Raw genomic sequence first — 144,179 nt, forward strand, 5'->3', positions numbered from 1 at the left:
GCAGTTTAGTTTCCAAACAAGTGATAAAGTCGAAGTAATTGGAATTTGACACCGACGCCACGTTTGCTCGTGTCTCGACTCAAGCGATCGGCATCATTGGCAGGCACCGTTAGACACATATTAGCGCTCAGAAACCCGATATTCCATAGGGCGGACCGTTTTAGCAGAGAGAGAGAGAGAGGAAGTCATCAAGCGGATAATATGCATCTTTTGGAGGCTCGTGTGACATTAGTGCACACGGAGAATAATACGCCATATTAATATTTCAGGATTTGTCACTGTTGTTGTTATGGTACATTCCAATGAAGGCGAACCCTTCATTGGAAAGTGAATTTGGTCCAGAAGCTGTTTATCTGTTTTATCGGTCATTATCCAATGATGTCAAATGAATGTTTTGGTGCAAACGTATATCAACAAATATCTAAATAATTCATGGCAAAAAGAATACAGTCTTAGTTATGATGGACTCAAGCAGAAAGTCTGTGCCTGGCTTTGTATATGCTGACCAGGCTCGATATCCCACCGAATGACGATGACTCTAAGATGGATTAGTCCAATTTTTTCAACAAAAGTTCAGCTAAAGCGAGTTCTTCCAAGTGTTTCTGGCTTTCGGCATGTTGGCTCCTAGCACACAGGATTTAAACGACAGGCCATGGGAATCGAAACAGGGTAGTTGCACAGTGGGGAAGCCTGAAGTGTTAAATACAGTTGCGAGGCTATAAAGTGTGTGTGTGTGTGTGCGTGCGTGTGTGTCGTAACTGCAAAGAGCAGCCCACAACCAAAAAGAAATATAACCTAAGAGGATTGCTTGGGATTTGTGTTCATTTCCAGTCATTTCATACTTGAGAAAGCATTGAAGTGGAAGGTTGCAAGAATATTGCATGGGTGCCGGATCTGTTTCCTTTATTTGCCATTTTGGCCCAGATGGTTCCACGATGTTGCAACTCAGGCTTAAAAAAAAAAAAAAAAAACGACCATGACTGTGGTCTGCAAATCAGAAATGGAAAGAAATGATAACCAATATTTTCTTGAGACCCTGAGCAATGGGATTTATTGAGCCCTCCCACAGCTCCCCCAACACACAAGAGACTATAATTACGTGCAACCGTGGTGAGCTCTGTGTGTCTTCACGGTAAGATAGAGTTACCCCAAAGCCAACCGCAACATTGGGCTATTGAGCGTTTGCTCTTGAACTGGTGGTCATGAGCACTGTGGCTTTTCTGTTAATCGCACTCATAAATGTGCTTTGCAGCTTTATTAGGGTTTAGAACTGAAAATGTCGGAGAGCCCTTTTTTTATTTTTATTTTTTAAATAAATCTTCATACTTGAATGTCACCCGGTAACGACAGTGAACAACAACAACAACAACAACAAAAATGCCATAAGCCATATTTGTGTGTGTTTGTCATTAGCCTAATTCTTGGTTCAATAAGGATGACAGAAGATATTACAAATGTTTCCAGAGTGACTAAACATGTAAAAAAAAAAAGAAATGCCTGAATTTGCACCTTTTAACCTGATGCACACTAAAATTTAATGGGTTCGAGCAATGCCATGTTTTGCCAGTGGCGCAGTGGGTGGGAGAACAGAGAGAAGAAAACACACACAGTAGAAGTCGTGCTAGTCATAATTTAAACCGCAAACATTATAATTTCATAGTTACAGCCGGTACCACCCGTCCCCCCTTCCCCCTCCCTCCCTCGATTAAGAGTCTCCATCTATCATTGTAGATCTAGACAGTTCCTCTCAGACTGACCTTGGTGAAGTGTGTGTCTCACGGCAAGTTATGGCTTTGAATCTCGACTCTCCGGGATGAAGTTTGAATGATTTTCCTCAGGGCCTCTGGTTTCCTCTCACAATCCAAAAGCATGCATGTAAATGTAATCCCAGACTAAATGGCACGGAGGTGCAAAATGTGAACGTTGCAGTACCAAACCCGACCTGTGATAGGCAACGTGGCGCCAGAGAGCATCACATTCCACACTAATACAGAGAAGAAGATGAATTCGCCGGAAAAGGAAAAAAAAAAGGTTTTAGCGAATTGTTAGCTAACGGGGAGGAAAAATAAAGCTTAAACCAGGCAACCCCACACAAAGCCCGCAATAAACACGAACATCAATCAATACGAAGCCTTCAATCTTTTTGCTTTGCGCTTGTAAAAAAAAAAACAAAAAAAACAAACAACAACAACAAGAAAAGGTCAAATCGGAAGGAAATGTTTTCAGGGTCATTGTTAAGGTCAGCAGGTTGCGCCCGCAGGTAATCAGCTTTTAATGTGAACGCATCCCTGCAGCTGATGGAGCTTCACGTGCGGCCACACACACAATTAGCGCACGATTGCACGAGCGCTTTCCACAATCAGCATAACGCCACAATCCCCAATCACTATCAATGACCTGGTAATCACCGAACCGCTGTTAGCCAGACAGTCGAATGACGGATGGCCAGTGATGTCATCAGGATGTTATCATCTGGCCACTTAACGACAGGAAGTTTCCTTCAGCAGAGGTCAAGGCGTTTTTTTTTTTTAATTCACGCGGCTTCACAACTGGCGGCTTTTCTTTCTCTACATTTCCTTTAGGGCAACGCGGCTATAAAATCAGGTTCTCCTGATTTTAGCTCGGTCAAACATCTCCAAATATTATCATTGGGTGCAAAGTAATCAGGAGCCCAAATTGCATGTGGACTACATTTGGGCTATTTAACGTTCACGCACCGCTGGCTGTGTTTTGATTGTGGTGTGAAGTAGAGCATGGAGCTGTGCATCATTAAGGGTTGGTCGTACATGCCGTTTGAATTCTGGCATGCGCGTTTTACAACGTTCAAATAATTTTGCAACGCTGTAAAGTTCATTTGGCTGCAAGTCGGCGAGGTTGCTTTGTTGCAAAAAAACAAAACAAAAACTTTTGTCATTGTTTTATGGCTCTTGACGAGATGTTTTGTACCAGATTTGAATTCTTGTCAGAAACGCATCCAAAGCATATCACACACATGCACAAAGAAACACGCGTATACTCTGACTCTCATTAATCAATGCCAGACCCCCCCCCCCCGTTCCTTCTGTCCATCTGCCGCAGCCTTCATCCATCTTCCCCTGCCTTTTCTCGTGTCCACTGCTGTCAAGTGCCCCGCCCTTCATGTTCGACATGATTATAAAGGTGTCAAATCTGAAGAGAACTATTAAGAGCGTCTTCAATAAAGGGCACATCACTGACAGTATGCTCTGCGGAAATTAGCATAACGGATGGCAGTGAGTTGACACGAGTGCGGCGTACGTCGGCCGCAAAGGCGGCGCGCTTTTTCATCTCTGCTTACCTCACAGTTCGTTACCTTGCCATGACCGAACCATTTTCGAACTTATTTCATTAATGACATCCGGTCGTTTGATAGGTGAAGGTCACATGAATGAAGAACGGCATCTATAATGGACACCGCATTGTTCTTGGCTGCCTCACTAGGACAGTAGCATGACAGATTTGATAAATGAGCCTTGTTTGATTTTGGCATGTGTTCCAAAGCCTCTTGTTAGCGCTGCGTGGAATATTTTTATCAGCGAGATGACAGCATGTATGACAGGCGATCCAAAATGAGGTATTGTTTAAGGTCTGCTGTCATATTGTGCGGAATGACGTCAACGGTGTCCTTTGACAAGGATCTATTCAAGCCATTTATTCGAAATAGACTACAGTCGAACCGAATGAGCCCCCGCCCACCTCATCCCAAAATGTTAATCATTTAAACATTCAAACAATTAATGTTATTTAAAGTACCTACAACCCCCCAGTCCTCTCAATACAAGATTTGGACATTTTTTTGCAGTCCTGCTATCGACCCACGAATCGTGAGAACAGACTCCCCACACAAATGGAATAATCCCGCCCCCCTCCCCAAAAAAAAGAACCATCCAGAATGAACGAGTCATTTGTGTAATTTGCTTAGTGCAATGCAATTAGCTTCCGAGCCATTTATGATGTCACAAGTGCGCCTTAGGGAAAGTTGTCAGGAAGCTGTTTCCTTTCACTGTCTTCATATGTGAAGGACAAGCCTTTCTCTCGACTCCTGACAACACACGCACACACACGCACACACAACCCGCAGGTCCCCGCAGCTGAGGACTCGCTCGATAATGCGCCCCCCCCCCCCACCACCCGTCATGCTCACTGTCAATCAAAATGACTAATGAGCATTTGATTACATCACTGGCCCTCTAACATTGAACTTGGGACCCTTTAGGTGGGCGGCAGGGAGAGGCAAAAGAGATCCGCAGTCGAGGATGTAAAGATGGACAGAGATAAAGACACATGGGAGATACTATTCATGCTGAATGAAGAATTGGGGGGGGGGGGGGGGGGGGGGGTGACGAGCGAGATAATAATGAGGCCACGACATCCCCGCACATGAAGTCTTGAGATGGGAGATCTGGTTTCCATTCAACTCTGTTGGGGGCTTCCTGACAGAGGAAAAGAGGGGGGCGGGGGGAAGGGGGGCGTGTGTCCCGAAATTCCTCTGCCTTCTTCCCCTCGTTTTCTTCCCTCCCTGCACATCGTCTGTATCTGTAGTGGCAGAAAAGGGAACACCGCGATCTCTATATGTGAGTCATGCTGGAGAATAGGAAGCCCCGATTCGCATGGAAGAACGACGGCAACATTACGAGGCTTTTCGGGAAATTCCTGAATCATGAAAAAAAAAACTGAATCAGAGGTTGTTTCCAAACTTTTGACCTATGCTGTACACACAAATCAAATCCTCCAAAAATGCCTTTGGAGACGGCTTAGGGTGGCGAAAAGGCTCCGAAGGGAATTCGTGCACTTCATTTACACACTCTTTCCAAACATTTTATTGTAGCCCGTCGAAGGCACACGGCCTTGAACAATTCATATATCGAATTAATTATTTTCCAGTAATTATCACAAATATTTTCTCCTTCCGCTGACCACTCCAGGTGAACATCCTCTCTCGCACCGATAGTCCGATAACAGGCCTTTTGTTTTATATCTGTGACTGCCTCCTCCATCCAACTCCCCCACAGTGACTGATAATCCTCCATGACAACAACATCCCATCCAAGCTTGAGTCATCACCTCAATCTCGGGGCCTCTTGAACCTTTTCGGGGTTCTTGACAGTTTCCTTAGGCAAAAGTCGACTCCGTTTTTTTTTTCTCTTTCTAGTCCGTGTCTGTTGTAATTGCTCATCGCAGACAAGGCAGGGACGGAAAATCTGTAGCGCATCTATTGGCTTGTCAGTGGGTGAAGTTGAAGGCAAATAAATGATGGGTTCCATATGATAAGGACAGAGAAGGTTTTTATTAAACTGTGTCGTTTTGTGCTACGGCACAGTGCTAGGTTTAGCTGGGCTAACCCGCTGTGTTTTATTTTACTTGACTGAACGTTATTTATCTTGTAAAGAGTCCCTCAGCGTGCGCTCTTCTTCACGCACAAATTCTCACATTTTCGGCCGAGAGGCCCTCTTAGTATTGGGCTACCGTCATTGGCTGGGGTAGCCGCAAGGTACAGCTGAGTCCATTTACACGTTTATCTTTTAGATGCTGGAAAATATCTTCTTTTTTTTAAAAACTAATTAAGAGCATGTGCACAACTTTGTACGTTATGTCGCAATGTAGGCTCATGCAGTGGAAGTTCTAAGATTGAATGTTTTTTTTTTGGAGGGTGGTGGGAAAAAAGAAAAAAAAATGTTTCCCATCGGAAATCAAATCACCCTCAAGCAATAACGCAACCTACCTGAAGTATTCTATGTTTTAAGTGTCACAAAAATTGCCCCCCGTCAAAAAAGCCAAATGCTAATGCCAAGTTCCTTTGTGAAGCCAAATAAACAAATGTATGTTGTTGTGGATAAATAGCTGGCACTGCCAAACAAAAGTTGGGGAAAAAATACGGTCAAAGAAACTAAGGACTCTTTATTTCCATAGACAACATAACATGACATTAATGGTTTTTTTTTTGTTCCATGTATGCCCATAATCAGAGAAAAGATCACCATCTGTAAAAGATTATTGAGGTTAATACTTCATCGTCTTTTCTTTTGGGAGTTTGGAGCTGCCAACGAAGGCATAATACAATATATAATCCCACCTAAAAATACAGGTAATGCAAGACCAACTCGAATCAACAATGGAAAGAACAGAATAAGCAGCGGGAGAGGATTATACGTTGGAGCATTTAGTATACAGCCCGGGCATGACAAAACTCATGGAAACCTTTATTTCCTGGAGGGTGAGGTTTTACGTACATACTCTCTTTAAGATCATTTTTAAGACCTGACCTTTCGGGGGGGTTTTCGGGTTGATATTGAACTCCTTCCACTTACCTTTTTTTACATGACAAAACGGACATTTTTTTTTTATCGACACTTGGAGCTCATGTTTATCAGAATACCTTTGAGTTACATCTCCAATGCTCCAAAATATGGTCCGTGTGGGGTTTCTCCCGCGTTGTATCCTAACTCATTCACTCCCAAATACGTTTTTAAACGTCTTTTCAGACTTGGTCTAGAATTGGTACTGAATGAGTTAAAAGAAAAGTTAACTCAGATGAATGAGTTAAAAGAAAAGTTAACTCATTCAGTTAATTTTTGCCTGAATGAGGCAAACATTTTGCCTGACGTCAAACTGGGGCGAGGCTCCAACTTCCTGTGACCCCGAACAGCATCATCGAATATAAGCGCAAGCTAAATGTGCTAAATTCAAGCGCAATGTTAATCCAGCAACAATTGGGAGTATCGCAAACCTCTGTCAGAGGTTTTGAGAGTCATACCGTGATGAAGTGCCATTCTAAATGTGATTCCAGAGCAAAAACATGACTCCCTCATGGCCAGACAGGCTGCTGCTGCCGCTATTACTTTTACAGCGCAGCCACACGTTAGTAAAATTTGTAATGTTATGAGAAGATGTGATATGATGACACACCACTGCAGAGTGTTCTTTCAATCAGGTCTGTCTGAAGCATTTGTTAGTGTGTGTGTGTGTGTGTGTGTGTGTGTGTGTGTGTGTGTACGTATGCTTTCTCCCACTCCGCTACTTAAATTTCATTGCTCTCGGACTTGATTCCTCGGCACAAAACACAGACTATTGCTTCCTCCCGTTCTTCCTGTTGCCTCAGTTCTCTTTCCCTCCGATGTTATCCGTCATCCACACCTTCTCCCGGTCACTTTGTCACTTTCTCTTCCTCTTGTCAAATTCCGCAGCCGGGCACCCGTTCAAACTCTTCCTTTTCTCAACTCCAGCACCCGCGTGTGACGTTCCTGCTCAGTCACAATAAGACGCGGGAGTCAGGCTGCAGGAATGCTTCTGTTCTCCCAGACAGCCTATCGATTACTTAAATCGGGGGGGAGTTATGAGGACATGCTTTGCTTTTCCTGCAAAATCTTTGGAAGGGTTTGGTAGGAAAGTATAATCCGCAGAGAAGGACGATGTCGGAGATGCTAGCCCCTTTGGAGTTGACCCACCTGAGATGAATGTAGACAAAAATTGTTTATTTCGATTTTTCTTATGGATCTCAACTCTCAACCTCTCTCATCCATCCTATGTTGGTCCAACTATCTGCTACATCGCTTGCAAATGTATTAATTTATTATTATTATTATTTTTTTTTTCCTTCGGGCAGTTTATATCTGCTACAGTGCAGGTGGTGTGCAGAGGAGCAATGGGACTCAACCCCCAACCCCCCCCCCCCCCCCCCGCCCACCCCCGCGCCGTGTCCTCCTCCTCTTCCATCTGGCCACGTTGTTGTCGAAACTCTCAACTCAGTCGACAGATAAGCTCCAGTGATGGATCCAAAGTGTCACGAGGCCAAGCCGGGGCCTATCTATCACGCCCCCCCCAACGGCCGTTTCATGTGGCGACTCCGTAGATGTGTGAACGGGCTTCCACTTTGTGTGCGCAACCAGACGGATGGTTCACACATTTCAGGGTCCAAAGGTTCTTGGGGGAGCTTCGACTAGGGAAGGGAGCATATCAGTGGGAGGAGAAGAGCAGACAGATAGGGAAAGATGGAGAGTGACACATTTGAGAAAGATACAAGGGAGGGGTGGGGGAGTCGGGGTGGGGGGGGGGGGTGCGGAGTGGCTGTATGACTGAAATCTGGATAGGAAGAAACACATTACGAGTGACTCTGTGAATGTTTCAAAATGTTGTCACCGTTTGCCGAATGTAGATCACGTGCGATTTGTATATTTACAAAATTAAAAGCGATTTACGACGGGGGGGGCGCTTCGGCGCCGTTTTCGACTCAGAGCATCACAGCGTGTGGCGCTTCATGGTTGCGCTGAGGTCATAGCTAATGATGTGCCGAAGCCAAATCTTCCAGGAGATATTTTGCCCCTCTAACCCCCCCCCCCCCATCCCTCACCCCTTCCAGCGAAAACAATGCAGCCCTCCATTGTTGCGTAAGTGCTTGATTTTTCTGACTCAGGGGGGGGCAAGGCGGTGTGGTTTTCATTTCCTCATGTTGCTGCACAGCAGCAGCGAGGCAATGGAAGTCAGTTTCATGAGCGCATTCTGCTACTTAGCAGGCCTTAAAACGCCACCTTTTGAAAACAAACCCTGTTTATTAGTATTTGATTTTTTTTTCTTCTTCTTAGAACTTAAACCCACCCACGCAATCAGTGCCCAATCACATTTTCCTTCTCTCGCGTCAACAAACTTACCTCGTTACTTTTTTTTATGCTTTATCGTGCTGGCACCGCAAGCTTGGCCTTGGCTTGATTTTCCTGAGCCGCTATTAACTGTCCTCTGTTTCTCTTTGCTTCCACGAGGTCCCGTTTGAATCGATTTTTGATTGGGATGACAAGATTCGTCTCGTCAATCCAGTCAACCTTTTTTTTTTAAGGCCATGAATATAAATTAATGCACTGAAAAATGGTAAATGGCACTTCACAATTGTGCTGCCTGTTTATATTCTATTCAGAGATGAAATCATAAAATAATTGCCCCCCTCCACCCTCTCAAATGTTTCGTGTTTGGTATTTAAATGAATGCTTGAAGCAGCTGCGTGGCGTCGGGTGACTTTGAACAAGATTGGTCGGCCCATTCGTTCTTCGCGATCCAATGAACGCCAAAAGCACCTTATCACCATAAATCCAAATCCACGCAGTTAAAATTTCATTTTTGATCGAAGATGAGGTACTCCCGCATTTTGCTTTTGTTTGTTCTTGAATGACTTACTGCCCACACCTATGGGGGGGTGATGAATGGGTCATCTTGGGTCTTGCTTGAATTATATCCCGCAAGAGTTCCCGGAGAAATTATTGGACGTGATTTATTGCTGGGAAGCTTTGAAAATTTCTCTAGTGTGGGACAAATAAAGGATATCTTATCTTATCTTATTTTAAAAGCTGGTGCCCCTTTGCAAAAATAAAATAAAATAAAAAATACAAAATATAATACAAAAATAAAATATAACTTTAATAAAAATATATAAATTTAAAAAATATAAAAAAAATATATAAATAATTATAAATACAACAAATACATTTCAAATAAATAAACAATACATAAAGAAGTGTTAAGAAATGAATCACAATAAATAAAGGATCGTCCATTCGTGTAAAATGGGTCCATTATTGCGAATTTCCCAAATGAACACCTGTCCGATTGTCATGATGTCGGCCAAGATGCACGTTCATATCAAAAGCCTCCATAGAAGCGATCAAATTCTTGCTCTTTACCATCCTGCTCTCACCGCAGAGTATTTAGCATTTGAAAAGACCACCCGCGAGTTCAGGAGGGCTTTTCAGCGAGGCGTCGCTTTAGAATATTAATTGTCTTTCTCCCCTTTTACACTTTTTTTTCTCTCTCTCCCTCCACTGGGAAAAGTGCCCACGTTAAAACCGGCGACTCTTTTCACCGAGTCCCCTGATCTGCATAAAGGAACCAAAGTCAATGCAGAAGAAATGCCAGGGTGGGATAAAAAGAAGGCGACCATTTGCATCCGCCCGTCAACGTAAAACAAAACGATAACAACGGCTCGCTTACGTGAAATGTCAGAACCGTTAAAATTCTTGCAGAATCATTTGCGCTAAATGTATAATGAGTGATTTTCAGCTGGTGGTTCATTATCCTTCCCAAATTTAATGTTTTGTTTTTTTGGCCTGCGATCTTCCATTTTTACTCCCTCTCAGTGTCGCATCCGCTATTTGAAGCTCACATGAACTTCGACAAACGAAGCGACCCGAAAACTGCTTCTTGGTCTATTTGACTGAACATTCATTTCCTTTTGAACGCATGCCGTCGTCGCGTTTTGCGACAATGTCCCATGAGCATCCCGGATGTCACTCGGACAATAAATAACAAATGACAACAAACAATATTAACCAACCCCGGAAAGGCCTTTTTTAATTCCAGGAGGTCTGTATGCAGATAAATTTCGAAACTCTATTTGCACATCCGGAGATTGAAATAATCAATGAAGTTACGCTGCAGTGCCTCTTGCATAAATGGACGCAGTGTCTCTCATCATGGGAAGAAGCACTTAGATTCCAAGCCTCATTGCATGAGCGGACAGATAAGTGCGTGTTTGTGTGTGCCTGAGTTCCAATCGTGTTCTTCTCCAGCTCCAGATGTTATTTTGACATTGTTAAGATTTTTCTGTCTGTCTGTCTATCTGTCTGTCTCATTTAGCTTCGTCTTTTTGACGTTTCATTGAATCTGAAGTTGAGGAAATGAAATTTCTTGCATCTTCAAAAGAAAATATTACAATGGAAAATGTCAATAGAAAAATATCTATGCCAGGATTTTTATTCTGAGGGGTGGGGGGGCTGGGGGGGATCAATCCCTCTGGGACATTTTTTGAGTTCTGAAAGCCATTTCAACTTTGATGCTCGCCAAAACAGCAGCACCCATCGAGGCGCATCAACAATTGGCGCTGGCGATTTCCTAGGCCACATTTCAGTAAAAGTAAGCAACTGTTGTCGGTGTTATCGCTTGGAAGCGAGCTCTTATAATTATAACTGGTGAACTTTTAGGTGACGTATTTTGTAACGCGTCAAAATCCGATTTTCGAAACCAAGAGGCAATGATAAAACGCATGATCCTTCTTATGAAAGTTATTGCACGGTGGATTTTCAAATCCAGTCCTGATCAGCTCATTTCCATTACATCATGTATATTCTTAGCTTGCACCATGTTGTCAACATTCTGGCGAGGGGGCTGGGGGGGTATTTATCAAAGCTTCTTACTGACCTATTTGTAAGAATCTCCTTAAGGCTGTAAGCAAGATCCGACCGAGCAGCCCATTATTTGTGCTCTGTTGCTATAAAAAAAAAAATGTAAGTATTGTCAGCATTTTTTTCCCTCCAGTGCAATAAACAAATCACATTACCCACCCCTCCCAAAAAAAAGCCTCTCTCGGGCCTCGCGGAGCCTCACCGCCTCCCGCCGCTATCAGCTGACGCTAGAGAGAGGACGCAAATAAAGTGGGAGGCAAAAAGAAAACAAGGCTTCTGGGAAAACAAACACAGGCCGATGACTTGGCACTTGTCCGTTAACTCTTCCCTCGACTGCGGCGTATGAAAACGCCGTCGTTGACACGGCAGCCAACAAATAAAGAAAACGGCTCGGGGTTGAATTGCATTTTCATTTTTATTGCAAATACAGATACAAAAGATTCTTGAAAGACAGTACAAATACTTTGCAAAAGAACAGAAGTGTTGAAGGAGGGTAGGGGGGGTCAGGGGGCGGGGTTGATACTGAGAGGTGGGTTGAGAGCTTACAGGAAAAAAAAAATTTAAAAAGCAAAACATATATACAAACCCTTTTAAAAAAAATGATACATTTTCCAGTTCTTTCAGCCCTAGTTCAACTCATTAAAGAACAATTTACAAACAAAAAAAAACATTTTGTAGGTTAGCCCCTCCTCCCGCCCCCCCAACTTGCAAAGAAAGGCAAATATATATACTTAAAATAGAGATTTAGGTTAAGATAAATAAAGATCAAGACGATTACAGCACGTACCATTTCGTATTAGTACCTCCGGGGTTTCAAATCCAAATGGGAATGATGAGATATGCTGTGTACATTGTCAAAAAAAAAAGAAACAATAATAATAATAAGACTACAATGCAAAATAATTCACTCGCAATAAAATTAAAGGAAATAAATAAATATATAATTGTTGTTGGGGTTTTTTTGTGTTTTTTTTTTTTGGAAAACAGAAGGAGGCCGAGGGATTGGGTTATATCAACGCGGAAGGAGACAGCAGGGGGACAACCCAGAGGTCAAAGGGGACTTCCTGTAGAGGTCAAACACACGCTGCTGGATGGTAAGCGTAATCTCAGCTGTTGGCACGCACACACACACACAGGCGCACATATACAAAAGCGGGAAGAAAATGAAGTGGATTTAAGGCACGGGTGGTTAGGAACGGCCGAGGTCACCCCCCCTCAAAGTCTCTCATTTGACTTTTTCCAATGATTCTCCCATCATTGAGTGTAAATTGGAACGGCACGTGAAGAAGTTCGAAACAAAAAAAAAAACCGCAAATAACTCAACAGACAAGCAGATGTCGTTCGACGGATTTAAAACACAAGCCTTATTTTTTTCAGAGAAATCACCTTCATAAGCAACCTCGTGGGTTACAAACTGCCAGCGTATGAAGACAAAAAAAAAAACAATCCGAAACATACACACGTCACCTACAGAAATATTAACAATCAAATCCTCACAGAGGACTTTCTCGAGTCTTTTCATCGCTCTAAAAATATATATCTATCTATCAAGATTTGATCACGGTACAAGAGTAAGGCACGGCGTGAGCCAATCGCAAGTGCGACCTCTCTCCCCCACCCCCCCTCCACTTCCAAGTGTCTGATTCGGAGAGCGTCCGGATGGAACTGGGGGACATATTCCTTGAATTAAAGTGTTTTGGGATATGGGTGTGTGTGTGGCTGTACATGTGTGTTGGATGCATTGTGGGAGGATGGGGGTGGGGAGGCGGTGTGGGGGTTTGGGGGAGGGAGGGAGTTCAGGGTCTGGTGAGCTGTGTGTAAACCGGAGCCTGCTCCCAGTGCTGAGGGCTGCTCTGGGGGATGGAGGGCACCCCCGCGTTGTCGGCAATGGGCGTATACATGGGCCTCTGGCTGGGGCTGCTCATGTAGCTGAAAGTCGAGTAGAGGCCCGAGCCCTGGCCCGCCCCGGCGTGGCTGTAGAAGGAGGGCGCGCCCCCCTGGTGGTCGGCGAAGTCGTACTGCTGCGCCCTGGAGATGGCCGGGTACGAGGTGGGGCTGTAGTGCTGCAGGTTGAAGGGGCTGTAGGCGACGTGCTGCGGGGAGCCCTGCTGCTCGCTGAAGTGGCTCGGGCTCAGCTGCTCCGTCTTGATCTGGGTCCTGTGCTGAGCCTGACTCGCCTCGGACCCGGCGTTGCCCCCCAGGGTGGTGAGCGTGTGCTGCTGCTGCTGCTGTTGTTGTCCCTGCTGGTTCTGGCTTTTCGCCATCCAGGCCCCTCCCACCGGCGGGCTGACCGGAGCGCCGCCGCTGATGCTGTAGCTGCCGGCGTAGGCCACCGGCGTCCCCGGCCCGCTCACGGAACCCGGGTGGCCGTTGGGCGGGAGGTACTGGTCGAACTCGTTGACGTCGAAGGTCTCGATGTGAGAAATGACGTCGCTGCTCAACTCGCCGATGTCCACGTCGCGGAAGTCGATGTTCAGTTGCCGCTGGCCGGCGCCTTCGGGGAGGGATCTCAGACCCCCTTCGCGCTTAAGATCCATCTTGCCGGAGCTGACGTCGGTTTTCGGGGTTGCGGGAGGGGTCGGGGGTCCCTGGGAACCTGGGGGATTCAAACAAGATCGCACTCCGTTTATTTACAGTGATACTTTTAGCTCGTCCCGCGCACAGAAATGAAATGAACACACTCGTAAGGAGTATGGACAAAACCGCGTTGTGAAAGCTAAATCTATAAAGCTAAAGCTAAATTTAACTCATTCACTCCCAAAGACGTTTTTAAACGTCTTTTCAGACTTGGTCTAGAATTGGCTGGTGCTGAATGAGATAAAAAAAAAGGAGACTTCTCCAACCCCCCCCCCCCCCCCCTCCAAATGGTGAACCTCAGCTCACCTGAGTGCTCCCCGGGAGAGTGCACCTCCCCCAAGCTGGAAGCCGGAGAGTCTGCCTGCTGCAGCGCTTTAAAGATGGCATTGGGAGAAATGTGGGTTTGCTCGCCGCCGTCCTCCCCCTCGCTTTGTCCGTTCTTGACCGACTTCCTCCTCCTGGGCTGGTACTTGTAGTCGGGGTGATCCTTCTTGTGCTGCACGCGCAACCGCTCGGCTTCCTCCACGAACGGCCTCTTCTCGCCCTCATTGAGAAGTCTGTGCGTTTAAAAAAAAAAATAATAATAATAAATAATGAGTCGCGAGTTGGAGCGATTCAAAAACGAAAAAGTCACACTTACCTCCAAAGTTTGCCCAAGGTTTTGCTCAGCTCGGCGTTGTGCAGGTGCGGGTACTGGTCGGCCAGCTTCCTGCGCGCAGCCTGAGCCCAAACCATGAAGGCGTTCATCGGTCTCTTCACGTGAGGCTTGTTCTTGGTAGATCCGTTTACGCGCACGGGCATGGGCACCAGAGTCCAGTCGTAACCCTTGAGCACTTGGGACACGGCGTCGCGTATGCAAGCGGGGAACTTATCGTCTTCGTCCTTCTTGAAGTCGCCCAGAGCCGCCTCCACTCGGAGCAGCGCGTTCTCCGACGGTCTCGTGTTTTCGGTGTCCGAACCGGAGCCGGACGGGCACGGAGAGCCCGCCGAGTCCTCGGACATGCTCGGGCTCGGGGCATCGGAGAGACACTTGTCTTGTTCCTCCGACATCTTCAGGTAGGGGTCAAGAAGATTCATACGAGAAACGGGTCGCTGCCAAAACTTACGCGTGAAACGGGGACGTGAGCGCCGGCGCCTGGCGTGGAGGAAAATCTGTCAGAGCCACTTGCCGGAATCAAGCCGGTCAAAGTCTTTAAACTTTGCAAAAAAAAAAAGAAAAAAAGAAAAAAAATGTCCCCTTTTTCTGCGTGAACTCAATTCGGAAAGAAACGCACGGGCATCCGATGAGCAGCGCGTCGCTCCACAGAGAAATCAAACTGTCTGACTTCAAAAGTGCAGGATGAAATGTGCGGTAAAGTTCTCCTTTCTCGTCTCCAAATAGAATCCCAGAACGCGTGAGTGCTCTGAACTGCAAAGTTGCTCGCACCCGCACTTTATAAGAACGTTACCATGGCGCGCAGGAAAGCCTGCTTGTGATTGGTGGGCAGCGTGGGACGTAAACGTGGAGGAATTTGACACCACCGTTTTCTCTTGTGTGGCAGCAGGCACGAACACACACACACACACACACACACACACACACGCACATTGCACAGCAGCTGGTAGCGTTCGTTCTCCAAAAGAAGCCCGCACAAGAAATTTGCACCCCCCTCCTAAAAACCACCTTATTGAGTAGGTTTAAAAATAAATGAAATAAATACAATATTTCATAAGTGCGCCGTCAAGTATTAAGAACACAACGGCAATAGAAGTCCTGCACGTTGAGGCAAGTTTGATTTCCAGTACATCGTGTTTGCCGATAGGGGGCGGCAGCAGTCTGCCACAACCCAGGCACGGTGGAGGTCGTCTCTTTGGATGAGGAGGGAGGAGGGAGGAGGGAGGATGGAGGAGGGACCCCCCCCCCCCCCTGTCACTCCCCCCCTCCCCCCCCCCCCCTTCCAGACTGCTGCAGTGCAACAGTTGCAATTCACAAGCTCAGCTTCTGATTTCAGCGATGGGATTATGTTCACTCTACTGGCTGCTAGACTTGATTGATTAATTTTTTTGCAAGTGGATGAAATCGCCTTTTTTTTTAAAAATAACGTCTTCCCAACAGTAGACTGCCATTTCTTATCTTTCCAATCAGTGTGTTTGAGCACACGGTTCCAGTAGGTTAACTTGCTTGGTTACAACTTGGGGGTGGGGACTAGGTGGTTTGGCTTTTTTTGCTTTGTTGTCATTGTACAATGTTGTCATTGTAGGTGGTCAACCAGCAAAATAAATGACAGGACTGTAGATCAGCCCCCCCAGCCTCCCAAAAAAAAGCCCAAAAATCACCATCATGTTCTTGAAAACAAATAACATGATACAAAATCCCCTTCCACTGAAAATGGCTGCTAACATTTTTACCAAGACCAACAATCAACAAAAACGGACATACTGGCATTGAAGCTTTACTTATTGCACAGAAATAAAAAGAAATATGTTGAAAAAGGTCAACCACAGCCAGCATGGTGGACTAACATTTGTAAGCTTGCCTCCCAATTTTGATGTTTGAATCTTGGGCTAGCGCCTTCTCGTCTTGAGTCGGCTTTTTCTCTTCCGTATCTTGTCCTGTCATGGAGTATAGCGACCTAGGATGCCTCTCGCCTGAAGTCAACTGGGAGAGGTTCCGCATCACCCGTGACCCTCCGGACGACAAGCGCCGCAGCAATTGGATGAAACTCAAACATAAACAAAAGCATTTTAGGCACTTTTCATTCCCTCTTCTTCATGTAAAACGCAGCCCCTAATTTTGTCTTCTCGCCTTCGCCAAACACCGCAACGCAAAATGCTCTGCAAACGGTCAGTGAAGTGAACCTGCCCGCACACGCCCCATTTGATTGTTTATTATGCTTCGTGGAGATGTGGAAATGTAAATCTGGCTCGCAGCTAATGTGGACAACATGTGCTACCTGAAGTTGCTTTTAATAGTTTGCAGATGTCAGGTCATTTCAACGCGGCTGCTTGCAGATTACAGACACCCACGGCCTTTATTTTAACATGCAGAACTTGTTCAACTGTTTATGTGGTCATGCGGCAGAGAGAGAGAGAGCGAAAAAGTTTTGGGTGCAAGATGTTGTTCGCCACTCCCGTAATCCTTTCTCTCGTCCGGCCAATTAGGCATGCGGTTTTAAAAACACCTCAGAACTCATTCGTCCCTCTTAAGGTTTATTAACATCAGCCATTTAAAATACTACCGAGCTCGAATAAGAAAGGCGAAGCGCTCACGTCGCAGTCGCGTGCGCGTAGCGTGGCGGCCGCCACGCCGGCTCGTCAAAATGTGACGCCGTTTTGCTCTCGGAGCGAGCGAGGCGTGAACGAATTGAGTCACAGAGCTGTGGCAGCCTGCTGGAAAAGTCGCTGTTTACTCTCCAAAGAGTAAATACGGCTAATGGAGGTGTGCAAAGAAGAAAAGCAGAAGGAGGGGATAGCGGATGAAGAGAATCAGAGTGGGAAGTCACGGGAGAGATGGAGGAATGAAACCAAAGTTGTTTTTTCGTGCGTTTGCATCCATCCTTACGGTACTTTTTTTTGGGTAGCCTATTCAAGTACAAAAATGATTTTAAATAACAACAAAGTGTTAAAAGTTGATGCAAACTGAACTTGTTGATGATAATATCGCCACCGGCAACATGGCCGCAGCATTGATGCAAGTTTTCGCCTGCTCTAGTCTACTGTAATTCTATTTATGTATGACAACAGCACCATTTATTGCCACTGTGGGAAAATTGTGGCCAAATTCTGGAACGGCCAGACTGAAACAGCGACTTCAGAAGAGGCCTGGATCCGATTTTTTTATGACTGTTGATTTCGGGGTCCTATGGGTCTGGTTTGAGCAGCTGACGCAAAAACAAACAAATAAATAAAATAAATAAATAAATAAATAAATAAATAAAATAAGTGTAGAAAAAAGCTGCATTCAGGACCAGCCAATTCTCGACCAAGTCTGAAAAGACGTTTAAAAACGTCTTTGGGAGTGAATGAGTTAAAATCGTTGCTAGACCGGTCGGAAATTATGCAAAATGCAGCAAAAATGTTCTAAATTGGCGATAATGCAGACACGAGTTGTCGCTCTTGTACGCTAGCTTGACTAGCGCACTAGCATCCACGTGTTTGAACATGGAATAACAGCGAAACGTTCAAAATTGCAAAGCAGCACATATTTAAGCGCATTAAAAATAGTTTTGCGCATTCCTGCTAACTGACAAGCCTTCAAAAAAACTCCACAGAAGGTAAAATGTTACGACCCCCCCCGCCCCCACTCCAATCAACACCAATTGCACATATGGCTAAATGACTGTCAAATTTACATGGCTTATGAAACACAGTTCAAACGACCTCCCCTCCCACGGAAGGTCCGCGTAAACACAGCAACATGTGGCCGAACGCGCTTCCTCTCATCCTCCTCCACGCGCCGCGCAGACGCAAGATCGGCCCTTCAAAAGCGTTTGATAAAAAGTCATTTCAAAACTTTTTTTTTTTTGCAGATGCATGACTGATAAAGCTGAATTTATATCCACTCAGGGTCATTCCTTAACAACCTTGAGGCTAATTATTGGACTTCAAGGTTGCTGTATCGACATCCCCCCCAAGGCCCCAAAGGTAGAAGCATGTCCCGAAAGAGTAAAAGTCAAATTTGGATGCAACCAAAGCGGTACAGAGACAATCCCAGTGATCCCATAAGATATTTTCCCCTTTTTCGATACACTTCAGTTCCAGCTGAAGGCGGCAAGACAGAATTACATCTTGGGAAACTTCTCATCTTGACTTGAAGCTACAGCGTCAAAATTTGAGCAAACAGTGAGAGTCAACTGCTAAACTCTCATTTCTTTTTCTTTCAGGGGGGGGGGGGGAAGGGGGGTGGAGTCCCCGCAGGGTCGCTTTGCATTTCGTTTTTACACTCGTGAGGAATGAGACGGCTACAGCTCCGATTTCTATATACATGTACACGTATTTACGTTCCATTGTCAAAACTGTCAGTCGAAGCGTCCGTCGTGCGTCGTTTCACTTTGTGTCAGTGGAGTTGACGACACTCAGCGGTCACGACATTAGGTACGCCCGACCGAGCTCTCGTGCGATCGTCGTGTCAATAAATGTCTTTGCATCGATAACAATGCTCACTTTTGACGCCGTCGGCAATGTTTGTTATTGCAGTGATATAGAATTCCTTTTTTTCCCATGTGCAGTCTGATGATTTACAGTCACTGAACGTCTCTCTTTGTTGTTGTCCCGAATTGGAAAGATTAAAAATAAAACATACCAAAATAGACATCGGTAATTATTGATTTGGTATAAAAATAAAAGCCGAATATCCAAAAACTGGGTTTTCCCTCCAGAAAACCCAGGAAGGCCAATTGTCGAAAAAAGCCTTTTAATAGCTGGCGTGGCTCCTCACATGACGTGTATTGAAATACTTAGGAAATGGAGAGAATTTGAGGAAAGTATCTCATGTCTAGGTGTGTGCAGCCTCCAGATAGGTGCGATATGCCATTCTTAGAAAGTCTGACGTGATGAATGGCCGCCTCGAGCTTTTGCGCAGCTGTTCCGCTCTGATCTGAGCGTCTGAGCACCGAGTGTTTGTTGACACAACGTCATTCAGCATCTCATGTTGTTTGAACAACACTTAGGGAAGACCCGGGCAGCTCCCCATGCGGGAGGATGACACTGTTGACCATCAATCATTTGACCGAATCGCCAAATCTGCTTCGCACTTACTAGCTCATTCTGGCAGACAAGGATGCAGCTCTTCTTCTACACGAACAATTTTCAATTCCTCCTTTCCTACCAAACCATTTAGCCACAGTTGATGTTTGGATAGTCGCGGATTCGGCAAAGTACGGCCCCGTGGGTTACTTCCGGCCCTCTCACTATTTCAGAACAGGTCTCACAGTGACCAAGAAAGTAAAACATGAAATATGCGCTGCTTTGCAGTTTTGAACGTTTCGCTGTTATTCCATGTTCAAACACGTGGATGCTAGTGCGCTAATCAAGCTAGCATTCAAGAGCGACAACTCGTGTCTGCATTATCGCCAATTTAGAACATTTTTGCTGCATTTTGCATAATTTCCGACCGGTCTAGCAACGATTTTAACTCATTCACTCCCAAAGACGTTTTTAAACGTATTTTCAGACTTGGTCCAGAATTGGCTGGGACTGAATGAGAGTGGTGCTTTTTGTTTGAAACGTTTTGCAGTTATTTTATGTTCAAACATGCAACAATTTTCCCAAAAATTAGACCAACCCCTCCACCCCCAGACACCTACTCGAGTCAGATTTTACTTGATCAGAGCCGTGGCGTGCTTAAATGCAGCTGAACTGCACTGCTCGGTGGAAATTTGGCTTTTGACTGGGAAGAAAGTTTTATACCAAGCGTCCCTAATTAAGTAGGCAGTGCCAGTCAAACTATGAAACATAAATGATCACTTGATGTCTGCTCACTTTTTTTTTTCCCGGCGGCTTGACGCGCCGCTGATTAAAATATGTGCATTAGCCGATCAAAACCGCACGGTACGAGAAGCGGGGAAAGCAAGAGGAAACCCAATCCACTTATGCCGAGTCCAAAAAGCCACAAAGGAGTACCGTTTCCCTCCGAAGATATGGCTTGTGCAAACAGCCCTCGCTTTAACAATAACAATGGTCTCAAGCAGCCAGGCCAAGCTAACTAATGACAGATCCACACCTTAATGTTGAGCGCTTGTTTGGGTTTAAGCGAGGGACGGCGTGTGTCTGCGAGCGGGTGGTTTTGGAGGGTACGGATGGCAGTTGTCAGCAGGTGGCTCGTGCCGCTGTGGAAAAACTCGCCGATGCGCGATGGGAGCGGAGATTGAAGGAGAAAACCTCTGACACAGCATAACGATACTCGAGCCCGGCGGCGGAGGAGGATGTCCAACCATAACGCGGCGATGCATTTATGCAGCTTACTGAATGGCGCAAGATGTTCTAATGAGGACAGCGTGGCTTTTTTGTCTCATGGCCAGCAGGGTTTGATTTCCTTTCCCTTTTTTTTTTTTCCTCGCTGTCTACAGATCAAGCCGATGGTAACTGGAGCCGTAAAATGTGTGATGTTTTTATCTAGATAAGGCCTGCAGGAAAAGAAGATGCAATGAGAGAGGGAAAAATGTCAAATGCAGTTTGGTCCGCTTCCATTTTCAGCTTTAAATGCTGAGAGAAGCTGTCATCAGTGCTGAACTGGCAATAGAGTGTAAAGGGGGCAGATGCCCGCGGGCTGATATCGTGCTATTTAATATTATTTTCTTCCATTTGTGAAGGGGAGCAGCCAATTAATTAATTTACAACATAAACAACAAACCGAACGAATCAACATCAGCTACGTGCTGGCGTGGGATTGCCCGGAGTCATGTCTCAATAAAAAATATATTAATAGAATTCTTGATTCTTGCATCAGTGTCAACGCTATCCATCATTTCCACAAAAAACATGGCTGGGAAATCAAATGCATGCATGTTGTGCACCTTGCTCAACACATTCATCATAAAAAATGTAATAAAGATGGTGATAATAATAATAATGTGTCCAAGGAATTTATTTCTACAAGAATTTGGAGCATTTGATGCCCATTTTTATTATTCCTTTTTTTTGTGGTGTAAAAAATATTGCACCATTAAGGAGTGAACGCAATTTACTCTTAATGCAGCTATTTTTATTTTATTTTTAAATTATTGCCGACATATGACCCTTTATTAGCTTTGGTAAAGCCCACTTGTGTGGTCTGTTGACTGTGCTCTTTCTGCGATGCATGCCTTGACCTTAAGGCGGCAGTGTGGTGCACACATGCAGAAAACACACCGAGAGAATTTGTTTGAATGACACCAAAATGACCCCCCCCCCCCCCCCCCCAGAAATCAGGAAACCAGCCAGCTTGGTGAAAGGAAGGAAGAGGATCAAAACGTTTGGATAAAAGGCAACTCGCAACCAAATGGAGGTGCCCTGTGGATGAAAAAAAAGAAGAATTGGGTTGTGCTCCTCCATGTTGGCAGGTAAGCACACCTGTACTCTGATTGATTAGAGTGGGGAGAGTTGAAGGCAATGCCAATAAGAAATGGCTGAGGGTAAAGGAACTGCAAGGAAAAAGAGGTCATAAATTCAAGTTAGTTGGTCCAAAAAATAGATATGAAGCCTCGGCAAGGAAAAGGAAGAGAAGTTTTGAAGAGGGAGTTTGTTTGTTTTTATTAAAATGATTTTAGTGTTACATGTGGCGAAAGGAAATTGACTTCCTTTATTTCCTGCCATCAGGTTGCCTTAGTCTTGTGTGAAAACTGGAGGGTTGAGTGCTTGCAGTGTGACACACCCCCCACCCCCCCTCCAGCGTGTGATTGTACAAATATTCTGAAACATATTATCACTGTATGTTTTCCACATACCTCGCTAAATTCATAAGACAGTCTGTCTTCCAATTAAAGATTAGCGACTCAAAAATATCCCACGATTATTGCCGAACGGAATCATTGTAAATGTGTGATTCAGACACAATTCAAGCAAAACATTTGAAAAAAAAAAATAAATTCGATATGAGGGAAGCTCCTTGTCTAAACTCTGAGGCAGTAAATTAAAGATGTCCTGTTTTAGTTTCCTAATTTTATTCTAGTTTGGTCTCATGGCTCAGTGATACCACGAGCCAATAGGCTGCCTCAGAGGGATCCATGGGAGGAACTTGGCATTGACACTGGATGGAGTGCTGGGCATGGTTGGGAAGTAATGAGGGATGTTGACTCTTAGGTGACGAGGGTGGGCGGATGTGACCACTAAACGAGTTGCTTGCCAGGTAAACACGGCGCCATCACCATGCCAGAGCGGTCTTGTTTGTGATGTGATGCAGCGTGTGGGGGCGGCCGTTGTGCGTTTGTGAGGCTTTTGCTGTCTGGGTCCAAAGACACCGGAGATGGCGATGTCGCCGATCACGTTTGTGCATATTTGTGCTCTAAAAGCGACAGTCGCTTGACAGTGCATCAGGGCATTCCGAGGAAATATCGTGTCAGTCATAAAAATCTTTAGTAGGCTGACTGTTTGGCCACTGACTGGTCACTGTTTGTTACAACAATCGGGATGGACATTTGATTTGCCTCCGGAAAAATGAATGATTGATAAATGTATTTATTCATTTTTTTAAGCACAATTTTAAAGGGGAAGTCAACCTAAATTTTTTCTTGACAATAGTATATTGCATCCAGCCCCGCAAGTTGAAACACGGATTCCTGATTCACATTGAATTTGTGGAATAGGAATCAAACCGCAAAATGGGCCCACTTTTTTGGGCCGGCTGAGAGGGCGGCCATTTTGCGACATTCCGTCACCTGGAAATGAAAACTTATTCTTGTCCAAAAAAAAAAAAAAACTTTTGGGTTGTCTTCCCAATTTTATTTTGTCAAATGGTTGCACAAAATCAAATCAGCTGGATCCAGATATGTTTTTTATTTATTATTATTCTTATTTTTTTTTATGTAGACTATAGAACTTAATTTTAAAAAGATATCTGGCTCCAGATGATTTGATTTTGTGCGTCCACTATAACAAAAATAGACTAAATGAAACACACACTTTTTTTTCCGGTACTGCCTGATTACAGTAGTAAATTATTTATATAATATTAAAAAAAAAAAAAAAAAGAACTGGGTTGTTGTCATGAAATGTACCCTTGGTGTGTACGCCCCCGCCGCGGCAAGCGAGCGGCAGAGTAGCCGAGGACCGCGTTCAACAGGCGGCGCTCTGTCTATCTCATAGGCTCATTGAGTCGTGCGGTTTTTGGCATGTCCGACTGCGACGTAGGTGGTTCCCGGTCAAGATATGGAGGCCTGTGTGTACCCGGCTTTAGCATTCACTTTCGCGTCGACATTAGGACACGTTGCACATTGAAACAGTCACCGCAGGAAAGTGCCTAGCCTGGCTCGGAGTCTTTTTGGCGTTTGTCCTGCAAACTCAAATTTAATATTCTAATAAGAGGAACTTTTTTGGCCTCAGCTAATACAAATAGCCCAGATAAGTGCTCACTATAGCCTGACCGGCCATTCGCTCATGGGCATTGGCTATTGGCTACGTCCAGCCAAACATATACAGTATGAGCGCGGCTCGATATCAAAGGCCCGCGTGTGGATTTGAAATGTTGGCAATCCGCGACGTTTGCTTGGATTGACCACTTTTTTTTTTAATAAACTCATTTGGGTTCTGTACATAGTGTTAATGCAGAGGCAAAACACAAGCTAAAACCTTTTGACGTCGGTCTGGGTAATACGGCTTACAGGAAAGCTTAGACGACTTCCCAGAAGACGCACGGCACCCCGAAGGTGTTTTCTCGCACAGACGGCCTTTGTGCGACACGCTTGGCGTGTTCTCGTCACGGAGGTCTTTCGGGGTTGATCTGAAGCGAGAGGTCAGCTTGTAGACATTGATGGGAGGGGTCGGGGGGCGCTGCTTCCTTATACGTGCAAGGATCTTGAAGACTTTTTTGACACACCGGGTGTCACCGGGTTCTAGAAAGTAGCTCGCAATGGAAAAGCAGTGTCTATTGTCTTTAACACTAGTTATGTTTGCGAGCGGAAACATCATTTTTATTTGTGCATGAACAACAATTTTTTTATTTTTTTTTCCATGTTCAACCGATGGCCGCTACCCTCGAGAATTGCGTCAAGTGTGTATTTACCACTGGATGCATATCAAGAGTGGTTGCAGAATGAGCTATGTTTCTGTTTTTAGCGACCTTTCGGACCATACAAACTTTTTGAAAAGAGGATAAAGAATGAGAAAGTAACAGACCAAAAAAATAAATAAATCACAACTGTATTTCGGACTGAATGATGGCCATTAGAAAACCATTTTTGGGAAGACTCTAAGTTGTCCATTGGTGTTAATGTGAGTGTGAACAAATATCCTCTTTGATTTCAGGGGACGTCTACAAGATGGCTTCCTCGGCCAAAGTCTGCATCAAGGTACGACAAACATGGTCATTGCTTCTTCCAATGCGCTTGATCTGCTGAAATGCAAGACACCGTGACATTTTCATCGCTTGTCGTCATACTGATATGCCGAGTATTCAATTCACGGGCTCAGTAAAATGTTGCGGCTTGAAAAATGTTCCTCAGCGGAGCCAAAAAGCCAACCGATATATCGTCGTCGTAGAATATAAAGGGGTGCATTCACGGTCATGGTTAGCGGTCTAATTTTTCCCTTTGCGAAGATATTTTTCCTGTTTATTTCCAATGTTTACCTATTTTCCTCCCCGCAGGTAAAAGTATGCACCCTATTAACTGTGCGGCGAAGCGGCTGCAGGAGCCCGTTTGAATTCAGGCCCGCGTGTACTCTGACGCGTCGTCAGCCTCGTCTCAGTGACGTGATTGCGATGTGCCATTGCGACTCGCTGTCCCGCACTTCAATGACGGCCCCCTCGCTAGGTGCCAAGTGATTTTTATCTCTGGCTAAACAGTCCACCCCCCCCCCCCCCCCTTCCAATCCGGCCCTCTCTTAGGAGCATATGAATACACTTTGCACTCACATGAAGGAAAACGGGTAACTTGAGACTGGGCTCGGAACGAGAGCAGAGCCTGCAGGTTTAAAAAAAAAAAAAAAAAAAAAGGGATTCGGTGTGTCAGCGTACGTGCGTGTCAGCGTGGACTTGTTCACACTCACCGTGCGTCTGCATCCAGTACAACGTTCACAGTTCCGCCGCACCAAAATGGTCAAATTGGAGTCTGGCTGAAAAACATCCCCCCTCCTCCAACCCCCAAATGAAGCTCTTGAGCTCACTTCCACATAGTCCTTTGGCACCAAGAAGCAAGAAGTGCTACTTTTGTCTAAATGAATCTCCTCAACTCACTTTAGCATAGTTCCGTTGTCACAAGACTCTGGAAAAGGGCACTAAAGATAAACTTTGACTACTCTAGTCGGAGCACAAAATTTATAAGCGTTGGTATTTTAATTTGTGTTTCGAAATAGAGGTGTCCTTTGGTTGTTCCGCCGTCGTATTCTGGCCCCAACACCTCGTCCGATGAAAGAAGGCGCCGGCTCTGTATACTTTATTTTAACCTTTAAGCATTCACTAAGATTCTTAATGGGGCCAATCTGACCTTTTTCATTCGCACGTCGACATGTGGGAGCCGCTCGGGGCGACAGGAGTTTTCTTTTCTCTCGAGCGCCGCAACAGAGGAACGTTAAACGCCTTGTTCTAAGATAACAAAGGAAGAGATGCTGTTTCTATTTGGAGCTCTAATCCGGAGCTCAGCTTTCACCGTATTTGTCAGATCGACATAAATCACAGCGCAATGCAAAAGTAAAGTTTAGGACTGCTTCGAAAGTTAATAGAGTCGCCCAAAAAAAGAAAGAGGACACAAGAAATAATTATACTGGAAAGTACTGCAAATTAGCCATTTTTTTTTCTGCACAACAAAAAATATACAAATCCAGCCCAAGAAATGTTGCTAGTATGTGTAATTGTCTTTATTTTTTGATTCCGGATGCTGATTAACCAGACGCTTAATTAGTCATAACGACTTTTACAGCTAGAGAACTTTTAAGAAAGCAATGATTTCCTTGTTTAATTACACGTGTGGGAAAAAAAAAAGAAAAAGAGACCAATGGAAAGCCGCCGAGCATGGAAATTTAGTGTCTGGCGTGAAAACCACAAGCGTTTCTACGGCGGACAAGGTGAGACCAAGCGTGTCAAACCCCTCTCCTCATCAACGTCCATTTATTTTATTTCAGATTTATATTTTCACATGCACGTGGACATAAATCCGCAGCCATATATCTCTGTCACTCACCTTTCTTTCAGCACGCCTGTTTATTTAATTTGATTTTTTTTGGGGGGGGGGGGCGGAGGCAAGCCTGCCGCGAAATGAAAATAAAGGTAGCGTCACACTCATAATATTTGGAGTGGAGCTGATTAATATGCAGTGTTTGGGACCGACGAATGCCCCCCCCCCTTTCCCTCCCCCTGAGCCGCCTCATTCTCTGAGGTTGAAGCTGCCCACAAATGGGCTGGCCCTTTACATAAAAGTCTGGTTTGGATTAATAGAAAGGAACTTGTGTTCCATGTTCCTTCTTCCCCTTTCTTCTATTGTCAGATTCTTTTTTTTTTTTTTTAGGGGGGGTGGCCTGCAAGCGCACATCATTGTCAATGTGAAGGGAGTGCTTGGGAAGGCGGGAATGTCATAATCGTTCGACCGAGTGACTTCCATTAATTAACTCATTCAGTAGCAGCCAATTCTGGACCAAGTCTGAAAAGACGTTTAAAAACGTCTTTGGGAGTGAATGAGTTAAGGAAGTTAAAGCTCGACGTTAAACAACCAGCAGTCAATGCTGGATCTTGACGTTTATTCGTCGGCTGTCAGTCAGTCTGCATTTAATTTTTTTTTTATTTGATTCCAACTCGCTTCCTCCTTCCAAGCTAATCGGGCAGAATTTGGACGGAAATGACTATTCAAACATCGTTCCGGGCTATGTTATTCATTAATGGAAGGAGCCAACTGGCCTGAAAAAGTATCGTTTTACAAAAAAAAAAAAAAAAAGAGCCAGAGTTCAGATTATTATTGTTTAATTTGAATTTTTTTTTAACCTTTTACTGCCTTCCAAAGTAAATATTGCAATCTTGACAACTATGCACACGTGACAATGGCAATTCTTTGCAAACGCCACCTCCGAGACGAGGACCCGGAAAGGCAAATATGAGTCAGGTCGGCCCCCGTCACGTGAAAGCCGTCCTGGAACAACTCTGTAACCATCTAACATGCCGTTTAAAAAGGCCTCCGAGAGATGCCCTGTCATTTCCTGCTGGAAAAGCTGATCAATCATGGCTCTCGTCGCCTTTCATTTGATGGAGACGAAAGCAGGTCGGCCATGGGCATCCCTCCCACCCCCCACCCCCCTTTGCAGAATGTTGAGATGAATGAGAATTTCGAGGAGGTAACGACAGAAAATGTTTGAAGCCCCATTCAAATATCTCTGTCGAGCTAAAGTGCTTCAATTCACCTGCTCGACAGCAAATCGACAGCTGCTCGACAGCAAATAAGACGTGAGAGAGCAAAAGGACAGTCAAGTGGAGGAAATCAGGGCGTGAGACCGGATTGGAGTGGATTCAATGTTTGCTTCAAACTGCAAGTGCTTACCACTTTCCGCTCCTCAATTTGTCTCAGGGACTGTTTTACAAGAGTGAGATGACTTGTGAGAGGTTACATCCATCTATCCGTACGGAGTAGGAACGTTTTTTTTTCTTCTTTTTTTTTTCCCCTGCAGTTAAAACAACACCTCGCACCAGCAGCTCTCCATTTCCGCCGCTTCAACACCATGTCGTTTATCAAGCGAGCGCCATCAGAAGCGTTTAGGCTGAACACAGAGCAGACCACAGTAGCTGACTCGGTCGGCACGGAAAGGGCTCGCCATCCAAATGAGTCAACACTTAAGCCTCGATGAAGATGCTAACTTTTTATAAACAATGGACAAAATGACAACGCTAAAAGATGTTTTGGGTTTTTTTTACACTTCCGGTGTGTTCACTGGCACACTTAACATAAGACAAAAGAGAACTGCGCGTTGTGATTTTAAAACAACTGCATGGGTTTAGCGTAATGCAAAACGCCATCGACATGCTCACGAAAAACATTGCGCTGTTATAATCCCCGATGCAATGGATATTAGAGCACAAACTGTGCAGCAACACATGTAGAAAGACAATCCGACACGACTCGCATGTCCAGGTATTCATTCATTTGTGTGTTATATTGCCCCCAGGTGGCCAAGATGCGCAAACCAGAAGGAGCAGCACAGCGTCCATTGAATTGAAGCAACATAAACGGTAAGAGCTGTCTCTATTCTGTTTAAATTTGTCGTGGAAGTTGTATTTTTTATAAATATTGAGTGATATTTTCCTAATACAATGTATGTTTTGGGGATGGATTCATGCTTTTTAGTTCATTTCAAAAGAGAGAAATGATTTGAGGTGTTTGTTGTGGTCACGTATCAAACTCTTATGTCAAGATACGATTGTATTTTGTATCGGGACATTTTTCATGGCAATAATCGATCGTTTCGAACATTGTCACTTTAAGGCGGGTGGAGGGAGGGGGGCCCGCGAGGTTGCTGTTAAGAGTCATGCATGAAAATTTTATGGAACTGCTGTAATATTTGAGAAGGTAAGAAAAAAAAATGCAACAAAGGCAAATGTATTCCCGATTTTTGCTTTCTGGGCTTTTAAGACGTTTCCCATGGGTGGAATTCATTTCTGTGCTTTATTTTTGGAATCGATATTCCGACTTCAGAATTCAGGATGGACCTTTTTAGTACTTTAGCTTTGCCTTCAGTCCATCTTGGTCCACTTTCACAGTTTTTTCTTCAGGGCACTGCGGATAGTACATTGATAGAGCCAACATCAATCCCTAAATTTCCACCTTCTCAATTCTCCTTGTGATTTTTTTTTTTGGGGGGGGCTGTGTGATGGACATTCAACAAGTGGAATAATAAGCAGTGGAGGCATGCTCGGAGGGCAGCGTTTCACCAAAGCGAAGCCAATGTGTCATGTTCTGGCAACAAAACCTAATCTGCTACTGGCTCGCGCTCTCCCTGTCATTCCTCAAAGCCTGGACGGTGGGTGGGAGGTGTAAAACATGACTTTCACCCTCAGCCGCAGCACTTATGGAGTACAGTGTTGAATGGCGTAGATAAATCACTCTGCAGAGGACAGCCTTTTGCCACACTGCTAACCATTCCTTTAACCACCCGCCCCACTTAACGTCACTCCAGTGTCTCTCCACGCGAACCGAAATATAAGTCGGGAATCTCGTCGGTCTCTAGTTAGCGAAAGAGAGGCGCACCTTGCATTGGCGTTGGCGAGTATTTCGGAACGCGTTAAGACGACAGACCAAAGACGTTAGCCTGAGTTGTCATGAAATTCTCAGCAAAACGGTTTTCAAATGGACTTTTTTTTTTAAACAAGGAAGTTGACCCCCAAAATCTATTGAATACAGCACCGCTAGTTGAAACACGGCATTCTGCTTCATATCGTTTTATTATTATTGTTGTATTATTAATTGTGACTTTTCCAGTGTAACATTGCAGAGGGCCTGTTCCTCTTTTTCTGTTGTTGTTGTTGTCTGTCTGCAATTCGAACATGTGGCAACGTCTCGGTGTGTCTTATGCGTCCGCAGATGTGGAAGCAAAATTCGCAAAGCAAGAGGGGCGAAGGGTCACATACACCGTTAGCTTCTCTGGGAGACCCAATAATTTTGACGAGGACGGTATTTATTTGAAAGTCAACATGCGGTGTTATCTCATTCAGGATAATTCTCGATTGCTGTGCTCTGTCAAATCCAAATGTAATTTTTCAGAAATCTCGTTATTATTTCAAGCAAGAGAATCATCTTCTATTCACACGGTTCTGCTCAAAAGGTTCCTCAGGTTGCTGGGGTCAATTTAGGGACAGTTCCTTTTCTCTACAAGTCGCACATTCCACTTGACTTCCCTTTGTGCGAGTTTTGTGGTTACTTTGTTGCCATCTGCTTCGGTTTTGAAATTGTCTGTACCGCCATAAATCACATGTACCAGCAAGTGTTCACATTGATTATTTAAAATGCATTTTGAGGGGCTGGAGGAGGGTGGGGGTGGTACGAGTAGTAAGTTTAAAGAATATTCTTGAAACTTTGGCCGTCCCGCCACTCCTGTAATTCAACTATGACCGCTTATGTTCCCTTCGGACGAGTATGACTCGGCATTCTCCGTGGAACTCCAAAACGTTTCGCTCCGTATGTGAACGTACATCGGCGTCCACTCGCCAAGACTTTTTCCTTGAAAGAATTCAATTCTTGCTGCACTTGCTGATGGTTCTATCAGAAGTTTGAGGGACCGGGCGGTTTGCGGCTTGGGATGTGTACGTACGCGTGGATGAATGTCTGCAGGAACCCTGTTCTCAGAGCCGCCTCCCGCGGAGCGTTCTGGCGCTTGGCCGTCACTTTGCTGCCAATCACGTTGCTCTCATTCAGAGCCAGACAGGGACCAAAGCCAATCAGAATCCCAATTCATTTCCTGAGAGGAAATAGTAGCGGTAATGGTGCAGTTGTGGGTATGTATACTGACAACCTCGACTGGATGAATGAACTGGACAGCCGAGGGGCTGGCGGGGGGGGGGGGGGGGTGCATATTAAACTTGTCCTCTTCAATTGAGAACGATGGAGAAATGAGAGTACCAGTTGACCACGAATAAGAACACGCTTCAGGGTGTCTTGGTTGAATTAGTTTGAAGAAGGACGGTGTGAAATTTTGCTCAGTTTTATTTTGTCGACAAAATGAAATTGTTTGGACCCAGGTGCAATTTTAAAGTAGAAGCGCTGAAATTTCAATTCCGCACGACGACTCTCAAAAAGTCTATTGAATTCACCCTCATCCTCGCAGTCGAGATATTTTCCACCCCTACCCCCCACCCACACCCCCAGGAAATGTCTGATTAGAAAATGGCGATTAGACTCGAAGCGGGCTTTCAGTTTGCGATCTCATCTTCATCAGTCATGGCTCCGAATGGATCTAAACTGTGGCGCCATCGGGAATCCAGGCCAGTGATGTGTCGTGCTGATTGTTCACCCTGTATTAATCACATCCACATCTTGTAATGGAATAGAATTTGGACTGGCAAGCAGATGGACCACCAGGGACTTTTCATTATGCCCCCCCCCCCCTGACTTTTTATTGATCAGAGCTCCGGTCATCATTGTCGACTGGATTTCCAAGCCACCAGTTTTCTTTTGACTCGAATCCTGTAAAACTCGTATTTGACTAGATAGCCCAAGTAAGTCGGAGGGCAAGAGGGCAAACATCGGCGATCTCGAGCGCCTCCGAGAAACTCGCAAACGCGAGCCAAAGCTTGCCTTGCCAAGAGATAATTGGTTCCATATTATTCAATGAATTACAGTCATCTCGCTTTGGCTATCCGCTGACTTAAAATGGCTCGTTCTCTTTCCTTTTTGTTTGTTTGTTTCATTTCACTTCCTCGTCTTGGCGTTATTGCGGGTGGACGTGATCCACAACGTGACTAACACAGAGTGATTTCTGATGTGGAACCCAACCATGGGGCAGCTCATTTCATTTGTACTTTGACATTTTCTGAAGTCAAGCCCACCACAGCGTTTCAGCCGTTCTATTTTTTTATTATTATGATTTTTTTATTGTACATGAGGGGCACACTTCAGAGTCGTTCAGGCATTTTACACGCGTGTACAGAATGGGCAATTTTATATTGGAGTGCAGTTCTATTAGTACAGATTTTTCGGGCTTGGCATGCGTTTATTTTCCCCTCCTGCGGTGAGAACAGAATGGGACGGCTCCCCTCGGCCAATTTGTGTGGTTCCGTTCCTGTCCCGTGAATAAAGGTTGAAAATACAGGCCCTAATGGGCTTGCCTCGGGTACCAGATGTCTGGGTCTGGTGGGTTTTGTGGTGGTAAAAATGAAAAGGGGGCAGAAAAGGGGGGGGGGGGGGCACAAAATAACAGGTGAAGGCGAAACGCTTTCTCCTTTTCTGCTTTGTGGCAACATTGGCAAACTGTTACGATGGAAAAATGAAAAGATTACCCATCAAACACCACACATGGTGTTTTGGTTGCCAAAGCAGGTGTTTAGGCTTTGGTTCCATGTGTTCTCATCACATTATTATTTTTTTTTCCCTTCAATTGGTTGAGCTCACTTCTGGTTTTGGATTCTTGGCCTCGGGGGTCGCGGTTTTCGGGTTGAGCTGGAGCGAAAGACTCTGCCAAGATTTGTGTTACTCTGTCCAATCTGTCAGACCTCAGACACTGTGTTAGCAATTCCGCACATTCAGTGGAGATAGGTGAGGGGGAGATGGCAGGGCCAAGAATGTAACAATATCAGCACTTTTTGCTCGAGGAACCTTGAACGGGCAGCAGGGAATGATTCATGACTCAGTGAGAGAACTCGAGCTGGATGGATGATGGATAAAATGATTATGATGAGGAGGAAATGAATCAGCAGCTATGCAAAGGAAAAGGTTAGCGTTAGCGAGGATCCGGCCCAAAGTTGCAATGGGTGCGCATGTTCCGTTCCTTATAACAGTCGAAACAAACTACCAGTCAGCAATCACGGCAGCTGCAACCACGGCTTCAATTATTTGCTTCTCGCTCGATCGCTGAATTATCGTTACTGCTTTTCGTGCAGACGGCACCGGTTCGATTTCCGGCCGGTGACCCAACACCCCGCCGCCAGCGCGTTGGAGTGCCGGTCCCAAGCCAGGATAAATGGGTGGGTTTTGTCAGGAAGGGCATCTGGAGTAAAAACCGTGCCAAGCAAATCATGTGAGTCACTCACTGTGGCGACCCCTGATTGGGAGGAGCTAAGATTCAACGACTGTATCAAATTAAGAACCTCACCGACGTCGCGAGGGCCGTAGCAAATCCTTTTAATTGTTCTACCCGTTATATTTTTCCACTGAAGGGTTTTATTGGTCTCTGTTAACACAGAGAGTTGCTCCAGGCCACCAAGACCAGACTAGCATCTTTCCAACAAAAACTTGCCCCTTTATAAAAAACAAAACAAAAAAAACAAAGACAAACCTGCAGCCTATATTTTGAACGATATCCAACCCAATCCGGTTGATTTAGTTGAGGACAAAAGCACATTTCCGCTCTTCAAATCGCATAGAAGTCTACTTTTTTGATAACCCCCTGTTTACTAACTAACATTGAACACCGGACCACCGATCATGTCAAAATTTGGGGTTGGATGTAGATCTCGTGTCTGCGGGTTCCAACCGTAGCTTTCATCCAGGTGATGATGCTTTGACTGTAGCGTGTGTGTGTGTTTTTGCAAATGGACCTTGCTCCACATAAGATTGACCTCAAGCCCATTTCAATAATTGTCTCTGCCAGCAGTGGCAGTCAAATCCATGGTTGCCCGGAGACGGCTAAGTTTAGTAACCTCAACGTTGGTTCAAAACAAAAATAATCTTCGGCAGTGCTGTTTTTGGATGTGCGCGTTTCTTTATTTCTGACACTGCACATTCCAGTCGGATAACAGGTTTTAACCGGTTATTATTATTATGCAGTATTGCGTTTCAGCCTCTTCACTCTGTTCTGGTCCTAACGGTTCCGAGCAGCCTGAAGGATTTCATTCCAAAACATAGCATAGCCATTCCAAAACATCACTCGATCAACGGTTGCTTGAGATCTCAAACATACCGGCATTTACATCATCTAAGAATATATTATTTGCAATGTGGATTCCTCAAAAGGTGGACCTGACAGTATTGTTAAAAACCATACCAAGAATTCTGACTGCCTGCAGCGGATACGACGGCCAAATTCTTAGCTGGAGTCCTGTTGCTTTGTGCAAAGGGCAATAAAGTACCAGCAAGCTGCAGAGAGTCTTTGCTTGTTCACCTCATCCGTTTGATCCGTCACATGTGCAACACATTGTCCTCCTGCTCGCTCTACACGCATCGAACCCCGACCCCCGTCGCCACCCGCCGTATTGCCTTAGGTGACAAGTCACGGTGGCGGGTGGAGTACAAAAGTTAACCCGCACAGAGTGAGAAGAGCAACGGGGTAGTTATCACGAATGTATAATTCTGCAATGATGGTCAGCAGACAATACAAATTAATGCTGTTCATACGGAATGAAATTTTCCCCCTCGTCATCTTCAATTTAATAACCAGAACTGTTTTAATGGATCTCACTTCATTAAATCTCGCTTGGTTTTACCGGCGCCAATTTGGAATCGAGGAAGAAGACTCTCCGGCCAAATATCCATAAACCCTCAGAAATGTGGGTTTCTTTGATAACTGGAGGAGCAACTAACTCCCACCATGCAAACCACTAGCTAGCCTTGAGGCTAATTATGGACAAAGTCAATGCCAAAGTATGCTAACCTGCCAACTACCCTGAGCCATGAAAAGCCCCGCGACGGGACTAACAAAAATCTTGAACATTTGAAAAGTCACAGAAAAGAGTAGTCAACTAAAAGTCTATAAAATATAGCTTTTGAAATTCACCTGAAACATGCTTGACCTTCACCTGTCAATCAACTACATTTGTTGGTACATGTGGCAACAATAACGAGCTATTCGTTGATACTGGACCACCTGGCCGCAATCAAGAGAGCTTGTTATAGAGCGGGCTATGTCAACGCTCTTGCGCGGGTCCGCTCGGTCCCCGTTGCGGGCCATGTTTTGGCCCGCGGGCCATATTTTTGATGTACCAATATTTTGCATGATGAAATGTAATTTGGACACCACATTCAGCTTTTAAGACGGGACATTTCAGTTGACCAGAGTCATTCATCCCGATGGTTTCAGGTGTGCATAAAACGCAGAAGCTAACTTACTGTTTTCTTGACCATTTAGTTCGATGTAATTAGGGCACAGGTAGGCACTGCGTCCCATTTTAATCTCCTCTTGGGCAATTCAGGCAAAAACAGCCGCCATAGACCCCGCTTGACCCTACGCTGTGGCTGCAATTACAAAGCTGTGCAACACACACACACGCACGTGCACGCGCCCATACTACCAAACCTGTCCAAATTCATCCTGTGGTGGACAGATACCAGGACCTCCATGGGCGTGTGTTTCCAGAGGAGATGTGACCTTAATTGCTTAAGTCTTAAATTATCTTTAATTGTGCACACTGTGTTGCTTTATGGTAATGGGAGGCGGGGTGGGGTGGGGGCGGGTTCACGATGAGCGATAGTTACAGCAGGAAGTAGGGCAGCGAAAGGCCATGTAGTCGCCTCCAGCTGAGTCCACACATTCGCACCGGTTTGAGCGGCACGCAAATTTGTCCTTATCGTGTTTTCAAATTGTTTTTATTTTTTATTTTTTGTATATTCACACATGCAACTCATGTGTCTGCTTGCAAAAAGATTTAAACGTCCACCCATATGAACTTGATAAATTCCCCAATCATTTGGAACATCCCTGCGAGCCACTTGTCACTTTAAAGATGTCCCATCGGCAAAGTTCATTTTTTGTATGTTTCTTTGCCAATTTGCCTGTTGGTACATCGGTCAGGCATTGTCACTACATCTGACATTTATTTATCCTTTTTTTTTTAAAGTCCCAATCTGTGTGCCCCAGATCCTTTGCCTTTCGCGAGCAGCCAACCGGATGAAAATGAAATCTGTTAGTTGAGCGCTTGATGTTCACATCAAATGAATAACTTAGATTTTTTATTTTGGTTCATAAATTCTCTCTTCTCCGCGTGACTATTATTTGAACTCAGTTGGTGGGGGCAGCACCTTCTCTGCCTCTTCTTCTTGCTGTTAAGTACGCCGCATCCCTTCGAGTCGACTTCAGTGTTGCTTTTGAGAAAAATTGCAATAGTTAAACTTTGAAGGTTTGTCAGCTCCCGTGATCATGCAATGTACTTTGATAGTCCAGACAACAACACGGTTCCAGAAATATCCCCTCTGCTACGTTGTAACATTGTCTACAATCTCGCTCAATCAGCACGGCGTACTTTGTCATCCCTCCTGGATATGAGACAGGTGGGCAGAATACAACTGCAGCTGTCAAGCCTGACAAGAACCTCAATGTCAACACGTCAGCACACCACCCGACCGCCTCAGCCCGGCCTCCCCCTCCCCTCGTCTTCCCATCCTTCATCGTGTCTTTTTTTTTTTTTTTATGTCCGAGGCCGTCCGGGGCCGGGTGACGACAGCGACAGGTCGCAGCTTGGCCGTCATTAAACTGTCAGAGGTCAAAGTGGAAGCAAGAACCTGACGTGTTCGACGACGTAAACCTGCTCTCATCAGTAGCTTGGCAGGGTTGGAATTGGAGATAAATATTTGTTTCCGCATTCCAGTGTGGAGATTTCAGATAGATTTTAGACATGTCTTTATATTTTTAATTATGGTATGTTGCATTTTATTCGCATCTTCCAGTCCCTCATTTTCAAGTTTCCCTTTGAAACGTTGTCGTTCTTTAATGCTTTATCATCAATGAAATCCCTTTTTTTAATAGATTATATATGACCCCTTCGCCTGGGAGCAAAACAGTGCAGCTTTTATATATTTTTGTGTATTTTAAAAAAAAAGAAAGAAAGAAAAGAGTTGTATGATTTATTTCATTTGAAGTGAGTGGAAGCTTTCCAGGAGCACCTGTCAGGATTCCCAATATACCATGAAAACTCAAAGCTATCACAGGCAAGCCGACGTCAAGGAATATTTGCTGAAATGCTTTCTATTGACAAACTTTAACTCGATGGGTGGGAGAGGCACTTAATGCAAAATATAGCATGTTGCCAGGTACATTTCTGTGGCTTCTACAAATGTGTGCGTACTGTATGTACAGTATGTGTGTGTTGATGCACTTGCAGCTGGATATTTTGCAGGCTGGGCACTCGTTCTCGGCTTATGTGTGGTCCTTCTGTAAACACGTCAACAGTGCCGCATGCACGCCGTCGAAGCATGTGCGCATCAGCGGCGTGCGGCCACGCGTGCATATATAGTTTATTATTTGGGTGTTGCACGTACATTTTCGTTTGTACGAGACATTCATCAAGTTGAGCTGTATCGCCATTTCCGGACGTATTGAAAATGGCGGTCGCTGCGTTCTGAGGCTCGCGTACGAGAGCAAGTGCAGACGAAATGGACTTGAAATCATTTGTCTTAGCCGCGGCACATTTGCATGCGTTTTTTAAGACGGTTCATAAATTTCGCCTGTCTGTTTCAAGTCAACCATCAAGTTGCGCGGGGTACCAAATTCAGCTTAAGAGGTAAAAATAACACCTATAGCTCACGGTAATGCTGAATTCTGTGGCAATGGATTATTGAAACGCAGCGGTTTCATGATGACGTAAATGTGTCTGATGATTGTCTTTTTTTTTTTTCTTTCTTTTTTTTTTTTTTAACCAAACTGACTATTGAAGCAGTTATTTCACCTTTCTCTTGTTCTCCGCTGTTTTAATTGTAGAATACAAATCCAACATTCACTTGAAGTTGCTCGTCTGTGCGGGTTTCTTAATTCTTTCAAAATCCAAATAGCAGCAATATTTGGGTTTTGAAAGGCCATATATCATATTTGACAGACTTCTGGGTGACTGACCCCTTTTCTAACCTATTTGGTCATATAAACAGGATCAGACGCCTTCGTTTGGAAGGAACATTGGTTTGTATTGTGCACATGCCCTCGAAAACCTGTTTTTCAAAGTACTTGACTCGCTGTAGTGAAAAGTGAAGCCACCGGCAGCCATCTTACGTTACCCCTCGCAAAGAGTCATTTGTCCGAAGCGTTTTAACTCATTCACTCCCAAAGACGTTTATAAACGTCTTTTCAGACTTGGTCTAGAATTGACTGGTACTGAATCAGTCAAACAAGGTCTAATTTTAAAAGGGAACTCAACTCAGATTTTCAAAAACTTTCTGCTCCATGATGGTGTTTACTTCACTCTACGACGTATTTGTTTATGTTTAAACGGATTTAAAATCATTAAGTGACCTACAGAGGTGGCTATTTTGAAATCTTTTCACTCGCGCGAGTATGCAATTTGTAAGATTTTGACATGTATTGACACTTCCTGACTGCTTCATTTACTTACAAAATCAAACAGTGTTGGTAAATATTCAGCAATATTTAGTAGGACGTTGGGCAGATCCAATTATTTAGCCTGAAAATTCTACAATGTGTTGTTAGCGGCTAGTGACTAGCAGCTATAGCTGCTCGCCAGGTGGCAATTCGTTCTCAATTGGATTTACCGGTAAATCCCAATTTGTTCTTATTCCATGAAGACATCCTGCAAAATTTCGGGTTGACTTCCCATCGAGTACATCAGTGGGCCAGCTTAAACTCTTATTTTGCGAGTTTTATTGAAAACGATTGACAGTTTACATTTTTTAATGCAATTACTTCAAGGTGTAATTGCTGCGTAGTGTTGACTGAATTGTGTGTTATGGTTGACTCTGATTGCGGCGCAAAATCAATCACAATAATCAAGCAATCTGTCATTATTTGTCCTTAACAAAGCACAGACACACATCGTGTTTAACTTGGTGTTTTTCTTATGGGAGTAAACCATTTTTTAAAGTTCATTTAAATTTATAAGAATCGACTGAATGGAAATCTTTTACTTCAACCCCTCCCCCTACCCTCCTCCTTTTGGCAGGGGGTGGGGGGTGGTTTATGGCTAGAAAAACAGCATTTGTGGTTTTGACGGTCGAGGTTTGATGCAAACGGCTTTGGAACCTTTTATGCGACCTGGCGTCCAGGAGACTAAAGAAAATATTTTGCTTTCCACCCTTTTTGAGCCATTTAGCCTCTGCTAGGGGAAAAGGAGAGAGGGTCTGAGAAAAAAAAAGACTTGCGGATAGAGAGTGAGAGGAAAAAAAAATCTCCAAGGTCAAATGTCCTGAGTCGGATGGCTGCCAGATCTCCCCTCCAACCACTTTGCTTGCACACAGGTATACATAGAACACATCATTCCACATATGCACACACAGATACATTTGAATTACAGAAGCTTCCAGTACAATTAAACCAACGATGATGCGGGTTATTGATGATGAAACAACTCACTGTTAGTCAAAATCATGTATTTTAATCCGTACTCAAATATATTTGTGGCGTTCGTGACTTTTATTTTCATTTCATTTTCACTGGATCTTCAATTTTGGGCCAAGGAGTGCAGCTGTTGAATAATTTTTCTTTTTTTTTTTTTAAACCAGCACAAAAGATGGCAATGCCATATTTGCTGTCTTGCTTTTTAATCTCATCTCTCATACTTTGCCTTTTAATCTCAGATGACCGATTAGCCTCCTCCTTAAAATGAATGCCACACCTAAATTGAAGTGCTCCATTTCAAAAGTTTAAATGCCTCACCTGAAACTGCGACATGTGTTTATTGATTTATTTTGGACAAAGCAAAACCCCGAATAACGAATAAATTACAGGTAATCGATAAAATATGCGCCATTTGGTCTAATGACTGCACCAAGTGTAAACTTTTAAAAAACATATTTTTTCCATTTTTTTTCTAGACATGTTTCGGACAGAATTTCAGGATTATGAGCTGAACTTGCGTTTCTTATTTGACCAATCAAACAATAGCATATTTTAACCCCCGCCCTTGCATCTGGTCCTATACAATTTTGGCCCTCCGGAAATGAAATGACTGGCACTACATTTGTATTTAATTTCTGATTTCACTCTGTATAGAAATGCCAAACGTTGGTGTTTTGGCGTTTGCGGCGGTAGTAGCGATCGGGCGAACAAGCGTCCGCTTGTGACAATCTTGTACATGCTTTGCCTCCGCTGTGCTTTACGCTCATTAAGGAGTTTAATCTGTGATTTACGATGATGTCATACGCGCACATGCAGTTCTCGGCCTCCTGTGGGCAATTAGGATGCATTGCGGGGTAGCTGCACGTAAAGTCCATTACTCCAGATTGGGGGACTTGATTACATTCAGGTCGCGCTCGGCCACACAGAGGACACGCTTCCACGGCCAGAGCGACAAGGTGGCCGGCCCTCCAAACTGCCGCACCGTGTACGCTGGTGGTCCCGTCTCACTCAAGCGCCTACCCGAAAAAGTTACATTTGGATGGGGGTGATTTTGTTATTTTTTTTTTTTTTAACCAAATAACAGATGTTGAGGATAAAATGGTGAAAAACGTTCCCCTGAAAATGTATCCTCTTATTACATTTAGAACATTTGTGTTCATGCAAAAAAAAAAAAGAAACAAGCTTTTCAAGCTGAGGTTGCTTGGAGCGGACACTTAAAATAAACATTCGAAAAATTCAATGTGTCCTGCAGAAATGCTAAAACACGCTCGCGTGCGCGCTCACCCGCCCGCATTGTCAGTGTAGTAGCTCCGCTTATTTATTGTTTCTTGAAATCTTCTCTTTGCTCGAGCAGTTGGTGGCGGTTCATCGGGTCGACGCCGCACTTTCCTCCGTGTTTGCTTGTGTTTGACGTGCAAAGTGGTCTGCGGTTAATTAGTATTTTACACACCCGCGCGCACGTTAGCGCGTGCGTTGTCTTCAACTGTTTACAGCGGGCCATCTTTTACACCGCGTAGACGTTAGCCATACACGCCGCTTCAGTTCGGCTTGTGACTGTAAACAAACGGACACACTTTAGCCTTAATGGGTGACATTATTCGTGTTTTGGCTGGATGTGATAAGCAGGACTGGAATCATTCATTAGTTCCTTCTACAGCATTTCTGCTAGCTTCGTCATTGGGTTATTTATTTTTTTTTTCGTATTCAATAGCCAGTCCAAATTTAATTTTGCATACCTGGAGTGTCACACCACGCATCATGCGTGGCAGCTAGATGCAGCCTTTGACGGTAAACTTTAGCTTGGAGTGACACAAAAAAAAAAGCAAAACAATTGAAGCATGCACGCTGCGCCTCTTTTTTTTGGAGAGCTGCGCGAGCGAAAGTGTAAGAAGCACTACTTTGAACTGTTTTAATGAGTTTCGATGGATTTAAAGCATGTGGGAGGGGTAAAACTGTATCGTAAATGTTGTTTTTAGGGTCTCTTTATTTCAGTTTACTGATTTGCATGTAGATCGACAATGTAGCCTTGCGAAAAATGGCCGTTCACAGTACCTCAGGAACACCCATCCGTCCCTCCATTTTGTGTAGCTTTTAGTCACTCTCGGTCTTTATGTACAGTAAAGCCAGTACATCAAACCTAATACAGCAAAAGCTGGACCGCGGCTACTTATGATGGCCAACGGAGAGCGTGACAACACACTCTCAATCCAGTCGACGCCGCGAATGGATGCTCATGTTCGTTGAGGCGTATCTGTGCGTCCATGACATCATAATTACCCGCAGCTCCCACGGGAGCAACGGTGCCGTGCGGGGTGACCCAAGCAGTGACCTCATCTGTGACATCACAGCCAAAGGGGGTGGGGGGGCTCCGTTACAGCACGGAGGCCAAACAGAAACGCAATGATTGAGCATGTGCTGAAGAAAGCGCCCTTGAAAGTACGAGCGTGCTCTCCCGTGTGCAATTGTGTGCGTGTTTAAATATTTATGCACCTTAAGCGGCTCGCGCAGGGGGGCAGTTCTTGCTAACGCAAACTATTTTTCATTCGGAGTGTTTTTTTGATTGAACAAATATGTACTTTGAAATCATAGAAATAAATTCACAGTTTTTTTTCTTTGAATTTTGTGTCAATCAGAGATTTTTTGCGGGATGATTTGCATATATATTGCCGATAGCCGCGTGACACATTTTTAATGTGAAATTAAGAAAACACAAATGAATCAATTTCATTCAATAAATATTGGAATTTAGGGCAATGCTTCTGGTAGTGTTTCGGCCTGCACAGAAGGCCTTGCTGGCCCTGACCGCTCACCACCGGGCTGTCGGAATCCCCCACAATTATGTTCAACAATTGGCCGGAATCAGGAATGCAGGTCAATCTCTAGTGCAGGCACCAAGGAGCCCCCCCCCCCCCCCCACCCCGGCCCCCACACACACACACACACATGCCCGTTGGGTCTTCATGGTGCGTCTAATGACCCTCCGGCAGTCTCTCCTGCCTGTAGTGAAACTGCTGGAGGGCTGCGTGGCGTGGTTGAGGGTCAGAGGTGAAAGGTCAGCGCTCCAGCAGCGAGTGACTCATTTAAAAGCTGCTTTCATCTCTCTATGTTCCTGACCTCTGTGCCGGACATCAAGAGAAGAGGAGTGAAAGATTAGATGTCGGGGGCTTGACACCAGCACATGCTCAAAGTCACTTTGCCGTGGCCATGTGACATGTTACATTCGAATCCAGACAGTAAAGGTCACAGCAAAAAAAAAAAAATAATAATAATAGCGTACTCAAAGTTCATTTTTTTTAACTGGGATCACATTCACCCCTAACTTAAAACTTTAGGGGCACAATTAATAGTGTTTGTGGACGGTAAACGAGCTTTGCACAGTTGTGATTGATGGATGGAAATCAGCTGACGGAGCGACGCTCTGCATTTTTTCTTCATGATGAATACATTTGCATACGGTCCCCACCAAATAAACGAGAGGAAAATCGACATAAAGAGTAGAAGTGACTATGTTCCAGCACGTTCTACCCAAAGTAGTGCGCTAGCAATGCTGGTTCAAGCCTTGGTTTCATAAACACACAGTGATTTTTAGACATTTCATCACCTAGTGTAATTATGGACTCCCTAAAGAAGCATTTATGCTAGCTTTTGAATCTCATGAACCAGCGGTTGTGTTTGGCAATGGGACTTTGGCAATTATTGGCGTTTCCCGATGAAAAATTGCAATAATTTTGCTCCCGCCTTTGGCAAACTGGAGCAGAAGTTTGGGACAACAAATCTACTGACCGCCTCGCTTCAAACCACAGGCCACCTAGAAGTACCCCCCCCCCCCCCTCATCTCCTCCTCCTCTCATGACATATCCGCATTAAAAAAACAAAAAAAAAACAACTAGTCTGCTTGTTTTCACCTCTCTCGCTCAACTTATTTATTTCTTTTCCCACTCAGAACCGCCGACCGAATTTGTGTCAAATCCCCCCCCCCCCAAAAAAAAATCACACTCCTGAAAAGTATCCACGGGTTGCCATCCCCATTTCTGATGAAAATAGCATCCTGCTAAAAAGCTAAATCCGAATGCTATCTCGAGCAGTGGCGACACCACCCACGCTACGCATACACGCCGGCCTCCTTCAGTAAACAGATGAGGCTTTTAGCCATGCCCCCCCCCCCCCCCCCCGGTGGTCCGCAATGTGGTCCCACCTCGCAAAAGATTCCCCGCCGGCATCCGTTTGAAATCCAAAGCTGTCCGAGACGAGCGATGCGGCAACCTTTCCAAGTCCGGGGCTGTAAATTGGGAGCCCGACACGCGCAAACGGACGAGAGGTCAAGAGGCGGGAAGGGCAACCGACCGAACTGGCGTACGTGGAAATGGAGCCGACTTGTTTGCTGAAGAAGAATCAAACATCTTACTTGGTGCAAATCTTAAAGATGCGTCAGAGGGGGAGTCAAGCTAGCTGAAAAAGCTTCACTGGTCAGCTCACTCGGACTATGAAAGAAGCCCATTCAAGGCCGCGGGTGGCAGCGGGTCTGGAACGTGGCTGGCAAAAAAAAAAAAAATGAATACGATTCTCGATCCGGCGACCGCAAAAGATGTTTTTTCGGTAAACATTTTTAGCTTCCTCCCCCTACACTCAAGAACCCCCTACTGATTTGGTGGTCGGTGGTGCGGAGATGTGGGATTGAAATGACTAACTAAGCAACATTTTCATATTTTTTTTTTTCCACAAATTCATTCAGTTATTTTTTTTTTCTTATTATTACCAGCTAATGGAACTGAAAAGTCTTTCAGATTCACCTTTATTAATACTCTGAGTTAAACAAGAACCTCCGATATGGCTTTTTTTTGGGTGTAGGGGTGTGGGCTGGGGGGGCGTTAATACGTCTGCAGATACACATCATTTCTCAGCACTTTCACATATGCAGCGCGAGCACGACCGTGCATGCGTAATGGACGGACACCTGCGGTGAACAAAGATGGCCTTATATCGCTCCCATTGGATGCCGCCGTCATTCAGCGGGCGTCCCAGCTGCGCCGCATTCAACATTCAGCCCCGCCGTGTATTCACAAACCGCTTGAGACAAGATGAATGGTCGCCCTGACAACGCAGAGCCGACCCATCGCCAGTCGTTTCTCCCCCGTAATCTGTATTCCCTCGACGATCGGCGTGACATTCACCGAGTCGAGGTCAACTGTAAAGGTTTTGGGGGGAGGAGGGGGCGGCCGACAAAGTATTTACTGTGCGATTACATGGAGTTAACTTGCATTGGAGCGAGCAAAATTGACTTTTTTTTCATCCACTTTTCTTTATCCGCCCCATCTTGTATCTTGAAATCAGTCCAGGTCAAGCAGAAAAACAAAGGCGGGTGTCACAACAAGCCCCAAACCCTCGGCGCTTCTCTATCGCTAACTTCAGCACAACAACAAGCTCTTTATAGCGCCCGCTGACGATAGGCAAACAGCTGCGTTTTTGTGTTCTGATGTCGGGCTTTTTTTTAATTTTTATTTTTAATTTTTTGGGATTTGCTGAGAAAAAAAATCACATCTGTAGAGCAGTGTTATCAAATATTAGTTATAAAATAAGAACTATTTAGCCTTCGAAGAGTTTGACTTGTATGGAGAGAGAATAGGGCGACGCTGTGGTCGAGTGGTTAGCGCGTCGACCACACACTGCAGAGGTACCGGGTTTGATTCCAGCTCCTGCTTTCCTGTGTGGAGTTTGCACGTTCTCCCTGTGCCTGCGTGGGTTTTCTCCGGGTATTCTCTGGTTTCCTCCCACACTCTAAATTGTCCCGAGGCGCGAGTGTGAGCGCGGATGGTTGTTCGTCTGCTTCACAAAATAATTGTGGCTCAGATGGATTTTTTTTTTCACTTTGAACTTTTATGTGTTACCTGGCCCAGTGTCATACCGCTCACTGCACTATGGCACTCCAAGTGGAAGAAAGTGACGGAACGGGGGGGGGGGCTTGGAGGAGTATGTTTTCAGACGGGGGCAACCCCGACAATGAAATTGGGTGTTTCAGAGTGATAAAACGGCGAGAGGGGACCGTTTGAGTCCGGAAAGTTCTCCCCTGGCAGCAAATTCATCCCAATCATCGAGTTCTAATGTAATCACTTTATGACGCCGAGGTATAATGAATATAGTGTTTAGGAGTGGAGATCCAGTTCTGGCCCGTGGTCCTCAAGAGGGAAGTGTACATTTCTGCGGCATCCTGTATTTATTTGAAATACCCTCTGTCTGGTCTTGTAAGAGAGACATGGCAAGCGGGCATAGGAGACCTTTTCTATTCCAGGACGCAGTGGCGCTTTCGTGACACTCCCTCCATGTATTGAAGAAATCAAGCTGTAAAACTTTTCTCTATGCTTTGCGCCAGCCCAATTTGTCTTAAGTTTTATAAGGGGGTGGGGGGGCTGCGAGGAAGAGAAATATATCATAATTTGTTTCCATTTTTAGTTTATAGTACACAATTTGTCTCCATTTAACCAAGGAGGCTAAGTTTCAATGGGTTGGAGTCTTGGCCGGCCGGGCCAAGATATTTGGTGCTTGACCAAGTGCAGCACACGCGGCGTGGGATACGTGCACAACCTGTTTTTTGTCCCGCTCGAGGTGTTCAACAACTGACGTGCGACACCGAACCCGCACAGAGGGGCATTGCTTGAAAATATCGACTTTATTACTCGCAATGAATCGCCTCGCTCGATAATTATTGGCGATGTACGGGAGCTGAGCAGCGTCTTGATTTTCGCACTCGCAAATTCTACGTATTTTTTTGTGGTCATTGAAGGGGGGAAAAAAAAGGCTTCAGCTAGCAATAGATGCACGCGAAAGTTTGTTTTCTATTTCATAATATTTGATAGCTGTCAATTTTCGACTCCAAATTTGAAATGCATTAAAAACCAACGAAAAAAAGTTTTTGCCTCGAACTCAAACTTTTTTTTTTGCTTAATGGTGTTTAATTTTTTTTAAAATGTCACATGTAAAAAAAACAAACAATAACAAAAAAAACCCTTAGTAAGGTTGATCCACATTTTTGGATTTCACAATAAGGCAAAACAATAACACAAGTGCAGCGTTATTTGCTCTCTTTCTGCATGTTGACATCAGCATGCTTGAGCTTTTATTTTATTTTTTGTGCGCACGTGTTTGCAATAACGACCAACCTAAAGATAAATGCCTCGATCCTTTTTTTTTTTTTTAGTTGAAGGAGCTACCAAGTTTTCAGAGTTGATCCCCAAAAGGAAACAGACACGTCCAATGCTTTGCTTGCATTAAGTCTCCCTTCCCTCCATAGCTTGATGACGTGTCCAGTCACTTTCACGCAACGGGTTCAAGAGCACGGCCGGTTACGTGAAACCCGTCGGAACATCTATTGGTTGTGACGCTTGGCAAACTCCTGCGGCGTTTTTTACGCACGAGGAAAACATTGACACGCAACTTCCTCCCGCAGTTTTTGGGACTTTGCTCTTCAGACGCTTTTTCCGGTGACTTTCGATGTTCAAGCACTTGGTTAAGGTCCATTTTGCGCAGTGACTCGTGGAAGGATCGGGTTCAGCGGGCTTTGTTGTGGTGCTGACTGCTGCTTGTTTGGCCGGCACTCGGAATGGATTCACTGCGGTGTTTATTTGAGATCAGATTGCAATCTGTCTGGCGCTACGGTGCCTTTTGGAAGGCCGGCTATATGCGGAGACACTATGGATCTTGTATGGCGGTCATGCTGATTTATGGGACTGTTTTGGATTTTCAAATTTCCTTATTCATGATTCTGAGGGGAAACATGGACGTGGGGACACCGTGAGTCAAGTCAGGTCTGGAAGCCTGAAATTGAACTAATGAAACTTTTTTTTTTTTTTTTTGTAAGGCGCTAGTGCGATCAATTTAATACCTAGAATTTTGTTTAAAAAATTTCAAAATCAAATGAAAATTTCCGAAGATGGCACATGCGGGTTTTAATAGTTCCAACTCGTATGCCGGTTCCCATCTTAATTGTGGTCTGGTTTAGTCGCGATTAATACATCGTGTGTGTCATCAAGTGTTTCGCTTCGGTTTCTGAAACATCAAAGTTATCTTTGGCAAACTGCTGCCGGACTGCCAGACTCACACTCCACATTCGCGCTTGGATTACACCTTACATCATCATCTCAAGCATTGATGGGCGAAACCCGAAAATATTGAGTGGAACAGATTGAATTATTCCTGTGGCTGGAAATTTGTATCATTACTCAGTTAAGCAAGATTTAGTTTGTCCGTTAAATTTCACTTGCGTCCTTGGATAAGATGCCGATATACTCTATATGTATATTTTTTTAATTCCCACTCAGCACATCGTTGCCCTCTTTGTTGGCATTTCTCAAGGGTGTTCTTCTGCTTCTTCCACCCTTCTCCATCTGTGTTGCATTCAAGCAATCCGGACTGTCGTAGCCCTTCTGAAGGAGATCAGCGATCTAGTTACTGCATAAGCAATACCGCTCCCTTCATCGAGGATCGGCTTGTTGCTGCGAGGCCTTCGTACCGAAAATTCAGATAACACCTTGAAGAAGTCATCTGATCTACAATGGGGAAGTATGTTTTTGTTCAAAACAGTGCAATGTGGAGCCAAAAGTACGAGAGAGAGGGGGCGGGGGGCTGTCCTGGAGTACCGAAAACAATCCTCATATCTACTTTCAGCACTTATCGATATATCATGTAGCGTCAGATTAAAAAAAAAATTTTTTTTGAAATCCCGCAGTCCTGCTTAGCTTTCCCCCAAAATTTGCCATTTGTTTCTTCTTCTTCCCTGCTGTGCCCTTTGCCACAGAGGGAAAGGAGGTAATAGCTTTCACTAATTTGGCCCTGGGCTGTGCAGTCAAAGCCATATGCCAGAGTGAATCTGCAAAGCTAACATTAGGCAGCATATATCTAAGGCTAGTGGCTGTGGGCTTTGACATCCTGTATTACACCTAATTGCCACCAGACATGACATCGAAGTCTCGCTTGAAATCCCCCATAACCACCTGCTCCTCGCTCTGTTTACCTTTCGAGCGGGAATAATGCCGGGGGAGAGTGCGGCGCGAGTTCCCTCGGTGTTATTTTCTGACACCTGAGCTGAGGATCGGGGAACTGGAATGTCAGTCGAAATTTGAATTGGGGAGACGTGTAAGGATAGTTAAAAGGGGGGTATCCCCCCGTGCATTTTGTTGCGGGGCTACGGTGTATACTTTTCTGATTTATGTGTTTTTCTAAGTGTAATGAGAGAGAGGGTAATATGGAGGCATAACCATAATTAGGTGAATAATAAGTTTCACCGTCATTTTCATAACAAGCGGGGGAAACTTTTAATGAACGCTATAGAACGTGTCAAATAAACGTACGTGCGAACATATGGCCGCGGCCGCAATGCGGCGAGGCCGACGTTTCTCCGCACTTTCGTACGTTTCACCAAAATAGCCGTGTCTCTGGTGGCCCGCGTGGATCAACTTATTCCCTGCTGTCCTTCACTCGATGGAACATTTCGCTGAAAGAACCCTGGGAATATTCCACACGCTGTAATGTGTCCTCAAAAACCACAAAAAGTAGCCCTGAAATGACCGGAGCTTTGTAGCGTTGTTTTCACTGGCAAGCGGGGTTGAAGTCGACCCAACGGTTTTGGTGGTATCGGCGGAATGCTGCTCGTTTTGCGAGGCGGGGATAGCGTGGTTTCCCTTTTGTTTTCAAAGCAATTGTCACAAACGTCCCCTGATAGGAACTTGCAAATTCTTGAAAGTAAATTACAGACATTGAAATGTTTCACAAATGTGATTTTTAATTTTTTTTTTTTTTGAAAGGGACAGCTGGCTAAAATCTCAACAATGGAGTTTTAATCAAATTTTCTAAATATATTTCTTTTATATAATGGCATGTTTTTTTTTTAATCCATTTTTTTCGATCGGAATAGTTGTATACAGCACACGAGAGTATGCTGCATGCCGGCCATCTGTTTTGGTGTCGCGTAAATGTGTCGTGAGCGATGGATACATTGAAAAGAGATTTACAGCCCTAATCAAAAACCGGCCCACAGATGCAAATGTAGCGTGACTTGTGTCGTGAAAATGTCCCCGTTTGGATGCCGTTATTTATCACGTTATGGGAACCGTAAATGAACTCCTGTCAAGAAAAAAAAAAAACAAAAAACAAGAAAACGGGGACAAAGTTTCAAAAACTTTTGCAGGACTGTGTTCTGTTCCTTTCCAGGCGCACAAACAAATCTAGTTTCTTTTCGCATCAGATGTGACACACATCTTTGGCGGACATCAATATGAAAACGTTCTGCAAATTCAGAACAGTTGCGCCGTAAATATTTTTGCCGGGGATTATTTTTGCTGTTGGCATTGGCAGGACGGCAGAGTTTGCGGGCTATCCTGAGTTGAACCCATGAAAATCCTTGTGTCACACTCTATCTGTGCTGACAGGAAGCATGCGCTTCAGCCCTCATTGAACACACCAGCGAATTGCCTCCACAACCACGGACGGCAACTTGATGAGACTCCCGCAGAACCGGAGTCACTTGTGTAATACTCGTAATCCCTTTTTTGGATTTGTATGCATATTCTTGTCACTTCTTATGCAAGAATTATGTAACAAACGTAAAGTACATAAAGACTCTATATAATGTAGAGCTGATTATTTTTGATATTTTTATTTTTTACATGTGGTGGTGATTCCCCAAAAAATCATATGAATGTGATTAAAAAATAAATAAATACAAGTAAGAAAGAATATATGTTGTTGTTATGGGATCAGAATTTGGACCCCGTTGAAGCAGGGGCTGCATTGGGCCCCAAAGGCAACCTGGGAATTTGAGATGCAGAGGCACCTGGTAGCCGAGCATTTTTTTTTTTTGCCACACAGCGAGGCCCCAAATCCTAATCAATGAGACGGTGACAGTGATTTTCGGTCATTTTTGTAGCGTAAACAAAAGGGAGTCCAATGATGTTGTCGACCATCAACGCACTTTAGGATCTCATGTTGACACCTTCCTGATTAAACTCGGTCCGCACATGTTACCTTTGCACTGCCGCTGAATTAAAACAAGACCTCGCCGAATTTAAACACGTGCTCCAGCTGTAACTCATATGTCTGACACTGACTCAGGCCGGTTACTCGCCAAGCCGTGCGTTACATTCCGCGTCCCCGCAAAATTCGGATTCGAGGCCATGACTGAGATTCTACACCCAAATCCTGACATTGCGAACCCACAAAATGATTTCTATTCTTCTCAAGCTCACAATACATTTTTCAGCTTAGTGGCTATCATAGAAGAGCATAATTGTCACAAAGTAGCGGAGAGGCTTGTACAACTATTTGACGCTACGGTTTGGCCTCGGCAGATGTCCGCGTTCATCCTCGCATTTTTCTCACTTTTAAAACAACCATTTTCATATAAGTGTTTAGATTTTTGCTCCAGTGCTACAAATGCGAGCAAATAATTATGAACTTATGTCAGTCCTAACTGCGTAAACATACTGAGCTCTTTGATGCATAAAAAGCTAAAAAAGAAAAAGGATTCCTCTCAGATCCATGGACCTTTTTGCTTCTTCAAACTATGTCAGGGCCTGAGATTCTAAAGCCCTCGTTGCCGTCGAGGTAAAACCAAGCGGTTTCGAGAGCAAGTCAGTGCGGAAGCCAAAAATAGAGCAGGGAATCCTGTTGCTTGTATTTAAAGGGCTGGGGAAACACCTCCTCCTATGACTACGAGTGTGTGTCACGCTGCGCCTCACGCAAACAAGGCTCCACTATAAATGAACTGTCACCGTGCTATTTTAGGTTTAGTCACTGGAATAATACGCGGCCAGGATGGTGCTCGTTCCACCGCGTGAGGCGCGGAACACGATGCGCATCGAGTGCAATTACGAATTACTGTACATTTTGTCCGCTCTGCATCAATGAAATCGGTCTCGGCGTGTGTCTTCGTCTGCTAATATTAGCGGCAATGTTACTTTTAAAGCGAGAACTACTTGCAATGCGGTACACAAATCATGACGTTGCAACAAATGTAAAATGACACCGTTGTATATCCTGGTTTGTTATTGTTCCGGTATTCCACATGATTGGGATCGTCGCTCACGTCACGTCGCATCGTCCGCCCTCTCGACTGACCGTTTAATTTCAAGTTTCTATTGTGATGTGGCTATTTGGGTTGAAATATTTATTTTTTCCGAATTTGGGGAGGACGTTAAAAGATGGTATCTGCAGCTCGTCCCCGTGATGGTATCGTGAATATACTCCTTTACAAATTGCAGTATATAGCGGCGCACGTTTTGCCACGCCACTTCAACTAATAAACGATCTATGGGAAGCCAAATGTCCATGGAAATATTTTGAGCTTCCCATAAAAAGCCCCTTTTGCCCGCCCCCAACAAGCAACGTTCACAAACGTCAATTCTCCGATGGTGGCAAATTCATCGCGTCGCAATGCGGTCCTGACAAAATCTAACCCACCACCCCACCCCTTACTCCAGTTGTGCAGTGACAAAAATGGAGCCGGACAAATGAGATAATTAAGTGACCGTAAAAGATGATTAAGCAATTCCCAAAGCAAGTCTTGGTTTTCCAAAGACAGGAAGGTCTATGTTGCCTAAAGAAAAAGCGCTGTAAAGTTGGGCCGTATAAATAAGAGGAAATTAATTAAATGCAGGGCGGGTGGTTTGGCGCCATGGAAAGAATACACAATTTAGAGTCTTGCGCCAAGCAGCCAAATGGACAAAATGAAGGTGATCAGTCATATTTTGCTGCTTTTTGACATTAAGCATATGCTTTTTTTTTTCTTTTTTCTCAGAGGTCAGCTACGCAATTTAGACAAATTGGACAAAATTGCTAAGGTAAACACAGGGAGAGGTCCCCTAATGTTTCTTTCACTCTCTTTTTCTTTCCCCCCTCAGTCTCTTTAAGACAATATTTTGTTTAGTAAATCCCTTACCTGAATTTTCTGTGACGGTACAGTGAGACAAAATGACTGCCAGGGCTATCGGGGGGCAGGACTGTGTCACCATCCGCGAAGCCAACACAAACCAAGTCCATTGCCTTAGTAAATACTTAGTACTCAAACCGCCGTGTGCATACATGCCGTGGACAGCACATTTAAATTCATTGTCAACAGTAAGGGTTGCCGAAATTCTGGAACGTATGCGAGAAAAAGGTCTGCGGGAGGGTTCGGAATAGGAACACTGCCGCCTTGGCAACATCCATCTGCCATTTGATTCGGATTTTAATTGTTTGATCGAAAAACTGTTGCTCACACTCACACTTCGCGATCTGAGCTTCAGCACATTTGCCTGCGCCGGAAGTCGAATCCTGAAGCTAAGATTCGACTTCCCGATGGACCATCCTCTCCAGCATCCCCCGCCTCCCCCTCCCCCCGTTGTAATTGGAACACAACTCTCGGCGGATCTCCATTTGACCTCCTTTGTAGAGCCGACGAAAATGTCTCGGTGTCCGTGTGACTACGTTTGACAAGGTTTTATGCCACCTTATGAGATTTATGTCGAATTAAAATGACGATTGCGACCACACCTGCGGAGCGAACGGAAAAAAAACATTTAACCCCTCCCCTTTTAAGCGAGGAGTCCGTGAGTCTCTTTCAGTTTGTTGTCATTTATTTATCTAATGACTCCTGCACAGTTTAGACAGTGAGCTAGATTCTGTCAGCCGCTATATGCCTAAAAAAGCACGACGCTGCCATAACACTAATCACCTAATTGCCCTGCCCAGCCTCATTAGAAAACAAGCCCAACTGGAAAATGGCCTTAAGTGGCCTAAATTAATGAGACTTTCATATTGGATGCTGAGTCATCAGAGGCGTGAGTCAGAGTGACGTCACCGCAGGGGGGGGGGGGGGGGGGGGAAACGGCTGCTCCGGAAACTGTCATTGGGGATTTAAGCAGCGGGGAAGACGCTGACCTTCTGACCATTATTAGACGTTTCAAACAGTTCAGGCATTTTCAATTATTTGTCACTCTGTGCCTGACTAATTTGTATCTGGTGTCATGGACAGCCAGCTGGAGCCAAAGGCTGGTCAAGAACATTTTGCAAGGACCGACTGCAGAGACAAATGCACGATCGCTGTCTCGGTTTCAGATCTCGGGCACTGTTCAAAAGTACACGACAGTCAAAAATGTGATCGGCGTTGACTGATGATGCATTTCAAATTGTCTTCAGTTGTTTTCAAATTGGTCACATCGACAACCGGCAGCCAAAATATCAATCGGGCATTTGACCATCATTCGCTCCATCTCCTCTCCTGACGGTATTTCTCTCAATCCAGCCAGTTTCTCCATCAGTGTCTTCCGAGACAGACAAAGTCAATTCAGGCATTTGATTTGGGTCAAGGCCTCCCAAAAGTAATGCCCCGTAAGCCCCTTAATATGGTCATTTGTAGCGGCTGGGTTAATGCACGTGGATTTACCAATAGTAGGTCCAGCCTGGCTCATATTGAGCTTACATTTGGTTTTTGGATGGAGATGAGGGGCTCACTACGGGTTTGTGTGTGAGGGGGGGGGGGTGGTAAGGTGAAACAGAGGTTATTTAATAAGACTGCTTGTTATTCCAAAAGAGAACCAGGGGGAACTTATAGGCTGTCATTGAGCAGGCACTGACAGCCTTGTAGACTGACACTCCATGCCTCTCCCATGGGGGGGGGGGGGGGGGGGGGGGGATGGGTAGACAACACGTATAGGAGTACAGCATGTACATATAAATATACAGAGATTTGGTGACGCACATAAAATCTCTCTTAAGAGAATTTATCGGGTGTCCATAGGAGCTTGGATCTTCATGAATATCTATTTTCAAGCTACGTGAATGCTTTTTCTTCTCATTTTTGTGATGGGTAGAGCAAATTTTAGTCGCATCTCAGCTCTTGTGTGATTTGTGTAGCCGTGACCATCGGACGCCTTCTGCCTCGGCACAAAAGGAAATGTTTTTCTAATTTGTATATTTGCCGAGGCAGAAACCAAAGCGCTGGAGTGTGTTAATTAACATCGGTGGGGGGGAAAGTACTTCATGATGTAGCGGCACGTTGACGTCGGGTCCAAAACTTTGACACAACCTGTGACCACTGCTCCTGATGACTGCTGTTTCCCCACTCAGGCCCTGTTTAAATTGTGCTTTTTAATGGGAGTCAGATGTGATCCTGTTTACAATAGACGCTGTCCAATTACCAGTGAATAACCAAACTTACAGAGGCGGTCGTCGTACTCCAAGTAGTCACGAGTGGCTTATAACCTCCTGTGCCCTTTTCATATCGGTGACCCTCTTGTATTCAAAAGAGCCAATATGTCGGAGAAAAGAGAAAAAAAAATTGAAAATAATGACAAGAGAGTGGGCAAAGTGTAGGGCGGCCATCAGTCGGGGAAAAAAAACTGGGATGGAGACAGAGGAGTGAGGATGAGACCACATAGCGGTAATGGAAAGACAATAGATGTAAAAATGGGATCATCCGATTTGATTTCATGCAAACACTCTGTGAAATAAAATGGAGGAATTATTTGGGGTGGGGGGTGATTTAAGCCTTCCTTTATAGAGGAAGGAAGCTCGTTGTCAATGCTTCCCTAGATCAAGCCCACCTAAAAGAAAATTTGTGTTGAATGGAGATGGATGACAACGCAGGGTCACGGGAAATAAAAGCAAGACATGCAGCGATCGAGACGGATTTACAGTTTTACATTAAAAAAAAACAAAAACAACAAAAAAACATTTCCATTTGAATGTGGTTCTCCCACATCCCACACCCACGTTCCGCCGCAGCCGTTGAACTCGCGACACATCTGAAGGCCACCTGTGACTCGGCTCAATGGAAGCCAAGGAAGAGAAGCGCCCTTCCCGTTGTCCCGGTTGGGATTAATCTTTCGACGAGACAGTGTCTCTTTCATCGCGCTTGCATGCGTCGTGTTTTATTAGTCTGTTTTCCACACACCCGTACAAAAGCGGTGGGCGATGATGGCCCCTCCCCCACCGTGATTCAAGTCGGATAGGTCAGAGGTCAGGGGTTGTAGGACGGGATGGTGAATGGAGGAGGAGAGGCGCAGGAAGCGTTTGGGTCAATGGGAAAAAAAAAGCAGGGCGGCGAGCCGACGGAGGAACAATAGGCGGAAGGCAATTTGACCTTGAACTCGGCAGTCAAAGACAAATCACGAATGCGTGGATGTGTTGCCTACTCATAAATAAAAGAGAAATTTATCTCGGCCTTGCGCGTGGCTCTGAATTTAGCGTTGCTCAAAGGAGGGCCAAAGAAAGAAGCCGTGTAACTAAACCCGAACAATTTTTGCGGTCATTGTTGAGGCGAGATTTGGTAGATTGTTTTTATTTATTTATTTTTAATCACTGAGGAAACATGCCTTGCTAAAGGGCACATTTTCCTTCCTCATCGTGAGTCAAAACTTTGGTTCCATCAGTGCCACATTTCGAAATTTGGCGTCGGCCTTCTTATGTGGCTTCCTGCTGTGCTCGTAATGATGTCATCTACTTTTTTTTTTTTTCCCAGCGCGGCGCAGCGGTCGGTCCCCAACCTTTTTTTTTTTTTGTTGTCGTTGCAATTTGATTAATGAATCCATAATTATGCCATACCACTACCAATCTACAAACACAATTCCGTCAACCGTCAAACCGGCACTGCGCGGTGATTATCATGTCCACCGTCATTTTGCTTTTCAATCCGAAACTTTACATTACCGTGAATTATGGGATTAGGGACAGTTTCCATTCCGACGGCACACTTTCCCACACACTCCCCTTTTCCCCTGCAAGCTTCAGGAAGTCCCTTTGCCAAGCCACTGTGGTGGTGGAAAGCCATCACTTCCCATCACAAATCAACGTATACCCATCTATTTCCATACGTTTTGGCTGACACACACACACACACACACACACACACACATACAATGACATTCCAGTTCAATTCACGTCATCTATAAGAACACCAAACCGGAGAAGACTTGAAGAAAACGGTTTTGAAAATATTGACGGATAATCGTCTATCTTCTCTACACACGTTGCCTTTTGACATTAAATTCAATTTATTTATTTGACTCGTTTTGCGCTTGGCTTTGCATAGGGAAGCGGGTGGGGGGGGGCGACTCTGTTGCATTTTTAAACTTGTTTTCGCTTGGAAAGAATTTATTCCCCCCTGACAAATGAGCTGCAAGCAACTGGCCAAGTAAACACTTTTATAGTCGACAACCTCTAAACAAACACTGGACATTGACTAAAACCAACATGTAAATGCACACAACTCATAAAGGTGCACTTTAGATGATGACTGTTGGCTGACAAGACAGGAGACACTTTCCCTCTTTTGTATCCTTCTTCCCGTTGTTCTTCCTCATCTTTAATTGACCGCGCCGTGCGCCTTCCCGCCTTCACCTTCGTCTCAGGTGGTTGTCGTTTTTCGTCAAAAAAAAAAAAAAAACTCATCAGTGTGTGTGCCGTGCCCACATCTCCTCCTGACACGGGAGCCAGGACAAACTCGGGGTGTGTGAAAGCTCGCATTTATCGCCGGGCACCACGGACGGGGGGCTGTGAGGCTAGCCAGGCTGTAACCGTGGGCAGGCGGGGGCAAGGCAAAGGCTTGGGGAAAGTGCTGAAAAAAAAAAAAAAGGAATGAAAAAGATCTTAAGATGCAGGGCAGGATGCCAATGAGGAGGTTTCAGTCGGGTGGGGCAGCAATCTTGGCAATCTGCAAGTCATATCGAATCAGTTTTTGCCGATTGTTGCTCTTTGATATGATTTTTAATGTCAATTTTGACTCTTTCCACTCAACCATCTTTGCACAGGCACACAAGCCATATCAAGGGCTTGCAATTTTAAATCATACTGTGGCAGATAAACCCCCGCCCCCCCCTCCCTATATTATTACGGGCCATCAACAAAAGAAATTATTTTTTAAATGGTCAGCGGGTTAAAAAAAAAAAATAAATATATATATATATATATTGTTGTTGAATCACCACCAACTACCTTGTTCGCATTAAATCCAGTCCAGTGTTACTTGTCAACAGAGGCATCTAAGATGGTTTCATTTAGGACTAGAAAACCTCAAGAAGCCAAACTGTCTGTGTTTAAATTTGACATGGATATTGCTTGACACACGCTGCAAGTAAATTGTGGGATATACTTTTTTTTTCTTTCTGTCCCGGGTACCAAACCAGCCCTCATTAAAGAGCGTCATGTTATGTGGTCGGGTTTGTTTGCGCTGCAGTTTACGCACCAAACACGGTTGCCAAGGCAGTAGAGGGATGCAGATCAATACCGAGCAGTGGAAGACGTGAATTCCCATGCGAATTATGGGCGAGTGGGTGTTGCTCTGACATTCGAGCTGTGCTTTGGAAAAAATAAAAAAATAAAATGTGGGCCTGATTACGCATCGACTCGAACTTTCTGCCGAGCAATGAACGGGTCAAAGAACAAAACGTTAATACGTCATTCGGCGCAGTTTGCCAAGATGGCGATTTTTCGAGTGTTTGCATTTGTTTGTTGTCGGTCCCGACCATCAGCATTTTCCATTCTCGCTGAGGCAGATTTGAAGTTGATGTGCGATTGAGCAGAATTTTCCCACTTTCCACTCCCAGGGTGAATCGTTTTGCATAATAAATGGAGGCCTTTTCCCTTCAATCTTCATGCCGCGTGCCAAGTTGCCAAAGTGACTGTGACACCTCTGTAACCGCCTGCTGGGAAACCAGCTTTCCAAATTCCATCGGATGAGTGGACTGCATCGACCAAAATTGTAGACTAGCGCAAGAAAGCACAGAACCCAAGACGTTCGGGGAGCTTATTTCACATGTTACTTGAATGTCATTTGAAGATGGCAGAGAGCCACTGCGGCCGGATTGGAAAAGTCCTCGTTCATATAACCTCAAAAATAAATCATTGCATCATGATTTGAGTTGAGTACATTGTCACGGGGGGCATAACGTGTATTTTCAACTCAATAAAATCAGATCAGCTTTCGATTGAAACTATATTTATATGCAACCAGTCTCTGAATGGTTCCGATCCGAATGCTCATGGAATATATAAACCCAGTAAGGTCCTGAGGTCAGCAGACTCGAGTCAGTTGGAGGAGCTCAGAGTTCGAAGCAAACATGGTGCCTCGGCATTTTGGTGTTCTGCTGCATGCAAATGGAAGATGCCAAGAGAAGTGAAATTAGCTGCCAGTGAAACCACTTTTAAGGTGCAAAACTATGCTTCCTCTTACGAATTAAAATGTTTGAGAGCATTATATCATACATTTTTCGGAAATCATGTTCCTGCGCTGTTCGCTCTTTTAGTAATTTTGCGAAACTACTTTTTATATCTCTACTTTGCGTTTAGTTTCTTCAGTTTTTTTAAAATCTCTTTTGCATTTAAATGTTGTTTTGTCAAGCACATTGAGTTACCTTGAGTATAAAATATAAGATATGTAAAAATGCTGCCTTGCCTTGTTTGGCCTTCCCAGAAGATCAGGCAAAGCAACAAAAATCTGGATGTAATCCATTATTTCACTGCAGCAAAAATAATAATAATCAGGAAACACTCACTTGCATTTCTGATTTAAAAAAAAAAATAATTATTTGTTGATCAATCTAAGGAACAGAAATGTGGTGTACGAGCCTCAAAGGATGACATTAAATCAAATATTGATGCTAAAATGAAACATTTGTTTGGAATCTTAGTTTAGATGGAGACCCGTTTGAACTGCACAATTAGCGCGGGAATATGGAGATGGCCCAAAAGTTTTTTTTTTTTTTTTCGAATCCCTCGGTTGATTGTGGCGGCCTGTATCCTGGCTCTCTCCGATCACCACCAGCTTTCTTTCTCCCCTTTATTCGTAATAGCCCAGATTCCGACCACAGTTGGGTAAACTTGAAAGGGAAATGTGAAGAAACGCTCCATTGCACTTGAATCAGAATGGGAAATGTGAGACACATGAAGAGCTCAACTACAGTCATCTCTCAATGATCTCTGCGGCGGGGCCGTAGGGAGAGAGAAGCGGGGGTGTGGTGGCGGGGGGGTGGGACGGGGGGGCTTCCTCTTTGCCTCCGCGCTCGTTGACACTTTTAACAGTCATACTCAAATGTTTTAGGAGTCAAAAGTCCTACCGCAGTACAACATTTTTATGCGCCGACTTGTTATTGTTGATTTAGTTTTATTCCAACGTCTCATTAATGCGCTTTGGAACAGGTACGGGCTACTCCTTTGGTAAATCTGATTAATTCAGCTGCATTCTTTGAGACATGTTCTCGAAAACGAATCTCATGCACATGTTACAAAGACCTGACTGAATCCCAGTCTCTACCCACACACTTTTTCCAGTGGTTTTTGGCCTTGGCAGACCTTTTACCAACTCCAGCCCTGTGCCTAATACGAGAAGGTGATGTGCATAATTTGTTATATATGTATTGCTTAAAAATTTGAAATATAAACACAGCAACAAAAAAACAACAAAAAAAACGACACGCTCGCTGCCCTCAAAACCACTTAGAATAACATCTCAGTTTAAGCGTTCTGGACGCTTGCATCTGATTAGGACAAACTGAACATTTTTTTCTCTCAGGTTTTCTCCATCTCTTATTTTTGCATGTCAAGCTGGATGAAGGCTTTCCATAAACACCTTGGAGAAATACAGGGAAAATTGGGCTTGCGGGTATAGGAGACACGCGGAAAGCACGGATTTGGGATAATGAGCGTGTGGGGGAAAATCGGACGCTGATCACGACTGGTCAAATGCCCCCGCTATACCACAACTCCTTTTTTTTTTCTCGAACCGCATTATTGGATTTACTTTTTTGTCTTGTTTTTCTCAGCTCCATGTTTCTTACATGAGGTAGTGAACAGATAGGACCCCCACCCCACTTCTGTAAAGAATGACATGTGAGGAAGAGGTCATGGTCTTGAGTCTATATTCATCCCGTCACCCCATCCAACCCTCGCTCCCGATCTGACGCTCGATTAGCGTTCAATTTTGTGGGATTTTTCAGTCGTGCTGCACATCATTCCAAAAGAATAACCCAAATACCTCAATGTCGGCTGCTGGTCCCTGTGAAAACATTAGGGAGTGGGGTGGGGGGGTGGTGGTAGAGATGTACGATGTGGTCTGTGCACTGCTTGCAGACACACACACACGCACACACACACACATGCTGTAATTGGTCGGATCAGCGGAAAGGGGAATTCAATACATGCCCAAAAATGTTTTTGGGGGGTTGTAATTTGAAAACAATTTTTGCATCGCACGTCGTCGGTGAATCCATGTGTAAAAAAAAAATTGGTTGACCATTTTAGAGTGACTCATATTGATAATGTTTGTATCATTTATATAGCAGGATATTTTTTAAAAGTAGAGAAACCCGATTTCATTATTTTTTTATGTTGTTGTGGCACCTTTTTGTATCAGAAAATGACTGAATGCTGCGCAGCCATCTTAGAATACTTTTTAAACATTTTTTTTAAAAATGTTGTCAAAAACGAACAATGCACTTTGCGTTGTGGTTTTAGTCGGCAGAAGTGCAGCTGTGCACTGCATCGTACCGAAAAGCGGTTCTAATCTTCCGATGACCTCATTTTCAGTAGCTCCAAGCGAGACTATCTTAAACATTGTTAAAATGATCTTAAAAATCAATAAACTGCCAAACTCAAACTCATCAGAAAGAGAAATAGCCTCATATGGTTTGGTGACCAAAAAAACACCCAAACAACCCCCCCAAACCCACCCCGAAAAAAAACATTGCACAGTACTTTACAAACGATCATGTTCAGTTTGGAAATTAGAAGAGAATCGAGAATTTTTGTCTCCCATCGGCAAATATTTTTTCACATCCCATCACAAAGGGCTTGGTCGCTCTGATAGCTTTCTTTGGACAGAATCTTCTTCCCAAGTGGAGATGAAGCATCTGGATTCACTTGCATTCCGACCACACGTGCATTATTCCTTTTTTTTTTTTTTTTTAAAGTGAATGTTTTTCAAAGTATTTCCGCTATTACCAAGGAACTCATCACATCATGCACCAACTCAATCTATATTGGGGGCAGATCAAGACACTGCAACCTCATTTCTTGTTAATATGTATTAAAATCAACATATTTTGATCATATGGCAGTTTATTTGTTTCGACATGAATAGTTGCATTCTCTCTCAAGCCCTTCTGGCTTCCGAGGAACTCGAAATAGTTCACCCGCAGTCCGTGCTGAACCCGACACCGCTTTCATCCGGCGCACTGACACGAGGGCTATAAAGTCCGACAGGCTGGATCACCTGCTGAAACTCGCCTCGCTTTGGCTCCTTCATCCATCCTTCCCTGTCTCCTTATCGCCATGGCGATAGACCAAACAGGGAAACACTGCAGTGGCAGCAAACAAGCCCCGGTTCAATCACATCACTCTGGTTTTATTGTACTCTGAAAGAGGATTTTCCTGACTTCTACGCAATCTGGCTTAGTTTGTATCATGAAAAAAAATATTTAGTAAGCGGACACGGGAATAGCTGCCTGTCATTAAAACATCGGGCCTCGTTTCTCAACAGTTTTTGTAAACAAATGTAGTCTTGAATCCGTGTTACAGCATTGCGGTATCCACCACCGCTTTCCACTTTATCCTATTTGGATTTGGGCTTGGCTTGGGTAAATCCTATAAACATTACCAGAGTATTCGCACAATTTCCCAGTTGTAATGCATTATTTTCGGGGCGGTACTTCCATTTGAGAAAGACTCGTAATTGTTTTCTGCTTTGATTCTGACATTGACAATATTCTTGCACTGAAGTGTTTTTTTTTTTTTTTTTTTAAGCCACCAAAAATTTTTGTGTCAAATTTTTAGCCTGTTTTTATGCAGCAGTGTCATTTTTTGGGGGGTCTGGATTTTATTTCAACAAAGCAACTTTTTTCCTGATAGGGAAAGTTGGCCTGCACTTCTCTCGTATCCACCATGAGAAGATCTCAGGTGGCTTTTCATTGGCAAATTTTTTTTTGGGGTGACATGAAAAAATTAAAACGCGGAACGATGGCGTTGGCGGCCTCCGATCAGCGAACGGGTTAATGAACTTGTGAACCGCGAGGCCTCCGACAAACAAAACGACGTTTGAGCGGAACTGAAGGCGATGTGCTTCACCTTCGCTTAGCTTCATGCGGGCACTTGACTGGGTCCCAGGGGTTACAGCTAAGGCGGGGGGGGGGGGCAGCCTTGACTGGTATTTTCCCGTCACTCTGCAGTCCGCACAGCAACTACGCGTAAAAACCCTTCGCTCGCAATCTCCACCGACGAGCTCACAAAGGCAAACAGACGAGGCTCGCGGCACGGGCTGTTGATGTTTACCCTGCTCCGATCCTGTCCATGGCAACGCAAGATAGCATTTTTGGAGACCGAGAGGAGAAATATTATCCCGAGCGGGCTTACCCGGAGCAAAATAAACACCTCGGGTTCGGAGTACACACGCCATTGAAAGAATCCCGCCTCAGTCAGGGAGCTTGTCGATGAGTGGCGGGGGCTCGCGAGTCGGCCTTATGCCCTCGAGCTGTCACACACCGGGAGAGGATTTTCCTGCATTTCCTGTCAATACGCCCCAAAACATTGACCCAATTTCAGTCACGACCTTAAATTTTGGAAAGGCTCAAGCAAAATATGGTAAAGATTCAAAGCGGCTTCGACGAGGTGTACCAATTGCCGACGAGTATTTCCAACTCTTTTGTTGTTTTTAAAGCGTGTCCCTTTAGACCAGGGGTTGGCAAACTATGGCCCACGGGCCAAATCTGGCCCGCTGGTCTTTTTAATCCGGCCCACCGAAGTTTGGTACACAATAAAGGTTCGAGGTCAATAACTGCATTCATTTCATTTGGACTTGTAATGACAGGCATTTCAACGCCAGGTGGCACAGTTACTTGAAGTTGCAGAGCATTGGGAGGAAGGGGAGACAATACGGAAGCACGCCGTAGCGCCAAGTCAAGCAAATCCCGTTCGATCCGACGGAATAATGTACTCTTAAAGGCTGAAAAACGTACCCAAAAATGCAAAATACTGCTTTTTAAAAAAAGAAATCCAATTAATATTTTGTCGAATTTAGTTCACCCTTTTGATCCGGCCCTCCATCATATTTTCTGGTTCTCATGTGGCCCCGTGCAAAAAATAATTGCCCACCCGTGCTTTAGACAAATAACATTGGCAACAATTTGAGTCAGTATTGTAGAATTCAATCCGGAGACTGAATGATAAAAGGCGAGAGGAGGTCATGACGTGGCAGGTCGCAGGTTCAGCACGCATTAATCACACCTGTCCCGGCAAATGGCGACAGCAGCACTCGGGCGCTCAGTTTGATCAGCTGAATCGCATGTGACCGTTGCGCCGGCCAAGTTGTCGACGGGTAATAACGAGTACTTAATGGACTCTGGGATGAGCTGTCTCCATCACGTTCCCCTTGCAACATTTGAAATCCGTGTTTTTGTTCGCAACGCACCTACTGGGAGTCACTGTTGTATTTTAGCGAGCAGGAAACGTCATGAAGTAAAAAAAAAAAAAAATCTTCCTGCATGCAACAATTTAGCTTCGTCATTCATGATTTGCAATTGTTTGCGTTACGTTTGCTTGCGAGGCAGTTGTATTTTATTTATTTATTTTTTATTTTGAAAAGCAAGTGCAGCGTTAGCTACATGGAAAAGTGTGCTTGTGGTCATCCCAGTCCGCATTTTCAAATTATTTTTGGAATTCATATTGTTGACCTTCAGTGAAAGAGAAAAAAAAAACGCGCCATGAAGATTGTTACCAGCTTAAAGTTGAAAAGCCAACAATCTGGATCGTACGGTGAGGGGGGGGGTGCTGCTTGGCATCAGGCAACCATGTAACTTAATCATCTACGAGGGCACCGCTAATGCTAAAAGCTGCAGATTGGTTACGGAGCAACACGTGTTGCTGTCCAGACATCTGTACCAAGATTTTGCCTGCCAATGACAATGCCAAGAGTTACCGCAGCATCGTTTTAATAGATCCGAGTGCAGGTACCTCAGTGGCTTGCTTGCAGTCCAGACAACTTTCCTCTTTAAAAAAAAAAAGTCTTGAAATACAAAAGAGGTGCTGGACATTTTTTTAAAGCAGCAGAAAAACATAAAATAAAAAAGATGGAAAAAGTTGATTAACCCGAGGTACTTAACATGTCACTGTCGGAGTTATGTATGGATATGATTTATTACTCAACATTTAATTTCCAATATCAGCGTGAGAAATGCAACGAAAAGCGCACACTTCCCTGGCAGCGTGACATGAAAACTGTCCAAAACCATGAAAGCCGAGACTTGATGATCTTGATCAAGTATATTTTTTAAGTCGTCTAACGTGAAAAAAAAAATGAAAAATTAGCTGGACTGCGATGGGTTCCCCCCCCCCCACACCCCCTTGTGCAACCATTTAATGAAATAAAATGGAGTCCGTTTAACGTGACACTCTTCCTTTCGCATTGGCATCTCTGAGTTCAACAAAAGATGGCTGCTGTGACAAAAAAGGCAAAAAAAGCAAATAAATTGAATGATGCCGGAACCGCCCGAGAAAGGTCAAGATTTGCCGAGTTTATAACGATGCGTATTAATCACGTCGCGCTTCTTTGTGTCTCTTTCTATCTCGCTTGGAAAGAAAAGTAGGTGCTGATTCCGTTCGGAGGATTGAGGGTTGACTCAGAGGTGAATGATCGGTGTAGGGTTTCGAGGTACAAATTTGCGGCTCGTTTCATCAATCGGAATAACGGGAGCGTACGGCAAAATGGGAAGCTCAAACTGTGCGGCGGGTTCAGACAAATGGCAGAGACAAATGTTTGAAAAACACAGGCGGTCGGCGGTTGACGAGATGAGTAAGACGACGGGGAGAATGGTTTCCATCTTGGAGCGTTCGTGTTGCGATGTGCTTTGTGACTCCGTTCCAACTCTTTGTAGACTTGCTTTACATTTTTGGTGACATCATTTTTAATGGTAGCTAACACATCATTAATATTCTTACGTCCTCAAGAATATAACAAACCATAACATGCTTTTGGCTTGATTGATGATGTAACAGTTTGGCCGGGGATGAGTCGAGCACTTGCGCGGCTCAACCCGCCGACCCGTTGAACTAACTCCATATGTTTTTTTTTTTTTTTTTGCTGTTATGAGTCTTTTTTGACCCTCTGTGGCTACCGTACTTGAATGTACCACGACGCATGATCATGTCGGTCGTCACATATGGATGCCACATATTCGCCGATGAGCCATTAGAACACATCCAAAGCGCTAACCAGTTGATCAACTCGGGTGAAGATGATCAATTTTTTTTCCACACGCACGACTTGTATCACTTCTGACAAAAACGGACGCCGTTTTATGACTTTCTTCAGACAAGCCGAAAACAGTTCAATGAACCGTTTGGCTTGATGATTAATGACCACTGCGGCAAGTTGGAGTGAACCGAATGTAGCGAGCACGTAAACACTGCCAAAGGCTTCACCCTCAAAGAAAGATTAGGAGGGGGGGGGGGGGCAGAATGTAATGGGTTAATTACACCACCAATCTGCAAGGGTAGAAAGTGCAGGCCTTTTTAATGATCTCCCTCCATCATTCGACACATTTTTATTATTTTCCTTCTCTCCCAACTCCACTTTCTGCTGTGCGCTTCAGTGTCATGAAAGAAAATAGAGGGATAAGTGGGTTCATCCATCTCACCCTTTCATTGCTCACTCCCTTGTTTTTCGGGTTTGGGGGGGTTTGCTGCATTCGAGGAGGCACCCTTCAAGCCGAAGTCATCTGGCGAAGTACCTGTTGACAGGTGCACGCGTCCTCATTGAGAGTTAGAGAAAATATTTGAGAGCAATTATTGGCTCGCAAGGTTGTGCAGCAAATCATTGTTTGGACCACCGTTTTTTTTTTTTAATTGAATGAAAGGATGGCAACAATTTTGGCAGTCTTTGTTGGGTTAAAGCTGCAATCCAAATTGAACCTGTCATTTTGAAAGAATTTATGAAATCCAATTTTGACATGCCAATGTCTTTTGCGGGGGGTTTTTTTGTGTGTGTGTGATGATGATGGCCCCCCACTTTTGGTATTCTCGAGCCGTTATTCAAACACAATCAAGCAAAGAAAGCCTTTACAAAAGTCATTTTTATTCCGGTTCCAGTTGACGTAGAGATGTTGAGTGCCACGTTGACAATTTAACCCAGGAGAACCCATAGGGTCAAATTTGGGCACTATACATTCCGCTAGGGCGGCCTGGTAGTCCAGTGGTTAGCACGTCGGCTTCACAGTGCAGAGGTACCGGGTTCGATTCCAGCTCCGGCCTCCCTGTGTGGAGTTTGCATGTTCTCCCCGGGCCTGCGTGGGTTTTCTCCGGGTGCTCCGGTTTCCTCCCACATTCCAAAAAACATGCGTGGCAGGCTGATTGAACACTCTAAATTGTCCCTAGGTGTGAGTGCGAATGGTGTTTCGTTTCTGTGTGCCCTGCGATTGGCTGGCAACCGATTCAGGGTGTCCCCCGCCTACTGCCCGAAGACAGTTGGGATAGGCTCCAGTACCCCCCGCGACCCTAGTGAGGATCAAGCGGCTCGGAAGACGAACGAACATTCCGCTACTCAAATGCTACCCTTAAATCCAAAAGAGTCAAATTTGTCCATAATCCTAAATTAGGATTAAAATATTGAATATTTGAATAAACATATATTTTGGTACATACAGCAGTCATTTAATGTATAAGATAAGATGAGATATCCTTTATTTGTCCCACACTGGGGAAATTTACAGCCTCCAGCAGAAAGAATGTATGTAGAAAGAAGAAAGGAGAAAGAGAAAAAAAAACAACAAACATCTTTCAATTAAATACAATATGAACACAAATGGATAAATCGCAGTACTATTTACAATTTTCCTTCACATCATTTAATTATTATTATTATTATGATTGTTATTTTCTATTCATCAGCCTGACAGCAGTCGGTAGGAACGAGCGTCGGTATCTCTCCTTCTTGCAGCGCGGGTGTAACAGTCTCTGGCTGAAGGAGCTACCAAGTGCTGTCAGGGCGGGCTGGAGGGGGTGGGAGGGACTGGCCATCATAGCTTTTAGCTTAGTTAGCATCCTTCTGTTGCCCACCTCCTCCAGAGTGTCAAGGGAGCAAACCAGGACCGAACTGGCCTTCCTGACGATTCAAGAAGAAAAGGGTTCTTGGGCTCTCCATGGTCCGAGCCGAGGCCATAGTCCACTTTGATGACAGATGGGGGACCGGGCGAAAAATCTGGAGCTGAGAACGTGCTGTCGATAATGTTGGAAGTTCATGAAGGTATTCAAAGGAGTCAAGGTTGCTTGGCACTTTGCCCGAGATGGCTCCCTCGAGAATATGTGGAAGTTGGCAGCCCAATGGTTTTGGTTATCGTCCCCCGTTAAAGCCCGTGTTAGGTGTGAGATCGGAGAAGGAGCCTCGCCGAGAAACAGGAAGCCGCTCTTGTGCCCACCTCAGCACAAGAAACACAATGAAAACATTCAGCCGTGCTCTTCGAGATTGTTCTTGGCCACGCGAGCTCCGTAGGAGGAAACATAAGCCTGTGCCCCTCGTATTATTTTGTGATTCCTCAAATGTATGGGATTTTTTTTTTCTTCCTCCCCAACCTGTCTGCGGCTGAGGGTTTGCCAAACGCCAAATATTATACAATTAAAAGTCCACTTAAAGCTACTCCATTCGGTGTGCCCCGATCTTGACAAGGAAATGTAACTAATTGCCAAGGTTTTTTTTTTTTGCTATTGATACAGTATTTAATGCTCCGGGAAGGTTTTTGGCCCTCGCGCGAGTGATGGCGATGACGGTGGAAAACGAACAGGCTGTTTTTTAAGTCTGCCAGGCCTTGTACCGGGCAACATTGCGGTCAGACCTCAGTTCATTGAATGTGGTGATTAGTTTGCCTTAGCCGACCGCCGACCAGAGGAATCCGCGGGAGTTCCAGTAAGTGGAGCTCGAGACACTGAGGAGAAGATTAGTGTTTGACTTCCCTGAGAACCGCCTCGTCTTTTCCTTCTCTCACTTACAGGCTGAACGGGAACCCTTTAGCCTGGTCAGCCTCTTTTGGTTTGAAATGTTCAACAAGCATGTCTAATGCTAATTGGATCCCTAAAGAGGGATGGTTTTGGGGGGGGGGGGCAACATTGAATTCAAGTCTTCCTTTCACCACTGCTGCAAAGGTTTTATTTCAGTATCTGGTTTATTTATGTACTATATATAGTCTTGGGTTCAGTTGAAAATATTGTGTTGGCATTCCTTAGAATAGAGAGCTCATTGTTATTCGTCATGTTGTCTCTACCTATTTACTCAAACATCCGATGATCTTCTCATCATATATATAAAAAGAAAATAGCACTAAGTACATTGGTGACTTCTTGATTAGTGGTTAGCAGGTCTGCTTCACAGTTTTGAGGTTCCGGGTTCGATTTCTGTGTGTTGCCACATTCAAAAGTGTGCACGTTAAGTTGATAGAAGACTCGAAATTGTCCATTGACATGCATGGGAGTGTCCCTGGTTGTTTGCGATTGCTTGGCGACCAGTCCAGGGTGGATCTGGCAAGGAGTTCACCTCACCCACCACCCGAGCAAATGGATTTGACCGGCTAACGTAACGAATGCCCCTCTAATAAGTCATATTTTAGCTATTGTATCAAAATGTAAGCATCACGCTGCCTGGTGGTCATCACCGCCAGTCCGACCAGTGCCGAGTTGAGTCCAATTACACCCGAGACATTCCCACTTTTCCCAGTTGGGATTCAGCCTTGGGCCCCCATTACCTGAACCTGCCTGCCTTGTAGGTAAGCTTTGTCCGTCTGTTTGACAGCGTCGCCTCCACTGCCGACTTCGGGATTAATGAAAGCCAATGAAAGCATCTGCGCCCCCCCCCCCCTCCCTCCTCTTCCTCCTCCTGCCCGACCGAAGCTGAAGCCAAGGCCGGCCATAGGCCTCATTATTAAAGAGCAATGGCCAGGACTTAGGCCCTGTCTGTGCAAACATTCAGCAACGGAATTGAGAGGGGGAAGGTGGGGGGGGGGGGGGGGGGGGGGCAGGGGGGAAAGGGAAACGGGCCCGCGGGGGGATGAGGTTTCAATGAACGTCAGCCAGCGTCTGCTCTGTTTGGACTGCAAATTATTGCTGGCTGATGCTCTATTATTTTACAACCAAAGATTGCTGTCGCGAGGAAGGGAGCAGGGGGGGGGGGGGGGGGGAGAAAGTGGGTGAGTAAGAAAAAAAAATGGAGGGAGAATAAGAAACTGTGGAAACTCTATGGGTAGATTAAAAAAAAAGAGAGGGTGAATACTATAATAATCTTTGAAAATATTACTGGAGCGGCCACAGTTGAGACTAAGAATAGTTTGAAGAGAGTCAAGTGGCTGTTGATAGTTCCCTTGCAGATACGAAGGGGAGGGAGAACAGGCGATGGCCAGGGCGGAGGAAAATTTGGAAAAAAAGTCACGTGTGAGGCTTATAAACTCAACACCTTGAAGTAAACATTCATTTCAACTCATCACCCCGCAGGGGATAAAAGACATTCATTTAAAATTGCCGCAGAGCATTATACAGTCGATAAGGGCGTATTTAATTTGAATTGGAAACCCCTTGAGACACCTTTTTTTTCCAGTGGTGATGAACAGCCCCCCCCTAAACCCACCTCCTATTTAAAAATGTTTATTATATATATATTTTTAAATTGTGAAATCTTGAAATTTGTTTCAAATTTTGACTTTGTAAGTTTAACGGTGACATCTCTCTACAATGCTAACCTCCAACTGAGGATTCATTTGAAATATTTTTGGTGAGGATTTGGCCAAAGTCGAGGCATAAAATTGACCCAAAATGGTCGACATCCTGCTCAATTTTAGGAACGGTCCATTGGAGATTTTTTTTTTTTTTTTTTTTGGGTGTGTGTGTATCCTGCTGTGATGGACATGTCTACCCGATTTGTGACTATCCTGTCACGTGACACCAACAATGATCCCAATGCTAACACTGTCTTCACTGATCATTTTTGTTTGGTTTCTTTTACCGGCTCCCGTCTTGATTTTATTTGTGAAACCTGGAAGGTTTACATACTGTAAACCCCTCCCCCCCTCCCCACCCCTCCTTGCAGATTTGACAGCGTTCAAACTTGATTGTTAATCATAATAAATCATCCTGTCTGCTTTCGAGCGCTGCAGTCTGCATGCGTGAGTCTTCCGCCGCCACATTGGAAACGGTCTCCCCTGTAAAAGTCATGTGGCTGACGGGGGGGGGGGAGGGGGAAAGCAAATTCTTGCCCCAATAAAATTATCTTGGATTTTAATGTTTTCCTAACACATTTGTACTAGTATTGCAGCTCACACCTCCAGAAGAAAAAAAAAGTGTAGATTATATTAGGCTCACCCTTGCTGGCAATGACTATGGCGAAATAAAAATGCAACATTATACGGCCGGACCAAAGTTAGTCCGTTATGGGCACTTTTCGCGCCTCTCAATTGAGGCAATAAATTGAGAGCGATGGCTAATTTTAGGTGAAACCCAATACTTCGGTCTAACCTATGAGCCAGAAGGGACCATTTAATCGAAATATGTCTGGCAGTGAAGCTAGAAGAGGAAAAGTCTGCCTCCCCAGCTTAAAAAAAAAAAAAAAGTGAACTACGATTTTACAAAATTGGTTTACTTTTATTTACTTATGGGGAAGAAACTCAAGACACCCCCCCCCCCCAAATATCCAAGAGCGAAGAAAATGCAAAATACAGTTGGGGAGTTTTATGCATTTCATCTTTCTGCTGTTATCTTGCAAACTTCGGGAGGAACGATTGGTCAAACCGCATTCACGTGTCAGACATCCAATCGGTGAAACCGGCAGTAAATTTCATCATCGGGTGAGAATTGCACAGCGGACGTCTCTAATTGTCTCCTGGAGTTGCACAGCGTGGAGAGAGGAAGCCGTGAACTTACTGTGTCGGCTTCGGCTGCGCGCTTTCGGGGTTCGGTGACTGACCCCAGAGGGATAGCGTTGCATAGCATGCCAGAGCAATTAATGTATTATCTTACCGTATAAGATGGAAATCTTGGAATGATTAGCGAAGACGCTTGTGTACACTCGCTGGGAGGATTACTTACCGCTGTGGGAAGGAGTTCACTTACGCCTACTGTACTAGTGAGAGAGAGAAAATGCTGTACAAACATTGATATGATGATCGGGTTAAATGTGTTAATGTGAGAGAAATGTATCACAGTGGTCATCTGACGCCTTTTGTGGCCTAATTATTGATCATTTAGTCTGGTTTGAAATGTGAGGGTGAGGATTAAATGAAGCGCTTTAACCATATGGATGATGATGATACTTATATAATATATGGGGGCTTTAGACATGGTTAGGGGCGAGCGGATTGACTGTTAGCAAAAACCTTTTGGCTTCTCCTCGAAAGCAAATAGGGGGGGGGGGAAAAAGCTGACTAGAACATCAAAACTTCATTTAGGGTTGATCTGAGGCACTTGTAAAGGTGCCGATTGTGTGCTGACTCCTACTTAAAATGAGTTCATATTTGATTGGCTAATTCTAAACACATCCGCCACATCGAGAGGAAGCCAGATGAGGCGGCTCGGGCATCAGATTAGAATGCCTCCCGGACGCCACCCCCGGTGAGGTGTTCCGGGCATGTCCCGTTGGCAGGAGGCCAGGACACATTGAAGAGACTGTGTCACCCAGCTGGCCTGGGCATGCCTCGGGATTCCCCGGGAAGAGCTGGAAGAAGTGGCTGGGGAGACAGAAGTCTGGCCTTCCCTGCTCAAGCTACTGCCCCAGCGACCCGACCCCACATAAGCTGTAGAAAATGAATATCGGATAACATTATAGGATAGCGAATCAGCGCGGATAGCCAGCGTGAAAGGGGCCAAAATGCAGTCATACATGATGTGTTTTACATCATCCCACAATCCATCAATGCTATAAATTCTAAGCCCCATTTTTTTTTTTTTGCCACCTCACCATATGCTTAACTGCAGCATGATAAGTGGGTCATAAATTGCGGCCGCCCGGCGTTGATATTTTTAAGCCGCGCACGTTTGACAATGCAGCCGGCAAAGCTGTTAAACTGTTCGACATTCAAAATGGAGTCGTAAAAAAATGTGCTACACTTGGCAGTTTGGATCATGTTGACCGTTTCCTTGCTAAACAGGATCCCCGACCTCATGAAAACGTATCCGGCTGTTGTGTCACACCACATGGAAATATAATATGACAGTAATTATATTTTGCATACCTCTGTGGAGTCATCAAATGATCACCAATCTCCTTTGGGTAAATACAAGCATGGCAAAAGCAAACAAGGAGAGGTTGCATGATTTTTTAAATTTTTTTTTTTTCTGAGCAAATATTGATCTGGTAAAAGAAATTAGCCACAATCGAGTGTTCGTAATTGTTTTTTATTTTCTCCGTCAACATTTGTAATTGCATCCAGAGTGTGAATGTGCGGAGCAGCTGCGTCAGTGCCACGCCGCTATTGTTGCAAGTGCAGGGTCAAGTGCTTGCTCACTCGTGCCCGCGTCGCTTAATCGGACGGCCGCACACACCGAACGGCGCACGTGTGGCGTCCGCCTTGGAGGCAGACATTTTATGTAGGAAGAAGCAGGAAAGAGACGTTTTATCGTCACAGAATCGGTTCCAAAAAATAAATTAAAACACATTTGGGTGGAGAAGAAACATTGAGGAAATAATCGATAGTCGGGATGACGCCGTTTGGAAAGGTTTGGGACAGACGTTTTGTTTTTGTTTCGACGGTTCGCCTTCATTTTCTTTATAATTGGCCCATTGGCATTTGGAATGCGATGGGAAGCGGGAAAAACGAATGCGAGCAATTCAGTTGGCGCCATTGCGACATACTGAAGTCATTTAAGTTCACTCGATGACTTTTTTGTTGGATCACAAAGTATTTTGGTCGTCTCTTTAACCCTTTCAGGGACAGCGGCTACAACAGTGGACAGCTGATCGTGTTATCGGGTTCGAGATCATTATTACTGGTAGGAAGAGTTTGTATTGAAATGGCAGCCGGTCGAACGCAACGAACCACTTCTAGCCGAAAAGCTGCATAATCATGATTTATGATTTGGGAGAATGATTAATGTCTTTAATTCTAAAGTGGGAAAAGTTGGATCGCTTCTTGCCTATTGAAGTTGCTCCAGACAAGTCTTACAATGTCTTTCGGGACATCCAGTTGAAAAGAAAAATGTGTGGGTGTTCCTGCTTAGTTGTTTGACATGAAGCCTCCCTTTTATTATATTTATATGTCGATTTGATTTGTTATTTTTATGGCCAACATGAGGAGATTATTGGCGGCAGACTCATCAAAGTGACAGTGGTGACACACACTGGAGAGCACCCAATGTACACTGGAGGGGAACCACAAGCTGTGGGGCCCCCGTGGCTGCGGTGGGCCTGATGACTTGATGTAACCTATAAAAGGCAACAAAGCCTTTCACAATTATTTGTTCCTGATTTGGCTTTTCATTTATTTCATTTGAAGTCGCCGACTGCGATTCTTAGTCAACGGCGGCTATCGAGTTTTGTCATCGGAAAAAAATGGCTTCGGAAGAGCAAAAATGACGCCGGCAACCGAGCGACTATTCCGGGTGGGGTTTGATATTTGACTTCAAGAGAGTACATGTCCAGTCCAGTATGTTTATTCATATTTGGGCATTCTGTCCACCCGCTACGTGCATGCAGAGACCACAAGACCTCAGCAGCCTTGCTGTCTGCTGCCCAGTGTTTACTTAAATGCGCATGTGTGTGCGAGTGTGTGGATTGAACGTGATGCGGAGCACCTGCCCGCCCCGTCCGGCAGTCGTGCGGCCGTGTGACGGCTACCGAGCTGGAAGCCTCCAGATGATATCATCAAACTCTGACAAGGCAGACAGGTCAAGGCGCCTGCGGTTGTTTCTGGAAAAGGCAACTCCCCAAAATGCATGCGTGCATGTCTCAGTTGCACAACTCGCACATGAACACTTTGGGTCTTTTTTTTTTTTTTTTTTTCTAAATCACATCGGAATGTAACGTTTTTTTTTTGTTTCCGACTAAAAATTGACTAATTTTTAGTCTAGTATTTATGTTACAAGGGGTCAGGATGCATGCAGAATTTTCGACAAACATCGGGCTAAAAAAGTGGTCATTTATTAATAATAATAATAATAATAGGGGCGGCCCGGTAGTCCAGTGTTTAGCACGTCGGCTTCACAGTGCAGACGTACCGGGTTCGATTCCAGCTCCGGCCTCCCTGTGTGGAGTTTGCATGTTCTGCGTGGGTTTTCTCCGGGTGCTCCGGTTTCCTCCCACATTCCAAAAATATGCATGGCAGGCTGATTGAACACTCTAAATTGTCCCTAGGTGTGAGTGTGAGCGTGGATGGTTGTTCGTCTATGTGTGCCCTGCGATTGGCTGGCAACCGATTCAGGGTGTCCCCCGCCTACTGCCCGGAGACGGCTGGGATGGGCTCCAGCACCCCCCGCGACCCTAGTGAGGATCAAGCGGTACGGAAGATGAATGAATGAATAATAATAATAATAATAATAATTCCGGCCCACAGATGGTACATTGGTGGCATGCGTCAATCATGTGCGTTCTCGACACTGATTGACCGTCGCCGCCGATGCCAATCTGGGCGGGCCTGAAATAATGACAGACTGATGATTGACGGATCGACGTGCCCACCTCGGCTGTTTTTTGTTTGACTTTTTGTTTTTGGAAAGTCAGAACCCCCCCCTCGAGGTCGTTATGATTCAATTCTCTAGGCAAAATCAAAGTTACACAAAACCCGGAGTAAGACATGAGGTCACTCGAGTATCGTGCCAGAGCGAGGCTCGGCCATAATCCTATTTCCAGTGTTTCACATGTTTAGACATTGTAACCAAAGGGAATACCGATAATTAAAGTATCTTGCCGTAACAGTAGAAATTGCTTCCAGCTACACCCTTGCACAACGTCGAAAGGCTAACTCATAATCATATTGAACATAAGAATAGTCATTCCGCTCCGTTTGTCGCACGGGCGCACGACTATATGCCGACGTGACCATGCGGACGCGTTCCAAAACGCGTTTGACCGGCGACTGCTCGTAATAACAAGCGTTTTTGTGGTGAGTTTCGCAACATGCTCGAAGAACAAGCCCAAAAAACAGGAAGAAACCCGATTGGAGCCCCATCCCGACCTTCCTAAAATATTGTACCTGCTGGCGCGGTGTGTTTTCTTTTAATTTCGCCCTTTCGTTTACTTGTGTCGGTCTGTCTCAACCGCAGAAGACAGGTTAGCGAGGGTATGTTCTTTTTTTCCGTTCGCCGATTTAGAGGATATTATGGCCTATTTCCACCTGCGAGCCCAAACGTTCCTCCGTTGACAGAATTGATGTAATTACCCACGTCTACCCCTCACTTACCACCTCATATCCTGAAACGCAACGTTTGCCGCGGCTCAAGGAAAAAAAAACAAAAAAAACAAAACAAAAACAAAAATCCAATTTCACCGTATGTACAAGATGATCTGGAGTAGACAAAATATCTCCTGTCCTCGGTATCCCTCGTCCCGCATCATAATCAAATCAGCATTTCGTACCGGTGACTTACTGCGCGACGGCCGCCCAAACATAATAACCCGGAAAGCATTGCCCGGTCTCCACATTTCAGCGAGTAGCGCCTGGTAGAAAGTGTTTGGATTCACTAACATTCCCTATTTCAGGAACTTCAAATGTTAGGTAAAGAAACATTCGGGCGAAGGGGAGCTGAATGGAAAGCTGTGTGTGTTATGCGCGCACGCATGTCGATCGCACGAGGCTCCTCCGTCCAGTGTGTGTACTCGTGTGTAATTTGGACATACTGTACACCTCTAAGTGTATCTAGCCAAATGTTTTTATACGGCTCTGTGACGGGGCGAGAGCCTCCCAATCGAACAAAGGCGACTATTTCGATGGCGCTGGTCAAGTGGAGGAGTGCTGGACTTATAATGACATCAAAAACAAACAGTGGTGAATGGGCACATGGTCCCTCTGTAACCACAAGGCCCTTAACGGGAAGAGTCTGTCCAGCGGCGCGCTTGCAGCGCTCCGGCACTACAGGAAGACCCCGGCGCCAAGGAGTTAAAGTACACCTACTGTGTGAGTGTGTGCAGTGTGTGAGAGATACGAAATCTCCTGCACATACTCACCCCCCCCCCCCCCATCCTACACCTCCCAAATATATATATGAAACGGACACTCAAGCACACAGACGAGAAAAAAAAAGAATATAAGTCCATTTGTGCAGACATATGTGCGCATACATACAAATAAAAACATTCTCGTATAGTCACGGTGGGGTGAGGTGGGAGGGTGGGGAGGGGGGTCCCAATCACGCACCAGCAACAATATTATCCTGCCATTCACTGTCACGCTGTGATTGATGAAGCCAAGGGCAGGCCAGGCGGTGGCAGCTCACCTCCAGCTTCAGATCCCTGCGATGAGGCGCTTATGTAGCATAACTCCGGGCAAACGGATCAGCATATTAAAGTATGGCTTTGTGGCCAAAGCACACGTGACAGCCCCCACTGAAATCTTTGTGTTTATGTTCAACTAAAAGTTGGGGTTCCTATTTCTTGTCAGTGATCAGAATTTCCCCCCCCCCCCCCCCCCCCCGACTTCATATTTCGCCGTTTTCCGACATGTACTTATTGAATGAAAAAAATGTTGGGTAGCATATAATTGCTTTAAAACTTCCAAATTTGACAACTTTTTTTTACTTTTTGTGTGTGTGTATCACAGCAAATTAAAACTTTCCAAGATTTACTTTACATAATGATCCCAGATGTATAGGACGATCCGTAAGACATAAAGTGTGCTCATGTGACATTAGAGCAAGCCTGGGGAGTTGTTCAGCGTAGGCGGTATTGTCCAAACAACAGATGCACATGGAAATGGAGACATGTTCACTTCCCGGCTTGTCTTCTTCACGGGCTGCCCACACGATTGTTTGAATGGAAATTAGATTGTTAGATTGTTAGAAACCCCCCTTAGCCCCTCACCAGCCATTACCGCTTGCAGTCAAACATTGGCGATGAAACTTTCAGGTACAGCGGTGACGGCAGTGGACAGCTTATCAGGGTACTGTGTGCATGAAAGGGTTTAGTAAGCCATTTTTTTTAGATTTATGATACATACTTGTAATATCCGTGAAGCCAAAAGGAAAACGAATCAATTTTTAGCAAGAAACATGAAGCTACTATTCATGATTTTTTATTTATTTATTTTTTTGTGGGCCACATCAAATAATATGTCAGCCCCTATCTGGCCCCGTGGCCTCGAGTTTGACATCCATTGCTGTTGTCAAATGAAAACTGTCAAACAGTGGTGATAAAGCTCAGTCCGTTGACTCTGTTTGTCTAAGAGATATCAAAACCGAAGCGGCCCGCCGTTCCTTTGCCCTCCGTCCGAATAACCGCGAGATCCCTACTCGCCGCTTTTAAACATCCTCATAAAACAGAAAGCGGCTTGTTACGCCTCAGGCAAGGCCCCCTGATATCTCATCGGGGACATTTTATGGCTTTATTGGCATTGATCGCGCTTGAATCCAGATCACGTTATAACATGTAAAATGTCCTCCGAGAAGTTAAGAATGTCGGACGGAGATCCCGTCTGCGCGCTGCCAATCACCGGCAAATTCTCCACACGTGAACTTAATCATGATGGGCGAAGCAGAAATGCTGAGAGACGTTTTTCACTCCCGACATCTCTCTGGGGTGTCTGGACATGCGAAATGCCGCCGACCACAGCTGCTTCCCCACGAAGTTTTATTACACAGGCTCGTAACGTTTAGCCGTACGTTGTTCTGCAGCCTTTTTTTTTTTTTGTAGTCACGCAGAATGTGGCCAAGTGGTACTGTAATTGGCACATTGTCCAACTGCGTCTCGTTCTGTATGTGCATTATGATCTGAATGTTCTGGCTCATACCTTGACTCACTGTGTGCTACGTGTTTTAGCAACAACTCCTCCATAACCATGAAACGAATGCGAAACACAAACATGAGCAAGTCTGGCTCACAGTTCTGAGGTTCTACATTCAAATTTCAGTTTGGGCACTCCTGTGTAGAATTTGCATCCTCTCTCTCTTTCTGCTTTAATTGTTTGTTTGTTTGTTTTTTGTTTCGGGGGCTCCCACATATAATTGAAGAGGCTAAATTGGTTATTCGTGAACATTTAAAATAAATAAACAAATAACATGGACTCGAAAACAAAAATGTTAAGTGTACCTCAAAAACAAAAACCAAAAGCATGGTAAATATTGTGAGACACGAAACAATATGCGTCGTTTGAACGTTAACATTGCGCTGAAGTATCGGAAAATTCTAGACCCTGCGTACAAAAACAAACGCGATCAAAGGATATCGCTCGCACAAGTGACACAAAATGTATATAAACAAAAACAACGATTCAGTTCAAATGTCCCTCAAGTTGAAATCAACTGAGCTGTACATATTTCCGCTTGATATTTCCTTATTTGTAGCTGACAGGGCTGCATGCAATAACGTGAAATATTTTTCATTTCTAAATTTGCGCAATGCACATGTGGCCCCGAGATCACAAAGCCATTGTCCTCGATTTCCCCACAACTAAGGTTAACTCCAGAAATACAAATGACCAACACATGACTTTTATTTTGCCGTTATGTTCCCCGTTGCATTTTCTGGCATGTTGAAAGCATTTGGGATAAATCCTAACCCCGCCCCCCTGCTGCTTTTTAGCATCCTGTCCTTCTTTGATTCGGTTCCGGCTCTGATATCAGCGAGCTTGATTTGGACGGGGGAGAACTGAGGTCATCTCGTGAACTTGAACTAAATCCACTGACGTTGTTTGGATAGGTGCACGCGAGGTCTTGCGAGACGCACAAAAATTGCAATGGACATTGTTTTTTAACGCACGCTCCCTACCCCTCGACGAGAAGTTCTGGGTGAAAAGAATTTGTCCGGCCAAGTCGGCTTCGCGAGCTGGAATTAGTTGAAAGAGTCGTTTTTGCACTGAATTTAGCGGCTTTCACGTGAGTTTGGGGATGAGAACATTTGTGATGATGATTTTAAAGTACCACGAAACGTAAATCAGTCTATGAGGCAGCCTACCGAGCAGTCTATAAGGCCATTTTGCGCCGTTGTGGGCGTGAGCACAGCCGACTTGATTCGCCTCCAGTCGAAGTGGCGGAAGAATAAATCGATTCGATCGTGTCCAGCAATGCTTCACACAAGCAAGGGTAAAACACGCAAAGAGTTTTGAACCTCGGACCCCCTTTGATCCCAGAGCTCACCCATGACCCCCATGAGAACAAGTGGTTAAAAATTCAATTTGGTTTTTGAACTCAAACTCGCAACTTTCTCGCCGCAATCCTGTCAGGGTGCCCAATAGGCCACGGGATGTTCCTTCTTTTGGGGCTGCTCGGCGGACCCCTCGGCCAAGACTGTAAGCCACTGTGACAGTTCCTGGCAGCAGGCCGCAGCTACACTGCGAAAGTTGTAACGGATCACCACGTGGGATCCAGCAGAGCATGAGTTATGCTCCCGGCGCTTTGTGTTGCCTTTTAATGGCTAGTTTAGCGCTCGTTTTTTGGTGGTGGGTGAACGGAGGTCAGGAAATGTTTCGATGCAGCTTGTTCTATTTTTAGAGTGCAGAATGCAGAGTTAGGGCTAAGAAACACTTGTTTTGCATTTGCACCTTGACATTTTTGTGTGTTGTGAAATATTTCATTATTGCCTGCATACAAATAGTCGGGTCACCTTTCCGACTTGGGCGTTCTCTGCGATCATGTCAAAACCAAAAAGGTAAGCGGAGCTGCTCAGTTTTATGAGATGCAAAGATAAAAGATGAGCTGGATTTCTTGATACGGTGCAGTAGGGGAGTGGGGGGCAGCGTACGAAGTGCCGCCTCCACAAGTAAAAAAATGCTTTCGTTGTCTTTCATGGTATTTTATAAAGAAAAATATTGCAAGTGTGCAGGAGTTGAGTGGACAATTACTCTGCACGAGACATGGCCGCCCCCTTGAAATGAGCCGGTTACCGCGAGACAAGAAATTGAGTTGACAATATGATGATGATGATAAACTACCGTCATAGGTATGATTTGGGAGTTAATGTCGTAAGCCAGAGTTGTTTTTGACTACTGATTTGAACGAACGTAAATCAGCAACCGCTCCCTTTTACAGCGGCTTCCTTTTGACCAGATGTTTAACCGGGGCAAAAACTAAACAGCGAGGCTAACTCTGATGAGTCACCAGCGGCGCTCGGAAATCCGATCCGGGCAGTGTCTGCCTTGAGAGAGTGCTTTAGTGAAAACAGTGTCATTACTACAACCTGAGGTCTTGCAGGCCGGGACCTCTTGCAGTGAACCGTATGCCAAGAATCCAACGAGATGAGAGGGGTGTGGCTTTGCAGTCTTAACACGATACGCTCGGGAAGCGGAGGGGGCTCGGGAGAACAGAAAGCCCACAGGATGCCAAAATCTTTGTTTTAACTGGAGCGAATGAGATACTCGCATCATAGCGGCTCTCCAAGAATAATGTCGAAAGCTGATGACTCAAAGAGAAAATAAGAGAGTTAAGTTCGGCCTGTCTCGCTCAGTTAGCGCTTCGCCTCGGGTGCCCGAAAGGAGGTTTTTTTTTTGATGACCGACGCGATGATATAATGTCGCTCCGCTTTATCGAAGGTGACAAAGCTCTGTCGGCTGTCGTGCAGTGCTTCTGGACTCGCGACAGAGCAACGCTTTTGACGATATCTGTCTCGCCCCATGTCGAGAGGATGCAGCGACGCCTCAAAGACAAACGCTTACAGGTCGAAAATGAGTGACGATTTCCTGCACTGGAAGCAAACTTTCCGGGTCTTTCTTTTCACCTTTGGAGGTCACGGGCACGAAGGCTGGCATCACTGCAGTCGCTCACCCCCGGCAGCTTCTGCTTCTTGTCCCCAGAAATGCACTGATTGCCGATGGGGGAGGTTCGGAGGGGGGGGGGGTGTTTTTGTATGCCTCCTCTCATTTGGGGACCTACGGATAAATGCTGCAGTTTGAGTTGGGTGATCACTTTCGCGGGGCTGAAGGAGGGTGAACGAATCAGAGAAAAATGGTTCTCTGCTTTTTGTGTAAGTAAAATTACGAGTTTGAGTGGTTGTTGGTCAATACGTGGATGCAGTGTACAATTCGCGGAGCAGGTTGTCAAGGGTGTACCTCAACCTCAAAAGTTCCTCCCTGAATCCATGTTTTGTAGCCGATTATGAATCTGTTCTGGTTTTTCATCCTCTACTAACATCAGGAATGGTTCTAGAAACAAGTTAGGGTCAACAACAGATGGCATTTTTGTTTCTGGAAACATCAAAGCATGATAAAATCCGGATTGTGCCAAGATGTCTCAGAAACCCGATGCGGTCGGGGAAAAAAAATTTCTTCAATGAGGTTTTTGAGATATTTTAAGTTGCGCAATGCAGATTTTACCGCTATGACGTTTCAGGGAAAAAAAATACACCTGTTGCTCTTAATTCATAAATATTACTCGATTTTTTTAAATTACTATTATGACTACTTGATGTGATGAAGAAACAAAATGGGCATATTTTGAATCGCTGTTAATTTTTTTTTGTGTTTTTTTTTTAGATCTATTTTATTCACATTCATAAATTAGCGCCTTATGGCCAATTTATCCTTGGAAACTTCATATCTCTCTCTCTCTTTTCTGTCTCTCTCACCTCTCTCTCTCTCTCTCTCTCTCTCTCTGTTGCCGGCTGTTCTCCGTCAAAGCTAACTTAACGAGCCGCTTATGACGGAGTGAGTGCTCGGAGAACTGTATTCTGAGGTGACGAATAAAAAGTCAGGCTCTCACCTGTGATGTCACAGGCTTGGTTGAAGTGACGGGGGTAGAAAGCGACGCGCTTTTTCCTTGCCCGGGCATCTAAAGGACTCCCTAGGGAGCAAGACGTCAGCGTCGCCGCCGCCGCCGTCATCATCATCATCTACAGAAGGAAAAATCCATCTAGCTTTCATCCGTCCATTTCTGCCCCCACTTACAATGAGTGATTTGCTGCTTTTGCACTTACATTTTCTTGAGATTGTTTTCACCTGCGTGCGGCGTGACTTGCGAACATTCACGCCACTTGTTATATCACATCTTCCTTCTGCTTTGAAAATTCTTCTAGAAAACAATGCGCTCTAACCTATGATTGAAATGTCATGTGCTAAAAATGCAAAAACGTCTGCAAATAATCAAGAGAGCAAACGGCCAGATTCCAAAAACAATCAATTTCTCTGCTTAGGGCACGTGTTTCTTTCTCTTTATATAAAAAAAGACAATGTCTGCTCAACATTTTTAGAGTTCAGCCACGATTTCAAATGTGTGTACGAGACTCGCGGAACCATTTGGAACCTGCAGACATCGCTGGAAAATAGGTGTAAGCTATTAGAAATTGGGTTGTAATATTTTAGTGCCTTACAGCTTTCCAGAGGAATAAAAAGCCTCGCCATGCTCAAAATATAGCATATTCATAATGTCGCAATTAGCACGGTTGCCTGGAACCGTCATCAAATGTTATTTTACTCACATCATATTAATTGAGTCGTTCTCGTGGTCGCGACGTCAGACTCCAACGGAGACTTCTTGGGGAGACAAATGAGCACTTTCAAATTGCATCGGGTACTTTGGGGCAGATAACATTTATTCCCAAATGAGATTCATGCCAACATTTATGCTTAGTAAGGAATTAAAGTGATTCAGGGCTGGCGCAGTCCAAATGACAGAAACTTGAATTGTTGCTGTACATTTAAAACCACGTCTGTCCACATCAGTTTTACTTACAGTGAAGTTTTTTTCATGTTTTTTTTTTTAAATAGCACACGATGAGTAAAAATCGAGCAGCTTATGTAGTTGTTACTTTATGGTGAGAGTTTGAGTTTAAATTGCATCTGCTCAGCATAGCCTGTGTTTTTGTGTTTATTTTCTTCTGAGGCCCAGTACAAAAAATATATATTTGGAGGCAAGGGGCACTTTGATATTGGTCACCTTTAATTTATTTAACAAATGGGGATGTAACAAATCATGTAAAATGTGTAAATCAGTTTTAAACTGCTTAAAATAAGCATTGATGTAAAAAATAAAATCTGAATTTTGATCGCAACGGCATTTGTAAAGACAACAATCAAATTAATTTTACATTGATTTATTTTCATAATTAAATAGGGCACCAAAAACACAGAATAAGACAAAAATTGAGTTGTCATTCAATTTATTATTCAATCAATTTATTATTTTGTTGCACATTTAAAAAAGGTTTCTGTTTTAACAAGGACATAATGCAGATGTTAAAAACATATTTTCTGTCATAAAATGAAGCATTCCTTTGATTAAAAAAGGACTACAAAAAAATGAATAATGTCGAGAATATAAGAATTTAAAAAATAGTTTTGTGGGTCGTAAATGGCCCACGTGCCATATTTTGGACACCACCGTAATACAGTCTCTTACTATCATCTCGAAAAGAAAATAATCTTTCAATAATTTTCAGCCTAACGACCAAAATACTGTTTGCTTTTCAACATTGAGTCCGAAATCAAATATTTAGAGTAGAAACTCAACGCTGGAATATTATATCCACGACTGAACAGCTCAGCTTTGTGCAAAAACCTTTTTTAAATTGTCCGATACACAATCTGAGGTCTAAAACAAACTGGGGATCCTATGAGTTGGCACCGGCGATGGAGGCGGGGGGGGGGGGGGGTGGTGTTGTTGGGTGGGTGGCTGGAGTTCCACCGTGCATGGTGGTGACCCGCTGTCCTGTATGCTAATGTGAGTGGGACACAGAGTCCACTGTGAGCGGCAGCACAGTGGCCTGTTGTGACGCCGACTCCTGGAACAGAGGCCCTATATGTCCCTCTATGAGTGGCACGTGTGTCCCTCACCCTCTGCGGGCTAAATATAGAAACAATAACAATGGTAGAGGGAAATGCCTGTTTAGAGAGAAAAAAAAAAACAAGCCTCACCTCAGATGATATCGCTTTACAACCTATGAATAAAGCTTAGAGGAACGGTTTGGGCGCTAAATGGCGAGGAGACGTGCGTGTATCTTGGATATTGTCGTCACACCGCTTTGTCGAAACTCCCAACGTCTTGCTCCCGTTCATAATCGCTCTCCCAAAGTCTGAAAATGCCAGAGGCGTGTCCTTTTGAGCGGTGCCGAATATTTCCAAATACGAGCCGCGCATCAGACTTTCTCGCTGTTTATGTTGAACGAGCAGGATTTATTTACTTTCCAGCGCGGTGGCCGACTCCCAGCTCTCCTCGTCTCCTAAGTGTCTTGTTATCTCTCTAAGATGTTATTTGGCTAAGCGTGTTAGTGCCTCGCGCTCTTTGGGCGTCTTGTTCCACGTATTTGCTTTTCGTCACAGGAGCGGCCAGAAGATGGATGAGTCTTTCAGTGCCGATAACCCTGTTTTTTTTTTTCCCTCTCGTCATTAGCTACTAGGCAGGCGAACCACCCGTGCGATTCCTCTTCATCTTAAATAGACTGGAAAATGTAACATTGTCGGAGCTGTCAAGAGTGACCGCGTCTATAATCGGCCTGACCCCTGATGGACAACCTTGGTCAATGCGTCTTAGTAGCTCTCAGTATTGGTCTCCCCTTGCACTCTCCTATTTGCACAAACGTGCGGTGGCAACAGACATTCGCGCAGCAAGCAGATGGTGTTCATACTTCCCGGAAGCGCAATTGATCCGAATAAAGTGGCTTCCGACGTTCCTTTGAGCTCATTGGGGCAGGTTGCTCACAGCGGGATTTGAACCGAAGATGGAAATGTCATTCGGGCTGTAGACGTTGGCGTCATCGTTCCCGGTTGGCTTCTCGGCAAAGCCAAAGGCACCCATATTTGACAGTTTTATCTCAGGGGTGGCCATTTTGACACTCGTTGTTGACTGAAAATGACATCACAGTGCCGAAGGCCTCAGCTTGCCAATGTCACATGACCAAACCCCGAAAATAGATGAGCCGTAGTTACCCGAGTCCTTTGGCAATATTGATCAGAATGCCGTGTTTGCACTAGCGGGTTGTCCCATTGAACATATCGGCAACGATTGTACACAGTTGTGTAGTTTCCTATGGTCCGGAGAGGCCATGAAGGCAACAGGGTCAACTGACGATAAGCTCGCACCAGTTTGCGTGGTTCAGAATTTGTTGCTTGCTCACCGCTCTTTAGGCCTTCGTACTTAATACGCGCTCGTCCAGTTCCGCCATACAGTTTATTCACCTCTCATATGTGTATCGTGAATTCTCTCCGCCCACACTAGTTCACCGTCCGAACAGCATGATTCCTTTCATACCAAAGCTAATAGCAAATCAGTTTTAATGGGCTTCTATTTGAGGCTGCTTGACACGTACAGTATATGAAAAAAAATGTTTTAGACCTCCTGTGCTCTCGTATCAATCACTACATATTTTAAGAGCTTAGTGGCGGGTAAAGCCCAATGAACAAATATTTGGCGTGTCCAGGCAAACATTTCCCCGAATGTTTAATCAAAAGGCAGAACAGCAGAGCAGTGTAGGTGTCCTTCAGTGAATCTCAGTGCTAGATAAACACTTGTGGTGGACAGTGTGTACACAAATCTGCAACAGACATGGGCTCAAGGTATTCACGGAAAAAAAAAAAAAAAAACTTAATGTGTTGGTGGCATGGCCAATTTGACCTTGTTGAGAAGTTGTGATTAAATGTGTGCATTTATGACTTTTGATGCCAACTCGAACCACCGCCCCCCCCCCCCCCCCGGCCGGCGTTCATCCGATTCCGCCCCGACAGAACGGCTGCTGCGTCGTCAGCATTCTCTTGCGCTTGCACGCTGAGTCCTTTTGGTTTCGACCCCCCCCCCCCCCCCCCTAACAGCCATGTCAGGCCGCCGCCTCGGTTGACATACCATGTTTGACAGTGGAAAAGCTGTTTTAATTCAAAATATTTGCCCAATTATTCAGAGACAGATGTGCTCATATTCCCATGTATTTGATTTCACGCGACTCGAAATAAAAGCTCGCCCCCTTCCGTTCTTGACACCCGTCGGCGAGCGAAAGTCTGCTCCGGGCACGTGAGCTTGCGCGTTGGAGAAAGGATCCATTTCAAATTGTTATCAAGGATTGTCCAAAGACTACACATGTCTTCATTGCTATACTGGGGTCTTGGCACGGGGGTGGGGGGGGGTGTATTTGCACAGTTCCTCGTCCACGCCGGCGGACTTATAGTTTAGTCGCACTATTACATTTGGTCTGCTCGAATGCCAACAAAAATGTTGTAGTCATGAATTCTTGCGTGCTGATTTGGCACTGGCAGTCGCAACGTTGTACAGCGCCGATCATATTTTGGGGCATCTACCCAAGGACTTGTCAGGATGTTAGAGCAAAACGAGCCGGACGAGATGGAAAGAAAGCCATTTATTCCCTGGGAGCCATCAAAGTTGAGGTCCAGACAGGCTGACGGATGAACCTGCCCTGTCTGCTCCCCGCTCCTTATTTGTCCTAGTTTGTCCGTACGTACAACAATTCAGGGGCATTTTGAAAAATCAGGAGCACAAATTGGAACACCAATTAGCGAGCGTCTTCATCGAGATTGCCGTTGGTGCTTTTCATTCAAATTATGTACGTTCAAATCCTCAAGCTAACGTTTCGTGGCCAAAAGTGAAACTCCGTGAGCCCCCGGCGACAGAGTTTCATTCAAATCTTCATCCTTCATCACGTCTGCCAAACCATTCACTTCAGTGCCAAAATCGAACGAGAGGCGTGGCCCGATGATGAATCACGTGTCTCCGCCTTAAATATCTGATATCATGATACGGATACGAATCGCACCGCTCCAAAACTCCACCCAAGAAAGCGATATCGCATTATGTACCTCAACCAGACATGTGATCTGACCAAGGCCTGCCCGCAGCTTTTTGCGCAAGCACAACCACACCATGACATCTTCATAGGTTGGATCCAAAGACTTATTGGATTAACACCCGGGTATGCACTTTGGCTTGCCGCGGTAGGCCATTTTCTGTCAGAGAAAGTCCAAATCATTCAAAGTGATCTATAAAAGAGGTTTATTTTGACGAACGGCTCGGCATGATATCCTCGGGCCTCCCAGACAATCTGAACATTTGATACTGTGAAATGTACTTTTTTTTTTTTTCCAGAGAGGCATTTGGCAAACACTCCGCATATTATTCGGGCGAAAGCACCGGGATACAACTTGTCCGATGGCAACTGTCTGGCAGTTTTATTTAGTGCAATGTTATAAGATATCCAAAGCTTTTCTGGGTCTGGTGTAACTCGTGTCAGAGCTCAGTTATGAGCCAATAAAATATGAAGGAACAAAAAAAAAAATAAATAATGAATCTGCATCGGGTCAAAATCTCACAAATCCAAGATTGTAGTTAGCAGAATAACAGTGAACTATAATACATATTTTCTTTCTTTTTTTTAATTTAGAATCCGGTATTCTTGCACTGTGTACAGTAAACGGAGGTTTGATTCCCAAATGTGTATATATAGTAAATTATATGGTGGCATATATTATAGGAAACCCATATGAAAAGCCACGACTCTAACACAAACACGAACAAAAAGAAAATATTTACTGTTTCAAGCATATTTCCCGACTATGCAATTATCTTAAAATTGGAGGCATTTTTGGGGGGGACAATTTGTATGAAAATTAATATTTGACTATGGAAATAGTCTGGTTAGAAAACCGACCTGGGAATAAGTGTCGACTTGCTAAATATTATACCAGACATGAGGAAGGGGTTGCCAAGCGTATGATTTAGACACTCACCCAGCAAAGACCCATAAAAAAAAAAAAGTGACGGTGACTTGAACCTCATTGACAGAGAGATGGGCAAGCGTCTGCCGAAGACATTTGACAAAGGGAATAAAATGGAATCGCAGAGGTTGTCAATATTTTCCCAATCTTTGACCTGATTCTGCCTCGCTGAGGTACACTTCATCTGAAGGGAAGTGAAGAGAATCACACAAGTAGAAGCCAAAGAGACCAAAAGACACGGACAGTGTCATCCTGTTAATGGAGCGTGACGGCTGACTTGAAAGTATCTGTTTTGCACCAAAGGAAAAAATACGAATATTGTTCTTGACAACGCTATTTTAAATGCAAATTATCTAAGCCCTCTGGTGTTTTTTTTCCAGAAACTCTTAAAGCCGTGTTTTGGCAGAAATATCCAGCGGATCCCAAAAGAGCTATTTAGCCTTAATATCTCTCAATATGCAAAACTTTCCAAATTTTGAGTTTTAGTTGGCGGGTGTTAGTAAGTGTATTTTTCGGGAGTATTTTCATGCTTAGCAACGACCTACCTGTTCCCGCAGGCCTACATATCCTTCGGTTCGTGCCTAAGAAGCTATGTTTGATTGTTGGAATTTATTTCATAACTTGCCATGTTGTTTCAAGCGTGACTACAAGGACAGGTACCGGGCTAAGTAGAGCTGTGTGATTTATATGATTGAGAATCATGATAATACGGTGCCCAGCGTTAGCTACTGTAGCATTTGCAGTTTAGCCACGATTAACTCTCCTTTCAGCCAGCCAATGCAAAATGCATCTACAGTACTTGTTGGAATAGCTGTGAGGCCCAAAAATGGTTTGCGACACCTACAATAAATAGGAACTATACTGCCAGTGTATAATACCGTATTTTCCGCACGATAAGGCGCTCCGGCGTACAAGACGCATCTTCAATGGATGGCCTATTTAACTGTTTTAAGATCGGCCCCACCTTATAAGGCGCACAGAATAGAAGCTACACTAGAGGCTGCGGTTGTGTCACGCATCCACTAGAGGGAGCTACGCTAAAGGAATACAATACAATACGGCTTTATTGATGTAGAGCTTACACAAGCGCTGCAGCTGTAACAAAGCGCTTTACAGAACATTCAAAATACTACGTCCAAGAAAGCGGAATATTGATCCATATTAGAAGGCAGATCGGATTATAAGGCACGCTGTCGGCTTTTGAGAAAATTGAATGCTTTTAGGTGTGCCGGAAAATACAATTGTTAATATTGAACCCGTACCGTTAAGACCTTAAATGAGATACGTGGCTGTAATTCGATATCAGTCAAAGTCTACATTAGGACAACCTTGTCTTTTGTGTCCTTTGTCAGTTTGACAAACGCAACGTTTCGCTCAGTGTGCTTGCTTTTCCCTAGACTGCACTTAACACCCATCATCGCTGACAGCCAGATATAATGATCCACTGCCTCTTATGGTTCACGCATCAAGGTCCCCGAGCATCAGCCTCAAAGCTTTGGCGAGTGATTAATGGGAGCAGAAAGTGCCGAGAGACGGATGAGCAAGGTGAAGATTTGGTGTGACCGAGAGCGACTGAAGGGATGTTTGAAGTGTTCTGGCACAGCGGTACGGCGACAAAAGACGTTTCTAAGAAGGTGGATTTCAGTGCGAGACAATACCCCGAATTGGTTAGGTGGTCAACTGTAGGACCAGGCAAAACCTGCAACCTGGTCATATTCTGTTTAGCACGCAATTTTCCGAATCAGGTTTTAGTCATGGTGCGCGTGGGCAGGATGATGATGATGATATCAACATCCGCTATGTAAATATGGCCGGGGTGTAACTCACCCGTAGGTGCTAAACCAAGTGCCGCCATGTGCTGGTAATATGCGTAAAAAGCACCCTCGTGAATAATATCATCTCACTTTTTTCCCCCTCACTGTTCCGTTCTTTCATTCCACGGTACCGCAATGGGATCGGAAGGATATTTGGGAGCCACTTCAAAAGAAAATCCGACATTCAAACGGCGGTAAACTGTCTCGCTTGGTGGAAATGAGACGACAAAATCATTTCTTGCGTGTGTCGAAAGCGTGTGAAAATCACAGTGTGAAGAAGCACGTGCTGTACAAATGTTGAGATGCACTGCAGAAATCCATTCATGTCTGGCTGCAGTTTTTAATGCTACAAAAAAAAAACATTTTGACCGAGTAGGGGAGGGCTAGCTTAGTGTAAACTGAGAGTCCGAGTACAGCAGACAGTTTGATTGGATGTAAGCTTAAGCATGTCGGCGCAGTGGTTGGGGTGGGCTGGGGTGGGGGGGGCGTTCTCCTTTTTGAGGGTACCCCAGGGGCGAGGTTGCAAAGCAGCCCCACAAGCGTCAACAAACCTCAATGCTTCCAGCAGCTGTTCTTCGCGTCTGGCTTCTGGGAAACTCATTTTGCCGACCGCCGTTAGTTCTCTCTCTCTCCCCTATCACGGATAAAACACATCGAAGGAGTAGCGGACCGCTCGATCAAATAGGCCCGCTGCGGTTCATACGCGAAGTGACTTTGACGTTCTCTCCTTCTCCCCTCCCACCCTTCGCCTAATCTTGAGACCGTAGCGCACACTTTGTACGCCAAAGATAACATCACTGTTGACCTAGAGGCGTGTTAAATAAAAGTGTTAATGGAGGAGCAGTTGTCACATTACAAGACCCGTCGGAATAAATTCGGAAGTACCAAATTCGGGGGATCGGGGGGGGATATATGTCGATACCCGCATTGCTGATATCTAGTCTCGGCGTAAATGTATCGGTTCTTCTGCACCTGTTGCAGCGTCACTACTGACTGTACATCATTATAAGCTTCTTAAATCTCTATTTTTTTCTGTAATTATTACATTTTAAACGGCAGAATCGTTGATTGGGCTTGCTGTTTCATCGTTCCAGTTTTTGCGGTTTGAGCACATTAAAATTATTTGTCTGGTTGACTTTGTGAGGATTCCATTTAAGTTATGTTTTCGGTAAAATCCTGTTTTGCTATGTCACGTGTCTGCCTGTTTAGTTTTTGTCTGCGCCTGTAGCTCAAGACTCACTTCTGCAAAAGCTGAAATTGTTCTAAGTCGTGTCCCTTTTAAACTTTGAAGAGAATTCCTCTCCAGCCAGCTTGTCGACGATGGCTTTCACTGTACTCTCGTCAAAATCAACAGAGCTCTTCCTTCAGCGGCTGCCTGGACAAAAGCTACATGGCACTTGAAATATGAAGGATTGTATAACTACGGGTGGAAACGTGTCATAGAATCTCAAACCATGCCAAGTACGGGGCACCATAATCACAGTGTTAGTGTTAGTCGGAAACATACATTGATGGTGACCAGAAGTTCAGCATTACGGCTAACGTGGATCAGTAAAACATGAGCATCTTTTCTCCAGAGCCTCTGCCATGCGCGATGGCACCGTTAGCAATAACATGTCATCAAACTGCTTTCTCTGAGATTTTTGTTCTTTCCGTGCGAGGCATGTTCTTCGTCCGCAGCAGATATGACTCATAACGCATCCGTGAGGCTAATAAGGGCACACAGATACGTTGAATTCAACTTTCCCAGGCGCATAGACTCATAGCTTGAGAACAATTTAGCGTTTGGATTACATGTCAGAAAGCATGACTTTGCGACGCTCGTGCCCAGCGCCGCCGCCGCTCGACCTGACGGTAAGCGCTGGTCAAGCCTCCTCATGATTTCCCTGTCGGTAAGCCGAGTCGGGGCGTGACTAAACGGCGAGACTAAGCCGCTATCGTGCTTCCAACGGCGCAAACGGCCAACGGCGGGGCCAAGTGAAGGTCGTTAGGCCCGCTAATTCTCGGTCCTTTATACGCAACAATCAACTATTTACATTCAGACGGAGTCACGGAGGGTGGGGTCGTTTTGTTCCTTTTCTAACTCCTGACGTGAACCTGGAAGCGTTTGGAGCCATCGAGGCCAAATGTCTGCTCGGTGCTGGCCGGTCCTCAAGGAACCCCGCTTTGGAAACGGGCCATTGCCAAAAGGCAAAGCGTGTCTGGCCTGGGTGGCTCCTATTCAACGGAAGCCCATATTATGATTTCATATGAATTAGCTTGCCCAGGATGATGTGTTTAGACGGGTATAATATGCTCAGAATGTTGACTAAAATCACCAGTACGGTCTGCGTAATAATTAAATGCGGATGGCGAATGACAAAACGCAAGCTAGCAAACTATAACAGCGAGGTGATGGTGCGGAACAGTTAGCTGGAAAAACGGTACTTTAAATATTTCCAATTGGGTCTTAATGCAATTGCAGGACGATTTCTGAGAGGAATTGATGACACTTGTTCCAATTGTTTTTGGTCCTCGCGCCTGCCGTCGTCGCGTTTCGTTTTCAGGCCTTTCAGACTGTCCTCGTGTGCTTGTTTGTTGTTTCCAACGGCCGCACTGCCAGCGACATGACAAGACAGAGCGCCAAGAGCCAGGCCGACCGCTCAGACATGATGTGGAATTAAGCAGTGTAACCACACTAAGCCAGCCAATCAGAAGGAGGCTAATGGGAACACACGGACGTGGTATTTAGCTGTCACGGGGGCGGGCGGTCGCCGATGAAGATGCAACCGCGCTGCGGTGCGGCAGTCCGTGATTACGTTGCGTCGCCACAGGAAAATCAAAGCGCTGATTATACTCTTCGGCTCGTTGTGGACGAGCGCTCGGAGGCGCGGCGGTCAGAGTTGACTGACACCGCAATGACATCGGAGAGAATTAACAGTTTCGCTGCATGACTTGACGTCGCGCCATCCCGCTCATCATCGGGGGCGGGGCTCCCGTTCCACGGTGGGAATCCCTCGAAACGTTGACGCGATTGTGCGGTGAACTTCCAATAGGTTGTTTATGGTCTCATTTTCTAAGCCGCCATCAGACGTGATGCGAGCTAGCTCGACGGGATCGTTACCGACTCCTCGTTGAAGGGAACATTGATTATAATGTTGCCGCCGCGTTTATTCAATGGCAGGAGAGAAAGAGTTGCTTTTCAGTATGCACTGGAAAAAAGCGGATGCATGAATTCAAATCATCTGGATGCAGAGACAATTTTTAAGTCGACTATACAGCTACTTAAAAAAATGTACCGTCTTTTATTAGGCACTTCAGAATATAAGGCGCACCTTCAGTTTTAAAACTGTTTTCATATATAGAGTGCACCGCATTATAAGAATAGAAGCTACAATAGTGGCTGTGGTTGCATTATGCATCCACTAGATGGAGCTAATTCAGCTTTTTTTATGTCAACCTCTCACCAATACAAATGTGTGAAACGTTTTTCTAGCATGACTCGGTTTATTTTACCGGACATTGTCTCCGTTCAAGGTGTGCCTTTGCGCCTTGTGAGTCACTTCTAATTTTAATCGGGGAAAAAACAATCGGGTAATGTCAAAATATGTTTGGAAAATGTTCCCTTTGAAAATTAGGTCACACACCAAAAAAAATAAAATAAAATAAACCGCGCTGTTTCCGTCAACCTGTGATCGAATTTGATGGGATGTAATATTGAGTCGCATCACTAAGTGTGGCTAATCTGCAGCTGTGTTTCAAAACAAAGCGTCAGGGCAACAACGACAGTGAGTTGGAACGAGGAAGAACATTGAGGTACGATTGCTAATTCTTTCCTTCGCTGTTCGACTGCGCCAAAGGACTTTTGGCGCAAATGAACGGACCGGCCGTGTGCTGTCAATGTGTGTCAAATCAGAAAAGGGGGGGGGGGTGTAAATATCAAATGTGCAGAAATGTTCTGCCAAGTTACAAGGAGTATGTTCTGAGACAGAACATGATAAATGGGTTAAGTGCTCAGCGAGGACCTCTGTGAACTGCATTTTTTTGTGCCTGAATCTTCCGTCCTCGAGGGTACACGAATATCCATGTCCTTTTTTATATTTTATTTATTTTATTCTTTTTCAAGATGAAGTTAAATTCCGCGTATTCACCGCAGTTGCTTTCGCTGACCATCCTTCGAATGTAATCTCCGGCGACCCATCCACAGCTGGCAAACAGCCCGTCATCCGCCGACCTTTGACCCCTTTGCCGACATGGCAGCCATCTCTCCCAATTATCTGCAATTGGTCAGTTATTTTCTTAGGCCACCGAAATTACCGGGCCGTCAAAAGTAAGCAGGCGATAAAATGTAAACGCTTCCATTTGCACATCAGAGAACTCGCGCGCCCTCACACATGTGGGCAAAACACACACACGCACACACACACACACACACACACACACACACACACACACACACACACACACACATTTTCTTCAATTAATTCAACTGAAGCAGCTGCATTCCCCAATCAAATTTATGCAATAAACGCATTCGCTATCATTTAACGTTTTGAGCACGATTCTCCCCTTCTTCCAAAAGTTCAGCGGTCTCATTTAATCCCCGTACACACTTTTCCATGATCAGCTCCAGATTTGTGACCCTTTCCAAACAATACATCCCCACCCCCCATATATGAGAGAGATTTAGTGTTGCTATGAAACCATGATTCCTGCGAGAGTGGGAAAAACTGAGATGGACCGAGTGGAAGAAGCGCGAATGGAGACGTTAATAGTTGGGGTTTGGGTGACTTAGCTTTGACAGCGGTGATTACTGTAGTGGTAAAACAACCGTGCTTACAGGAAACTGCTGACTCTCATCCAGGACGGATCAAGTGAGATTGACATCGGGCATCGGCCCGTGAGAACGAGCATTGCTATGACACTGTCACTTCCAAAATAAATACGGTTTTCAATTGATCCGCAATGTGATTTTACTGCTCCGGGACATTGTGAACATGATGAAGTCAGACTTGTGGCACTCTTGTGGAAACCAATGCTGGCGTTGCTTTGTCATTGAATCCGAAATGTCACCCGCTAAAGACATCGTGTAGGACAAGTTATATAAATTAGATATAATTGTTTTTCTTTCACAATTAGCAAAAAAAATGTACACATAAAACCCGTTTTTCCCAAATACTATCTGGATCCAGTGCGGACGTACAGGAGACGCATGTATATTATATTTTTAACGATGCGCTTTGGTACTTATTTTTATTTTTTATTTTTTGTAAATGACATAAGGGAATATAAATAAGACAAATCGAGACCAGGCGGTTGCAAATTATTGCAACACACGAGACAAGACAAAACAAACATGACAAATGAATAAATGCAAAAAAAAACTATAAAATGATAATAATAATAATAATAATTTTAAAAATTCGAATAACCGATTGATTGGACAATTAAATAAATAAAACAATCATGGATAACATAACGTCATTTTTTTGGTCCCTTAACAGTTCAGATATGAGTTATATTGAGTGTTTTACAATACTTTGTCCTTTAGTAGGTGTTGAGAAAAAATTGCAAAAATCGTGTAATTTGGATTTTGGGGGGAGTTGGTGTGATGTTTGAATACTTCTAATATTTTTATGTACCAATGAGTTAAAAAAAAATTGTCCGATTAATCGGTTACAATCGTCGAGAATATGAATGAATGATACTACATATTATTAATCTGTAATAAGTGACCAACTTCCAAATTGCGAATGATACAGCTTGCGTTCATATGCAAGGAAGGCTAACTCAGCACTTGATTTCTTTTCCACTGCGTGTGTACCTGCGCACGTGTGAGCGTGTGACAGAGTGAGAGTTCTGTTCGTCCGAGCCTCACCTGTGTTTACGTTGGGACGCAACTTCTCGCTGCTCCGTTTTTTGGGGTTTTTTTTTTTTGCTTTTTTCACAACAACTTCCATCTCCCTCCTTGTTTGTATTATTTTTTTTTTTTGCTGACGAGGTGCAGCCTCTGACGCACATGTAAATCACCTTGACGTGTCTCCATTATGGCCCAAATGAAGGGCAAACCAAGACTCGCAGTTGTTTTTCCATCCGAAACAATCCAAGTTGAAGTGATGTCACCAGAACTGTTGCAACCTCTCTCTCTCTCTCTCTCTCTCTGTGTCAGCCTCTGCAAACACAGCAATTTACCGGGTGATTGACAGGGCCATGATGTAATCTGCACCTCTAATATTTGCTTGCGATTGAGTCGAATATTATCTGCCAAAACGTTGTCATTTATTGACCGATACGCCATTGCGGCACGAAACCTCGGGCTCACTTTTCCTAACCAACGGTTCTCGTGATACTTGACTGACAGTTGCGTTTTCTTTCTCCAACAAAGAAGAATGAACATTTTGAAGAGTTGGTATCCGTCTTAAATGCGTACGTGCTATGTCTTGTGTATTCAGAGCTACTTACTGTTGCTCTGAATAAGAAACTAGACAGGGTGGGTGAGGGGGGGGTTGCCTTTATTGCCGTGTTTTGTCGGGTCGCTGACTCAGACCGGGGCGCTGCGCCGTGTGCCAGGCGCCAATCACACTCGTGTAGCACTTGAAGCTGCGAGTCTATGCCACCCTGGCTTTTCTCTCAAGCCTCACCGCGAGACAGGAATAAAAACAAGGGATAAAGAGCACGAGAAGAAATGAACACCCTCCATAGCATGTGACGGGTCTCAGACATTTGACAGGGTAAAAAAAAAAAAAAAATGAATAGTCACTCCAAAAAAGAAAGGGAAAGAAAAAAAAAGGGGCCTGTTCTTGTCAATAAATCAAGGCTCTAAAAAGTTTTGTCATGCTTTCCTCCCCGCCTCAAACAAATGAGGCGTATCGGAGAGAAAAATGATTCAGTCCAAACAAGGTCTGAGGACATCAGCTCACAAATCAAACCATACAAAATACCGCCGCTTGCAAGCTTACAGTAAGGGACATGCGCGCACACACACACACACACACACACACACACACACACACACGCATTTAGTTATATACTCTCGAATGTCAAAACACACACACACACATACACAGATTGTAAGCATGTCTTGCCTCAATAGCGGCCCAGTCCAACAAATTGCTCTGGTCTGTGCAAACAAGAACAATATATGGCACGCACGCACACGACATGAGATACTTCATGCTTTATTCCGAGACGGTAAACCCTGACAACGCATTCGAAAATATGACCTGCCATCTCTTGGTACCATACTGACATCATATAAATCTCGTCTCCAGTTTGAGAGCATTGCTGCGTTTCGGTCCAGCTTTATTGCATTTTTTTTTTTTTTGGAATACTCTGAAGAAACGTCAGACCCGCCCTTGATTAATAAAAAATAAACAGCCCCGGCGGAAAAAAAAAATCGGAATCATTTGTCGTCGCATCATGTTTTACACGGCCGTGTGCACTGAAGTGTCCCATTTGAGGCGGATATTTATTTCCTCTTTAAATGTCGTCATCAGTGGCTGAATGTTTCATTCAGTAGCCATTTGTTCTTGAAATCATCCTGATGTCCAGCTACATCTCCTGCTTCCTTTTTAACCCTGCCGTACTTAGCTACACATTCATTAACACTTGTTTGCATTTCATTTTCTGTTCACATCTCCAGGCCCTATTTAAGTCCAAATAAATGACTCGGAGTGAAAATAGACGACGCAAGACCGCGCCGCTTGGTGCAAAACAGCTTCCCCGCATGTCTCCAGAACATTCATTTAGAATCACACGCAAAATTATCTGCGCTCTCGCAAATATTGTATACATCATTAATAAAGACGCGGCTTGGATGACAGCTTCTTTAACTAGGTGGCCCGATGAATTCATTGGCATCATTAGGATCCTGGCAGTGAAATGAGCGTCATTAAAAAGAATTACACGGAACACACACACCAATTATTGCTGGAGAAAAGGGGGGGGGGGTATAAGAAGACAAGGCGGAGAGAAATTTGACAGATACATACATCCAACGATCTAATCATTTACACGTGAACCGGAGAGGGCACACGAGGCTGAATCGAAATGCCCGAAGGCCCGGCGATATATCCATAAAGAGCTAGAGAGGATAAATGGATAAAGAAATGATTTTTTTCTCTTTCATTCACGTGGAATTCGACCTTTGGGTTTAGAATGAGGTGGCAAAGCGTTCCGTGCGTTGCAGGCCACATGGGGCCTTTCCATCCTTGTGGAGAGGAGTGTTCACTTTCTCCTTTCCAGCCAAGACGATAAGCCTCCCACTTGGGGTTTTGCTCCCCCTTGTGGAGAATAGTGAAAGCGTCTCGCCTAAAAGCACTCCAGGTGCTTGTTCAGGAGACTATCCAGTGTCAATAATCGACACGGCCTCGGGCGGAGTTGAGATTTTAGAACAATAATACAGTGACTTTGTTCTCCTATATGGGGGGAAAAAACAAAAAAAAACTCAAACCTCGATTTATTTCTAGCAGCCGTGTTATGCAATATCCCAATGCAGTGTTTCTGTACAGAAAGCAAATCATCCGGGCTCTAGTCAAAGGACCGCGCGGCATCTGTGCGATAACGTCTCACTCGGCAAACACCCGGAGTCTTGTGTTTGTCTTTACGTCAACAGCAAAGGATACCCCCGCCCTCTCAAAAAATTGAAGAAAAAAAAAAAGAACATAGTGAATTATTGTTTTCTTTTAGGGGTTAATGCGAAAAGGGGTCGTGAGGTTTGTTTATCCAGAACGAGTGCCTGCTCATTGCTGGATGATGCAATAAGTAATCAATACGATTGTCGGTAGACAATCGGTGCCGTTTCTCCCCATCCTGCATGATCCAAATATGCGAATGGAGCAAATCGTCCCCTGGCAAACTCCTCACCACCTGTCGAACAGCTAACTCCTGAGCTCAGTGATACCACATCTGTTAATGTGATGTGCAAATCCATCAAGTTCCATATTTGGCTTCCGTGTTGCATCGGCCCCGGAAAGTGAAACGCAACTGAAACATGAGGGTTGGTTTTGGAGGGTTTTATTTGGGGTGGTGAATGATCGCCGTCTCTGTAACCACACTAAAAAGACACTCGGGTGGAAATATAAAAGCCCGACACCCACTTGATAGTTCGTGTGAGCGGAATGCACCCCCGCTGCCGTTGTACGGGAACAAAACTGTTGCATGATTGCGGGGTTGAGGATGAAGCAGATTTTCCCTTTCCAATACGGTGTCGCGTCTGCTGTTCAGGTTGCCACGGGAGCCTCGAGAAGCCCCCAAAAAACACATTTTCCTCTCGTCAAAGTCGACGCGCCTGTTTGAAGTCCCTTTTGTTCAGTTTGAACTGGGGCCTTTTTTTGACTGCACCTTCTCATGAATCAAGTCAGGATGAAGGATCACAATCGTTCTTCATCATCCTGCCATTCTGAACAAGTAATTAAGCCTGAATAAGAGTGGAACACACGCATACTCACATGCTTGGTGTAATTATTCAATCGGCGAAGGCTGGACGTAACTGCGTCTGATAATTGGTAGGCTGTTTTAAGAAAATCCGCCCTGGCTATCAGTCACCTAAATGGGGCGTTAGAGAGGCCCGCCCGAGCTCACACGCTCACGTCTTGAACGGAGGAAACGGAGCGCCGGACGGGTGTTTTTCAAGTTCACGGGTTTGTTGTTAGGGGGTCTGTCGCCGTAAACTAGCTCGAGCTACCCTGGTGGTCGTCCAAGAGAAATGGCGCCGCCCCTCTGTAAAGCAGATGACTCATAATGCGTGCGCGCTCGTCTCTGGGAACCAACGACTGGCGTTTCGCTCGAAATGCACTTGAACCCTAAAAATTCAGTCGGAGCTCCACTTTGAGAGCCACTTAATTTCGGAGTAGGTGGCGATTTAAGTGGTAAATCACAGCTACTATTACTCCGAGAGCTCCCGGCGAGCATTAATTGATCGTCATTTATAATGGCTACTGTGAGCATGTGTCTTTATTTTTTATTATTTGCTGTTATTCACCATCGGCTGTCATGTTTTAAAACGGTGAGTAATGGTCGTTGAGCTCGACATTGGCTTTGTTGCTCACAAGTGATATAATGGTCAAAATGGAGTCGTAATATGCAATACGCGCAATGACCACACTGGAAAAGGCATTGCGGGCATCACAACAGCAACTAATGATGACATCGATGAACAATAATAGACTCCATATAGCTCCGCTATCGTCTAAACGTAACGTTCTGATTCATATTGCGTCTGTGGAGTACGACTTAAGCAGGAAAATTCGCCCGAGGCGGCCATTTTGTTTGTTGCTATTAGCGAAAAATGACATTGCAATTGCTCAGGGAACAACCAATCGGCTTTGGAAAACAGGTGAGCCGTGACCGGGAGGCTCGAATTAGAATCAATCCGAAGAAGTCAAGAATTTAGGTCGATTATGTAACACCGGGGATGTTCCCAAAGAGTTCGCCCAATCCAGAATCCCGAAATGAACTTTGTTAATAAATCGCGGCAGCTCAAGGCGACATTGGAAACTGTCATTTTGGTTGTCATCGCCCGCCCCGGTTGCTTCTCTTGGCTGTGACTGCGCTTCCTGTATGTGCTGTCACGGTGCAGCTTGAGCGGCGGCCCGTGGCCACATATGGAACATCACAGTCACCGTACGGTAGTCAGCCGTGGAGCCGGAGAGTCGCTGTCCTCTGCTCCCGCAGGAGTCAAACCTGGAGCAGAGAACTGGGATCTCACTGTGAGGAGGGCCGTGACTTCATGTTTTGCCCGTCTCCTCCCTTGTCCACCCTGTTCTCGTTCTGGTTCTCATTGATGAGATAATTGGGGGTAAGGAAGAAGAGGCAGAGAAGGCCCTCAGCAAAAGCTAGTTCCCACAGTGCTCTTATTATTATTGTATCATTATGCATCGCTGTCAATATGACACTTCTCCTTCGTTGGGAGCCCTAACTAATTTTTTATTCCATTTGCGCTTCAAAATATACCCCATATGCATATGTCGCAATGTATTGAAACCAGGAAATGCGCTTTGTCTCGATACTATTGAAAGTAATACGGAGCAAAGTTGACGTTAGCATATCGCCTTCCTTTCTCACGAAGCAAAATGAATTCCCCCAGCCCCGCTCTCGATGGTGCAGGTGCACCAAAGCGAGCGCGTGGAATCAACCGATAAGCTCTTTCCGCTTTAGGTCGACGGTAAAACGGGCCCGCGAGTCTCTTCGTCCTTTTCCCTCCTTCGCCGCACCTACGCCGCCGCATGTGTCACTCTTCCCTACATCCTTTCTCATTTCCATTTCCCTTCTCTCTCCTGGTGTGGAGCAGGTGACACATCGCAAGGCAAGCAACCCGGCGGCCTGCCTCCAAAGTTGACGGCATTAGTCACCTTGAAAGCAAACAAACTGCAACTAATCTTGGGACTGTTTACCAGTAAAATGTCACCGCGGCGGACACGTCAATTTGTGTGCGTCGTCGCCATGGTGACGGCTCACACCTCGCCGACCCCTTGACTCCTTGTCGTTCCACTCTGGTCAATTTTAACATTTCTCATTTATGGGAATTAATAACCACCCCAAAATAATCCGGGAGGCGTCTGAAACGGCGTCTTGTTTCCTCGCCAGCATCTCCACCCAAACTCCACTCCCTTGCCCCGTGCCGAAGGTCCAGCCAGGAATACGTATACGGCAGAAAGGTGCATTATGGTTTTCATTTAGCCCCCCCCCCCCTTTTTTTGGGTTCTATTTTGATTGAAAACACAGAGACAGTGATGAATTTGACGCGAGCAATGGCCGAGCGTCTCTACCAGCTTGCTGCCAGGTCACTAACGTGGGCCGGCTCGCCAAGGTCTGAGGGGTAATTTCATCTCATTACACGCGAGGCGAGGCAGGTAGACGCTGGAATTCTTTCCAGCGGGCAGCGAAGGAAAATAAAACAACACGTAACTGTAACGGTCGCTCGCGGCCTGCAGTCGGCCCTGCTGAGGTAGGCTCCAAAAGCTTCCACCTGCTTGTTGCGACATCGTTCAGGAATATGAACCACCTCGGCCTAATGGACGTACTCCCTCACTTCATCTTCCGCACACTCTATTTGGGGACCCTTTTATTTACTCACCTCTGTCCGTCTCATTTTTTCGCCCCAAGATTTATATCGTGGCAGATTCGGTTTAGTATGTGAGCAGTGAGCTGCGCGAACCACGTCATGACAACTCGCGCAACCGCCACACACTATGGCGGCGTTCCGTCCATCTCCTTTCGCTCTCTTTCGCTCCCGCACGGCACAAACACCCGCGCGCAGACAAGTCGCTGAGTCATCACAGTTCAGAGCGGGTTGCAAAGGTGATGCTGCGAGTCATGCAGAAATGTAAGCGTGGGTGGCATGTATGTAGAGAAGTGCTAGCCATCATCTTTCGGTCATACGGACTGCAAAATCATGTGCGCTGAAAGAAAAAAAAATGGGTGCGTTGAATTTACGCCGGGCGGCCCGGTAGTCCAGTGGTTAGCACGTCGGCTACACAGTGCAGAGGTACCGGGTTCGATTCCAGGTCCGGCCTCCCTGTGTGGAGTTTGCATGTTCTCCCCGGGCCTGAGTGGGTTTTCTCCGGGTGCTCCGGTTTCCTCCCACATTCCAAAAAAAGAATGCGTGGCAGGCTGATTGAACACTCTAAATTGTCCCTAGGTGTGAGTGTGAGTGCGAATGGTTGTTCGTTTCTGTGTGCCCTGCGATTGGCTGGCAACCGATTCAGGGTGTCCCCCGCCTACTGCCCGAAGACAGCTGGGATAGGCTCCAGCACCCCCCGCAACCCTAGTGAGGATCAAGCGGCTCGGAAGATGAATGAATGAATGAATGAATTTACTCCATTTTATTTTGTCAAGGCGTTGCGCCAAATAAAATCATCTGGATCCGAATCGATTTTTTTGAAGCGGTCGTGTCGTCAAAAATGTAACCTAGCAACCGCTTGACAAAATAAAAAAAAAAACAAATTCAGTTTGCTTCAATTTATCTCTTGTTGAAAAACAACCGGCGTCGGTTCATTTCCGAGCATGAAATATCACTTTTACAAATCAAAGGACGTGGTCTAAATTCAAGTCCAAGAGAAAGCTCATCGTTAACGGTGTCGGCCTACTGGCTACATGATGTCATCGCCCAACTGACACGCATGACATACATCTCTGTGTGGTCTCGGCCACTTGTGGATTAAGTATGTGACTGCGGTTGTATAACAAAACAAAACCTTACCCAAAAAAACAAAAAAAATGTTGGAAACATCTTTCGTGGTTTAAAAACCACGACACTGACGTATCCTCTGTCATGTCTATGCTGGCCGCTGATTGTTAAGCATAAAACCGTCGGAGAGTGGGTCACGTTTGATTGACGGCGGCAAGTTGTTCGGCAGCTCCTGGCAACTTAGCACTATTCAGCAGCAACACACTCCGCTAATGCGCCTCTTCTCCATTTCCCTCTTTGTCATCTTGCATCCAACAGTGATGAACCGCTACTGAATCCCGAGTATGCCCCTATTTTTTTTTTACTTTGCTCGATAAACTCCACTTCCTGTCACGGTATTGCCGGATTTGACCGGGCGGTGTCAGGAAACAGTCGGGTTTGCTCTGCGGGTAATGGCGAGCTAATCACGTTTCATGCTCTTGGAGCTTCTCTGAAATCTTCCGTGTTTGGGTTTTAACGTCAAAGCACTGCCCGAGTCGGTTCTTGCCGGATGAAATCGGATCCGCTTCTGGTATCGAATACATTTATTTACAGAGGGTGGCCCTGATTCGTTGGCAATTTCTGGCTGTATTTTAGGGTGGATATGGCTCATTGTACGGCTGACATGTTTGGGTGAAGCGGGAGATATTAATGTGTGGCTTTGTCAGTCAAGCGGGGTAGTTTGAGAATCAAACTGTGCCCCAGTGGACCGCGGGGTGTGGGTTACATAGAACCCCTCGGTGTCTGTAGGCGGGCTCCTGACCCGTTAATGGACCTCTACTTTTGGCCGCATGCAAGCACTGAGCAAGGTGCTTGCGGGGGTTGAAACGCTGGCTGGCATGTGTGCCCCCCACCCCCTTCGTTCGCACCAAACATCTTGTTAAAGTTTAGGGCTAATTCGATGTGGAATTAGATGTCATCGTTCCTTTTATTCACTTGGCAACCTCCTGCTGCGTGAATGCAGATTTTTCTTCCTGGAGGCACGTTGGGCGTTTTTGTTGTTGATTGCTTTTGTGTTCCTTACTGTTTGTTTGGGAGTCAGCAGAGCCACTTTGAAGCAGCGCTAGCATGGAGAGTCAAACCCCCCCCTCGCCTTCCCTCTAATATGAATCCCATGTTTCCATGTCAAAATCACAAGGTAAGTAGAGCTGCAAGAGACAGGGTTAGCCTTTTAAACAGGCTAATTTCAGCACACCAATAGAGAGGGTGTATAAAGTGTGTGGTACATAAAGATTTGTTTGATCCGGAGGGTATTTTGATAGAAATATGTCACAAACAGGTTTTTTAGGAGCGTTGGCGCGGAGTGCCGATGCGGATTTGGAGCTGGGAGTCGCGGCTTGGAGTTTGAAGCGGATTATGTGGGACAGGAGAAGTGAACTAATCTCTTTTCGTCAATGGACGCTACAGCTTCGTGTTTGCTTTCAAAACTTTGCTTGTAGCAGACGTGTGCACATTTTCAGCATGATGTCTCTGATCCACTGGTTAAAGGACACTTTGATCCTCTCCTCTTTCATCTATAACTGCTTCAGACAACAAAGTGTATGCAGAAAAGTGGTGAAGATTGCACGACTGTCTCTGTCCTATGTGTTGTCTTGTGTTATTTTTGTTATTTTTGACTTCAAAATGGCGCCGCGAGAGTGGCTGACTTTCCAGCAGCTCCTATTTTTTTGTTGTTCTACTTCTTCCTTTCATAACTTTGCTGCTGTGAACCTGGAATTTCTCCATTGCGAGACTAATAAAGGTTTTCTTAATCTTAATCTTAAAACACTGGGGAACTGCTTGAAATTGGGAGAAAAAAAAATCTTTTGGACTGATGTGTCTCAGTCTCCCCCCTCCCTTCCCCCAGTAACCTTATAGAATTGTTTTAGCTGGGATCCTGACAAATTCAGCATCTCTCAGCGGCGGTTGACTGGCATCCGGTAAAGCGCTGACCCTAAATCATTTGGGATTGGCCGCCCCCCGGCCTGAGCAGAGTGAACTATAAAGAAAATTGATCGATGGATTATTGTATCCTTAAATTATAACTTGTGCGGCTGTTCGCGTAATTCCATCATGTCGCTTTGGGGTTTCCCGTGACATAAATCATAAATCTAAGGATTGAAATGTAAATAAATAGCGTTGGTTTTATGCCAGTGGAGCATTTTGTTGATTAGCGCTATAGGGTAACTAAACATGTCCAGTAATCGATTGATGAAAGTGCACACTTTTTCCAAAGCACAGGGCGAGCCGTTTTTTTTTTTTTCCCTCGGTCCGTATGCCAAATGGATATTATAAGAATATCCATCAGGAAATGTCGTCTTTGCTCGTTAAGTAAATTCTTCTCAAAATCCATACGGTATACGCGTATGGTATGGACCAATGCGAACATTCTAATATGCAATGGCAATGTGACTGATGATCGTTTGGGGACCAAGGTCCTGGTTAAGGGCAGAACTCATTCATCAGCATCCCCAAACACTTTTTGGTTCTTGCAGCAAGGACCGCTAAACAGCTTTGAGGGTCGAAATGCCAAACCCGCCTTTTCATTCATACATCCGCTCCTTTCGCTCAGGTACCTTCTCATCGCCGCCTTTGGCGACCTTTAGTCCTGGGGTGCCCCCAAATGCACATTCTTGTAAGCTAATATCAACGCTATCATGGGGAATCGTCATTTTAACCCTTTCATACATAATGCATGTAAATAATAAAGAGAGACGGAAGATGGGCGGTCGGAAAGCCTCATCGGTCCAGTGGAAGATTTTAATTAGTCATGGAAAGAAGAGGAGTGGTCCTCGGTGCTTCGGCAATGACAGACCTCACTTGTCCTCCTGACACACATTCGCAATCCTCCTCCTCTCCGCTCCGGCAAAGGGCCGCCCATCTCCTCCTGTCCATCCTCATTTCCTCCCATCTCAGCATCTCCACTCCCTTTTTCCTCAGTAGTTCTTCACTCACCTCCAATGTTAACCCTGCTTTCCCCCCCCCCCCCCCCTCGTTTTGTGTTTTCCCTTTCGTAGCTCCTCTTTTCAACCGGTTTCTCTCTTGGTGACAGCTGAGCTTTGACAGCCTTTTTTACGTTCTATTTTTCTCCACCACAGCGAGAGAACACTCGGGCATCGGGGGCCTTGTTCAAACAAACATGAGGCCATGTGGTTCGCCGAGGGTGGCGACACGCCATAACAAACCGCCGGCTCCTGGCCGTCGCGGGCGCACGGTGATTAGGGCCTCCGCTACGGCGGACGGTGGAGGCGGGGGTGGATGCCGGTGGGGGTGGAGCTGGACCTTCCGTGTTGGTTTCCGTGACAACCAGACAACAACATAGCCGCCGGGAGGTGCGTCGTGATGGCAGATGAGAGTTAATGTATCGAACCACCTGGTCGAACGTGTAGGAGATGGAATCAACAATGGAAATGAGGAAGGGAATTACTGAGAGCAAAGATTGAACGATACGCGTTTCATAAATTCACAGGTTTCAGGGCGAGGTGTGTGTGTGCGCAGTCCAAAAAAGGCCAAGAGTAAGGATATGAGTCAGGATGTGTCAAGGCTTAGTCATGTCAACTCTATCCACGGGATAAGAGACTTCCAGAGTACATAACCAGAAGCAAGACACGCATTTAATGGTCTCTGATACAACAGTCAATTAGAGTAGTCATTTGCTGGACACCCGTCTGGACTTGATTCTGATTGGTTTGGATTTCTTTGCCGTTTCCCCGTTGAAAATGGTCAAAATGGGAAAAAAAAGAATCGGTTCAGAGTTGTAGTGGTTCATGTGCCTGACTAGCGTGCAGCCAGGTCGAGTTTGTATCCCGCTCAGTTATCAGTTATTTTTCGAACAGAATTACAAATGGATGCAAGTTTGCATATTTAACGCGTTCTTGGACCACGTACCACCCCTATAAAAGCCAGTTTCACCAGTAAATAAGTTGAATGTCAAGATCCAAATAATCCCCACCCCCTGAACATGTATTTTATAACCGAGTTGGTGCTTAGTAACCCGGACCTGCCTGAGTAGCAAACAAACAAGACTACTTAATGTCAACTTTTTTTTGGTATTTATTTTTATTTTTTTTTTAGCAGAGGCTAATTAAACCTAATTTTAATGGGTAACCCGCTTGACTGCCAATGTGCAGCGTTTTTGACAACAGACAATTTGGCCATCATGCCACCATCTTGCTTGCCACCGTGACCGCTCATATGTTGTTATAGTCTCATTTGGGCCAAAACCGGGTAAGAGACAGAATACAAGACATGGAAATATAGAAACTAATTTATGAGCATGGAAAACCAATGTCAATTCCAAATGAGGTCGACTGAAAAACTGTGACAGAGTAAGGAAAAAAAAAAAAATTACAGGTAAATGGGAAAATAGTCCCAACAGTTTACGCCACGCATCTCGATAAGATCTCCCGTCCGCAAATAAAAAACACATTAGTAGTTTGTTTCCACAAACCTCCCTTAAAAGTTGGACTCCCAGCTTGCACTTAGCGCAAACTCGGGCAATGAAGTGGCCAGATCTGCGCCGAGATTACACAAATGACCCTAAGCATTCTCTTCATCCCTTTTGACTCTCTCTACTCCTCAACCCACATGACTCCAGATTGCGACCCGTAGCTCAGAATGACCTCCCGAGTAATACGCTCAACTTATTTCTCTCGTATTCCATCCTCATGCGGACGTTTTCAAAACACATTATGTATGGTTTGGACATCATTGAAGCTTAATTAAAGCCCATTTTAATTCAGTAGCCCCAGCGCAAACATTAACCTTGGCTCGTATTATCTCACCCTTTAATCGACTTCACTTTTATTTTCGCAGCGATTGTTGGGACGAGAACTCACAGGAAAAAAAAAATCAGGTGAGGTCGAGATGGAGAAGAGAGATAAGGCGTGTTTCTTGGGCAGATTACTCCAAATCAAATCACAGCGGAGAGCAGAAACCTCTGGCGAAAATGGAACAGGCTGTTTTTGTTAGCTCTTGGTCAATAAACAACTTGCGTTTGTTGATGTATTTACACTGCCTACGAGCATTAAGGTTGATTCTTGCGTGGTCCTAATGAAATCGTAAACAATCGATGCCGGGTTAAATAGTCACGCGGGGAAAAATGCATTACGCCGCGGAAGACGACCGGCACATTTTGAATGAGTGACTTCAGATATGCGCCACCCGAGTGGATGCTAAGTCTGAAAACCAGTAGTTTTTTTTTTAATGGACTGTACATCAGGAGAACCACCGGTCACTGTTTTGTTATTTAGCTAAGCTTGCCTGTCGTTATGATGGCTGTGGATGACCGGGAGCCATTTTGTGACGCAGATGTGCTAACCGCTACCGCCCTTTTTGTCGCTACTTCTTTTCCCCATTAATATTACTTATATTGCTAGTTCAGAATAGCGCAGATTTCCATTAGCCCTGTCTGGCATCCGCTGCAAACGTTGCACTCGTCCAAAACACAACAAGTCTCGACAAATAATGGTATAATCATCTTTAAATGATGACCAGTGATGAATTTGTCGCTTTGGATGGGCTGTCAACGTCACATACTGACTGAGTGAAGTTGACAAAATGGAGATATTTTATACTGCGCAGCCCCGGAACACTTTTCTACCTCACAGTATGTTCCATGGCTACGTCCTCGCTGCACTCCTCCGCCCTTACGCACCTGCCCGGTGCCTCGGGTCTGCGCAGGATCCCGGGGGCCCACTAAAGTAAATAAAAGGTGTCTACTTAATGTTACTTTCTAACTTGACTCGTTATATTTCTTTTGGCAGTGTAATTTGTACTCCCAAATTTTTCTTCGCTTTATAAAAATATATATCCCGCCCACCCCTCCACCTAATCCCTCTTTTACATATGTGGTGTACTCAAATATTTAACTGCTCCAAATTTCCATCTCGTCTGATTTCAAATCCAGTCGTTTAAAATATGGCTGTAAAATATTGATATCGCCAGCCTCAACATCCAACCTTCCGTTTTGGAGGTTTTTGTTTTGGGGGGAAGGGGGAGGGGGGAGGTTGGGTTAAAGCCGTCTTGCTTTTTGTGCAAAACAGCAAGAGATCATGCAGTAGCATATGTTTTGTTTTGTTTTCTTCTTTAAGTCCCCACCCTTAGAGAGAGCGGTGCTTAGTTTGACGCCACTGATTGCACCCCAAGGCCCCCCGGAACATTGGAGGCGTTGTGTGGTGCGGGAGCCTCCAAGTCTGATAGATTAACATTAATATGGACTGAGGGAGAAGGCGAGCCATATTAAAGGTCATTTCCCTCTTCACGGCTGCTGAGGGAACGCGTAACGGGCCATTGGCTACAGGGCCACACATACACCAACAATGCATGTGGCTGCAAAAAAAAAAAAAATGGAGATACAATCTGACATAAAGGATCCAGATGTACGTACACATACTAACATAAAGATAAAAAAAAAAGTCCAAACTGTGAAGAGGGAATATGGGCATACGCCGCTATGCTGACGGGCTATTAAAAAAAATAAAAATAAAAAAGAATTTATAAGTCCCAATTTGGTGATTAACAATTGCGAACGTTCTTGCGCTTCGGCTTGTTTGTTTCAGGATCTTGTCTATAAATCTAACAGCCAGGACTCCCCACCCGCCCAGTTTATGGTGGTAATTGTAGCATCCAATGTGGGATTAAGGCTTTTTCAAGTGTAGTTGTCACTGTATCTCTCGCAAAAAAAGAAAAATCATACGGATTGAGTGAGTTCCTGATTCGAGCAGTTCATCGGATTACCTCCCCCTTGAAAGCATCTATCTATTTGAATTTAGATTTGAGTGGTGTGTCATGTTGCGTTTTTTTTATCCCGACAATGACAGAATCAGATTAGAATCTCCCTTTTTTTTCTCAGAACTTGCTTCATGCAATCAGATGATGAAGCAGCATGTGGTTCATTATCCCAAGTTATTTTTTGGAACATGCTAGCATGTTACTTTTCTTTTTTTTTAATGAACACTTTTTACAAAGTGTCTTGCATGTCAGTGCCTCAAAAATGTTTGAATCAACATTACAATGGAGTATCATAATGTTTCCCGCTGATTTTTCTCACGACCTCTGCATTGTTTTTGCATGGTCGGCAAATCGGTCCTTTGCATAGAGTCCCATTCTCTTTTCACCCATCCAGTTGCCATAATATAACAAATGCAACGCCCCGCCTCGGTGGCGCTTTGTTTTTTTTTTTTTTTTTGCTTGTGCTCCCTTTTTCAGTCTTGCTTATTTAAAAACGCCACAGCCTCATGCATTACCTGCGGACGTGAGTCCTTACGTGATGTCACTATGGGATCGCGGTTTTTGCTCCCCTGCACTTAAAAGCCCCTCGTTGACGGACAAAGACGTAATCAAACAAACCGTGAGGAAAACAGGCCTGCACAATGAAAACCACCCACCAACACGGTCAATCCGTGAGACCCTAAGTGATTTTTGCACTTAAGTGGTAGCGAGACGAAACCGCATTTATCTCCAACTTCAGTGGTTTGGTTCTCTGTTGAAACATTATAGCAATCTCAAAGGAAGGCTAATAGTCATCCCGCCCCCATTTTCAGAGCCGCGAATATGTTCGGATGTTCAATGCGCTCCCATGTGAAGCAACTAAATCATCGCCGTTCCCTTATTCCACTGACTGTAACCATATGTGTGCCAGAAGACATTCCATTGAAGGGCTCCCCGAGCACAAGACTCATAATCATAAACTTGCTTACTGCGCAAAGACTGTTTGACAGCACCAGCCACCGCAATTGTCTGACCAGTCACATGAGTCACATGACATGTTTTCCCTCGACAGTCCAGTCAAATATAGTCCGAGCAGAAATAATGACCTCATCCTAACTTTTTTTTTTTAAGGCCATGCAAATGCCCATTTTTTTTTTTTTTTTACAAGAGTGGACTCAGAAATGAGTTGGCGTGGTGGTTTGTAGCTCCTCAAGGAAAGCATTGAGTTTGGTTGCCCGGCGCTGAGCCCAACTGGGTGGTCTTGAAAAAGGATTTCTGGGAAAATGTGTTGCCTATATAAGCTGGGGCTTTGTGAACAATGATGATGGAGTGCATATATATACATATATATATATATATATACATATTACAAAAGTAGCAACTTATTTCAGACTTCGTCACGTTTACTTTTTCATCATTGTGATGCCGCGTAAACAGCAAAATCCTTCGAACGGATGTCCACCTCTCCTATTGATTTGTATTAACCGAATTTCCTCGAATGTAACTTCCATGCCGCAACTGAAGGGGGAGCCGTGGAGCGAGAGTGAAAACAAAACAAAAATATCCCTTTGCCAGCTTTCCCCTTCATTCCTCATCACACATGCCGCCGCCATGAGCCTCAGCGCTGCAATAAGAGCCTCCGGCTGTCAGCGCAGCTCTGTGCAAACAAACGGGACCAATGATTGATGGAAAGGAAGTTGAGCGAGCAGATCGTCCTGCTGTGAAGATAGGACACCCAGTGTCGAACAGCATGTGGCGTCCAGTCAGGCAAACTTGCGTGCAAACATTCCTTTTGTCTTTTCTGCAATGTACACATGCAATTAGTCCTTAATCAAGCATATTTATCAGTTGTCCTGCCACATATTTTTGTCAGCTAATATCGCTCCTAATAGTGATAATGCCAATGTTATCCACTCATTGGTATGATTTGCCTGTTTGTCTATTTCTTTTTTTTTTTTTTTAATTTCAAAACTCTTCAAAGTTCGAAGGTTGATACGGGATTATTATTCCTAAAAATTATAATACCATTTCATTTAATATGCACATCAGACAAAAATACTATGTGTACTACACTCACATCGTAAACAAGTATATCTATTTTGTTTTCCTTTCCATTTTTACATTTTAACTTATGATGAAATGATTTTCAATTTCTCTATGTGCTCAAACAACATGACCAGTCTCTTAAAATGCATTTCCGTATTTTTATACGATACCGTATTTGAAATGTACAGTCAGCTCGCTTAACTGAAGCATGTTGGTCAGTGAAGGTCCACCGTGTGCTCATTAAATGCCAACTAACTTAATGCACTTATGACTACTGTCTTAATGTAGCTTAGGTGACTTATAGACGAGGAAGACCAGAGTTGATATTGAAACGTCAAGCCTCGGAACTGTCAGACCGCCGTGTCAACCACCGGTGTGCCTCGCTGCCCCCCCCCCCCCTTTCCCCCATACACACCCTTCGGCATATTCTTGGGGTCCTCTGACTGAACCGTGTGCCAAAGACTGGCAGGTGAGGGAGCCGCAGACATGTCATCTGTCAGGAGTCAAGCGATGATAGATGGAAGGCGGGATGGGTGAGGGGAGAAAAAGACAAACGTGTGTTGAGGCGGGAGAGCACATGGATGAGAGGCGAGAGGCCCTCGGTCCCTCCTCGGTGCATGGAACCTAACTGGCGAGAGCAGTTCATGGTATTTTATATCACTTTTATATTGAATATACAAGGGATTTGTATTGCATCAGTGCGCCGTATGCATTCAGGCCCTAAAACCATTGGCAGTGGCGCAAGCGGAGGAGGGGGGTTAAAAAAAATAAAATAAGAATAATAACAAGAATCATTCAAGGGTCTCAGCCAAAACCTACATTTTCATTTACAAAACAGTCAATCTTGCGCACGGTCCGCTATGCACCTTGGGTTTCATATGTGACCGGGGTTCATACGCAGCGGCTGAAGCTGCCCGCTAACAGGCGCAGCACACTCTGCGGCTCGAGGCCGACCACCGTTTTGGCTCCCGCTCACCCGAGCCCAACGGGGCTCCCAGTGGAGCTGACCCGGAGCAAAGACGGCCTGGTGTAGTCGTGCTGACAGAGCCAAGCTGAGACGAGTTGTGGACATTTGCTAAGGCTCCGTTGAGCCCTTGTGGAAAGGAAAAAAAAAGAGAGAAATTTTCGTTTTTAAAATGAAATGAGAAAGCTTTTTAACCCTTTCATGCACCGATCCTGATCATCTGTAATCTGATAACATGATAAGATGTCCACTGTAGTAACCGCTGTCCTTGAAAGGGATTTTTTTTTCTTCAAAAATACCAACTTGGTTTTTTAATATGGATGAGCTTAGCAAACAAAATTAAAAAAAATTCGAATTTGGACTCCTCATGTTTTAATGAATCATTTTATGAAGGAGAATTGCCACTCTGCACTCTTGGCCTTCTTGAATGTCAATGTGGACCGGGATGAGATGAGTAACGGGGTGAATCACCGCTTGGTCATGCCCCCCCCCCCCCAAAAAAAAATCGTGGGCGCTTAGCCTTCCCATGGCACCTGCATTAAAAGCAACCTCTGTTTATATTAGGGAAAACTGTTTTGCGGAAACTGGCTCTGACAGTTTATAGGCGAAGAATCAATAAGCGTTTTTTTTAATTTTTTGGTCAAACATTCAAATGACATTTTGACAACGAATTGCAAACAAGAAAGCTGTCGCGTGCAATTTAAAAGCTTGACTTTAACCTTCCATTCCAGCTCTGCCTCGGCTTGTGTTGGGTATCGTTCAAAACCAATAGCATTTACTGCAACGACATAAAAATTTCATCTTAAAAGTTTTGTTGACAACAGCCGCTAGCGGCAACCGGTAGTTTGGAGGGATGCTAATCCGTTACCTGGCTAATGGTGAGGTGCCTTTGAGCAAAAGCTCAAGAGGTGCAGTACTGTTTGGGCAGCCGCGCCATCACACCTTCTAAATGTCGACCGTTCAAAATCAATATGGCTCCTCCTTTGACATGGACAAATAATTACGGACGGCTGGAAAAGATTTTTCATTTTTTTTATTTTTTTTTTAAAGAGCAGCACTTTGAAAATAAACACACTGATTTGACACTGATACTGGCTGTCTGGGATTGAAACGATAGCGCCGCCTGCTTCGACAAAGACAAATAATCGCCGAAAGTTGTGAACCTCGGCGAGCGCGGCAGATGCGACCGCTCGCGAAGGCATGACGCGTTTGGTAACGTATGTCAAGCAACAGTATGGCGACTCCAATCACCTTGGAGAGTCAATTAGCATCACGTCTTTATTAGCATCATTTTATTTCCTTAGGGCCATTCTTCACTGGATACATTCGGTGGTTTTGGATGACTGCTTAGGGCCACACAGCGGCGCGCTAAATAATCAGCAATATTTTGATAGCCGCCGCATACCGTACCTGGCGTGGAGCGCCGCCATTCATCTTGTCAAGCGATTCATCAAGACAAGACTGATGGAGCGCCGGCGGTGTGGATGGACGGGCACCGAGGAAAGCGAGACGGACGCCTGGCACAGGGAGAGGGGGCGCACTGTTGGGGAGGAAGGTGCGCGAACTGGCGGCAGGCGGACAGATGGAAAGTGCGCGTGGCAAGTTGCGCGGAAGGTTAGTTAAGTATAATAGAGTGTAGCTCGACGTGGACGCTCCTCCGCAGCAAGCCTTCTCTTTGCCTCCGGTTGATAACTTGCGGCTTTTCAAGTGTTCCTCGGAGCCACAAAGAGCCCTAAGAAATGAGCGGCACTTGGGCAACGGGCCCTGCGCTCCATCACAAACGCAGAGCTGAGACCGTTACTCTTCGAGTAGGAAACGTCTCTGAAGCCAAATAGTGCCCAGTTTACTCTGGCACCTCACTGGAAACCAAGACTTTAATGCGCAGAGCTTTAGCATCACTTTTTTTGACAGGCAGCAGATGATGGACGAGGTGCCAGTGTGAGGAACACCCGAGTGTGACTTGTTTCACTAATTTGTCGGTTCAAAAGGACCATGTCGACCGGCACGTTTGCTCAATTTAAAAAAAAAAAAATTATTAAATCCAACCAAAAAAATTAACCCTTTAATGCACCCTGTAATCTTGATGACTTGTAGTGGATATTTAACCCTGAAAGGATTAATAGGCAGAATTAAGATTTGGTACCTCAATGATGGTTTGAATGCTTGTCTGTGTCACTGTCCAGTTCATGCTTGAGTGTGAGAGGAAAAAGTATAAAGGCGTTTGGTAAATAAGCAAGTCGCCGAGAACTCGTATAGCAGCATCTCCTCCTCTTGCTCCTCGGCTCTCTTCTCCCTCCCTCGCTCGCCTTCGATCACCCCTCCGCCCTGCCCGACCTAATCCATCTTAAGTGTTTACAGAACACTCCGCCAGCTCAAAGGGCTTCGGCTGGTGTTCCTCAAACAAACCCCATGGAAAGCAGATGAGCGGGCTGTCGGGGAAGGGCACGAAACGTCCAAATATACGCTGTCGAAAAATAAGCAATGGACTCTTAAATGAGAAAATATTTGGTTGTTTTGTTTCAATGCAGTCGCTCCGTGAGTGTGGCGGACTTTTGGTTAGCAGAGAGTGGTCAAGGGGAGTAAGATTGTGTGTGTGTGTGTGTGTGTGTGTGTGTGTGCGCGTGTGCGTGTGCGTGTGCGTGTGTGTGTGTGTGGCGTATTGCAGCAATGTATATTTTTCATTCTGAGCAAGAAGGGAGGAAACTGCTTCTATTTGGCGGGACGGCATGACAAGGGCCAAAAGGGCATCTGGGATCAGTCAAGGCCAAGTTGAGGAATTTACTCTTGTCATCGGAATACGTCGGAAGCATTTGTGTCGTCACCGCATGCAAATAGTATGTTTAAGAATGTAGCCCGCACCACTCTAAGCTTCTGATACTAATCATTAAGTCCATTTGTTTTGATGCAAAATTACTCCCAACTATTTTAATTTTTTACACAAACACATGAAATGAGGGCCCGAGCATCCATGTCAGACGATCCCTTAAACATGCAAAAACCCCCCCAACCCCTCCGTGTTGAGGGGCCGTGTGTTTATCATGCTGCCATCTAAGTCGACCCCCCCACGCCTCCATCCGTACGTCAGATAAGACGATCGTTTTTCACGTGGCCTCTCGGCTTCCACGTCTTCTCGTCTCGACGATGACGCCGCTGGACGTAGATCTCGAGGCTCTCCATAATCAGCTGACGGTTTCGGTTAGAGGCAAACCCGCCGAGCGCGGCGGGTGTGTAATTTATGACGTGGAATTATGAAGGTGTCAAAGGGACAGAAACGGTGCTTCTTAAATGGGTTGACGCAGCGTCAGGTGACTTCCTGGTTTCATTTTTTTTTCTTCCCAAAACCTAAATTGATGAGAAATTATTGATAGGACAAAAGTACTCAACATGTTTATTCGAGAATGAGGTTCCCAAAGTTAACACATCAGTATGTAGTGACTAACCGAAATGATCCTACTAAAATGAACAACACATTGTTATTATTGATTGAAATGTCCAAACAGTTCCTTATTTGCATTCCCCCAAATAATGAATATCCCATGCAAATAAACATAATTTGTGGATTGGACTGGATTCCTTTCCTGATCTAAACGGTCTGATCAAATATCACCAAAGTGCTTGGGAACAACAAAAACGCACTGCTGCGGTTTCAGGTAAAAGAGCAAACTAAATGCCTTGGAGTTAATTTCGATAAACACTCATCACAAAAACAATGTCAATATCAGTCTGTTTTGCATTAAAGACCAGTTGGGAGTTAAACGCCGCAAGGCATCCTTGAAAGTATTATCCCATGACATAAGTCATGTTTCAAAGAAAGTCCAACCAAACTTCTTGTGTTTTGTTTTGTTTAGTTTTTTTTTCTCTCTCTGTGGACTCTTTCTCAGGTTCTCTGTGAAAGCAGCCCAATGAGATGGAACGTGGGACCCTCCCCCAAGGGGAGGGTAGAGGGTCACAGGAGATGAACATCCCAGACTGGGAGGCCTCCAAGGGAACGACCAATCGAGAAACAAAGTCCAGAACGAGGCTGGCGCCGCACAAAATGCTCGAACCAGGTTTGTAATTCCTGTCACGTAAACGGGATTGACGCGGGTGAGATAATGCAACGCGAGTCAGACTCGATTTAAAATTCAGCTCATTCAAAGCGATCAAGCTCACGAGCAGAACTCAAAGTCGACTGACTGAACATCTGTTCACGTGCTACACAAAGATGTGCAACAAATGTACTCTGGCGTGTCTCATTCTTCTTTCGCTGGCTACCTGTCATGACCCCGAAGCGCCAGTTGTTTTGTCCGAAGCCTCGCACGGATCATCGCGGCGGTAACATTGTTTTTCTTTCTGTCTGTGGTGGGACGACACAGTGGGAGTGTGGGGGGGGGGGGGGGGGGCAGGCTGGGGTAGGCGAGAGCTTCATCACTGTTGACTTTCTCCATGCTTGGACTGTACTAAAGCTGTGTGTGGGCCCGGACCCCCTCAGAGATTGGTGCTGGAACAACTGTCAGCGGCGAGGACAACGGCGAGTTGGCCTTTGCCGCCACGCCAACAGGTTCCGCACCATTATCTGTTGTCTTGCTAAGCACCATACCTCATGTGTGAACAGTGGTCCAAAAAAAGAAAAAAAACAGTTGATATAGATATGCTTGTTGCAGATGTTCCTGCTGGACTACATTGAGTTGCATTTTTTTTTTTTTTACCTTGCGCTGAATCCTTTCATCAAAGTTTGAAAGTGACTTGTTAAAGATATACACAGCTTTGCCGCGTCAATTAAAACATCTGAGATAACATTAGGATGCTTCTCCTGCCCCTCCCCCCCACCCCCTCCGATCTAATAAAGCTGCAATATATGTAAGGCGAGGGGGGGGTGGGGATAGGGTTGGGGTAGTTTCCAGCAAAAATGCATCACGGGTTCCCGTTTGTTCATGATGTCGTCAAGGAGATGTTCCATAATATGATCTTGCAGCATTCCAGACTGCTGGGGAATAGGAAATATCCCACATGGAGCTTCGGAGTTCCAGGTTTAAAGTGTTCCAGTGGAAAGTAAACAAAACAAAACACCAAAAAAAAAAAAAAACACAGCTGACGCATGAAGTGCGTAGATTGGATCGCTATTCAAATCGATATGCTGAAAAGTATTATGATGACAACGCCCAAGCCCGGGCTAACTTTTTGTCCGGATAATTTTACACCGGGCAAAGTGAAACGTCCCGATATTCCTATGCAGTACATATTGGTGTCTTGGATGCCTCTTAATAAGACGTATAAAAAATAAAAATAAATCTATAGAATCAGTGCATCAATTTATGTCCAGAGTGGCCCGGTAGTCCAGTGGTTAGCACGTCAGCTTCACAGTGCAGAGGTACCGGGTTCGATTCCAGCTCCGGCCTCCCTGTGTGGAGTTTGCATGTTCTCCCCGGGCCTGGGTGGGTTTTCTCTGGGTGCTCCGGTTTCCTCCCACATTCCAAAAATATGCATGGCAGGCTGATTGAACACTCTAAATTGTCTCTAGGTGTGACTGTGAGCGTGGATGGTTGTTCGTCTATGTGTGCAACCGATTCAGGGTGTCCCCTGCCTACTGCCCGGAGACGGCTGGGATGGGCTCCAGCACCCCCCGCGACCCTAGTGTGGATCAAGCGGTACGGAACATGAGATGAGATGAGAGATTAATTTATGTCCAAACCAGCAGGTAAAGGCATCTGGCTACTACCTGTTTGGTTGCTTAGCAACCAGATGAAAGTATAGACACACTTGCGCTGGGTGACTGTCATCCTTTTGCGAATGCAGCAAAAAAATGAAAATAAAAGTGCAATGTGAAAAGGGCTTGACAGCTTCAAAATATTTCGAGATGCGTCTTCAAAACTTGCCTTCATGCTAATTTTCATTTTCATAAAACTGACGTCGAGTGCGTCTTCACCTTTAATGACAGTCTAGGGAAAAAAAATAGTCTCATGTCAGCTCACCAAATAATGATGATCTTGATTCCATTTTCCAATCAATTAATTCATCTGGCTGTGTCTTTATCCATAAACGAATGCAGTTCACTTCTGCCATTGTTGCTCACAATTCAGTTCCAATGTTGTATCTTTATTTTACAGTACATGTAAATGATGTCTCACTTATTTCAGGCTATTATGACCTTCCTCCACCTCCTTTCGATAAACAAGTGGGGGCGCTAGTTTTAACACCACAAAAATACTCGTAGATCCAGTAGCACAGATGGTGGTCTCCCTGATTCAACTTATGCTAACCATTCTGGAAGGTCATCATAAAACCAGATAAATGTTTACCATTGAGCGATGACATCACAAGAGTGAAGGTCTGTGCAAATATACAGGTGCTCCATCATCCTTGGCACCCTTCACTTCCTCCAGTCCATATTCTTGTAGTAAAACAACCTTTAAACTCCGGCTTCCCGTGTTCACGTTGGCTCATTCATTTATTTTGACGGCCGCTGAAAATATAAACTTTTACTTAGCTCTCTGTTGTTGGAGTGTAACTTTTTTTTTTTTTCCGTGGTCATGGAAGTGTGTTTTTGACGTGTGCGGGGAGTTTTTTGAGTGGATTTATGGCTCTGATTAATGACTATTCCGGATTTGAGCATTTATTTGAAAGGATTCCAATCGAGTATTTACATATCGGAATGTCACATTTGTCATCAGTTTGGTCGCATTGAAATGATGTGTTTGGAAACGTACATGAAATCTGAACGAGCTGTTTCTTCAATTTCGATACATTTGAACTCTTGCGGTATTTCGTTTAAGGTTTCGTGTTATTTAATAGACAGTTAACGATGTCATTTGATGTGACCATATTATCGGAGCCCATTTTTTTTATGAACATATACTGTATAGCGGCCCGGTAGTCCTGTGGTTAGCACGTTGGCTTCACAGTGCAGAGGTACCGGGTTCGATTCCAGCTCCGGCCTCCCTGTGTGGAGTTTGCATGTTCTCCCCGGGCCTGCGTGGGCTTTCTCCGGGTGGTCCGGTTTCCTCCCACATTCCAAAAACATGCGTGGCAGGCTGATTGAACACTCTAAATTGTCCCTAGTTGTGAGTGTGAGTGCGAATGGTTGTTCGTTTCTGTGTGTCCTGCGATTGGCTGGCAACCGATTCAGGGTGTCCCCCGCCTACGGATAGGCTCCAGCACCCCCCACGACCATAGTGAGGATCAAGCGGTACGGAAGATGAATGAATGAATATACTGTATATGATCCCATTCCCTGCAGGTCGATCACAAATAGAGGAGTAGCGTTAGCTAACAGTTAGCTTATTTTATTTCTTCTCCTGCCATTATTTCTTTTTCTTTTTTTTTTCGTGCATTCTGGATGGCCAGTGACTCATAGGTTAGTTTTGGTACTACAGTTTGCCATGCCATAAGAGCGGGAAGAACACAAATGCCGTTTTTTTTTCCCTCATCACGTGTGAGGTCCCTCACATTTTAAAAATGTGTTGTATCCCACTTAAAGTCACAGTATCCAAAGGTGCCAAGTTTAAAATTTGGGAAACAGTGAGATAGTGTACCCGTCTTGGATTGGGTTGAATACGCCCCCTCTCTTTTTAAATGAATGATATTGTCCCGCATTAAAAAGTGTCTTTCCGAAATTTCCTGCTCTCGCGACAGACGCATTAGGTAGACGTCAAAAGGGGCTCAGAGTAGGAAATTCGCCTGCATTTTTTTTTAAAACTGTGTACATAATCTTTTCTGCTGAAGTTTCATTTTCCTCTGAATCTCATTGCTGTCACACCCGCTTCTCGCACAAGACTGACATCCTCCCTCGTTAGACATTCAGCAGCCGCAGGGTAACCTGAGCCGTGCGCACACACACACACACACGCACACACACACATTCATAATCAGAGCAACCCACTTGCCATCACACTGCTATCACAACCTGTCTACATCTCCTCCTATGTGCCTGCGCTGTGTGTCTGCGTGGACACATGCACCTCAGCCGCAGCCGACACTCACGACCGGACCAGAAACTAATATCCCCCCCCCCCCATTGGAAACACATGTGGAGGTCTGACAAAAGCAGGCATGTTCCCTGTGCCATGTATGCCAGCAGTCACTTCGTCTCCGCGTTGTCTCGTTTTTAGGCATCCTTCCGCCAATTTTTCGTAGGCAGTCTGCTGTATTTTTGTCATTGTTTTTGCAATTAAGATGTCGATTGCATTTTATGAACGTTTTAAAATGCCAGGATGAAAAAAAAAAATTGCAGATGAATTTTTTGACTAAAATGTCATCTCGAAATACTCACTTTGAGTGTGGTTCTGTACTTCATTCAAGTACAATTTTCCCCTACCTTCCGGTAATACCGCAAAACATTGCAACTTTTTAAAGTGCCAAATTAGCGCCGCGGTCGCAGCTGGCTACCGCTTTTAGTTTTTGGCCTTGGAGTGTTCCGTGGCTGAGCTTCCGTCGGCTCCACGGACAGCTCGTTGCACCCGCGAGAAGTTTTAAGTACACCTAACGGAAGCCGAATTCCTTTTGTGGCTGCGGGCCTTCCATTTCCCGACGATTTGAATGACTAACTAATTCGCCGAGCGGCGCTGACGTTCCCTTCTGTCAAGTGGCGATAAATCAGCAGCCCTTCAAGTCGGAGGAAGTAATCAGGTCGGGTGAGGAGCTTTTTGAAAAGGGGTGTGTTATGACAATCTGTTTAGGCGCTTTGTCAAAACCCTTCTTTTGTCACCACCGCGACTCGGAGAGCTAATAGGTGGTGAAAAGGCCGCTTCGGAGACGCAGATGAGGCAGGTTATTATACGAGCCAATGCGAAGGCTTCTGAGCATTAGCATGCATGCTAGCCGGAGTCGGCCCCAAGAGAGAAACCGGAGAACGCCTCTGGTGTCTCGGTGGACATCCTCCGCTGAGCTTGGCATATCCTCGTTTCGGCTGAGCTGCTGAAAGTCGCGTCTGTGTATTTGTGTGTGTCGGGGAAGGGGTCGCGACTGTGTATATGCGTAGCTGCTGAAAGATTTGTTATTTTTGACGGATAATTTTAACAGCATTTGTCAACTCTAATATGCAGAACTGTCCGGCGATGGACACGATTGAAGTTACTTCTGCTCCCTTGGAATGTATTTAACACAAGTGCACTTACCCCACTGCAACGTTTTCCTCTGGAATAAACACGTATCATATTTTTAGAGCGGCAAATGCAGAAGCGACAATAACTTTATTGTACGCGGTACACAAGTCAATGGCTGTAGCATCGTACAATAAACATTGCATCATTATCGCGTATGCCGAATACAGTCAAGGTCACCTAATTTGAAATTTGACAAGTGGGACCAAAAAAAAAACTGCAGTCAAACTAAGAAGATTCAGAAAGATGGACAAACACGGACTAGAGTTAGTCCTGCTTACGGTTTTATTTTATAGACTCTTGTCTGAGAAAGTTTAATTTGCGTACTTTGCAAAGCCAAAGTGTATTGAAAGCAATTGTTTTAGTGGTGCTGATGTTGACATGCAAAAAAAAAAAAAATCCCTTTCCGACTAATCCTTTGCTCTTTTCTGCAAATTAATATTAATTCAGCCCTAATCTCTTCAAATCTTAACATGCTGTCTGGAGAACGGGTTGGATAAATTAAATGAGGCGAAACACTGACGTTGCCTCAGCTCCTGTGAATATGTTACTTTTACAAAGGTTACCGTTGAATTGTTCTGGACCGAGTTCTCAACTGTAAATATTGGGGGGGGGGGGGGGGGGCGCATGCTTTAATACGCGGCTTGATGAGTTTACAGGCTTGAGTGGCAGACCAAACAGCAATTTGGACCACCGTAATTGCTCTGGCAATTTATGACAGCGTGTGCGCATTGTGCTCCATATTTATGTCAAAACAAGTCATCAGACTTAAGTGGCTCTACAAATGGAAATGTAAAGCTCTCTAATGATATTTCTCGGGAAGTATATTGTTTGCTAAACCATTACGTTTGCGGACAAACTGAAATGATTCCCTCCAAGAAAAAGATTGAAACGACCCCGGTGAGTTTAATTTTTTATTTTATTTTTTTTGCTGAAGTTTTTGGCTTTCTGTATTTGGATATTCGCCGGCTTGACTGCAGCTCTTGAAACGATCCTCTGTGTAACGGTTGCACGGGAACGAATTGGCTCACGCCGACGATCTCATCCCTATTTGAAATTATCACAACTGAAGGCAGGCAAAAATGACGCAGAGCCTGAAATGTAATCTATTTTCTTTTTATTTCACCTTTTCGGGGGAGCAAAATATTAGTGCAACTTCATATATCATCCATAAGATAACACGGCGAAGGTTAAGCGAATATAAACACAGGGTCAGCGTACAAGGTTGACTGTTATATTATATATTTTGCCTCGTAGTAGGTGACATATTCTCCAAACCAGACGATTATAAGAACGGATGTCTCTTGATATTTTTCTTGGACGGTGCCCACTAGCTAAACACCGCATGGACACACAGACACATCCCTTGCCGTCGCAGCTCAGCGTGCTTGGAGAGGAAAGGTGGCTATATTCTCCTCGGGTTGCCGTTTTTAAGCTATGGACAACATTCCGGGCTCCGGTGGGACAAGCGTATGATAGACAGGCACTTTACTGTACCTGAGCCAAGCAGTGGCAGCCCTAGAAGGGGCTGGGGGTGGGGGTGGGGGGGTTTGGGGGGAATCAATACTTGGACATCACTTTCTAAATAAACACCACGCACCCTATGGACATTGTTGGCAGTGGGAGCCGGCAACCTGTCCCTATTGATGGAATCGAACACCGGCGCACTTTCTGAGCGCTGGATCCCATCGTGGTGCTGGCTACTGGCAAAATGTGAGGTGAATAGCCGGCTGTGTTGTGTTTATTTAAGGTAAGAGAAGAACGGGCGAGAAATTCAGTCGAATGGCCTTGCGTTTGGCAGCGGAGCCGCTTTTTCCCCCTCTTCGAGTGTTTTCATGGCTTGTTGATGATGTTAAATCTGCCTTAGCTTCCACGAGGGCGATGCCCCGCTTGTCGAGAAATCTGATTAAACTGTCGGAACTTCAGCACCGGAGTCGGCAACAAGCACTTCGTCAAGATGTAGTGCGAGAACGGAGATGCATTTAACCGTTAAAGTAACGAGCTGAGGGAATAACGTGCTTCTTTATTTTATTTTTTTTGGCTCGTCTGTTTAGCGGCCCAACACTACGATTGAGGGGGTTGCTCCAGTGAAAATGGCTGGGATTGAATAAGTTAATGTCAATAAAATCTAAAATATTGTTCCGATCACGTTTGATATTTTTTACAGGTTGAATAGGACAAGAGTAGGAATGTAGATACGAATTTTGGTGCCGATTGGTAGTAGTCCGCTGACGCTAGGTGACAACATGAGAAAAAAAATGTTGACGGAACAGATGGATGAGCTCCGCTGCAGCTCAGATGCCGTCATGGGGGGTGGGAGGGGACGACTGGTATGCCCTGGGATCATTTCGCGAGATATAATGAGCTACTTGCCTGTGCCAGCACAGATTTTGATTGGGAGGAATGTCGGCGCCATTGACTGTCGGTGCTGGACAGACCTGGGGCGCTTGTGTTTTTTTGCGCCAGTAATGGGCAGCATTTTTCACAACCCCGATTTGTTCAGTGGCTATGTCAGCGCTGTTGGACAGTCGGCGTTGGTGCGGCTGGATGGATGGCCGCTGAAGTTGAGGATGAGGAGAGGAGCGTTGGCGAAGAGCGCCGATGCGTATTTGGAACCGTGAGTCGCCGCTTGGAATTGAAATGGATTTCCATGGGACAGGAGAAGTGAACCAATCTCTTTTTTCTTCAATGGATGCTACAGCTTCTTGTTGACTTTGAAACTTAGCTTGTAGCCGACGTGTGCACATTTTGAGCATGACGTCTCTGATCCACTGGTTAAAGGACACTTTGATTCTCTCCTCTTTCATCTCAAACCGTTTCAAACAACAAACCGTGTGACGGAGAAGTGGTTAGGACTGCACGACTGTCCGTGTTTTATGTTATGTGTTGTGTTTATTATTTTACTTTATGTTAACTGTTTTGTAAAGCGCTTTGTTACAGCTGCCGCTGTTGTGAAAGCGCTATATAAATCAGCATGTATTGTATTGTATTGTATTGTACTTGTACTCTGTCCGGTTGAATATGGACTCAAAATCAGCTCTCAAACCGACTGCTAGTTTGAACCATGTAGTGGCATGGCAGAAAGTCTGGCGCCGCCATTGTTTACAAGCTTGCCGAATCTAAACCACAGCCGTGGTCAACTGCTACTGTATTGACGACCGACCGAAGCCGAGTTGGCCCAGGTGGTGCTAACTAGCGTGGAGAAGACGTTGCGCTTTTCCTTCCAGCTGGCTGCAAGGCGCGCACGTGCAAACGCGCGCACAGCTGGTTCCGACAGTGGCTCAGCTGCAGCGGCTGCCATTCTTAGCGAACTGAAACACCTGGAGGCACGCGCGCTGTCAAGATGATCAGAGCCACTCTGGAATAAAATAACAGATCTGGAACGCAGTTCAAACAGGCCAGTTGCTAAATGTGCACTTTGATTATATTTCTCATTGAGAAACGAACCAGGAAGAGGATAGAGTCAGTCAAAAGTGAGTTCTCCACATTCTTCCCATGTGCAGAGGTAGTGGTTAATGCACCGTAATGACAATGGAAGCATATGGAAATATGCACCGTCACGGATTTTTGGGGGGCACATCTCCGAGAGACAAAAAGGGGCAATGCCTGGACATCTCGTCACCTATACAAACTATAAATTTAGATAAAATGTTTACGTTTCTCAGCCAAAACGGGCTTTTTCGGAGTTCTTCACCATTTAATCTGAACAAAAAAAATAATTTGTCAGGAAAGGCCTACTGGAACAGCTGAACTTTATTGACAGGGGTGTGTAGACTTTTTAAATCTACTCTAAGGAACTGTAAGCAATGTGGGGAGTACATCAGTGAGTTTGCAAGGCCTTCTTTTGTACAATTGTCTGGATTGAGTTTTGCCTCTTTTGATCTGTGTGTTTCAAAAGAAATAATTTCTAAAAGAATCATGTGCTGTTAAAAGACTTTTTTTTTCATTTTTTGCATTAGAGTGCATGCTAGACGCTCAATGTCGTTATCGCAATGATTGACTTAGCTTACGGTGTCCTGGGAAGCATTTACAGTATAGTCGTGCTTTGTATCACGGGGGAGTCTGTAAGAGAAGACTTTTTGGGAGGGGGGAGGGGGGGGGGGTGGATTTCTGGATTATTTCTGTAGCTTTCATCGAGAACTCATTCCAAAAACTTTATTCCTTACCACTCACAATCATGACTGCTGAATACAAGCCAAGGCCCCGAAAAGTCTCACCTCCAGACGAGCCAATCAGCTCGAGAGCAGCAGGAGAGGGGTCGCGTGGCTGGCAGCGCGTCTGCATCGACCGCAACCAGCTCCCTGCTTATGAACGCCTCCTTTCACCGCCATTCACACAATATTCACGTTGCAGGGCAACTCCCCCAGCAAAAACAAGGCGCGTTTTAAGAGAAAACAATCAGCCCTCCCCAACAAATTCCTGCTAATTTGCCAGCGCCAGAGAGGAGCAAAAGGAGTGATGGATGCCTGCCCGTCTAGCAGCATTTCCTGCTGGATTTCCTTAAGTGCGCCCATTTGCTGTTGCGCGCGTCCTGCGTGCCAGCCGTTCCATCGAGCAAACACCTCAGAAACCAGTCCGGTTCTGTTGGGTCAGTCTCTATCGATGCATCCCATCTCCCCATGAATCAAAGTCACCAGTTTGAAAACTTTACCGAAGGGTTACATGGGAAAAGCGGGCTGAAAGTGTCGGTGGGGGGGTCAATCAGTTCTTTTTCAATGCGTGGAGAGTATGAAATATTAGAATAATCCCAATTTTCATCAGCCATGAGCTCCACAAAAACAAAATTTATGATCATGTTAAACCATTAAAAACACGGTCTAGCGAACGCTCAAAATGGCGTCTGCGGTTAAGGCATCTATTCTCCTTCAAGGTAATTGTTTTTTTTTCCTGTAGTGTACCGCCGATTGGTCGGGCAGGTTCGTTGAGTGTTAATCAAATCTAGTGTTGATATTTCCAGTGTTTGTGTGAGCGCATGTGTGTGTACCGTTGTGTTCATTAATAGCGCCGGAGCTCTGATTACAGTGGCCGAACTGTCTGAGCCATTAGCAGGTGGGACTCGTCTTTAACACTTTGGACGTGCGTGTTTGTTTGCATGAGAACTTCGGGCGCGATGTGATGCGAGATGGGGGAAGGGGGGGGGGTGGAAATGGAGGCTCGGTGCATCTTGTGTTCGTGGGCGTGGGATGCGAAGGTCAGCAACTGGTACTCTTTCATGGCCGCTACTTGAATGTAGCGTTTTAACTTGTGCCACAAGTCTACTGCCACATGCAATGACTGGAATTGAGTAATTGATATGCACCCGATACAATAGATACTGATACCTAACATACTGATGTGCTCGCGGGGGTGTTTTACTCGCATCATAGTCATCCTTTCCCTTGGGGGGGACATTATATGACTGGACTACGTACTTCTTGCCTGTTGGAATGCATAGAACAACACCGTTAAAATAATCATGTCTACTGGAGATAAAAGCATTGATATGTTTTGGTCATCTAGCCCTTCAGTCCCTTCGGAATAGGTAGAACAATTGTGCGCCAAAGCAATAATCGATTGAAATGACCCCAAGTGGACTTTAATTGATGATTTTTTTTTTTAAAAGAGAGGATGCTGTTAATGTGTGGACAAGCAGTGCGTTGAGCATACCAAACCTAGCGGAAAATTGCCAAGACTATCCAGATTATCATTCCGGGCCTGCACATACGCGTCAGCATGGTCGTTCCTGATGCGATGATTTATCTTGGCGTGATGACGTTTGGTTTCCAGCACTGAATCATGATAGTTGTACAGTATTTCCTGATGTGGCGCCCCTTCGATGTTCTTTTGTGCAATTTACAGTTAACAGAAAAAATGACTGTACTGTCTTGTTCCTGGAAAAGGCCCCAATAACAAGATTGGAGTCCAATGATTAGTCCAACGTGTCTTGCGTGAAAAGATCAGAGTAAATTTGTCGCATATTCGACTATCTGCCGACTCAGCATGCAAGTCGGGGTGGTCGGAAAATGTTGACCTGACTATCAAAAAGGCACCCGGTGTGATCAAAGATTCCTCTTCCAAAGTCTTTAATTACTTCTCTGCTTCTGTTAACTCCTCGCTTTATTCCTTTCCCCACTTCTGCCGTCAGCTGGCATCGAGAAGAAAGCCTCTTTGACTTGTGTCAAGGGAGGAAGGGTGAGGGGCTTCGGGGGGGGAAAGGGAGGTGAGGCGGGGAGGGGAGGGGTGGGGTGGGGGTTCCTGGAGTCTGATAGTCTGGCTGGTTCGTGCAGGTTTTTCCTCCGGGGTTTAAATCAGTCACAGAGTCGAGGTGAGAGAGGAGATTTTTGACGGCACATCTCCACCATGTGGAATCGGAACAGGGAGGCCACTGAGAGCAGACTTTGCACAGGGACAGGTACACGTTTAATTGCCTTCGACGGGGGGCGGGGAGGGGGATGCGCCACACAAGCGTATATCATGACTGTGTGTCAATTTTGATGTGAGGATCAGATTTTAAAAGAAAATCCAGTGAATATTATTTCAGTCAAAATGTGCCAGTAAAGGAAACGTTACTTGGCTTTTGTACATCGCCAATGCGAGACAGACACACGATCTTGAACATTTTGAAATAAAACGGTCACGATTTGCACACGCTCACCGTGGCTGTCATCGCAATAAGATTCAAAGAGGATGTCGGGGTGCAACATGATTGAAAAGTTCATGCTGTATATGCCCTGACGTCTTTTAAATTAGAATCAGGTGCCGATTGTGTGATAGAAACACGGCATCGTTCCAATGCGCGCACGCACACACACTCATTCATTCATTCAGTCCATTCATCAGTATTGTTGAGCCACACGCACACACCTCCTGTCACCCCCCCCCCCCCGCCTCCCTCCCCCAGTCCCACTCCACATCCCACCCCCTCCGTAGCTGTGGACCGCCATCCTGACACCTAATCCAGAGCCTCGCTACCATAACATTTTCACAAGGGTCGCCTGCCGCTTAATAACAGCACCACATGCATCCGTGAACTGCTCCTTTATAAGAGGAACGACACACGCAATTAATGTTCATTGGTGATCGCCTGCCACCGCGTTTTGTTTTTTTTTTTCGGTGTTTGGACAAGAGTTCAGCATAATCCTCTGATAGTGTGTATCTTTAAAGGGGGGGGGGGGGTTGAGGACGTGTGTGTTTGCATGTGCGCATTCAGTTTTTATGTAAATGGAAATATGTATTTTGATTTTTTTCGATTGTAAAACTAAATTGGGAAGAAGAAAAAATAAGACGCTCAACATTAGTTATTCATGTAGTACAAAAACTGGTGATGTTATTTGTCCCTTGGGATGCCACATGCCCCCCCCCCCCCCCCCCATAAAGCCACGCTGGCTGGGATAATGAACAGGATTTGGACAAGGTGACCTGGCAACAAAATACCTGAAAAATGTCACATGCATACATCGCAATGATATTTCTCTCTAATTGTCCTGTTTTTTTCAGAACGGATAGAAAATATAATCTGGTCAGCGTAAGTGAATATCATTTGACTCCTCAGATGATGAATGCAGCCCGAAGATCTTTTGGGTGAAGCGTTAGCATCCGAAAGCTGACAGTGCCCACAGGAGTACTGCAAAAGGCTCTTTGCTTAACTCGAAAGCCTTCCGACATGTTTCTGGCAGTATTGTGAATGAAATCTACAGCAAATCAAATTTAAGAAGCATTAGAACAATTTTTGGTTTCACAAGGGCTTTTTTTTTTTTATAGGACTATTAAAACGGATTAGCGATTGCGTAGGATTTGGCCCACAGGAGTAAATGTTGTCGAATAATTGCCAAAAAGTAATTGCAATTACCCCACTTACAGGTAAAAGTCATGTACCACCTCGTCTAGACTTCATTTCCAATCGTTTCTGATATTATTATAATTGAACGGTAAGCTATAAAAATGACTGATGGCAATACCATATGGTTTTCTCGCCACGGCTATAAATTGATTTTAAAGAGCTATTTATAATGTTTTAAGAAATGAGTGAGTCCTCCTTATGTGTCTGTGGTTTTGCTTAAAGGTCAACGACAAACATGCATATGAGTCAGGCTTTTTTTATTTTTTTTTATTTTGTAGCTAGCGACTTTACTGTTTTCCTGCTGGGCTCCACGTTAATTTAAAATAACTAATATATCCCATAAAAGCCACCAGCGGTAGCCTGTTTAAGTTTACACAAATAATTAGCTGTGAGCAGACACAAGCAAACCCCAAAGAGAAATATGAGCTGCCACAGAGTGCACGACAGAGTCGAAAGGTAATGACCTTGTGTTGTGGAATTTCGCGCGGACGCTCTGCAGTAAACAAGTAACAGAAACCTCTTTGGGTAGCAGTCAACCACGGTTTGGAGAAGGGGGATTAGCAATATTTACCTGCAGGACGCCTTTCTGGAAATGCCTGTCCGCCCTCGCCTTTTAATTCCACCCAATTTACTTTTACCGCATGTTCAATTTGTACCTGAGCCTAGGAAAAAAAAAAAAACTAACATGACAAGAAAATATGAGTTTCAAGCAATTTCCACCTCCATGCCCATATACGGTCATGCTTTTGATAATGGCAGCCAAGATACACACCGTACAGAAAATTGGAGCATCACATAAATGACCATGACATCACCATCGCATTACCGGCCATTGACATGTTCTCATTTATGTACAGGCGTCCACTACGTGCCACCAGGACCATAAACACACTTTCTGACTTACCACACCCTCACACACACACACACACACCCACACACATGTCGCCACCTAACACCGCAGACATGGTCACCGTGTATTTTCTCGATGAGTGCGCCCCTCCTTTTGCAGGGCACACACACCTCAACCTGCACAACAAACAGGGAGCAACCCAAACATCAGCACTGCGTGTGCGTGTGCATGTGTGTGTGTGTGTGTGTGTGTGTGTGTGTGTGTGTGTGTGTGTGTGTGTGTAATGGAAACTTTCATTGGTTTCAAGGTGTCGCCTCCCAACCCGACGTCACGCATTCGACATTTACCAGAGGTTTCCTACTTGATGCTGCCCCGCCTCCTCCAAAACCTCACTTGGTCAGACACTTTCTCTTTCATTCTCCCCTTTCTATGTTTCTCTCGGTTCCTATCGAATTGTTTCTATTCCGCATTCCGATTTCAAACACGGCTAGGAAAGGCTTTCGAATTAGAATGAGACAAGCATCAGTGAGTGTGAACGATGACATTTGTGTTGTGGTATTTCGTTCGGGGCAACGCGGTGTGCTAGTGGTTAGCATGTCTGCCTCGCAGTTCAGAAGTTTGGGGATACATTTTAATTCACTATCCAACAACCGCGCAAAATGTCCATTATTAAATATTCCACCTGCGAAACTGCCAAAATACCGATACTCAGTCTGGCCTGCCCCTGCGCAGATTTCCACCATTGAGAGACCAGTACAGGATGAACTCTTCCTTTGATGGTAGTGGCTTCAGCTCACCTGTGACCCAAATGAAGAAAAGCAGTTTTTAAAAAAAAAATGAAGAGGATGGGTGGATAGATGAAGTTATTATAGTTGTAATGTACCTAAATGATGACTTTTAAGAAAGTCTCAAAATGTTTGTTGAGAGATTAAAGTTCGACAATGGTGAGTCACGTTTTCAAAGTTAATGAACGTCCAGAGACTTTGCTGTCTACATGGTGGTGTGTGCTACTTTCTCCAACATTCCCTCCACCTGAGCCACATTTTATTTGGCATGCTGCTTATGGCCCCACTGCTGTGCCCCCCCCCCACCTTTTTTTTTTTGAATGTGCAGTCAGCAAGTTCCCAATAAAGTAGAACATGTGGACAGACAAACTAAGGCTGCGAGCTCACACCATCTAATTAAAGTCAAAACGTCACGTCTGATAAACGTCAGAAAGGTTTTACTGTGCGACAGGCCGGGATGTTTCACTCTCCAGATCTGTTTTCATTGACAACAAAATAACGTGTTGAAGGGCCGAAGGAAACCCCCGTGTGTGTCTTTATTGCTTTAACGTTTCTGTCTTCCTACTTCTCTGCAACCTGTCTCGGTCTGGCCATGTTCTGTTTATTTTCTATGTTATTGTTATTCCTCAATCAGCGCCTGCTCACTCTTTTCGATAACTTTTGCCTCACCTGTGACCGATTCCCTCTTATTGTTACTTTCCCATCCCCGTTATACAAAAACTGAAGCATCTTTAGCACGTCTCGGCCATGCATCCCCGTACAGTACATGAAAACACGGAAAAATTGGGGAATGGTAGCTTGCGCATTCGCCCGAATATGGACGCGTGGTTGCTACCTAAGATCAACTGGTCAAAAAAGCGACTTGAAATCTCACCTCAGATATTAGATCGAATGCTCAAATGACTTTTCATCACAAAGAGCTATCCGGTAGACATTCTGAAGAATTGTTATCCTTTTGTTTAGGCGTGGTCGTGATGATATTAGTGTTTGTGTGTGACTTGGACGCGCATAAAAACTCCACTGAGCTGTAATAAGCTCGCCGCAAGAGAGTCTTAAAGTATTTGGTCCAAAGTCGGGCTCTGGTTTCAGAGCGTGGACTCTGCTGTAAGCCAGCACAGACGCAGACTAAACACGGCAGCCGACCCCTATTGTTGTTCTGCACTGTTCCAGCCCTCTCGGGGGGGATTCAGCAGGAACCGTAACCCTTCGCTGTTAGCAGAGACAGCCAATGGCCACGCAGCTTAATAATGACCCAGCCGTCCAGGTTGCGCCGCCGCTTAATACCAAGTCTTTATTCGGTGCCTAACTGGAAAATGATGTAAAGTGATTTTTATTGTATTTTTTTTGACAGCTCTCAGGTATGCTCGGGCAAAAATAAATAAATAAATCCAAGCTAACTTTGATCGGCGAAAAGAAAGCTCAAGCCCGAATAATGCATGCGGTACCACACTTCTAATCAATTCAGCATGTTCGCCATGTCTAACCATTGTACAGTATTTTAAGATGTTTCACATCACTTACTTTCCAGTTAATACATGACTAGTCACCCCATCGTTGGTTTTTTTTTCTTCTTTTTTTTAACAAGTTTACGTCACAAGCTGCTCTGCGGTTGGAAGCAAACACAAGTCGGTCATAACGGGGAAGAAAGGCGTGAGTTTACTGGAAAGGGGAGGCCATTTACTGAAAGCATAAAGGTGGATCCACGGAGAGGTCGGAGGTCAACTCAAACCCGCAGCACATGTTCCGTCCGTAATGGCGGCCATATTAAATGGTCGTGCAATGCATTTAAGCTTTGTATCCATTTGTATATATTTGGTTTTGTCTCCACCTGGCTCTGGGTTTCCTCGCCATCTTCCGCTGGCGTCCGCCATGTTTAACTCAATGATTACCTATCATTACCTAGAGGTCCCCTTTCACTAACACCATTCAATCCCACATCCAATCTGGGTGTTTACAACGTGTCAGCACTGACCTCTCTTTTTCCACGTGCGCGGCCTGGGATGAAAATAAACATCTTTTGACTCCAATCACAAAGCAAGATTGACTCGTGCCAGCAGAGCCAGATAGCGAATATGATATGGTTAATTTTGGAATGACTGGCGACATTAAGAGCTGCCGTCTCAAGAGTGACTTTGTCAGCGAGTGAAATAGAAGGGGCCGAGGGGGGCGAGGGGGTCTCATTGGAGGCTTGTGTGTTTTCTTTGATTAATTTTTTTAATAGTCGATATTTGAATCGTTTGTGTTTGCTAGCCTGCGTTCCCGGCAGCTACAGTAGCCCTGTTTAAGGCCACCGTGGACAAAACAGGATCATTGTGATAAAACACACGAAGTGGGGAACGGAACGGAACCGGTCATGACAGACCGTGATTGCCATGGATGCCCGACGAGATGTTGAAACGGTCAAACATTTGCCACAGCAGTCACGGTACTGATGAGGATCCGAGTCGTAGCCGTAGTCAAACGGGGGCGCACGCAACTAAACCTGACAGTACGTAATAAGCCGTAACACAACTTGGAGGTGGTCCGTAGTGGGACAGGAAGCATAATTATTCCCTGGAATCTGGCACCCGCTGCCTATGGCTCTAAAGCTAAGCCATGTGTTTAATTTACTTAAAATGCCCGCTGTGGCATGCCTATTTATAATGCTGAATGTTGAGCGTTTGTGTGTGAGAGAGAACAAGAGTCACATTCGAGCGCACTCTGCAGTGTGTAGGTGTATAACAAGCTCATTAGCATGTTTGGAATTTGTGATAGCTCAAACCTAGCGAGGCGGAGAAAAAAAAGTGGCCAAATCCCGCAACGTGCTATATTTCGGGCCAACGGAGTTGCCACGAACATAAAGAGAGACGTACAGTGGATAGCGATTAGCACTTTTGCCTCAAAGGTTACGCATTTGGAAAGCTTCTATGGCTAACTCGTGCTTGCGTGGGTTTTCGCTGGGTATTCCAACCAGGGGAACACATGCCCTGGGGGGGTTTTGGGGTCATAGGGGTTATAGCTCTCTGAATGGTAAGAGTATAAAAATGCTACATAAAAATCCCGATGGTGCATAAAAGTTTTACGACGGCAGTAGTTTGACCTTAGAACTGAGTTTTTCCCCATTACTGCCAATTGGAAAAATTGGCTTCCAAATCTTAACAAATCCCAGAATGGCCTGTGTTCAAACTATGAGGCTCCACTCTCGTAGATGGCGTGTATGAAAATGCCAATCAAGACGTCATTCTGCAAACCGACAAACCGGGCCTTGCTCAGCGGTATCAGTTGGGAGTGTTTAGATTTCCAAGACGTGGATCAATCAAAATTGGAATTGTAACACCTCCGGCGTCACTGCCAACGCAGATGTTATTTATCATGCTAACAGTAAATTCCATGGTGGATCCTGTGCAAGCTGCTCAGGTTTCTGCCTGCGCAGCGTGTGGTCGCTTGTCTCGATCCTCTCTAATACAGTGCGGTATCCTGCGGGATTGGGTTGCATGTGTGTGTGTGTGTGTGCAAGCCAATGAACAAGCTTCAATATGAAACACACGTGCACGCTTTATCCCCTCTGCTTTAAGTCGCCGCATGGCTCACTTATGTAAAGAAAACATCAACGGGGTGAATCTGGATGTCTGCTACAAAAAAAGGAAGACGAAGGCCAAGGTGGTCAGATCATGAGAATGGGATGGCCGGCATAACTGTATTTGACTTACCGTATTTTCCGCACGATAAAGTGCACTTAAAAAATTCCATTTTCTCAAAAGCCGATATGCGCTTTTTGATCCGATGCATCTAAAAAAAACGGACAATATTCATACTTCTTGGACGTAGTACAGGGTGGCCCACTTAAAAGTAGCCCGGATTTTTTTTTAAATTAAAATATTTTTTTAATTTTTTTCAAAACATGTATTTAATTACGTGAATGTTACAAGTGACCCAAGTCTTTCCAAAACCTGTTTTTATTACTTACAGGTTACAAGAGATGCTGGATGTACAGTAATTAATGCGTTTAGCTTTATCGGGCTGCTTTAGTTCCTGAACACATGAAATTCGGTATGGTTTCAGTTTCAGAGAATTCAGTACACGCTGACATGTCGTTCGTGATACACCAACTTGCTGGGATAGTCTCCGAGTTGACTTGTGAGGGCTATTTGTAATTCGCTGCTGAACATCACTGACAACTTCGGGCGTCCGGACTAATTTAGGTCTCTGCTTCTTCACGTTTGCGAGAGAGCCAGTGTCTCGCCATTTCTTAACCAGGCTCTGAACACAACGTTTAGCCGGTGGTTTTGTTTGTGGGTACTCGTGAGTGAAGGCCTCTTGTGTTTTCTTAATTGATCCGGTTCGCACATAGCCTTCCACAATCACTATTCTCTGCTGCAAGGAAAACACCATTTTCTTGAGGTATGGTACGCACCCGGAGAAGGTAGGAGCACTACTGTTCGTGTATAATCTAAAACAAACAAAAATTGGCTCAGCGCCAACGTGTATAACCGGAGCAGTTTTGGAACACTTCCAGCATCTCTTGTAACCTGTAAGTAATAAAAACAGGTTTTGGAAAGACTTGGGTCACTTGTAACATTCACGTAATTAAATACATGTTTTGAAAAAAATTAAAAAAATATTTTAATTAAAAAAAAAATCCGGGCTACTTTTAAGTGGGCCACCCTGTATAAATCATCGCTGTATTGTAATCCTTTGGCGTGACTCCATCTAGTGGATGCATCATGCAACTGCAGCCACTATTGTAGCTTCTATTCTATGCGCCCTATATATGAAAACACTTTTGAAATAGGCCATTTATTGAAGGTGCGCCTTATACTCCAAAGCGCCTCATCGTGCGGAAAATATGGTAAACCAAAATGTCCATTAACAGTACAATAAACCATTTGGAATTAATAATGATCAATAAAACACCTTAACCATCGCGGTTTTGATGAACTCCACTGGACACACCCACTTGCTTTCGTCTCCACAATAAGCCCTGAAATAAACCGTTGCTCCTTTTCCCGAAGAACTATTGGAAAAAAACTTGACTTGCGGCGCTTCGTATCTGTTAACTACATGCGCTTGGCGTCTGTAAAAGAATATTATTGCCGCTGAAAGTAATGAGGAAAAGTGAGACGTGGGGGGGGTTGGTCGCTAAAACAGCGCCGCTGTGAGAGGTTCCATACCATGACGTGACCTCCGCAAAGAACGGCAGAGAGTGGCTGACCATTAAAATTCATGATGCCAAGCTCTGGTGGAGAAAAGTTTGACACTGTCTGTGATCCATCAACACCTATTTGCCAAAACGCAACATAACATTGAAAGATTCGTCATTGTTGATTAGCTGCAGTGTGAACTCTCCGCTATGCAAATGACCAGATCTCAGTATCCTTACTTTTCGATTAATGGTGCGTTATGTTTACGGCAGCGCCGTGACGTCGTTCGTGGTGAGACTAAGGGTTCGAATCCCAGGTCCAGCTTTCCTGTGTGCAATTCTGGTTTAAAATAAGTGCTTCATTTGAATGTTAGCTAGCCTTTGCGACTTAAAGACTTCAAATGTTCCGCAAAGTAAAGCAGTTCTAAAAAGGATCAAGAATTCAATCTTTCACACTGTTTTTCTTTTTTTTTATAATTGAACTCTGCTGAATTGAGCTTGTTTTGAGTGGGCGGTCCTATTTTATGCAAATGAGACACTGGTCTGTTTTCGAAAATATCAAGGTGAAGTCACTCCTCTGTGCTTTTCAACTGAGCTTTAAAAAGTGACGTTTTTACTTGCAATTTTTTTTTATGCGTTTTCCACGACTATGTGTGAGGATTATTACGATAACAATCTAAACATCCATCACTGTCTCCTTCTTGACTCTAACCAGAGCTCACAGCAAAGGACGCGTGACTAAACAGACCAGAGGAGAAAGCTCGCCAGTTTCGTCGCTAATGTGTGGACGTTATTTACATGAGATGGCCATTAAAGATCAAACTCTGTCAGACTTTCGCTCATGCTTGCCCCCCCCCCCCAAAAAAAAGCTACTATGTTACTTCCTGGCTCCGATCTTTCAATGTGGGCCCATGACTTTGTTGTATATGCTGCCGCACTGGCTACTTATGTTGAAGTGTCAATGCCAGGCCATCGGAGCTACTGTGTGGCCCTGAAATGGCCAAATCATTTCTTCTTCAAACAAAAAACTCAACATGTCACTTCTTAAACGATATATATATATTTTTTTTTGTTTCCTCACGGACGTTAAAGACGACTAGCTGATCCTATTTGAACCCAGCCGCAAACCAAAACAGCAGTGCCTAGCAACCCCTCCAAACCGTCTCATCATCATCTTATGTAAACCCTCTTAAATAATTGCCAAAGCATACAAAATGATTACATAATTACCGCTAGGGTGGTTAATATTGATTTGAAGTCCATCTTTTAAAAACGCGCACGACACACCACGTAACGTTTGCGCGTGATGGCGCAAAAACGTTGACCGACGTTGACCGACGTTGACGTATCGAGGCGAACTGATGTTGTCACTGGACTCCACAAAGTGGCGTGTGTGATGCTGCTTGTTCTTGAGCGAGTCCTTGCGTGTGCGTGTGTGTGTGTGTGTGTTCAAGCCCACGCTGGCGTTTGAGAGTGTAGCAAGGCCCATTACTGCGCCGTAATGGGAGGGGGATATTGTTGGTGTACAGACGTAATTACCTCAAGCTAACACGGAGCTCAGGCCGCGTGGCGCCTCCAACACAAATATGAACGGCCGAGCATAGATACCACTTTGTCCTCCTTTACCGCTTGACCTGCGAGGAAAAAGTTCAACAAGGCTCGCGTGTGTGATTGTACGCCCGCTTATGTGCGAGAGTTTGAAGTGCAAGAGAAAATAGGCGGCGTATTGGCTGTTCGGTTGGATGTTAAAAATACATGACGTGAAAGGGAGATCTTGTGATGCTCCTCCCCAAAACGAGTTCAAAGTACGCTCGGATGAAATCGAAACGCGTCATTCATCCATCCATCCATCCACGTATCATTCCATATATTTTTCTACGTGCACTCGGACGATTTTTTTTATGGCCTGATAAAAAACCGAATACAAGCCCCCAAAAAATCTGAAATATTTTTTTAAATCTGGCACAATTAGACTATTTGGTGGTGATCGACCTCACAAGCTTGTATGTCGCCAGGGTGCAAACGCATGACTGTGCATATGAATCGCCTTGCCTTTTTTTTAGGGGTTGGGGGGGCTCCCCCATTGAAACAAGGCTTCTCATTTCAAAGGGCAAAGGTTAGCAAAACCAACTGACCCTGCGTTTCCTTAAAAGACCCGTGTTTGCATAAGCATATTCATACCGCGTTCACGTATGCGCAAACGAGCGCGCGACTTCCCGGCCGCGGCGTTATCGAATGCGGAACAAATTAGTCATATGACGATGCGCGTGGCTTTATGACTTCCTGAAGAGGCAATCGTTTTCCCGCAATCTTTTGAATTATTGATTGTCGTATTAGTAAAGCGACGCGCGCCGTGGATCACTTTCCACGGCGGTTGGTAATATGCATGAACTTAAAGCACCTTTGTGAGAAATATGAACGTGCGTCGGGTCGAGAGCAATAAATCGTCATTTCGGGAGAGAAAAATGACAGGCGCTGACGTCCTCGCTTGTCTTTTCTCTATCTCGATGGCACCTGGTCCAGTTGAAACATGCGCCGTGTTCTAATCACACGCTCTTCAGAGGCATGTTTTCCTCCCCCCCAACCCCCGACCCCCTTCTTCTGTTGCTGCTGTGTTCCTCTCTGTTGTCATAGAGAGAGCGGGAGGTTTGGTGGACAAATGGTTCCCACATGTTTGAATATTACTGTTCATTAGTTGCGTGCGCGTGCGTTGCGTGCACGCACGCCCGCGTGCCCGCCCCTATTTGCGTGTCACCCAGTCGTGATTAATTAGTAAGTTCTGGAAACGGGAAGGTTCAGAACAGGTCTCTAATTGTCTTAAACTAACTTTGTTTGTTTCCATTGCTCAAGTGGACCTCACCGGGTGTGTGTGCAAGATGTCTTCATATATTGGGACTTTATTTTGAAATTTGAAATGAATCGGAGAGCCGCAGGTTTTGTCAAATGTCAATTCATTTTCGAATAGATTGCATTAGAATAATAATAGTAATGCCGTCAAATGAATATGATAACATTTATGTTGATTTCCTTCTTCTTAATGACATACAGGAAGACTGCACATCGATTTATATTGCGACATACAAACTTTTCGACTATTGTTTATGTTCCTCATATTCATGACAACAATTTATATAGGGACCATTCACATCTTTGGAATATATTGGTTAGCATCGTTTCACCCCCCCCCCCCCCCCGCCCCCCTGACCCCCCACCGCCTCCAGGCCATTGCCTCTGGCTGACCGCTGGCTTTGACCCCGAGCACCAGCAACGGCTCTGCTTCCCTTCTTGCCGGCACATCGTAAACATTGACAACAGCTCCTAACTAGCGACTAATCGCCAGCCTGCGCTGGTGCGGACGTGGTGAGGAACGGGGCAACCTTTAATTAAAACTTTCCCATGAACGGCCGACCGGATGAGGCACCTGTTAATGAAGACGTGATGTCACTCTGTTGCCACTGTTGCTACTGGTCCAATTAGTAAACAGAAGTGTTTCCCTTGGCTGTGCTTTTTTTGTTTGTTTTGTTTTTTATTGAGGTGCGCCAATCAGACGTGTTAACAGTTATTGTTGATGGTGAGCAGAAATGAGGATTTACAGCTCGTCATGGTGACCTGAATATGAACCGAATTGAAAATAAGGGTGTGACCATTCAGCAAGGAGGTGATTTGCATCCCTACGCTCCAGTGATGTTGATAGATCATCGGCGTATGGTTGTCCCTTGGGTACGCATGACAATATTGAGAATAGGTATAGCGTCACTGAGCAAAACAATGTTCATATGCAGTAAGTTGACCGTTCGTTTTAGCTTGTCGAATAGGAAGAGAAGTGGGTCAGGTCCAATTCGTCCGTTTGAAGATATTTCCTTCGAACTTTCATTTTGGGATGAAAACTCACCTATTTGCTGTTTTATTTTTATAAAGATTCTTTTGGCATCATTTTAGTGTCAAGGAACTGTGTTGAACTGATGGGAGGACCTTAGTCAGCCTTGCCTAATAGAAAAAGTGATGTCAAGCAATGTTGTGGCATTTCCAGTATAGGCAATTATTAACCTTAAGAGGGGGGCTGTCCACCAACATGCTTGTGCACCTCCACATTTCTAAAAAGGCAGAGTACAGCAAGCGAGGAGGGACATATTGACAGGAGAACTCATTTATATAGAGAAATGAAAACACGGGAGCCACAAAACCTTTTTGACATCTAAATTAAGGTTTTGTTTAGTTTAGTTTTTTGCGCTGCTGCAGACACCAGCATGAGCGGGGTGTCTACACTTTTAACCCTTTCATACCCCCTGTAAATACACCTGACAACATCGTACGCTGTCCAGTGTAGTAACCGCTGCCCCCCCGCCCCCCGAAAGGGTTAATTCATGGCCTTTGTTCCAAGTTTCCATTTGAAAATGTTTTGGCGAATTCCTAATCAAAAGGAAAGAAACGTTCTTCTTTGCAGTGCCCTCGAGCGGGGTTCACAATCAAGAAGTGGCTCCCATTTCATTTTTAGTTTTCAGTTATTTGATATCCAGAATGACTTGCAAGACCTTACCTTTTTGTGGCCTATAGGTTACTCTAAAAAAGTAAAAATAAATAAAAAATAAATAATCCCACCAAATAACCGGCAGCTCCTCTCACACATTGTTCCAATGCTCACCGTCCAGGTTCACTCGTAGTTCACATCTCGCCGTCCGGTGATCTAGTGTTAAATCACCATCATAATCTCACCTTGGCCACGAGTAAGACCTTTAAACCGCCCCCCCCCCCTCCACCGAATGTAACCCTTTTAGGTGAGGCCGTAAAACACACGTCCGTTCGCCACCCTAATCAGCCGATTTAATCACGCATATCAGTCCACCATAACGTCATCTAATCCCTAAAAAAAAAAAAAAAAAAGCCCGTGAGAGAAAGGCGGCCCTCATACCTAATTTTACCCAAGTGGTTTTAGTCGGGCGCCAGGTCTAATTCAAACTTTATGTGGCCCCAACACGTCTGAGAACAATGTGGAGGTCCTCGGGGAGTAACTACGGTGACAAATAAGGGCCAAATAGGTTTGCTGTTGTGAGACTGTCACCAAATTTCACGCGACTAATCCCTCAAAGTTTTATGAGGCCTGCAAAGTGGAAATGCCAGAATCTGAGAAGAATTGTTTTCACCCCTATTAGTTTGTTGCCGAGTTAATTAGGGAGGTCACACATATGTCGACTTAAGTGTGGGGTTTTTTTGGGGGGGGGGTTTGTCCCCCTTTTCAGCGACCGCACACGTGATGATAAAGAACACAACAAGTGTGTACTTGTTTGGTGTACTTGAGTTGACCGACACAGCCCAACAAACACATAACCGTACGCAGGACCTGAGAAGTCGACACACCCCGACTGAAAGGTTTCTGTGCTGTAAAAGAACGAGACCCCAATTCATCATTTAGATTTTTTTTTTTTTTGGTTTTGTTTTTAGACCGAAATAATGTGTGAGCACCCTCGAATTCATGTTAAATGGAATTCAGCGCAAAAATGCCCCCAGAAAAATGCCTGTGATTAATCCCAAATAGCCAACGATGACTTTTTTTTTCTGTCTTGCAGAGACCTCAAGGTTTTCTCCCAACACCAACTCCCATTTTGAACTGCACCTAATTCCCTTTTTTTTTTTTGCCACACTGCGCGTCGGTTTTGCGTCATTGCATTCGATTCCATTTATTTTTTATCCGATTGGAGATTAGAGACACAACACATAACATGACCTCAGCGTCACTGCTCCCCCGGCTGACAGCCCTCCAAGATTTTGTTATTTTGGCTTTTTTTTTTAATTTGTTAGGGTTTTTTTTGTTTGTTTGTTTTTAGCAGCTTTGAATCCCATCCAAGATTTGTTCTAAGAGTCCTGACATAGTTCCAGCCCATTACTTGTTGGCCATAAACTCCCTTTGTTCACACATTATTTGATGTATTGTCGTGACGCTTTTGCATTTGATTCCGAACAAATAAGTACAGAATTACATGTTGCGCGTATTATTCACATGAGATCTGGAGCTTCACCATTAAAAAAAAAAAGGAAAAAAAAGTTTTCTGCCCGCTCCAAACCACCCACCCTTTCCTATCATGGCTTTTTTACAGGAGGAGCTGTATTTCATTGTCTGTTATTTCAGCTTGGTGCTAAAAGGATTTCACAGGAAGTGAGAGTCAAACTGAGACAGTTGCTGACACACTTAAATCCCACAAACCTCCCACCATCACCTTTTTAGCCTATTTTTTTCTCGCACGTCCGTGAACCATTCGTCCCGCTGCTGTGGAGAATTAATGACACACAAAGACGCGCACACACACACACAGACGCACACGCACAAGGAGAAAAGGGAGTAGGCCACAAGTTGCAAAGCATAATTGAAGGTGGCCGCGTCCACCGGGTCGATATTTGATCTTAAATCCATTTTATTTTGTAACGTAATTTCTGGAATACTTGGGCAAATACGGGGTCATGTTTTTATTCTGCATAGCAACCTCAAGATGTTCCGAATTAGACGACGGTCTTCTTTCCCCTTTCAGCAGCAGGCGGACCTGGGAAGACTTGAGAACTAAGGGAGTTGAACAAAACTCTTGGCTCGCGCTCGGACTCCCAAAACGAGATCAAAAGTTCACTCGAAGGTAGGCATATTGAGATCATTGGTATTTGGTCATCGTTATTTTTGGCCGCGATTGTCCCGTATATCAGCAACATTTGTATTCGGTCTCATGCGGAAGCAGGCTGCACGCCATGTTCATGTACGCCGTATGGTTATAACATGAAGCTGCGGTGATGCTTGTGTTTTGAGGACTGACTATTTTTGCCTGAAAAAAATCTATTGAATTGAATTTTTGAGCAAGCGCGTATCAGGGTTTTTGTTGTTGTTGTTGTTTTTTTTTTTTTAACTTCCTTGCTCCCCTACAGAGATGACGCAATTCACAAGCCCCTCTCCCTGCTCCCCATTGCTTTCGGGCCTAAATCCATCCTAATGGTGGCCTAGGAGAAGCCTGGGCAGCACATGTTTGTGATAGCATCAGTGAAGTCACGGATCAGGACCTGGTCTGGGCTGCTTATGTCACACTAAAACAAGGCCAATTTAGACAAACAAAATGAGGTAAATTCAACACGGCCATTTTCTATTTATGCATAATTAGACTCATTTGTGCCCAAGCGAGATTTCAAGGGGAGGAGAGGGGGTAAATGTGGCTAATTTGCCACAGTGGCACAGTAATACAATGGTAAGGAATAGCAGTAGAAGGCTGGGAGTTTCGGGCCTGGGTGGAGGCTTACAGTAAGTGGCCTAATCCACCATCATATTGCAAAAATAATCAATACATTAAATAAAAATGCAATATCACCAGGCATGGCATGAAAGAAGAGACAGAGGCATTTTGTGTATTAGAGGAGACGGAAGCAACAAGCTCCTTATATTTAGTGGCATAATCATTTACTTGACATCTGGTAAGAAACAGAATTATGGGATGGGCGGGATGCCAAGAGAATCGTCAGGTGGTGCTGCTCAATTGACAAAGTGACGCAAGTTGGAAAGGGAGGCATGCGGTCCATCTTTGCAACATTCAATGTAACCTTATAAGTGTTGACCTCCCCAGTGCTCATCTTAAACGAGATGAAAGAAGAGACAAAATTGCTACAAAATTGAAAAAAAAAGGTAAATAAATCTCCCCCTGCGTCTCCTTTCTCATTCCCAAGTAAAGACATGACCTCACTGAAGTGCAAAGAACATTTTTCTCTGTGTCACCAGGTTCTCCATTTAAAAGCAATGTCCACTGAGCTCACACCGAGCTTTTGTAATCTTGAAGTCATTTGGCCGAAACGAGCCACCATTGCCCTGATCACAC

At 44.8% G+C, this 144,179-nt stretch overlaps 1 protein-coding gene and 1 long non-coding RNA gene across 2 annotated transcripts; one reads left to right on the forward strand and one right to left on the reverse strand.

Annotated features, from left to right (window-relative positions):
- Nucleotides 1-11,576: 11,576 nt before the first annotated feature.
- Nucleotides 11,577-15,174, reverse strand: LOC127604780 (transcription factor Sox-9-A-like). Its single transcript, XM_052072063.1, has 3 exons — nt 14,398-15,174; nt 14,064-14,314; nt 11,577-13,776 (listed from the first exon to the last, which is right to left on the reverse strand). The coding sequence occupies exons 1-3, from the start codon at nt 14,832-14,834 to the stop codon at nt 12,977-12,979; spliced, it is 1,488 nt and encodes a 495-aa protein (XP_051928023.1). The 5' UTR covers nt 14,835-15,174; the 3' UTR covers nt 11,577-12,976.
- A 6,463-nt stretch (nt 15,175-21,637) lies between these two features.
- On the forward strand, nt 21,638-117,016 carry LOC127604787 (uncharacterized). The gene is made up of 4 exons (XR_007963410.1): nt 21,638-21,775; nt 24,675-24,718; nt 28,512-28,575; nt 116,573-117,016. It is a non-coding gene; the product is annotated as an uncharacterized LOC127604787 (long non-coding RNA).
- The last annotated feature ends 27,163 nt before the right edge of the window (nt 117,017-144,179 follow it).

This window comes from Hippocampus zosterae, chromosome 7, assembly GCF_025434085.1.
Source record: "Hippocampus zosterae strain Florida chromosome 7, ASM2543408v3, whole genome shotgun sequence".
NCBI lineage: Eukaryota > Metazoa > Chordata > Actinopteri > Syngnathiformes > Syngnathidae > Hippocampus > Hippocampus zosterae.

Coding starts and splice junctions, on each gene's coding strand:
- LOC127604780 (XM_052072063.1), bottom strand. CDS start 14,834: ATGAATCTTCTTGACCCCTACCTGAAGATGTCGGAGGAACAAGACAAG. Junction 14,315..14,397: donor ACCTTGGGCAAACTTTGGAG/GTAAGTGTGACT, acceptor TTAAACGCACAG/ACTTCTCAATGAGGGCGAGA. Junction 13,777..14,063: donor CTCTCCCGGGGAGCACTCAG/GTGAGCTGAGGT, acceptor TGAATCCCCCAG/GTTCCCAGGGACCCCCGACC.